Genomic DNA, 144,179 nt, shown 5'->3' on the forward strand with positions numbered 1-144,179 from the left:
AAAGAAGCTGAGTCAGGGAGTCACCATGATTCTCTCACTCCAGACTGACGCAGGTTAAGATCTTTCCTGGTAAGCCAGCTCGTGGTGCTACACAGAATATTAGAAATGGGTTAGATCAATATGTAAGAGCTAGCCAATAAGAGGCTGGAGCTAATGGGCCAAGCAGTGTTTAAAAGAATACAGTTTCCATGTAATTATTTCGGGGCATAAGCTAGCCATGTGGGCGGCTGGGTGCCGGGGACACAGCCCTGCCGCTTATATTACAACAAAGAAATATGCGAGCAAGTAGAGATGTCCTAGGTCCCATGTAGTGACAGGGCCCATAGGTATGGGTAGGTCCCATGTAGTGACAGGGCCCATAGGTATGGGTCCATTCTACCTTGACTAAAGGTCAAAGAGTTGGAACTTACTTCTGTTCCTTCAAGGTTATTGTCAACAGTTCAAATAACAGGAGTGGCTAATATCCAGACATGCTATTTTAGGTATTAAGAAATAGGTCTGTTTCTACCTCAAATGAAAGTCTAAGGATCCAACTAGGTTCGTACTCCCTTAGGGAGACAACTATCTATTCCACCTAGGGAGTGGCTTGCTTGCAGAATATTTTGGTCTAGGGTGTGAATTACTTGTCTTGTTTTGACAACAGAAAGTTTAACTAAGAATGTAGCCCATAATCATTCAACTGGTCTGTTTGTTTCTTGTGTTCATTTCTTGTATCATGCTAATGTAGTTTTTTTTTTTTTTTTATCTTATTGCCACCTTTTGGGGTTGAGATATTTAAACAAATGGAAATTAAATGCAGGAGATTTTCAGTATTCACTGGAACTCCCTCCTGGTGCTATCCTATGCTTCTGTTATTTTCACTTATTTCATTCTCTTAACTTATTTTTCTAATTCCCATGGTCCTACCCTGCTAAGTGGCATCCTTGTCAAAGTTGGTCTCTGACAATGTAGACAAAAGTCAAGTGCAAGCAAGACAAAGCCTGGTCAATGAGATTGTTATGTAGCATAGTTGTGGCAATAGATGACTGATACACTTGGGCTGGGGTTTTAGACAGAACTGTCTGTACATAGCCCGTAGAATGGATGGGTGAGTGATGAGACAGGAAACAGACAGAGGAACTGATAGTGAGTTGATTCTGATATTATCTCACTGAATGATAAAATATCCCAAACACAGGCTGAAAGACTAGGGCTGTGGAGGTGTGGATTTGAGCAAGGCCCCTTCTAGAAGCAGAAGGGCAGGGCTGATGTTGGCTATGCACACGGTGGAGGTGGCGTGGTAAGACTTTTCAAGTTTCTGCTTTGAGATCTGTGCACACCTCTCCGGTCATGGTGACCCATAGAGGAGCAAGGACAGAGCAGGAAAGAAAGATAAGGTCTGTGGTTAGGTGTGTGCAATTGAAGGGACATTAAACATGCCAGGAAACATCTTAGAAGGCAAATAAATATGAGGACCTAAGTGAGGAAAGTTTGTCCCCAGAGGTCAGGAGGAGCATTGGGTGTTGGTGAGAAGTAGGACCAGGGGTGGAGTCTTTAGCAGTGCAGGTAGATGAGTGTGGTGTTGGGAGATGGGGAACCTACAACATGTCCTAGAAAGGTGTAAACAAGGACACAGCAAGCCATGAGAAATAAGAGAGGGCTTTGGGCCCTCAGCAGAGAAGTCCTTTCCCCTATTTCCACACTCCGGTGAAGTCTGATGGTGCCCCCAGCATCCAACCTGGTGTACCTGTTCTCCTGTTGTTTCTACAAAATGAACCTCTTGGAAGTCCCAGCCTCCCCTTACTGGCCAGCTCTCAGGTGGTGCACCAGTCCAGTGGCTCCTCTCCAAGGCAACTCTGTGTGGAACAAGGCTTAGAGATCAGTCCCCTTGGCCTTGAGGGTGGGGAGCTCTCACTGTTTGTATAATATCACAGCACACTCAACCCAGCTTCTCTCTGGGGGTTCAGGCTTGACGTTGCCCATAGAGAATCAGGTGCCTTGATGGTGCGTGCACCTGATAGCTATTCCGGGATAAGGTGAGCAGATAGGGAAAGACTGTAGGCTCAGAGCCCGAGTGCCTGGTCCCCACTGAGACTCACCACTGCTGGGCTGTGTGTCCCTGGACCAAGTGATTCACCTCTTAGAAGACTAGATTTCTGTAAAATGTGTATGTCAGTGAGGCTGCCTGACTTGGGTCATATGAGGAGCAGGTTAGGGTGGGCTTAAAACCTGGCTGGAATATTTAAGCTCTAAATACAGGCTTGCGTTCATCCTATCTAAGCAAAATATTATGAGGCAATCAACACTATTCTGATTCATTTGCTTATTAGGTACTGGGTACTTCACTAGATACTGGGCATACATAAGGAAAGACACCTCTAGTGTCTTTGCCTTCCAAGAACCTCTGCGAATGGAATGACAGGGTCAGAGGGAACCTTGAGATACAAAGATCTTGCTCAAGCCTTTCAGTGTGTAGTTTGGGAACTAAAGTGCTAAAGTCAGTACTTGGGAAGAGTCAACCTGAAGTTCCTGAGAATGGGAACATCTTGGATTCCTGGACAATCAATCAATCCACTGTCTTTCCATCTTTCTCCCTGATGTTCAAGGTACCATTCAGCATCTCCACCAAGTGCTCTCTGCCTTTGCTTTCACACAACAGCAACTAGGGTGAGCAGGCTCAATCTCCATTCTTTGATGCTGGGCCTCCTGTGCCCTGGGATGCCTCTCTAAGGCCTGTCCTGCTGCCTGCATCCTCTAAGACTTTGAATCTGAACCTACTGCTCAGGTTTAGCCAGGGCTGACTTAGGCAGACCTGCTGAGTTGTCACTAAGAGGCTCTAGGTCTAGGACAGTATCTCTGATATCAAGAGAAGATTTTGGCAGTAGAGGCCAGTTGCCCTCAAGACTTCTAGAAGTTCTACCCCACCACTCACTTTCCCTTTGTGGTTTTGTTTGGGCAATGAGGGTCCTGCTGGTTAACAGACCTAGCATGGATGGGATGGGTATCAGATCTAACTGGGGACATTTGAGAACTTATGAGCCATTACCACTTTCTTATGCAGTGAACTTGAGGACTATGTGCTAAAGGTGAACTTGGCAATGTCCTTCATGAGACAAAATACACAAGGCAGGTTGGATCACCATGGGGGGGGGGTAAAAGCACAAAACCCCTGAAACTGCCCCAAGAAGAAATTAGCCTTGTTGTTCTAAGTTAGTGGGACTTAGAGCTTCTTTGTATTTTCAGCATTAGTAAACTGTCACAGCCTGATGGAAATACAATCAGCTCTGATCTTTATTCTTGGCTGAGTACTTATGAACAGTATAACCACAGGCAAACAGCATTACCATCTTGGGTACTCTATGCGGATATCACTGCTATGTAATTTTCAGTCTCTTGTGCACCATTTAGTACCCTTTTACAGATTAATACTAAGTCAGAGAGGCCAGGCTCCCTCATTGACATAGTTCAGGAATCATGGAGAGCCAAGAAGAGAGGGGAGTGGGAAGCCAAGAACAAATTCCAGGTCTGGGGGTGGCGGTAGACGTAGGTTTAGTGTGACCCAAGAGAAGACGACACCAGAGAACACTTATAATCCTGTCCCCATTGGCTCGGGACTTTGGCTTTCTCCTATTGGGCCCAGATCTGTTTTCTTGACTAGTTTACTTAGGTAAGTGTCAGCCATAGTGACCTTATCTGAAAGGTGTTGGGCTTGCTCACTTCTAAGGCAAAGTCCTGTGAAGTTCTGACTTTGTTCACAGCTGTGTGTGCCTGTCCTCCTGTGGCTTTCAAAAGCTTCCGTCTGATGCAATCTTGGCAAAGGTGGCTCCGTGGCACCCTCTCATGGCCACCACCACAGAGCACTCTGGGTGGTCCTCTAAGCCAAGGCCAGAAGGACATGGGCAGCCCTGGGTTGGGTCTGCTTTTCTGCCCCAAACCATTGTGTAGGGCTCCTGTACAGAGTTCTTCTGCTGGGAACACCACCCGGAGTCCGTGTCCCCCATGTCACAAGTGTCATTCTCAGTGTTCACTTTGATGAACTTGCTGACTCCACCCTCTGACTCAACTTCCTACAGGTCTTCCTGAGCCTGTTTTTCTTTCTCAAGGTGTTGCGCCCCAGCAAATTGAGGCATAGAAGAGACCTTAAGCAATGACACTTTCTTATTTTGGGGGTGTGACTGTCATGTGGCTATCTGCCTGTTAACCATGGCTTCTGGCCTTCTGCAGAGTCTTTGTCATGCTCAGAGCTATCTCTAGTACCCATTGTCCTTGCTCTTGTATTAGATGAAGCAGATATCAAGGTCGATTTGCTCATGGTGGCATCCCTCCTACTCTATAGAGGCCCTATTTCTGGATGTAGGCCTTTGACTCCCAGGACCTTTGGGTACCCTCGGTCTGACCATAGTTCTCCTAGGTGGAAGAAACTGCCTGTTCATGGACAGGTACAGACTAACTTGAGCTTCTCGCTTGGGACAATGCTTCCACAAAGCCAGTGCAAACATTGGAGAGTGTGGAGGCAAGAGTGTCTCAGAGTCCAGAGGCGGCCAAGGAGACCACCAGAGGAGGCTGGGCCTAGGAGCTTGAGGCTGAGAAGCCTGCAGGCCATGGAGCCTTTCATTTCAATAGCAATCATGGAACGCTGACCCGAGAGCTCAGAGCTGACACTAAGATCTTTTGCTTTAGGTCTGCCATGGGCCAGGGATAGGTCTGTGTTGAGCTCATGATAACCTGAGTGGAAACAGCTTGACTCCCTGATTGTAGAACACACCTGCAGCATCCCGGAGACCCACAGCTCTTTCCTTTGCCGCTTTTCCATCCTAGATCTAACAGCACCATCCAGAAAAGAACTCCACCACCCCTTTCCCACTTGAGCGCTTCTGGCCTTTTCTCTGTGCTGCCTGCAACCCAAGCACTTTGCCTCAGCAGCCTGACCCCACCCACTGGCTGCCTGTGTTCCTGGGTTCCTGATGAACTGCAGGTGGGTTGATGTGGTTTGATTCAGCCTGATGCTTTCTACTGCTGTCCTCCGTGGCCCACTGCACTTACATCCTCGGGGACTGGTGGCCTCTCTGGCTTCCTTCTGTTTCTTGCATAGCTGTCCCTCCTCAGATCATTCTCTTGCCCGTAAGCATCTGTGATCTAGACTCTGGGCTTCAAGACCCACAGCCTGATTAGACCCCAATGCCTATGTTCATATAGCTGGGGCTCAAATCCTCTATCCCACTTCTGGGCCATAGTTGGAGTGATGGAAAAGCTAACTCAGGAGCCAGTGGAGGCTAAGCAGAGTCTCTTCTGCGATAGGCGAGAGCATACGGCTCAGCATTGCAAGGAGCTATGGAAGGGCTACGGAAGGTCCTCTTCCTCCTCTGGACGAGTTGAAGTGTTCATCTAGCTTCATGGCAGTACCTTGCCCACAGTGGCCAGGTCAGCTGGAGAGTGGCCAACAAGGGGGTATGAAGAATAGGGTACTCTAACTTCTAGTGAGAATGACTAGGGTGAACCTTCCTTGAGGACCCACCGTGTGCCTTGGCAGCAGAGATTTAACAGTTCAGGTTTTGAAGGTGAGAACTCAGGGATCAGGGTGGGTTCTAGGTAAGTCTGTACTGGTTTATCGGTGGCTGTGACTTTACATGACAGAGACAGAGAGGGGAAGAAAGAGACCAAGACATAGAGGAGAAAGGGAAGGAAGGAGAGAGAGTGAGAGAGAGCATTGATATTCAAAGTCTCTTTGTTTCTCATTATAAGAACACAACCCCATGAGATATGTTGCCAAACCTCCTCTCACTTGAATTGTCCCCAAAGACCTGATCGCCAAATGCCACAGGGAACTGCGTTAGAGTTTCATTAAAGGCTGTGTGGGGTGGGATGGTGGTGGTGGTGTGTGTGTGTGCGCGCGTGTGTGTGAGCGTGTGTGTGCCTGCAGTATGGTTCAAAGTTTACAAAATGATAGTTGTGAGAACCAGTCATATCTAACCTCTGTGAGGTGACTGAGAATTAGGAAGACTGGTTTTAGCATGAACAGGATTCATTTCCCTCTCTGGTTCAGGCCTTGAGTAATCCCCGCAGGAGAACTGAGGGGTAGGGAAGCGAGGGAAAGAGATCCATAAGGCAGTAAGAGTGCCTGATCTCGACCCTCAGAGGTGCCTACGGTGAGGAAATGAGGCAGAAGCAGAGGCTGACCCCCTCCCCAACAGCCCCGACTCAGCTCTCCTGGCACAGGTGTGCTGGGCCTCCAAAGTCCACTGCCACTTAGCAAGCGACGTGTGTCTGAGGACACAGTTATCCCTGTGTATGAGTAGGGATCTTGTTCCAGCACTCAGATGGTTTCCAAATCCAGAGATGTGGAAATACCTCATACAATTTGCACCCCTCCACATATACATCTTATACTTTAAGCCATCTCTGGATTCCTTATAACCCTGAAGGAGAGAAAAACTCTGGGGAGAGCTGTTCAACTGGACTGTTGAGGGGCTAATAAGAAGGAGAGGTCTGCAGGGCACTGGGGAGGTGGGGAGTGGGTAAGAGCACTGTTGGCAAACATGAGGACCTGAGTTTGCACTTTGGTATCTGTATGAAAATCTCGTGTTCCCAACACCAGAACAGTGGGGAGTAGGGACAGGAGGCTGGCTGGGGCTGCTGGCCACCAAACTAGCTCAGGAGAGACCCCGTGTCAACACAAATAAAGCTGAGAGTGAGATAGGAAGACACTGGAGATCCTACCCTGACTTCTGCAAGCAACCTGTACACACAGACACCACACTTGTGCTGGATAGTTTTACGTCAAACTAAAGTTATTTGAGAGGAGGAAACCTCAATTAAGAACAGGCATCCATAATACTGGCTGTAGGCAAGCCTGTTGCACATTTAATTGCTTAGAAGTTGATATAGAGGGGACTGTCCAGCCCATTGTGGGTAGGGCCATTCTTGGGCTGGTGGTCCTGGGGTCTATAAGAAAGTAGGCTGAGTAAGCCATGGGGAGCAAGCCAATAAGCAGCACTCCTCCATGGCCTCTGAATCAACTCCTGCCTCCAAGTTCCTGTCCTGTTTGAGTTTCTGTCCTGAATTCCTTTGATGGCGAACAGTGATACAGAAATGTAAGCCAAAGAAAACCTTCCCTTTGGTCATGGCTTGGTCATCGCAACAATAACAACCCTGACTAAAACAACACATAAGACACACCGCACGCACACACACATACATCATAATACACAAACTATACACATCACACACATACACACCACATAATCACATACATTCTTCTTCCACTACTACCATACCACAGAGAGCATATACATCTACACTCACACCACATAGAGAAAAAAGGTCTGTGCATATTCACTGCAGACACATTAAATAGCTATTTTTATATATGAAGACTTATGTAGATAGATTTTTTTCTTACTATATGTGGTTAGTTGGACACAGGTATGCAGCCCTCAGGGACAGAGGCCTGGCTGGGTAATTCCTTCTTGTTTCTTCAGAACAAATAAGCAAATATATACTCAGAAATCTTTAAGTTCCTGAGGTCTTAGTCTAGCAAACACAGGAGTAGTCACTGTGTGCAGGAGGTGCCAGGAAAGTCCTGGAGAAATGTCTGCAGACTCTTAGTGCTTTTGGCTAATGTACGTTACAGTGACTTGGGCCTGAGATGTGACATAGGAGGTATATAGGGGACAAAGTCAGGGGGCCAGGCATAGCTTCTTAGGGACCAATGACAGCATACTGCCACCCTGTGGCTGCTTTTCCATTGTGCAAATGAAACCAAAGCCTGTCTAAGGGAACTGGGTTACTGAGGGAGTGATGGAGTGTGTGTGTGTGCGCGCGCGCGTGCGTGTGTGCGTGCACGCGTGCGCGCATGCGTTCTAGTGTCTGTGGGGTAGTGTTAGTATGTGTGATGTGGTATATGTATATATGTGTGGTGTATGTGAAATAGTGTGTATGATGTTTTGTTTGTATGTGTGTTGTATGTCATGATGTGTGTTGGGTGTACTATATATGTGTAGTATTGTGTTGTGTTATGATGTGTTTATTTATAGTACATGTGAGGTGTGTGATGTGTTATGGTTTGTGTTATGTCTGTGTGCACTGTGTATACATAGTATGCTGTATGCATTATCTCTGTGGTGTGTATTCATGTATGCTATACATATCAGTGTATAGTTTGTATGTATATTGTGTATGTTGTCTGTGTGTGTTGATAATAAATAAGCATGACCCCCTGGGAAAGAAATAGAAGGGATGGAAGAAAAGGAATGCTAGAGATGGAGAAGAGGCATGGTGAATCCTGGGAAGGCAGAAGGCAGGGATGGGCACACAGGGAGCAGGGGTAAATTCAGACTGGGCTGGAGTCTGGCCACCCTTCCTAGTGTGGCTGAAGTTCCTCTGTCCAGTGCTGGGTTCTTTGCTAAGCCCACTGCCTGTGCTAACTCGGTGCTTAATGCATATATATTCTCTGGTACATCACTACCCCAGCTTTATCCATAGGGCCAGGCACAGTGAGGCCCAGCCATCAGCTCAGCCTGGTAGTAACCCGCAGAATTCCTAGCTCTAGGGACCGTGTGCTGACATCCATACACGTTGTCTTGGAACTGACTTCAGAGAGCATCCAGCGCATTCAGGGGTGGAGCAGCAGGACACACTAGGACACAAGGCTCACCTCTGCCTTCTGTTTACCACCTGTGGTGAGCTGTGCTGGAAGGGCAGCCAGGGCAAGCGAGGTGGCATATAGACCAGAAAGTGCCATGCCTATCATGAAGGAGGGAGATCACAGGCACACACCAATCCCATGTGGCCAAGTTCCAATGCAAGGCTTCTGGAAATAGTTCTTTAAAAAGCCAAGTGAGAGTGATTGTTATCAACTTCAGACCTGACTGGTGCTCCTCCCAGGGTGTGGCTGTCTCCTCTGTGCACACTGGGCCCCAGCCAAGCAAACATCAGAGCCACTGGCCTGTGTCTACCTCGGCCTCCTGGGACATTCTGTTTCCAGTCCCAGCCCCCTTTGAAGATTGGCAAGGTCAAGTCCGTCTGATGCACAACAGTAGCGGTTCAGGGAGGTTAAGTAACTCAGCACAGTCACATAGCAGGGAATGGCTCCACGCTGTCTCCTGAACCCCTACGGTGAGGACAATATCCCAGGGGACCCTAGGAGATGACTCATGCAGCCATTTCAGGACTGAACGCCCCCTCTCCCTGACTAGAAACGTCACCAAAGCAGAACTCTGAAAACACCCAAACAATAAAATAGCTCTTTTTATTCACTTTGATTCGGATCATTGGAAATATTCAACAATAAATAAAACGAAGCAGGGGCTGAGGAAGGCCGATTGACTAACATCATTAGAAATGCATTCAGACCAATCAGGAGGGTTACAAGACGGGGCCACAAGAAAGCAAAGTTTAAATGAGTGACACTGGAAACGCGCCGGAAGCAAGGGAGGAGAAGACCTTGCGAGGGAAAGTGCTTGGGTGACTTTGGCTCTGAAGGGGATCTGGGAAAAGTGATTGTGCAGGGAGTCTGGGGGTGCAGGAGGGACCCACAGCCACCTTCAGGAGTGAGCTGAGCATGGTCCAGAACAGGCTCTGGGGAAAGGGCTAAAGTGATTGTGCAGGGGTCTGGGGGGTGCAGGAGGGACCCACAGCCACCTAGACGGGCAAGCAAGATCCAGACGAGGCTCTGGAGAAAGGATTAAAGCAGGTGCCATGGCACAGATCTTGGGCAAGAGAAGCCGAGGTCAAAGCTCAGTGAGCAGAATGGTGGTGGGTGTGTGAAGAGGGGGTCCTCCTTCTGTGGAAGGAGAGCAGCAAGGGGAAGCAGGCTCAAGGCTGGGCCTGGCTGAGGCTACAGGCTGTTTGGGTAACAATGCAGTCACTGCACTCTGAGGCTGAAGGCATGAGCCACTGCTCTGCCAGTCTCTGCCTTCCTCCTCACCCTCCCTGTTTCTTCTAGGTTTTGGGTAGTGCCTGGGGCACAGGGGAAAGTGCCAAGAGGAAAGCCGATGGTATCTCAAAAGTGGCTAGCCAGGCTGTGGTGGCTGAGCAGCCAAGGCCAAATCTTTCTCACCTCGGGTGACTATGGTGGAACTTGTGGCTTTAGCTGTCAGCTCCTTGAGGGTATGAACTTGTCACCTTATTCCCTGGTGGGCAGTGGTCATCCAGGGCTTCTCCCACCGTGCATGTTGGGGCTACTTCGAAGTTATCCACTGTGGTCCTTCCTACATTTGACAGGGAGGGCCTGTTCCCAGAAGGTGTGATGGGCCTATAGCAGCCCCATGTGGCCACAGTGGAGACTACAGTACCATCTGCACCCTACAGCAACCCCAGACCTTCAGGCCCTACCTAGCTGCTGGTCTCCTTTACTCTTCCTGTACCCACTAGCCCAATCCACATGGTTTAATGGCTGTTGCCTGATGCCCCAAAGCCAACCTACGGTATCAATGTAAGGATTTTCCTCACTGGCTTATCTCTTCTGGGAACTAAAGACTACAGATTTGCTTCTTTCTCCCTTAAGAGCAGCACAGGAAACACCAGTCTCTTGGTTCACTGCAGGTTCATAGTCCAGGGTGCTGCTGAGCCCCCACTCCCCTTATTTCCCCTGGACTTAGCAGCTTCCTGATCAGCTCTGTGCACTGTAGCCCGAATCAGCGCTTCTGTCAGCAGCCAGACCAGTCTCTTTGGGAAAGGCCCTTCCTGTTCTCAGTCACTCACACCCCCAAGGAAAGCTCCAATTACCTTAAATGAATTGGCGGAGTTAATTCTGGCCACAGCGGGCTGTATTTGATTCAGTTAAGAGCCCACTGCTAAGCCAGGGAATCGCAGGGCAGGCTAAGGGTTATGGGAAAAAGAAAGGCTGGCTCCTTGGCTGGAGGAGGGACAGGAAATGGGGGGAGGGAGGAAGGGAGGCAGGGAAAGGGAGTGGGAGGGGCCGATGAGGACTAGAAGAGCTTCCTGAGTTGTGTTCAGCTAGACATGGCTACACTCTCACTACAGGTACTTGCTCTCTCGTGCAGTGGAACCCAGCACACCCAAGTGGACACTCCTACGCCAATGTCCACTACTTCTGACTTGTCCTAGGGATTGATCCACTGACGTGCAAACACCTGCTGAGTTCCTCACATTCGGATAATTGAGACTGCCTCTCCAGAGCGAGGATCTCACAAGAGTTCAGCCTTTTCATCCAAGGGGCTTATGTCAGAAAGATTTTCAAAGTGAAACATCATGTTCCGCCATTAAAAGCCTGGATTCTGAGTCTTGGAGAATTGAAAAAAAAAAAAAAAAAAGCTACAGCAAAGCCACTCACGGGACAGACTCCTGGAAAATGACAATGTTGGTGTCTGCTCTTTGGTGATGCCTATGAAGGCTGTGTGTGGTCCCTGACTGAGACCCCTGAGCTCTCACTGGAGCTCTCACTGAGCAAGTGAAGGTCTCCCAACCCTCAAGATACCGCTCTCATATTCTGCTTTGATGACGCTGCAGTGGTCCTTAGGGAATACTGTCAACAGAAGCAGAGGCTTCTCTTGTTGAACATCTGTAAGGGGGTGACAGTTACCGCCAGTGCCTGTTCACCCTTGTCCAATTCCCTCACCAAAGAGTTGTCATGTCAGTGAGGTTGGAGGTCCCAGTCTGAGGGAATTCCCTTCTGTAACGAGGAAGAAGGCAAGTCAGCTATACTAGAAAGGGAGGTGATATGGGTTGTACAAAGGATCATCATTACCATAGGATCTGCCCACCAGCTAGCTTCCAGTCCTGATGTCTCAACACAGAGGTCCAGGATGCTCAGGGGCTTTCCTTTCTAGTCCTACTTCCCCTTGACAGGCAACGCAACAGAAACACCGTGAGCAGCATTGGGGAAGAGAGTGCACAGCGCTGGCTAGATGAACAAATCAATAAATAACAGGAAGTCTGTAGGGAGAAGGGAACAGAGGGAGTGAGGAGAAGAGGTACATGCATTTCAGCTGTGTTCCGAGGGGGTCCTCATTGTGACCCCAAGGACTCCAGGAAGGTGGCTGCTAGAGACTTGATCCAGTGTTCAGGACCCAGGGGAGGATGCTGGTTATCAGTGGTCCTGAATCCAACAGTCTTAGGGAAGAGAAGTGAGCACCCATCTCATGCCTGGCACACTCTGTGTGGTACAGAGTATCCTCAGAGAAGAGATTCTGAGCTAGGCAGCAAAGCGGGGTGCTGGTGGAGGTCCCCTTTTTCCAGCTGGGGATTTTGCTTCGTGTCAGCCAACGCATGCGTTTCTTCCTCAAGTTCAAAGGCACATGGAAGGAGTCAAACCTGCTCTGTCCATACAAATGTCTCATCGTGGAGGGCGATCACACAAGATGGTGAAGAGGGTTTCCCTCCTGTCAGTAACATGGCCAGCTTTCGGTGGAAGACCCCTGCAATCAGAAGCTCTTCCCAGCCATCATCAGTGAGCTTTTGGAAGAAAGGGACAACGGGGATGCCATATCAAGTGACAGGCCGGGCTTCATGCAAAGGTGAATAGTATCTTGCCCAGTGCTGGTGTAGCCCATTGTGGCTCTGCTCCAGAGATAACTGTCACAAACACCCCAGTCAGAGTCTGAGTTGAGTTTGAAGCCCACGGTTCAGTGGCAGCCTCCAAATGACTTCCAGAAAATGCCCACTTTTTTGAATATAACAATCTTCGGGATTTAGCCCCCTACCCCAGAAGTCAAAATAATGGTTATTATTCAGAGGTTAGCCCATTCCTAGTATCTTCCCACTTTCTCCCACTTGGGGAACCACAGTAGAGAAGTGTTCCAACCTTAGAAAGGCCTGAGACTTCCTCTGTACTCTGGGAGAGTTGGACAGCTATGTCAAATAGATGCTACCAAAATGAGGGTGCAAGAGGCTGCCAGCAAGCCTGGGAACACCCCAAGTTCAGCCCTGGAAACTTCTGGAACAGAATGGCTCCAGTGAGATGCTGGGGCTTCAGGTTGAGAGGTGAGATGAGTTATGTCCATCCTTAATGGGTCGCGGCGTCATCTCCCCTTGAAGATGCGAATTTTGTTGATGGTTTCCAGAGTGGTTGTAACATTGTACTCGAAGTCCGCATCATGCACCCCCGTCTTTCGGAATGCACCCGCAGATGGGTTGTTTTCCCAGTAATGGTGCCAATTTCCTCTGCTGTCTGCCCCGAAGCCGTACAAGTCCACCTGTGGGACAAAGGCTAGGTGAGACCCAGATGGCATGAACAAGCTAGCAGGGTGAGGATTCAGGAAAGACGGACTGCAGATAACCCTGGAATTTTAAGCTGAATGCTAATGGTTTGGAGGAACCTTCTTCAGAAAGCCAAGGCAAGCCAAGAAAGGCTCAAGTCCAACTCCTGCCCATGGGAACCTTGGGGTGACCTCAGGTAGGTGGTCCTGAGGGGGGCACTGGGCCTTCACTGGAGCTCCCAGGGGTCCTGGAGGGAAGGTGGAGAGAGGGGCTCGGAAGGCAGCCAAACTGTCCCTCATCTGAGCTGACTCTTAAACATTACATCATTGTGGAGTCTCATTTTCTCATCTGGAAAGGAGGCCAGGAGGCATGAACACAGAAGGTAGGTGACAGGGGTCAAACCCTTCCTTCTGAGATCAGCATCTGAGGCCGGGTCCCACACACACATGACAAACACCAGTGACGACTTATTCTGCACCATGTGACAAATAAAATGCTGGCAGGTCTACTTTCCTCGGATGCCACCTGGCAGGTCCTGGGGACATCAGGGACAAACCCATTCAACTGCCACCCTTACAACCTAGAGCAGTCATAGACAGGATGTCACTTAGAGAGAGAAGGGTCAAAGTCAGGACTCCCAGGATACTGTGAAAAGGCCATAGACCCGAGATGATAAGAGGCTCTTTCAAGGAGGGGACATCCGAGTTGGGTTTTAGCTAGTGAGTAGATGGTGACCAGTAAGGAGGTACTCAGAGGGGCCTTACGGGAGAGGATACCATCTAGCTATGGGGTGGAAGACAGACTGGAGCTAGAGAGGGGTGTGCACAACAGAGCAGGGATCTTTGGGAGGGACGGGAGATAAGAGGTGGGTGCAGTGCCTCTGAGGTTCCCACTGTGGTGCTCACAGTTGGTGGGTAGCAGAAGCCCCTTATGCCTGGGTAGAAATTCTAGTGACGTGAGTCAGGGTATGGCCCAAGTACTGAATGTAGTTCCCCGGTGGCTCTAACAAGCAACCTGAGGGTAGTAACTGTGGCCTTTGCAGCTTTCCCTGTCTAAGCTGGCTAGAACCTGCTTCTTCATTTTGAGCTGAGTCAGAGTCTAGCCTCCCCCACTGGAATGTTCCAGAATTCCTGCTCTTGAGAACGATATCATATTTCTGCCACTCTTCCACAAACCTGGTGACACAGGTGCCAGAGACCCTTGAAGAGATGTAATTGGGAATTGTCTTCTGCCCTCTCCTCTACCCTCGTTTCCCATGGAAACATGGAGGGGTGGCCTTTGTCCCTGTAGCCTGCAGAAACATAGGTTGCATACCTCATCACAGACATGAATGGAGAAGATGACTGAGAGGATGCCAGTGGATGGGTACCGCCCATGCCCCTGAAGCCATCTGTCAAAGACATACTTGATGAAGGCTGGGTGGTAGATCAGGATCTGCAGGGAGAAGGGACTGGGTGAGCACAGCAAAAGACACAGAGCATCTAGCAAATGCTATACTGTTGTGACCATGAGAACGTGGTCATGCTGATCTCTGACAAACACCCTTGCAATTACAGACTTGGTACTGGGGAGACTAAGCCTGCATTTTTACAGGGTAGGGCCGGAGAGTGATGTGGGCTACAGGCAAGAATAAAATAAGCACAGAGCAGTTTTACAGCACCGGGGAGAAGCCTTGAAGGGGACAGTGGTGCCAAAATAAAAATCCTCTGGGGGCAGGGAGTGTGACCCAAGGTTCCAGAAGTGCTCCACGAAACAGTGTGAGGGATCATGACAGTGACACACTGCATCAAAAACATACCTATGGGCCACCGGTTCTGCCTGGCATTGGCTGGGATCTCCGACCTAAGGTAAACTACATGCAGGGGTTTCCTCTCCTGTTATGACGACATCGAGGCTCAGAGAGGCCAAGCAACATGTGCAGTGTTACACAGCCCTGAAGGTTTCCCTGTGCCAGGCACGGCCTTGGCCTCATCCCCTGTGATCGCCTAGGAGACACTGAAGGGGACTCTGGGAACACCAAAGGGTATAGGCAGCCTTAAACCATCCCTTAGGGAAGGGTTGAAGGAATGGGCTCACAGGTCTCTGGAGGGCTCTTCATTTCTCAGCTTTGCTTCAAGGCTTTGGGCCTGAGGAGAGAGACCCACCCTACAGAGATTTCTATGGCTTCTGTCTGGGATTGTGCTGCCCAAGGCCAAGGGCAGCTTGTTGCAGGCATATGGGGGACTTCATCTGGTCGTAGCATGATCCAGGCTGTGTCTCTGGGCATAGTGCTGACCTCTCTGAGCCTCCTGAAGTATGACTGTGTATGTAAAGATCCAGGGTGACGGGTTTCCCACACATGTTCCTGCTTTTGTCCATGTCTGGGCCAGTGCAGTATAGGGGCGCACTGGGGAGGATGGAGGTGTGGAAACAAAGAGGTGAGCCTGGCTTTGGGAGGCTCACAGGAATGGGTAAAAAAAAACCCTGCAGCCTACACTTGCCCCACCCTCCAGGGGCTTGTGAGAGCTGGATAGCGGGTGCTACCCCAGGTTGGCTGCAGTTAGGTTTGGGTATTCCTGAAGAATCTCACCCTGTGCCAAGTTCCCAGGTGGTGTTGCTGTTCTGGAGACCCAATGTGAGGACCTGCTCTTAGCAGAAGCTCCACAGGTGCCAGCAACCACACCAGGTCAGGGCCAGGGCACTCTGTGTAGCTCGGTGCCTCCATCACAGCACCAAATCGTGGAAAAGGAGCCAGCAAAGCTAGAGAGTCCTAAACTTTCGCTTACCTTCTCTTTTTTCACTTTGATCTTCGGGGGCACGGGGACGTAGGTGCTGCGAATCGGGAAAGAGAAGGGATTTAATGTGGAGAGGGACCACCTGTGCACCAGAAGCTCTGGGGAGTGACACAGCCATGGGGAGGGGAGGGAGGCTTTGGTTCTCAGAAGCCACGTGCCTGATCAAGCATTGCTCCTGCAGTAGCTCCATAGTGACACCAGGGGGCAACCCTGGCTAATTTGGGCCAGAGTGGGGGACTGGCTCCAAACAGCCTTTCAGGGACATAAGGATATTTGTTTTAATCTTCCAGAGTCATAAGATCTGTGCCCATTAGTGGGGCCCAGGCGGATACTGGGGAACTGGCAGGGGTGACCTATGGCTGTCTCCAGCTCACGTGAGAAGACATGAGCTACAGTGGCAAGGTCTAAAATCTACCACCACGTGGAACATAACTGACACAATGCAGGTTCTCCATGTGCCTGGGTACCAGGGGAGCATCTTGAGCCAGCCGCCTGTCCCAGCCTCTTGCTGAGCCCTTCCCTCACACTCTGTCCCCCGGAGGCATGGAGTTCCTGGAACCTGCAGTTCTTGGCTTTAGCTCTGCTCCTAAGAGACCTGGGCTAGGACCAGGAGTTATGCAGACATCTGGAAAATGAAAGCCACTCCCCTTCAAGAAAAGGCAGGGACTCAAGAATTAGACCCAGATGGTTGCATGGGCTCTGGGTCAAGTTCAGTGTTGGGCAAGTGGTTTGGCCCAGTCACGGTTGCTCCCTGGAGGCCGGAGATAATGAGAAGCATTGCTGGGAGGACCGAATGACAAGCACCTCGCCTGGGGAGCAGATGGCAGCACTTACTCTCCGAGAGCCAATGTTGACTTAGCCACAACATGTGTGTTCAGCAGCTCTGAGTGTTCTGTGCTGCAGTCTAACAGCAAAGGGATCTCAGAACTAAGGATGGACATGGAGCTATCACAACGAGGGGCTCTCAGCGCTGAGGATGGACATGAAGTTACCACAACAGGCTCTCGGAACGGAGGGTGAACAAGTCAGGTAGGATCAACCAAGGAGATGGCAGCAGCAGTCACATATGTACCAGGAGGCATGGGGGAGAGGAATCCCAAGGGACATCCAGCAGGAATGAGTGAGAGATGGGCACAGGACTGTCATTAGAGAAACTCACTGAGTAATGGTGCCCGTGGTGGTGGCGCTGACCACCCACAGCAGGTCGGTGATCTTGAAGGGGATCAGGATCATGCTGACATTCTCTCCCAGCTCCCGAAAGCTCTCAGGATACACAAGATGGTGGGTGGTCCTGCTCCCAACATCTGCCTCAAAGCCCACCGTGGGTGCCTTGTTCATCCTGGGAGGAGAGGAAAATGAGGCACGAGTAAGGATGCTGGAGGTGGAGTTGCCTGTGTGGTACCACAGGTGAGCTTCTTTGTTCCCTAGGCCTCAGTTTCCCCATGTGAGCAATGGGAACATTATAGACATAGGCCAGACAAGCCTGGTAGAGCAGGTCTGAAATCCCAGCCACTTGGGAGGCAGAGCCAGGAGGATGGCAAGTTCAAAATCAGTCTGAACAACTCAGTTTGGGGGTACAGTTTGCCTAGCATGCATGAGGCCAAGGTCCAGAGCTAGTTCATCAAGACAGAGGACAAGGCTTTTTTTTTTTTTTTCCGTTTTGTTTTTTATAAAAGCAAGTAGGGTGAATCTTGCCCTCTAACAATTAACTACCTGTGTCACAGGTAACTGCGCCTACTAAGGGCAACTTTTCAATGATCCAGAGCCCGGACAAGCTGTCTACCAAGCTACAGCTTTGAACTCAGAGTTTTCTGACTCTGAACCCAACTTTGCCGTTCATCATGGGCATTCCCACTCAAAGCCAGGAAAGGGGCCTATGAACACAAAGTCAAGGATACATAAATAAGGTTGTCCTAGATTCTAGATCCACCATCTATCCATCCATCCACCCACCCACTCACCCATCCATCCACCATCTACGTATGTATGTGTGTGTATGTATGTATGTATGTATGTATGTATCTATCTATCTATCTATCTATCTATCTATCTATCTATCTCTATCTATCTATCTATCTATCTATCTATCTATCTATCTATCTACATACATATATATCTGGGGGGATACTGAGTCTCACCTTTAGTTATGCTGTGTCCCAGAACACTTCTGAATAGGAATTATGAAAAACTCAAGGAAGACATAGTGCTTTTTCCTGAGATGCCACTTCCACTGGGATACAGAGGAAGCAAAGCTGACATTAAAAGCTTCCAGGTCATGGTCCAGATTGAAAGTTAGGGGTGAATTTGGGCCACGGAAGCACAGGCTTCAAATCAGTTTTGCTCACTCAATAGGCCTCTGGTATTAAGTCACCACCCCCTTTGACATCTCTAGTCAAGGCTTCCTTATTACATGCCACCTTGCTAGGGAAAGATGCGGGGGAAACTGAGACCCAGAGGTTGTCAGTACTGGGGCCCAGGCCTGGAATCTTGTCCCTCTGAGCGGAACCTCTGAGGTTCCCTGGGCTTGGGTTAAGGGTCCATCCAGTGCTCACCTCACCACGAAGTCGTGGCTGTCAATCTCAGGCCCATAGGAGGAGCCCTTCAGGTTCCCAGAGTTTCCCACGACTGCACAGCGCCGGCAACCCACCAACTTCTTGCCCAGCACAGGGTCCACATTCCCAGGTACCACGCGGAACAGTTCCTTGACGGTATCACTCAAGTTGTTAGGTTTCCTCTCCCGCTGGAGCCTCTGGGGTGGAGAACAGAGGGGATGGTTAATTTGGCTCAATTTGCTGCTGGCTGGACAGGCTGGCTCCCTGTCCACCAAACCCAGATATTAACTGTGAAGGCACAGGTGGTTAGTGATAGTCACCCATATCCCAAGACAGGAGACAGGAAGAAAGCTCATTCATCCACAATACAGGTACTCTCTAAATACCCACTGTGTGTGAGACTAGGGCTTTAGCTGACCTTTGGGTACGAGGGAAGGGGCGAGGACCAATTTCAGACACTGCGGACCACAACATTTACTGCATTTCTCATTCCTATCACCTGCTAAGGTCTAGTTTCGCTGCTGGTGGCAGAAAAGACCAGCCTGGATTTAGGGTGCACCCTAGAGCCAAGGCACAAGCCCTTCCCAGGAGAGGACACCAGAGACACAGGAAAACCATGGGATATGGGAGCAGAGACCAGGAGCTGCAGATGTGGGCCACGAACAGTCAGTAGCAGCAGCAGCACAGCAGGAGAAAGGCATGGGGGTAAAGACCCTTGGCCCCCAGGACAGTGCCACGTGGTCACTCACTTCTAATGCCTTAGCCCACCAGATCCATGGGGATTGGTTATGGGAACCACAGGCGGGGGAAGAAGTAGGGTTTTTTTTTTTTTTCCTCCGACTTACACGTGATAGATGCTCAATAATTGCTGAGTGAAGGGAATGACTGAAAATAAATGACATTCTAAATGCTGCCAGATGCTTGGTGGTTCCCCAGGTCTCCCAGACCCAGCCTTTGTCTCCCTCAACCCTGCTCCCAGGCCCGACTCCACTCACCAACCACCACTGATATGTGTCCTCTTCCATCAGAGCATTGCGGGCTGTCAACAGCGGCTGCATGGTCTTGTTGAAGCGCTGGTCGAACCAGGGCGAGACCTTGTCTTCGCTGATGCAGTGTGTGCAGGTGCACGGCTGTGACTTGATGAGCTTGCGTAAGTTGTAGGAGAAACCCAGGACCATCTGCTTGGAGAACCAGGCAGTGGGCATTCCTGTGCTCGAGTAGTTCAAGACGAAGGAGGTGAGGAAGAAGAGAAGCAGGAGGAAGGTGAGCCACTTGAGGCTCCTCTTCCTCATGTTCACCATCTTCACACTTTGCTGGGTCCTCTGCTGGTCCCCCTTAATGGGGGTGGTGGTCACAGAGAGGAGAGAGGCCCTGTGTAGAGATGGGCAGATTCCAGAGACACAGGAGCAGGCAGCAGGAAGGGGAGACCTCTGAGGCAGCTAGGGTGAACTTTGGTCTGTTGGAGACACGCTTAGGTCTGGGCTTGGGATATCTCTGTGTGGCACATGATGGCAGACCATAAGATGCAGTCGGTGACTGTGTTGTCTTCCTTTGGGTAAACAGCGTAGTCTGCCTCTTTTGCAACCCCAAGCAAAGTCGAAACTGTGACTTGATGAGGTTAATGCAGGCTGGGGAGAGCAAAGTTCTCCCCCACACAAAAGGGATCAAGGTGTAATCCTCAGCCTGAGTGAACTCCTGAAGGACCTGTAAGAAAGTCTTGGTACAGGATGTGGGGCCGGCTGCTTGGCCGCCCTCCTCCAGGAAGTGTGGCTTGAGATAATCCTTAATTAGAGTGTTGTGCTTTCTAGGCTGTCACCAGGGATGGGAACTTAAAAGACATCTCCAAGAAGGTACAGAGGTTGATGAATATCTGTGTGGAAAAGGAGGAAGAAAAGAAGACGAAACTTGGTAACCTTGATTTGGAAACTGTTTCTCTCTCTACACTTTTCCCACAAGCCTCAGGGGCCTCCTGGGAGCACCTGTTTTTCCTGCCTCAAGCCTGAACTTTGCCTTCCCATCCACCAGAGTGTGCCATCACTCCCGCCGCCATAGATGGAGTTGCTCTGGCTTTGCCCACCACGGTGAACCAATGGACCATGAAATCATGAGCCACAGAAAATCCAACCCCCCTCAAGTTGTTCCTGGCAGGTATTCTATCAGCCAAAAAGAAAAAGAAAACAACAACAAAAACACCTAATACAATCAGCAGCTCAGTTTTTAAGTCTCTCGATTACACTTTTCTGCTTCTTAAACTCTGAACCCACGCAACTTACATATGAGCAAGTGCCTCCAATGGGGGAAAATGATTCAGAATCTAAGTCCCTTCCCTGGAGGTCCTCTTGGTGCTTGACTTAGACTGAGAAACTTAAATCCATCTCTTCATCCTTTCTGTCATGGCTCTGTTTGGTCCCTTGCTGGCCTTAACTCCACTTTCTGGGAGTCAGCACCCACTGCATGCAGGAGGTGGGCAGCTTCATTGCTTTATCTCCTATCCCTCTGAAATCCCCACCCTTTAAGCTTTGGCTGTTTCTACCTGGAGTTCTCTGCTTGGCAGGCACTCTGCTTCTTGCAGGGAGAAAGGGTCAGACAGAGGGGCCCCACTGAAATCCAGCATATCTCTCCTTTTTGTAGACCTGAACAAGAGTCTGGGCAGGAAGGGACAAAGTAACAACTGGGACCTGAACAGCTCCTGGGCTGCCCAGAAGGGCCCAGGAATATCTCTTTTATTATCTTTGTGTCAGAAATTCTTTTTGCAATCACCTTGATTCGTGGCCAGTGACTGTTGGCGAAATCTTGTCTTTTCATCACTGAAAAGCAGACCTTCTTCAGGTCTCTGCGTTCTGACTTGCTGGATTCATGTGGACAGACCCAGAAAGCATAGAGTAATACTGGGGCCAGTGGAAGGCCTCCAACATGCTAGAGAGAAGCAAGAGCCTTCCCTAAACTGCTCTGCAGCTCCATCCTGGTCGGTGGATACTTGGCACCACTTATTCTTATTATGGAAGGTTTTGAGTGAAGCCTGCCAACAGCACCAGAGTGAAAAACAGTCGTTGAGACCACACCACAGTTCCTGTGTGCTGTGGGCCAGGCCCTTCACCTCTCTAATCCTTGCTTCCCAGATCCAGAAAATAGAACAGTGCTCCTCCAGGCCTGTGTGGAAAGACTGATAGGCACAAAGGGGACCAGCTCAGGGCACCCGGTGCATGCACTACATAAGTCATGGCTGCTTCTCTTCCTTGAATCCCAGATACTTTCTGTGTAAAATGTAACCCAACAAGATGCCTGGACTGTCTCAAGGGCAAGGGTACTTAAACGACCAAATGACACCAGGCATCAAAGAATACAAGCCAGGGTAACCCCTGCCTCTGGCACCTCTGTTCTTCTAGGTGGTGGCAGCTGGCCCTTCAGTGCTTTCTGGGGACCCGAGAGAAAGGGGTCCTAATATATGGTGTGTGAGACACAGCAAAGACTCAACCTTCAAGAGTGGTCACGTGGGCTTTGAGGCTGATCCAGGGAGCTTACAGCTAGTTTTGACACCCAGGGCAATGGTTCTCACAGGTGGGTTACGACCCTTGACAAACCTCTATCTCCAAAAATATTTACATTATGATTCATAACAGAGCAAAGTTATAGTTATTAAGTAGTAACAAAAATAATTTTATGGTTGGGGGTCACAACACGAAGAACTGTATTAAAGGGTCACAGTGTTAGGAAGGTTGAGAACCACTGTCCTGGGGGCTCCCTCACAGTGGCTCTGCTCCCACTTTCTACCCGCCTTCCCCTTTAGAGTCTCTCCCTTCCCTAGAGAGACCATCACCCTGATAGCTCCAAGCAGCAGTGTTGGATGGGGCCAACCTCTTCTTTGTGCTTTGCCATTCAGGGCCCCAGCTGTCACCTGTTAGAGCTCTGAGCAGTCCCGTGCACTGTACTCTAACTAGAGCATAGTCTTTGTGGTCAGCGAGGCCTGGTGTGAATGTTGAGCCTATATTTCCTTGCTGAGAGAACCTGGGTAAGTCAGTCTACCTCTCTGAACCCAGGTCTGCTCCTTAAGACACAGTGATCACTTTTTTTTTTTTTTTTTAATTAAAGCGTGTGTTTGTTTTCTAATGGCCTATAGAAATTAAGAGCAGAGCTTTCTGGTACCTAATGTGCAATAAAAACAAGTTATCTCCACCAAAGCACAGACAATGGCATTGAGACTCAGTGGGAAAGCCTCTGACAGAGTGGAGCTCACACACTAGGAAATGAACCATGAACTTGAACCTGGGACCTCATTATCAGTTTCTCCGATTAGGGAATGAAAAGTCTAGACACTGCTCCCCCTCCCTTTCCTGTGCCTGACACATCTGCTCTGTGCCAAGCAAGAAGTTCCAGGAAGAAGACGCTGGCCCTGGAAAGAACGTCTCCTGATCAAGTTCTGGTGTTCCTGTGCTCTCATGCAGGGGTGTGTCTCACTTCTGCTTTAATCCCTCATTTGGAGAATCTACGGCCTAGTGAGTCACAGCTGGAGGTTGCTGCCTGGAGCCCAGCTGTGGAGAGAGACGCAGCCTGCCCCAGCTCCTGCGACACCCATAGTCAGCAGCTGAGGACCACTCAAGGCTGCTTGCTGCTGACGCTAGGTGACTAGCTTCCTCCCGAAGAGGTGCCCCAGCTACCACTTCTGGGGAACTTGGCAGACTGGAGACATTCAGAAATCTTCCAGGAAAATTCTAGAATTCTGTAGTGAAAGTCAAAGTATGGGATGGCCAGGGCCTAGGGAGGTATCTGCTTCCAAATGGCTGTGTCCTCCTCAAACTTGTCACAACTATGCACCAATCCTACTTAGAGATGTTTCTTGCTGACCTGGACCCCAGTTCAGGTCACTCTCTACCATGGGGAGGACTACCTGGCCTTCTCCATACTCACTCCCGTCTCCAGTGATGGAGGGTCTGGGCCTGAACAACTCTCATTTTGAGCTCTTCTTGCCCAGAGAGCTCTGCAGACAGTCAGCTAATGATGCCTGGGTAGACAGAAGAGAGAGGCAGGCCTTTTTTTTCTGTCCCACTTTAGTATTGTAGGCTGCAGGTGACTCTGCCCTGGACTGCAGGACCCTCCCTACCTCAAGCCTGAAGGTAGATTTGTGTTCTGTACTGGTCTCCTGAAGCTTCCTGGTCACAGGACCTGAGGTCTCCGTTTCCCTCAACTTTGCAAAGAACTGGTCTGTGAGGACCACTCATTTCCCTTCTATGCTCTCAAAGAGAATCCCCAGTGCTTGCCTTGCAGTCAGACCCTTAGGACAGCCAGGTTTGGTTGCCTATTTATTCCTATCCCAGCAGCCCACCTGACTCCACATTTTTACCTCTCCTTGGTCTGCCTATCCAGAAGATCTACCGGCTAACAGCCTTTGTGTATATTATACCTGGTGTGATGGATAATTTCCAACTATCGAGTAGACCGGATTTAGCATTGACATGGAAGTAAAATAAATCTTACAGAGAGGCAGAAGGAGGTGGCTGGGGAGAGGGTTCAGAGGTTAACAGCACTTGCTGCTCTTGCAGAGGATCAGGGTTTGGATCCCGGAATCCATATTGGGCAGCACAAACCTGCCTGTATGTAACCCCAGTTATTAGGGATCTGATGTGGATTTCTGACCTCTATAGGCACATGTGCACACACGCATGCACACACACACACACACACACTAAAATAAATAAATAAAAGATGAAAATAAATATTTTTTTTTTTAAAAAGAGGATTACTAGCCAGGTGGTGGCGATGTATGCTTTTAATGCCAGCACTTGGGAGGCACGTACGCACGTACAGGTGATGTGAGTTCAAGGCCAGCCTGGTCTACAAAGCAAGTTGCAGAACTCTTACACAGAGAAACCTTGCCTCAAGCAAACAAACAAACAAACAAACAACCTCATGTGATTGCAGCAAAAACGGTCTCTTGTGAGTTCCTGGGGATTCATGGTATCCCGAGACTTGAGTGAGAGTCTCCCCGCTCCGGGGATCTTTCACTACTATGACATATACTATATATGGTTGGAGTGTAGAGGGGGTTCAGGACACTTTAAAGGAGGCTGCAGCCAGTTTAATCTCATCTCAGAGACCAAGGAAGCTTGCCTCCTTTGGGGCCCCAGGTTCCCCATTCCTTTCTGCATACTCTCTCATTCATCTCTCTGTAACCAAGAGGTGCTGGTAGATAGAAGAACCCTCGGCTACACTTGTGAGTCTTTCCTAACTCTCCCTTGCTGGTTTCCTGGCTGGGAGGGTGGGCAGCAAAAATGCCATTCAAACACAGATGACACTTCAGGACACAGTTTTTAGACTCTCAAGAAGCCTGATTAACCAGGATTAGAGTCACATGGGGAGCGGCCAGGTGATGTTTTTACACTCTCAGCAGCACAAAAGGAACTTAAGTCCAAAAATCTTCCTATGCGGGGGCAAGGGCGCTCCACCCGAGTCTGACCATGTGCAAACAGAACAAGAGACATGAAGAACCAGAGGGGGAACTTGTGGGATCCTGCTGTCTGAGTACCCAGGCACACAGGTCTTTACAGGGCGTCCCTGATTTGGAAGATGCAGCAACCAGAATGCAGGAAAGGGCTGCTTAGGAACCTCCACCTCCTCCCAGTGGCCCCGGAGCTGTCGGCTGCTTTCTAAGAGTTCAGGCTGCTGGGAGCTAAGCTTCAGAAAGCTGCCATGTGACTCGAAGAGGGTCCTTTGGGCATACTCCCTTCATTTTCACAGGAATACTGCACCTCTTGGCATTGGAAGGTTCTGGGAGAGGCTGGGACTGCCTCTAGTTGTCCTGGGATGGTGTAGAGTCCGACACTCACCAGCAGCTCCCTGTGAGAGCCACCTAGACATGGAGGGTTCAGGCATGTCCCCAAGTGCAGGGGGTCTTTGATGAAGCTGCCTAAGCCTCTGAGGTGAACAAAAGTTAATCAGAAAGAGCTACCCTTTCATGTGATAGCTTACCACACTCAAGCTGCCTGTTGGCATCCCTCCCAAACTCAGAGAATGAGGGGCACTGCCCTAGGCAGGGGATTGCTAAGCAAGTCTCTTGGAGTACTGGGGTACCAGGCTGGAGTAGACCAGCTAGGGACTAGTGGATAGCCCTCCTGAGGTCTGGGGTGAAGCCAGGAAATAAAGGGTGGCCTGCCAGGCAGTGTGGGCAGGCAGTCCTAGCAGGCAGGGAACATAGATGACTCACGGATCACAGAATGTGCTTCCTAACCCTAGTGTAGCCCTGGAGACAGGGGCACCACAGCCACAAGGGAAGTGCTACTGTTAGTGTTTGCCCATGTGTACCTGTGTTAGAGAAGCCTGAACACAGCCATGCAGCCCTGTGCGGGAGAGGACCGCCCAGGGACCTGTTTCCTGTAGCCTGCTTTCTTGGTGGCTCTGCAAACTGTAGTCTTGCAGCTCAGAGTTAATTTTTCTTGGTATACTGGCGACATGGAGATGGGAAGGGCAGAGACTATAAGTCACTGTCACATTGTAAGTGACAAGCTCCCCAGTCAAAACTAGACATGACTCCTGGACCATGCTGCCCATGCCTGTGATAGATGCCACGTGCTGAGGACCAGAGACACTCAGATAGCACCATACTACCTGATGGATTTCCTGACACAGTCTGCGGCCACAGAGGCACCTCCTCATCAATCATTACATGATCACAGGGCTTCGGGTTTCATGGGGAGAACTCATTAAGAGATCAGCCCCTAGACCACAGCCTGCAGCCTTTCCCCATGCATGAGACAATGTAACACCTCTGAGGAGGAAAATGCTGACCTTGCCTGCCCCTTCTCCAAACCCGTGCACTTCTGTGTCTGGAACAGAACACCAGCAGCTTTATTCTGCATCTTCCAATCAGCCTGTCAATGTGCCCACTTTACATAGGAAAATGAAGCTCAGAAAGGTGAAGTCCCTTGCTCCAGCGTGGAAACGTTTTCTAAGAGTTAAGCTAAAAGGCCGCCTAAGCAGCGTGACCACAAAGTCCAAGTTCTTCCTGCTGGGTTTTGCCTCTCAGATCTTGTGCCAGGTTCCTTTTGGGAGCACAGCAGCCTCATGCCCCAGAGAGTCCACACGGGAAAGCGAGGATCATCCCACCTAGTCCTGCACCTCCCAAAGCAACCACAGATGCTACACCCTCTGCCTAATTGAGGAAGCATGCATGAAGGAGAGAGAGGTGCCCTGAGCCAGTACCAGTGACGGCTGCTGGCACAGTGGGAGCTGGCCAAGTCAGCTACAGGTGGGTGTTCAATACAGACATTGCCACCCACCCCACCCTGTGGCCTGTTCTGAGTTGGGGGAGGGGTGAGAGGACTGGATTGTCCATCTCCTGCTGCCTATCAAAGGACCTCTGTGTCGGGAGTGCAGATTTACAAGCATCACATTCTGGTACGTTTGTCTTTAAAATATACAGGTGTCCTTTTATCTCCTCTTAGTACAGCAGGGGAGAGGCCACTCTGGAAAAGTCTGGCTGCTCCCTGTGGCTCTCAGAGAAATGCCAGAGTTGGAGGGTAGGAGGGCATGAATGTTCCAGGTGTGGGGAAACACACATAGCTTGGGGCTGGAAACGTCAGTCTGAACCCTGACCTCAGATTTGGCCAGTCAGTGCCCTCTGCAAGGCCTCTTCCACACACGGCTCATCTAGACAATTTGAGGTATAAACCTTTCCCCTGAGAACAGTAACATGGACATGGGAGCACAGTTATGTGAGGGAGGTGCGCCGTGTGCCTGTGTAAAAACGAGGCACAGATCTAAATTAAGCTAAAAGCCCTAAACATTTCCCTCTGCTCCACTGCACTGACCCTTGTCACCTTCCCTCTCTCAATCCATCCTTCCCTTTGTCAGGGAATAAATGGACCAGTGGAAAAACTGGACTTTGAAATTTTCAAGCAGACAATGAAGGAAGGATGTGTGAATGTGTCTACATGTTGTGCACTAGAGTTCAGATTCTCAGTGGAGAGGATGAATAATCAAGCCCTAAAAGGGTGAACTGTGCAGGGTGAACTGGCTTCCCTTACAAGTGCAGAGAGTGACCGTTCACAATGTCCATAGTGTGTTCTTACATAGCTCTCCCACTGGGCAGCAGGACCTTCTTCCTAATCCGAAAGTCTTATGTCATCTGCCACGGTCTGGAATCATCTACAGCCTGACTTATGAATTCCCAAACAAGACAGAATCTAGCCCTAGGCGCCTGTTTTCTTTGTTTCCTGAGCTGTTCTTTGCTCCCAAAGCTCATGACCCCTCAACACCTGGAATTCAATCCCAACACACATCAGCTCTACAAGATCTTACCTGAGTGACCCTCTGAGCTACAATAATGACTACCCTGGCAAGATACATCAGCATAATAGTGGCACCACGGCTTTAGGGGTAACCAATCACTTTCTGATTGAATTTAGGGTCCATTCCACAGATCAGAACTCAGATCTAGTCAAGACTCCATGGCCATAGGCTCTAGGAGAGAATTTATTACTATTATATTGCCAAACAGACATAATATCAAAACTACTTTCTAAATACTTGTTTCCTATTCAAAGGCTGGAATTTATCACTTAGCCCCCATCAGAGAAGCTTCTTTTTGCACTGGATGGTGGTTAATACAGGGACACTCACAGCTGGTCAAGTGTAGAGAATAAGCGACGGTGCAACGATCATCTACATCACACATTTATATGCAACATCTGTGTCAATACTCCTCCCTTTGAAGACTGGGGGTTACAAAAGAGAGGATGGAAAAACTATGAGAGATAGTGGTCAAGGGAAACAGTATTTTTTGGACATGACAAGAATACCATCTGTGGTTGCCTGTGCAGAACCAAACAGAAGGCATGTGTGTGTGCGAGAGAGAGAGAGAGAGAGAGAGAGAGAGAGAGAGAGAGAGAGAGAGAGAGAGAGAGAGGAGAGTGCACTCATGAGGCCCCACCTATGGCTGCTGGGGGAGGGAGAGCCAATTTTCTTCAGGGAGGTGACCACGCTTTAGTGAATGGCCTTATACCCATTTATAGCTATTCACATAAGGGCAACACTGAGGAACATAGCTAAAATTTTAAAAATGCAAAATGCAGACATGAAATTGAGGAGGGACATGGTAGGGAGGTCTGGGAAGAGTTAGAGGGGAGTGGGGTAGATAGGATCAAAAAATAGTATACACATACACTGAATTCTCAGAGAATAAATAAAATATATTTAAAAATTTAAAGGTTACTTTAACATACCATGAATTCCCAGGAAGACATTAATGCCATCATTATGAAGTATTTGCTATAGCCCTACCATGCCTCTGCAGTGCTGCGTGTTCGGATTACTGGAGCATAAAAGAAAGGCCTTTCCCTGGGAAAAGGCTTTTTTTTTTTTTCTTTTTTTCTTTTTGTCATCAGGAAGACAAGCAGTGACTAAGAAACATAAAAAAATAAATCTCACCCAAGCTGGCTCTCTTTCTGTCTGGCTCTTCCCCTTTCTGGGCCTTTCTAGCTCTCCAGAGTCACAGCAGAACCCATGCAACTCCTCCAAGCTAACAACAAGCCCGGAGACTTGCACCAGTCTCTCTGCCCTCTCCAGGGGCTCTTCCCTAACAGGTTGCTCTTCCATTCAGATCAGGATGCTGATTCTTGGACAAACTGTCTATCATCTTTGCGTCTTTCCCTACCTTTGTGTTCTAGATCACACAGCAACTAGCAAATATCATGGTTTGTTGTGCCAAGCAGAAAGGGTGGCCCTGAAGTGAAGCCTCTTCCAACTTCCTCCTTTCTGCTGCTGGCTTCCCCAGCTCTGACTTTCTTTGCTCCCACTGTGCTCCCAGAAGAGTGACCAGGAATGTTTTTGACAACCACCTGGACGGCTGGCACCACCTGCGTTTTACGAGTGAGGAAACTGAGGCTGTGAAACTTTTATTGATGCTTTAATTGCTCAATCTTTACCTAGTAATTAGGTTTTCCAAGGCTGCCATGGTTGGAAGACTTCCTTCCCATCTCTTGGGTTCTCAGAAGTTCAGAAACTCCTACAAGACCAGGATGGAAGGCACTGCACCCGCCACTAGAGGTTCCTGCTTCACACTGCAACCCACTGCACGTGTAAGCCTTGGTCCGGCCCTTTATTTGCCTCTCAGAACTAGGAAAGTGAGACTGGAGCTGTATGTTCTCTGAAGTCTCAAGGAAGCAAAGCTCGGGTAGCGCATTTGCTCATGAGTGATATAAAAATCAAGTCCTAGATGATGAACCACTATTATTCTTCTACCCACACACCCAAATATTTCTATTAATAAAATCACTCCAGGTGACAACCTGGTGACAGAGCAGATCTATCCCTGGCCCCTCCCAGCTGGAGCACCCCAGGTTTCAGCATCACCTTCCCTGGAGCTTTGGGGTCTCTGCCTCTACAGGGTCTTTGGGATGCGTGGGTTACTGGATAGAAGGGACCAGAAGCAAAATCGACCTGACTGAAAAAGACAAAATGAGCAGTATCAGCAGGACCACAGTAAACTAATGGATTTCAGGCAGATACTGGGGAAGGAAACACACATGACAGTGAGGGGGAAATTTATAAATATTTACATTTTGGAGACTGCAAGAATGAATTAGCCAAGAACTCGCTACACTTTGCCCAGTGGGGAAAGTCTGTTAGGATGAAGGTTCCCCCGCAAAGAGCTTCCTGTTAGAGACACCTTTGTCCTGCCCTCGGATTCAACTGATAATTTTTTCTTGTCCCCCGACACAGTCCAAGACAACAGGCAATTGGGAATGACAGGCAAAGAAAAGTAGAGTAGAGCAGTGGCTGTGATGGTGGCAGGCGGGGGAGGGAACACACAGAGGTCAAGGTGGAAGAGGTCAATGGGGTACCAAAAACATTCCCTGCTTCTGGGACTTAGCACCTACTGCTGTCTACACTGCAGTCTACTCCCAGGTCTGTCAGGAGAGCATACTCATGTCTGAACCTGTGCTGAAGTCCTGTACAGGGTCCTTGACCTTCATGAGGATCGGTTTCATAGCAGACGTGTGTGTCAGGCTATTCTGATGATGCTCAATGGAGCAGGCTCTCTGGCAGAGCCACAACCTGCTCCTTGGAGGCTGCAGCAGGGCTGGGCTGCGTCCCTTCCATTATGAGATACTTACAGGCACCCCAAGCCTGGATCCAGGCAGAATGGCTTTCTGATTGTTCTTTTTCCACCTGAATGAAATTCAGTTCGTGGAAGGTTTAATAAGTCCTTCTGGGCCCCCGAGAAAGAACTGCTCAACTGCTCCCACAGATGAGTTTCAGACTCTGCATCCCCAGGCCCTGGAGGGTCTAGGGTCCAAAGCTCCAGCCTGGAAAGCCCTAGGCAGTGATAGGGCTTGCAGTTCCCAGGTATTCTTTGCTAAGAGCCAGAAGTCTGGCAACAAAAGGTGATTGCTGCCAGGGGGCTTGTCCCCCTGCTCACTGCTGCCCACCTGAGAGACAAGCTTTGTCACATTTCAGAACTAGAGAAACACCTCCAATGCCACCCTTCCCTGCTTTAGCATCTGAGGTTTGCAGAGAGGACGCGACCAGCGTAGGGATGTCCAACAGTCTTTGGTGACACTGAGGCTAGGACTTGGGGTCCATGACTTTCTGAGCACACCCACCCCTTATAGTGTGAGCAGCTGTAGGAACTGGACAGCGGGAGCCCGGCAGGTGACAATGCCCTGCATGTCAGAGAAGCAGACTGGATAGAGGCCATGCCTCTGTACCCCTCCAGCTCCAGTCTCTGCCTGCTGGGCCTCCCTCCCTGAGGCCAGCAACACCCAGCAGCCCATCCTTGCTTTCTGAATGGAGCCTCCTGCACCAAGTGACATTATGGCCTTGACACAGCGACACTTAGAGGGCTCACGGTCCTGTCTCTGAAATGCATTCTGAGCACAAATGCAAAGCAACAAAATGAAACAATTTCAGATTTCACTGAGGGCCGTGGACTAAGGACGAGCAAATGGCTTCCTGCTAGAGACACCTTTGTCCTGCCCCCATTCCACTGTCTGTCTTTTCTTGTTCCCTCCCAGTCCTACAGGCACTTGGAGAAGACACAGAGGAAAAGAGAGAAGTGGCAGTTATGTGGGTGAGAAGGTGGGGGATACCGAACACACAGAGAATCAAGGTGGAACTGGGCAATGGGCACTCGGGGTCTTTGTACACACCGCTGTCTACATAGCAGTCTTTTGGACCCCAGAGTCTTGTTCTTTCATTGCATCTACTTTGCTTGCTATTTTGCACCTGTGCAGGTACACACACGTGTGTGCAGATGCATGAGTATGCATAGGTATGCATGTGGAGGCCAGAAGTCAGTGACAGATGTCCCTTTTGTTAGGAGCCATCTTCCTTGGGTTTTGAGAGAGGGATCTGGGCTCACCAATTAGGTTATGCTGACTGGCCAGCGAACTCCAGGAATCTGCCCATCTTCGAGTCCCTGGTGCTAAGGTAGCAAGTGTTACTGCACCCAGACCTTCACACCCGCGAGGCAGGACTTCATTAACCTGACTCATCATTGCGTCCGTGACTGCCCAAAGCCCCTCCTGCTCACCTTAAAGTCACCTTGCTGCCACTCTCCCTAGCTCTGTAGCATTTTCCTCTGCCTTAACCAGGAGATGATTCTGCACTAGGGCTCAAGTTACTTGTTTTTCTGTGTGTCCCCTGCTGACCCGGGAGATTGGAGCTCACTAGTCTGCCTTGCCCAGGGGCCCCCAGTTGAGAACAGTGACTTGGGGCACTGGGGAACACTCAGGGCCTAGAGCCAGGTTCTTTCTGCCTGGGCCTCACAAGGAGTAGGAGATCTGGATCTTAGATGCTGACACCTCATGGGGGGAACGGGGGTAGGGGGAGGGGAAGAGCAGCAGCCACCTGGAGCAAGCAGCCTAGGACCCTGAGGCCTTAAGTCTGAAGTTTTCCTTTTCTGGTTGACCCCGGCTAAGCAAATTATCGGTTCCAGGGAGGGACTTCCTGTGGTTTCGCAAAACCAAACCACCAAAAATAACCAGGTGGTGTAACTGTCCAACCACCCAAGGCTATGTCACTCGAGGGTGAGATGCATCTGTGGGCACCTCTGTGGCTGAGGCAGGATGTGATGCAGTCATGAGGAGGCGCCCGGCCCCTCTGTTGCTCAGCCCACCTAGAGAGCTGCGTCCTCAGTGAGCTTCTTAGGGAGGTGGGTGCGCTTCTGCCAGTCACCCGGGACATGTTCCTCAGAACAACCACAGGCCAGCCCCTTCTTAGTTTAGGACCCCACAGCTCTTCCCAGTAAGCCACAGTTCTGCATGAGGTCACCAAATCACGAAAGCCACAGCTCAGCCTTTGGTGGAAACAATCAGTCTGACACCATCCCAGAGACCGCGGAGCAGTTTCTAGAGTCAAGGAAAACGGAGCTGTTCTTACCTGCTGTGCCACGTCAGTGGAGTCCCTTGACCTCTCTGAGCCTCAGAGTCTTCATCTGAAAAACAGAAACGATGAATGGCTCAGCTTCACCAGCAGGAGGACCAATGCCTGGAGGACCAAGGATGGGGTTCCTGCAGCTTGTCCAGCTCAGCCTTACACAGCAAACATGAACTTCTCAAGTAGAGTAATGGCCTCGTTACTTCTTCGGTGCCGGGGAAGAATATGCGAGTATCTAAAACAGCACAGGGCAGAGCGACAGAGCCATGTGTCTCTACTTCCTGTTCAGAATGGAAAGAGCAAGGCTCTGGAGACCAGGCCTCTCAGCTCATTTTCAGTTCCCAAATGCTAAATACGGAGCACCTGGCCCAGAGTCTGAACTTCTGGGGGTGCTGGCAGGTCCAGCTCCTCCCACTCCTGGGGGATGGATACGACTGGAAGCAGACATGGAGCCCACAAAGAGGGGCTGAGCCTAACACACACCCCAACCTCAAGGCAGTGGCTGCCTCATAGGGAGAGGGCATCAGGAAAGATGTCAGCTGCACTTTGAGGACCATGAGGACAGAGTCTGAGCTCAGATCCCGGGTCAGAGGCCATGACCCCTCTGATTCAGGACCCTGCTGTGAGTCGCTGTAAGGGTCTCAGAAATGGGGTCCAGAGTCAGGCTGTCCTTTGGGGTAAGAGATTTATTGGGCAAGTTCTTAGCACGACAGAAACACAGCACGGGGGATGGGGGAGGGGCTCTTACAGGTTTCAGAGGTAGGGGAGGGAGTCCCCTGCCTGGTAGTTGATAAGTAACCCCTCATCCATGCCTGCTTGCAGGTTATCTCTGATTCCCAGGGAACACAGGGAGGCAGAAGTTCTGCCCTAGAGTTAATGTGTGTCCATCATGTCGGAGATGCGACATGCAGGCCCTGTGCTTAGGGTCTCCGCAATCTTCCTGTAAGGAGGAGAGACTCAGATTCCCAGGCAGACTGCCCGGGTGCCTATTATTCCCCCATAGCAACGGGAATTGCAAAACAGCTAAGTGTGGAGGCTGTTGCAGGTGAACATGGCTTAAAAGGCACCTGACCTAAACTTAACAGTCACAGGTCACACAGGGGCAGGAGGCAGAAAGAAATTCTGACTCCAGAACATTCTTTTGCAGGAAGGAAGCGGGCATCTAGGTAGTTTGTAGAGAGAAGTTGAATCTGAGAATGGGGGGGGGGGGGGCTGGTGGTTGGTTGAGCTTGTGCCCTAAGTTCTGAGATGGATGGGACATCACCAAACATCAAGTGTGCTGAACAACTGCTCCAGCCTAGGGCTGGAGGTTCTCCTGCCAGAATGCTCCCTCCATGGCTCTGAACCTGGGTTAGCTGAGGGCTGCTACCCATAGTGGATGATCCAGGGCTTGTGATACTCATGCTACATGTGTGCTTATGGGTACTGACTATGGGACTAGATGCCCAGGGCTGTCACTCAGTGGCTTCACATCCTCATGGGATGTGGCTGTCCCTCAGTTTCCCCATTTATAAAGAATGACAATAGTAATTCTTTCCTATGGTTGCTGGGAAGATTCAGAGGCCAAAATGAAGACAGTGCTTCAGATGTGCATTATAAGTGCTCTCTAACGGCTGGGACACCAGCCTCACCCCCATCGTTGTCATGACCGTGACCAGCACCACTACCGCTATCATTACAAACATTACTACTGTATTGTGCAAATAGTTATTCCCTGCCTCCTCCTCATAACTACCATCACTATTACATCATCAAAATATCATCATCACCATCAAAAATATCACCACTATCATTATAATCATCACCATTACAAACATGGCCATCACCTCATCCCTATCATCAGAAACACTGCCACCGCAGACATGATCACACAGAACACCATAGCATCATGATCAGCATCTATCTCAGTTTCTTTTCTGATGCTACGATAAAATACCCCGACTAAAGCAACTTAAGGAATAAAACGTTTACTGGGATCATGACTCCTGATCACAGTCCATAACCAAGAGGAAGCCAAGGCAGCAGAAAGTGGAAGGGGCTGGTCACACTGCAACCAGTGAGGAACAGAAAGCAAGAGGTTAATGGGTATATGCCTGCAGTCAGCATGCCTTCTCCAGTCTTAAAAAGTCCAGGATCCCTGTCAAATCCAAAAGACACTTCTTCCCCCAGCTTCTCATTCCTACATGCCTTGCCATTTTGGCTAGGTGCTCTCTCTCGCTCTCTCTTCATTCTCTTTTTTTGTCTTCCTCACGCCCCTCTTTCTTGGTCATCTCTTCTCCTCCTCTTCCCCCACCCTTCATGGTCTATTCTCCTATCCATGTTCAGTCTACTATTAGAAGAGAGAGAACTTTGTGACCATGGGCCGCCATGACTGGGCCTTGAAGTGCGAGAGAAAGAGAGAGCGGCCATGTATGACATGATGGAGGTCTCGAAGGAAAGAGCCTTGAATGCTCAAGAACAAAGCTGGGTGTATACTCTTAAGAGAGCTGCTGCAGGGTGTGGCCTGATTTCTAGGAGAGAGTGGGAGAGAGGCAGTGGAGGGTCTGTGATGTAATGGGTAGGTATACACATGCTCTTAGGCTGTTGTAAGAATTGACTAAGAGATAGATGGAGTTCTCAGCACTGTGCCTGACAAAGGAGAGCTGGGGATGGACAGACCAGGATGGCAGCCTGATGGATGAGGGTTGAAGACAGGCACCGAGGGACTGGATCTAAATCGCTGCTTACAGCAGCTACTTGGGGGCCCATGGGGTGAGAGGTTCACATTGCACTCATATGGGGTGAGGGCAGCTGGGAAGAGAAGGTTGACACCTTTAGGCACACAGAGGCACAGAAGGGACAGAGCATAGGAAGGCACATGTGGAATGCAAGTGTCCCCTTGCCCGTCCCATCTGCTTTTTTTTTTTTTTTTGGTTTTTTCGACCCCATCTGCTTCTTAAAGGAGAAATTGAGACTCGGGAATGTTTTCCCCAAGGTTATACACATTCCTAGGCTAGCCCACTGTATAACCTTGGGGAAAACATTCCCGAGTCTCAATTTCCCCATCTGCTTCTTAAAGGAGAAATTGAGACTCGGGAATGTTTTCCCCAAGGTTATACAGTGGGCTAGCCTAGGAATGTGGATGAGAATGTTGTTTTCCTGGGATCAGCCAAGCGCCACCCTGCTGCCTTCTGCTCACACAGGGGAGGCAAGGGCTCACACCCCCATGCTGCCTTCAGGCCAATGTCAAGTGCCCCCACCCTCATGAGTGGGCTGCCAGAACTTCACACTGCGCACCCAGTTGAGTTACTTCCATACTCCTATGACTGGAAAAGAGTGGTCACATTGGGAGTAGCTGAATCCCAACCAAAGAAATGAACACCTGAAACCTGCCTCTCCAGTAAAGTAACCCCATGGGTCATTGGATTCATTTGCAACCTGAGGAAAGCCCTGCACCGGCTCCTGATCAACAAGCCCTGCCTGCTGCTACTTACTGCTCAAATTTCCTGTCAAATAGGAGTTGCTTCACCTGAGAAATCCCCTTCCTTTCCAACCCACCAACCCAGGAAGGTGGCTCCTTTTCCCCAACATGGGCCATCCCTGTGATGTGGATCAGAATGAAGTCCAGCTCCCCACTACTCCAGGAGTAGTTGGCCCCCTTGCTTCAATATGGAGCCATCCCTGTGCCGCAGATCAAAGGCCAGCCCCAGCTGGGAACACACACCTGCTCCGCAGCTCCTTCTGCCTGGCCCTGTTCCTAGTTAATTCATGTGCACTGACCTCTTGCCTCAGGCTCCGCTGGGAGGAACCACGTCACACAGTGTGTGGCTGATCTGAGCTGTGAGCATCAGAAAGACCCTTCTGAGTTCAGAGAGATGTTCCTAGAGCAAGATCCTTACCCCAAATCTAGTTCAGTCCTCTGGCTTCATATGCCGCACCAGCGACCAGTGGTCACTTGGCAAAGAATGACCAGGTCCCCAGTACATGCCAGGCCCCCTTTCTGATCCTAGTAACGGTTCTGTGAACAAGATGAAGTCTCTTCTTCTCTCAATGCCCATGAGTCTAAACAGTGAACAGGTGTGTAAAAAAGCCTTGAGTCTCTTTGGCAAGAAGAAGAATGGGAAACGAGAAACTTGGGCACCCTGCTGTGACGCATGGCACTAAGTCCTTGTCTCTGGTCCAGATGCTAGGGTCTTTGCAGCATCTGCCAGCGTGCTGATCTACTGATCCGTTAGCCGGCGTGACAGGCTCTTCCAGTGCTTCAAAGCTTCATGCAGCTAATTCTAATTAAAATTCAACCTTAGAATTAGAACAGCTCCTTGGTTGCACTAATCAATGAACCAATTAGCACTACTAATTCAATAAAGTAATTTGATCAAAATTAAATATAAAAAAGAGTCCCGTGGTGGCAGTAAATTTCGAGTGCTTATTAGCCTGGTGGCTAGTGACTATTGCCACAGCCCATGCTGCTGCACAACTCACTGTCACAGGTAAACCCGGGAGGTCCTTGTAGATTTTGGGGTGAATCCATTGGGTGAAATCTCGGTCCTATCGTTCCCTGGCTGTGTGGCCTGTTTTGGATGATGAACTCTCTCTGAGTTGTTCCTTCACCTTTAAGAATGGAACAGAACTGATACCTTGAGCTCTGATGAGGACTTTCTAAGTCAGTGTTGGGGTTCTGAGGGAGGGGACTGGGTCAGGGCCCCAGAAGAACATCCTGTTGAGTTCCAGAGTGAGACATTCAGAAAGCACAGAGACCAGAAACCAGGAAGACAGAGGGTCAGAAAACCTCCAAGGGGAAGGACTTTCAGTGCATGGTGGAGTTGGCGTCAAGCTGAGATGAAGCAACATCCCTGTAGCTTGGCAAAGGAAGGGGTCCCTTGCCAGGTCCAGGGACATTCGCCCATTAAACTACTCAAGGATGAAGTCTCTTCACACACCCATGTTCACACCTCTTCTTTGGTTTTCCCTTTCCTTGGAAACCTGTACACTCTGGAGTAGCCAGGCCAAGCCCTTCTTTTATTCTAACTATTGCTATGCCAAGATGGAGGAAGTCCTAGGAAGAAAGTATCAGTGGCCTCTTGGAGACCAGCTCTATCCAAGGGCTTCCCTGGGCTCCAGGTGAGGATCCATGCTGGACCTGAACAAGGAAGCAGCTCATCATTGCCGTAATCTCGTATCAGCAAAAGTTTGGCCACAGAGGTGGGGTGCATCTGCAGGACCCGAGGCAGAGCCTGGGAGACGAGTCTAGCTGTGAAGAGACACACTGTTCTCAGCAGACAAGACTACTCGAACTTGCTGAGTACACGGCATGGGTAAAGTGTTTAGAGCCTCAGTGGTGGCCTCTTTTAGCAGGCACTTTGAGGCTTCTTTTGCTAAAATGTTCTGACTCTTCATTTGGGCCCACATCAGGGTAAAGTCAAGCGCATCTGCCTGTATTTTCCAATGACCTCTTTTGCTTTGAGTCAGCCTAAGATGGCTAATGCGTAGGATGTTAATTATTCAAGGAATATCCATCTAGAAACCAATGACCTCTAAACTCTCTTTCTCATTCCCCTTTAAGAACACAGGTACTTGGGGCAGGGTTGTAGCTCAGTTGGTGGAGTACTTGTCTAGATTGCTTGAAACCTCAGGTTTAATCGTCAGCATTCTCCAAGGGAGCATGGTGGTTCACATACAACCTCTGAATAAGTGGAGACAGGAGCATCAGAAGTTCAAGGTCACCCTGGGCTACAAAGACAAGGTCAATGACAGCTTGGGTCAGCTGAGATATATTCTCAAACAAAACACAACAAATGGGGTCAAAAAGAAAAGTCAGGGTCCTAAACCTGCAGTCACCTTGAGTTCCAGGAATAGCAAGGCCCTGTAGGCAGACAGCCCACCCTCAAGATGAGAACAATTATCTGTGAAGGAGAGGTTGCACCCAAGAGTAGCTCATCTGGAAAAAACAGATTGGTCCCCTTGGGCAAGGATGGGAAAGGCAGTGAAGACAGAGATTAATAACCTATTGATCACCTTACATGACTGAAGCTGAGACAATGACGAGTGGGATTATATCTTAACTAGGAGTAAAGCTCCTACCAGGACCCCTGAAGAAAGCCAACTTGGGGGTCACCAATCTCCCTCTATCTCTTTAAGATGCACTGATGAAATCCCTCTGCTTTTCTGCGTTTCTCACCCCTTCATAGGTGCGTTGGGATGGGGTTGAGCTGAGACTGTTGGAGCTTCTAGGGATGCAGTTTGGGGCCTCTCTGGGATGCAGAAAGCAACTGTAGTAAGGCCACAGGAATGGTGGCCTGCAAATGTGCCTAGCTTTTCATCAGTACAGACAGCATTCCGTGTTGAGTACACAGACGCTCCTAGGCATCTGGGCATCCGGCAGGCATCACAAGCTGAAACACTGAGAGGGCATAGCGAGAGGTGGCCAGCTCCTGGGTCTTTATCTCAAAGTCCTGTCAGCGAGCCTTCCAATTGGGATTTGAAAGGATAAACCTAAGTGCCCATCACCACGGCAGAGAAGGGGTGAGGAAGGGTAAGCCTTTCCCTTTCCTTCTTTAATCCCCAGCATTCTCTCAAGCTTCTGGATTAAACGTGGACATCCTGGCACTGTGCACTCTTCTCAAGAGCTTGCAAAGTGCCATAAACACTTTTTGAAAATTCTTGTCTAGCCAGCATCTGCTGAGGGCAGGAAAGCAAAGCAGGGAGTGGGGGTGGGGGAGGTGGGAGGATTGAGGGCTCGGGTGAATGAGATTGGTGGGTACGAGGGTGTCTGGCATCTTAAATTCTTGCAAAAACAGAAACCAAGAGTAAGAATGGGACTTTTCTCGTTCGCTTACCAACAGATGGGAGGTTACACACTTATTGACCACCTACTGTATGCCTGCTACTTTCTATGTTAGTAAACGCTAATTACTTAGCTACACAGGGTTCCGAATATGTCCTGTAGATTAATCCATCGACCCTTGCAGGTGAGTCATGGCTAGGTGACTTCCTGTCATCTCAAGTTTGGGCAAGCATAGAGTGGGGAAGCCCCTTGATTTGAATCACACAGCTTCGAGAGGACAGTGTCAGCACTTGAATTCAGGTCTTCAGGCTTTGGACCTGATACCTACAGACACATACTAGCATAAGCTGCCTCACTTCACCTCTGACGCAGACTCTTGGTGCTACTCACAATCCTTTCCATTGTAGCACGAGGCCAAGGAGGCCAGGAAAGAGACAGGGCTCCTCGAATGGGGTTCATGAAAGCACCACCTAGCTCCTCAAGCCTGGTTCTGTGGTATGTCACCAGGTCACCAAGCATGGCAAAGTCAACGGGAAAACAGTCACTCAGACAGGCCTCTGCAAAGCCAAATTGGGTTTTCCAGTTGACAATGAAAATTGATGAGACAGTCCTGGCTGTAGGAGCATCTCTGGAGCTGGATCAGAAGGTAGAGGAAGTGCTTGGCAAGGTAGAAAATTTTCCTATGTTGTTCAAATCAATCAGATCAGATAGTGTTGTATAGCAGTTTCCTCTGAGATAGGGATATTCCATTCCTCCTCCACAGAAGCTTAGTATGACAGGAAGTGAAGGATTCAAAATGGCTCCAGGAAGTCCCTGAAACTGACCAGAATCCCTAAGTCCCTCTCACCCCAGAAGTATATAAACACTAAAGACTTCAGATCTTTGACTCAGATCTTTGGTCTACTCACTGTCTCCTCCATTGTAACACGAGGCCATGGAGACCAGAAAAGAGACAGAGATCCCCCAGATGGGGGTCTATGCAGGCTGTACCCAACTCCTAAGCCTGCTTGCTTCTCTGGTATGTTACCAGGTCACTAAGTATGGCAGAGCCAATGAAATAGCCCTCTGCAGAGCTGCCTGGAAAAGGCTCAGAGCAACTGAGCCACCAGAAAAGGACACTCAGCAACCTGTTGAGCTGCCAGCAAGCTGTGCTGTGTGCTCCAGGTTTCCAGGTTTTATGGCTGTCATCTATTCTGCTTTGGTGATGCAGCTATCTTGGAAACATTTCTGTTCCTGTAAATAACCCCTCACCCAAATTCTTGCAATAACTCTAATAAAACTCATTGGGTCACTAATCTGGACTTTGACGATTTCCATACTTTGCTCTATTTATGGTTCCCTATTTGGGGTGTGTAGACATGGACAAGTTTGTCTCTCAACAGTACCCTCGGCCATTCAGGAAGGAAGGGGATGAGGGAGGGGCTGGCGAATTCCATGGAGGGAAGATGAGATTCTCTTTGGGTCTCACTGGGGCTGCTAAGGACCAAGTGCTTGACTGAGTTTTAAGAGTTTTAAGCCTGAGGAAGTTCAATGTCTCCTGAGGTCACACTTATCAAAAACAAGGTGAGAGCTGGGGTCAGGAGAAGCACAGGATAAGGAACCCCATGAAGAGCCACACCTCCTAGTGCAACCCAGAGTGGTACCATATTGCCTCGAAAGTCCTGGGCTCCTAGATTCTCTAGTCCAGGTGCTAGGCTTCTGGTACCATCTTGGCAGGGCATCCTCAGCCTCCAAAGACTGACTGACATATGCCACACATTTCCTTCCTTGGTGAGTGTCACTCAGAAGCTACATCATTCCTGTCAGAAATCCCTGTTCACGTCACAGTACAGGCTCTCTACCCTTGACCTTTCAGATAGCTTTCGGAGTGAGATGACTTCCTTTCTGGTCTTTATTTTCTGGACTCCTCTACTGTCCTTGTCCTGTCTTGGTCTTAGTGGAAGGGTGTATCTCAGAGAGTAAGTTTTGTGCCACCATCACTGAGAAAACAGACTGTCCACGTCCTGAAGACTGTGTCCTGCTCGTTGGCACCCCTTGCTGTTCTTCCGTAGTTCTCCTCTCTGCGTTGCGCTCACATGTTGCCTTGGTCTTCCAACTGCAGTCATACTAGGTTCACATCTGCTCTTCACCTCTCTAAGCACATTCCTGCCCCAGGACCTTTGCACTGACTGAAACTTCCAGCTCTTTCCTACCATCCCTTCCTCAACCCAAATATCATCCTTCAGGAAGAAGAACACAGGCTAAAACATAGCTTACATTTCTCTATGTCTTTCCGGGACAACTTACAGCCACTCTACAAGAACCCATGATAACTGTGATGCTAATCAGGCAGTCATGACCAAAATGGCCAGCACGGGGACTGGAGAGATGGCTCAGTGATTAAGAATGCTTGCTGCTCTTGCAGAGGATTTGAGTTCACTTCCTAGGATCCATGTTCCCCTGTTGGTCTACACACATGAGAGAGAGAGAGAGAAAGAGAGAGAGAGAGAGAGAGAGAGAGAGAGAGAGAATATGAATAATGGTCCTGACAGAGTCACAGAGTCATGTCATACTCTGTCATGAATGAGAACTATCCATAGCTCCCATAATCCCTGGTCTAGCTTTCTGTGCTCACCCAGTTTGCTGCCCACATGGAAGGACACACAGCCCTCTCAGTCTTGAGTTTTTCCAGGCAGCCTCTCTAGGAATAGGGGCAAGAGTAGGACCTTCGGGGGGACTCAAGCACAGAGTTTCTGGAGCTTTCCACGAAGAGGCCTGGGTTGTTGTTCCCCAGGACTCTGGGAATCCGCTGACCTCCTGGGCTTCAGTCCCCTCACACATGATTACTGAGCTCAGCTGCGGCGGAAAGTCCCTATCTCATCCTCGTTACACAGCAACTGGAGAAATGCCAGAGGTGCAGACATTTTACACAGGAGCCTGGACAGCCCTGTTGCCCCTCACCTTCCTGATCTCCCAGCCCCTCCCCCCTCCCCATCATCCTTAGGACAGACAGAACACTCAGCTTGAAGCTGTTCCTCCCACCCCGTGCTGGCAGGATCACGCTCCTTCTGCTGGGACCCACTCAGTGGCCAGCAGAAAAACAGGACCTCAGGGCACACCCAGAGTTCTGCCACCAGCAAGGCCTCTTGTAACTGCCTTCTGCGTGGAATCAGGGTCCAGCTGAGAGGTTTGGGAAAGCTCCTGCAGGGAGCTCCGTCCCAGTAATTTCCTGCTTGTAGCATACCAAGTTTGGAAGGGATTTGAATAAAAGCAACCAAATTAACCTAGCATGTCATGTTACCCTCTCCTCCAGGACGGCTGGCGATTCCTTGAAGGTCTGCTTGGCAGAAGCTGCACCTAGAGATACATGTCTGTGGTGAGGCACACCACCCCAGAAGCCCGGCAGGGGCTGCAAAGCCATTCAGGTCGGAACTGTCCTCCCCTGTTCACCGTCTTATGTGTCCAGGATACCTCCTAGTTCCCAAGAGAACTCTCCCTGCAGGTGCTGTGTTAACCCTCAGCTTGCAGGTAGAGACCTGAGGTTCAGAGAGGTGGAGGCCTCTGGTGGAGACTGTGCAGCCTGTACGGACTGGAACAAGCTTTCATCTCAGGAATGTGAGACTTCAGAGGCGGGCTTGTGACACCACAAGAGCAGTTGCCTTTACTCTGCCCAGCTGACTCCTGAGGGGCAAGAAGAAGTGAGAGTGGTGGGAGGAAAGCTGAGGCCAGACGGAGCCGGGGAAGGCAAGGACCCTCCTCAGCTACTGGAAAAAGACAAATGAAGGCAGAAGATGACAGCCCGTGACACGGATTAGCGTGGTGGACATGAGAAGGCACCAGATGCTATGGGCAGGCTGGGACATGTTGCTGTGATTTCATCCTTGCTTAGCAGAAGGGGGGATATTAGCCATGCTGAAGAACCTTCTGGAAGTACGAAGGCATGTTTCCTACAGGCTTGTGCAATATCCCAGCAATTCCCCACTTGGGAGAATTCCAGAGCTGCCCAAATTATCAAACAGTCTCCAGGAGGTTATTACCATGCATGTTCAAAGAAGAAAAATGGTTGTCTATAAAGAATTTATAGTAGCAGGGTATTGTATTACTATGATACCATTTGCAATGACATGAGACTCTATGCTATGACATGATTTACAATAGAACGGGACTGTATTGCTATAGCATCATCTGCTATGGTGGCAAAGTGGTAGGAATCAGGAAATAAGGAGATGGCATAGAGAACATTTCTAGAACTGAAAAACTAAAGTAAGTGAAGGACTTTTACTGCTATAAAACTTGGGGACCTGGTGTGGGTCTCCACAACTTCACCTATTCATTCAGTATTCATAATATCCATGATGACTGAGCTCTTACATTGGGCCAGGTGATGTCCTAGGCATAGGAGGACCACAGCAGGAACAAACCCAACCACAAGGTGAAGCTGAGGGTCTAGGAAAGGCAGAGAATAAACAAAGGCAGGAACGCATGTCAGGTTCAATGTCCCTAAGGTCCTTGAAGAAGAATGCAGAATAAGACTGGAAATAGGGCTTCTAGGGGGTAGGTTCCTGCTTGTGTTGTTTTGTGGTTATTCTTCGGGGAACTCTATCTTGCTGGAGGTTACCCCTTTCCTGGCCTGGAAGCTTCTATGCCCAGACACTCCACGCCAGCCTTCTAAGAGTTCTGAGTCATCCCAGCCCGAAGACAAACTTGATATGATCATGAGGCCTCATCCAGCTGCCAAGTCTTCAAGATAGGGTGCTGAGTCAGACCCCATCTCTGCCTTTGCTGAGCCAAGAGCACCTAGAGTTTGGTCCCTGCTCAGTGCAAAAGAGTCAAAAGCCCCTTCCAGGAGGCCTGGTCCTTGCCAGGTCTGCTCCACCACAGCCTTCTGTCTGGCACAACAGAACAGTCACTCAGACACGAAAAGTCTGGAAACAGGCTGTCCCTTACATCCTGAGAATCTCCTAGGAGCCTATTCCAGGAAACAGCTTAGCGTGCCATCATTTTTGTGTGAGCAGACGTTTATCCTCATGTCATTTCAGTGAGCACCATGCCAGAGTGCTGCTACACATGCAAGGAAATCATCAGGATGGGGCAAGGCGGTGCATGGTGCAGGCTGTAATCCCAGTGCTGAGGAATGGAAGGCGGGCAGATCAACATATCAAGGCTAGCCCCACCTACATAAAAAATTTGGGACTAGCTTGGGCTATGAAAAGATTCTGTCAAAAACAAACAAACAAAAAAAAAAAAACAAAAACAAAAAAAAAACCTCACCAGGTCAGTAAGTCATAGATTATCAGACGGGCTATGCAGTATCAGCATCCTCAAAACACCCTCAGAATTTCCAGCAGCACCAGAAGTATCTGCTGTACTGAGCAGTATGTGCAGTCAGGTGAGCAGAAGAAACCATTGCTGAACCAGAACTCAAGGGAATAAAAGAGCTTAAAATACAGAGACAGCTGGGTAGTCGCTGGGAAAGGCAGCCCATGGCAATCTGGGTGTCTGTTTTGTTGTTTTTTGGGCTTTCCTAGTTCCCTTAGCATTTCAAGATTTCTTTCAGTGGCTGCAGAACAATTTTCTGACTGGAATATATAACTGTCTTCACTAATTTAAAACACTGAAAACTGGTGGTGCCCAATGCTGGGCAGGGAGCCCCCACTCTATGGTCCTTGACCCGAGCAAGACCTCTAGAGTATCAGCGAACACTTCCAGAGGCTCAGCTTAAGTCGATGAAGCAGGAGAAGACACCCCAGGAAGATGAGCATAATGCTGCCCCAGCAACGCTTAAAAGTCAAAACCAAAGTTCTTAAGGTGCCTTGTGACAGAGGCTAGAAGGTGTGACTCTACCTCCTAAGACTCATAAGGTGCCCAGCTCAACTGTTGTCTTTAAATTCCAACCGAAACCCTCCAGAGATCGGGTGTGCTCCAGAGCACAGAGGTCTCTTCTCTATTGTAAAGCAGGGTCACCGGCAGTGTGCAGTCTGACGCTAGTCTGCTGTATGTCCTCATAGGGGTGTGCTGTGACTGAATGTCAGAGTTGAAAATCTCAGGTTCTGCGGAGGTTCCGCGGAGGCAGCTACCTCAGCCGGGGCAGCACACAAGATGGCCCAGCTACCTTCTGAAGTAACTCACGTGGTACTTTACACAATGAAGGAAGGAGTGCTTGAAACCTGGGTTCACAATCCTAGTCATGGCATCTTGGTAGTTACCCTTTGGGAGCACAGGTTTCCCTCATACTACTGGAGAGGGTATGGCCTTCTCTCCACTTCCTGGCCACCTATGAACTGCTCTGCTCTACCTGTTTACCCACAGCGGTGGACTGAGCTCCCTGAAATCAGATAAACCCTTCCCACTTTAAAATCAGTTTCCTTAGGTCTTTGTCATACCGAGAGAAAGCAAAGATGGTTAATAGGAGCAACCATAAGCCAGCTAACAGTCATTAGGGTCCCAGAGAGACTAGGGTTCCTGCTCCCTGGAGCCTAGGATCTGATGTATGGGATTTTGAACACAATCTTGCACCAACATGTAAGGCAAATGACTCCCAGCAAGTGCATAGATACAATGATGGCCTTGGAAGTCCACCAGGGTTAAAGGACTTGATGGGAAGATGAAGGCCAGGGCTTGCCTGAAATTGACACAGCCTTGAATGACAGGCTAGAAAGGTATGAGGTCCTCACCATGTGCCTGGGCATAGGAAAGAAGCCTGGAATTGGAAAGCTGGGCCCAGATGAAGGCACTGATTTCTCTGTAGCCCCCATCTGTAAACACAACACACCTGCCCAGCCCTGTCTCTAGACAGCCTGGATCCTCACCCCCAGTTACTTTCCATTACCATCCAGGGCCTGCAGGCTGTTCTAGAGTAAGAGGTGGGAAGATGGAAAGAAATGATGAAGACCGTTAGGGTTCCCAAGCCATCTGGAGTCATCAAATTCCCACAGGAGACCTTCACATTAAGTTAGTCCAATTATATGGTTCCCTTCAAGGCGCCCATGGCTTCCTCTCTACCCAGACTTATGTCTTTTCACAAACAATCTCCGAGGACCTGGGGCCTAATGGCTGTGAGTTCTTTGAAATACAATTAAAGATCAGAGTGGAATAGAGAGAATTCTGGGCTTCAGGCAGCAGAGACTACCATGAAGGCCTGTCATCACCGGCAAACACAAGGTCCCAGTCAGGACTCTGGACAAAAATAGACCACTGTGGTTTCCTGGAATAAGAATTCAGAGAGTTAAGAGTTCAGTGGGCCCTTACATGTATACTCCAGCTTGGCATGGAAGGTGGAGTCCTGCTGGTTCATAGAGGGCTGAGGGACCCACACAGAGAAAGGATGGAGAGAGGTGCAGGAAGCTGTGTGTGTGGAGTGCCAGGGCTCAGCCATGGTGGCCCTGTGGACAGATCGTGAGCTCAGTTCTCAGGAACAACCCAGGCAATTGGGCTCTGACTCTCCACAGGCCAGACAGGAAAACTGAAGGACAGAGAGGTGAGAAGACTCATCAAAAACTACACTAGCACCATCTTGATGCTGGGGTTGATAATTCGAGGCTTAGGGTCGTCCCACCCAGGCTCACTCAGGTGAACACAGGCTGTCTGTCACTTGAATTTTAGCAAAGGATGGATTAAGAGGGTTGTATCCCTCTCAGCAGAGAGAAAGAAAGGTGAGATATTGCCTGCTTGTCCATGGTCAAAAACAACCTTCTGTTTGGGGGAACAAAGCCTTGAAGAAGGGGTGGAGTTTGTCACTCTGAGCGTGCTGTGTGATTTAAGACACTTCTGTCTCTAGGTGCAGCAGTGTTCTCCTCTGGAGAAAGGGCGTGGAGGTAGGAGAGTTAAAGAGATCACCCTGGCTCCTTGGGGTGCTGAGTACTTTCCGGGGTGTATGGGCTTGCCGCTATGAGCAAGAATGTTTGCATCAAGATTGCAGGGTGCAAATCCCAGCTTGCCCTCAAATTCTATGTGACCTCAAGCAGGTAAATTTCCTGTGGCTCAGTTTACTCTGTGGAAAAAGAGGGTAAAAACAATAGCATTTGCCACATAAGTTGCCATGACAACTAAATTAAAAGAAAAAAGTATACAGAGCCCTTAGTATAGCATGTGGCCCATACAGGCACCTCAGAGTGAATACTAGGAACACCATCCCCCATGCCAATGCAGAGTCAGGCTATTCTCAGGAAGGGACAGCTTGCCCTGGGGAGCTTCTGTACCTGTGAGCCCCAGTCCCATTGACTTTTCAGAGAAGTCAACCCTAACGGCCCTGAGCAAGGTTGAGAACCTAGAAACCCAGGGCCATTGCCAAGAAGGAGTATGGCATTCCCATACATAGGAGGCTTGAGAGCGAGGTTGAAGTCCCCCTAACCAGCCAGCCCCTTCCACAGATCCTTAAACCTTTCCAGGGTTTAACAGTACAGATGAGGAGGAGCTTTAGTTTAACCCCAAACCTAGAAGGCTGCAGCCATCCCTTCTACGGCCTTGATGCCAGGCTAATAGTCACTAGGCACAGTACCCACAGGACAACACCCATTGGTTCACTGAGCCATTCACACATTTAGTTGTGGGGAGTAGACTATAGTCCCTGTGTAAGTCACTAACGGTGCCATGCTGGCAGCAGCATGGTCTAGGGCCTGGAGGAGTCTCTGTCTAGCAATGGGGACATAAATAATTAGCAAGCAGAGGCGCACTGGGTCAGACAGCCTAAACATGGCCTGCTATCTATGTTTGTGAAGTGGGAGTCTGTTACTGAGACACAGCCATATCCAATTGTCTGTGTACTGTTGTGGACACTTCTAATCAGCCATGGCAACCCGAGTAACCAGGAGAGAAGGTCTGGCCAGTAAAACCTAATCTATTGACTGTACTGTCTTTCTCCACAGTCCTACTCAGAAGCAGGCATAACAGCTGGAGGGTACCACCACATCTGCCCTCCCTAGCCAGGGTCCCAGTAGCATCAGGTAGGACAGGACAGCGGAATCCAGTGAGGCATGAGAACTTCCGTGGAGTCAGGGAGTGGGGCAGCTGAGCCAGCAGTGATCTAGTTAGGGTCAATGGATAGTTTGCTGGGTGAAGGGACATGGGTAGGGCTTCTGGGCAGCGAGGCTAGCCTGTGCAAAGAGAGAGCCCTGCAGAGTAAGTTAGCGATGCCTTTTGGCTGGAGACCATGCTGGAGACAATATGTGGTCATAGGAGACTAAGTGCATGGCAGGCAAGACTTGGGGACCAACCCTGTCCCTGTAGCCCTTAAGCTGCTAGAAACAGACCACCTACAAATGGCTTTGTATATCTCTCTGGCCACAGCAAAACAGAGGATATTTATTGGTCATGTGGACATAAGCAGTTTCTGAGGCTGAACTTGTGGAATCTGGCATCTACAGAGGGAATCTGACAGGCAATAACAGCTGGTTATTAACAGGTCCGCATGAAGGAGAGATGTGACATTTGAGGGTAGGGAAACAAAAGTCCTTGAGATTGTGCTTAGGAAGGGCCCTAGGGGCTGAGATTGGGAGACATTCCTGGATGAAGTTGGAGTTTATAAAAATCAGGAAGCAGGCTGACATGGAAGAAACCACACAGGACACTATAGGTCCAGGTTGGTGGGGTGTTAGGCGAGGTTTCTGACTTAGTGTGAACTTAGAAGGCCCCAGAAAGCCGCTGAAGTTCAGACAGGAATGGGATGGCATCCTTGTAGTGGTAGAGCATCACCCAAGGCTACCCAGGCCTTTCTAGCCCAGCCATCATCGTGTTCTCTGTCTCATCCACTGCTCTTGCCTACTGGCAGCTCCGTGAGCTCTGCCCTTCTGTTCTCCAGGGACCTTCCTGGGTCTTTAGTGCTCACAATGGTCCCCTCTGCAAAACAGTTCTGCTCCCTTGATGGCCGTACTCTTAACCCACTCCTCGTCTGCTACTCAGTCAACGCTCCCAAATTCTCTCCCCTGTTCCTCACACGTTTCTGCGTACCAGGGACTCTCTGGGCTCTCAGTAACACATGACTCTCACCAGGAGCACTGGGCTTCCTGAGGGGTTTGGGCTGTAACAGTGAGGGAGTATCTCAGGGAGTCCTGTCTTCCCTCCAGAATCTGCAGTAGATTCTGTTAGCTGAACTTAGGAAAGAATACAACAGGAGGCCAGGCACTCCAGCACAGGCCTTCCTAGAATGTCTTCAGGCAAGTGTCACTTCAGGACCTCACCAATGGCCTCTGGGGATATTCCTCCCACCTCCCAAGGTGCAACTGCACCAGAACACGAAGGCAGCCTTATTTCCGGTCTTAAAGAGTCTCACAGGTAGAGGCACAGGCACTTTTGTACAGTTCACACTGTGGGCATCCAGGCAGAGAGCCCTAAGGAAGTGTTCCCAGCATAGGCTCTGTGGGTCCTGGGCTAGTTCTGGGGTTTTCTGAGCTGACTCCTATGGTATCCAGGCGCTGAAGAAACAACAGCAAAACGCAGAAGAAAGTCAACCAGGAGCTGTTACCAGCCTTAAGAGGAGTTCCAGGAAAGCAAAAGGGAGCAGGCTCTTAACTGATCACTCATTTGTATCCCACCTCTGTAGGTACAATCTGTACAGCACCTCTGAACACACCAGTGACTGTCCTGTGTTCCTCATTCTGGGTGCAGAGACAGGATAAAGTGGTTATTATATACTCTAAATCTCAGAAAAGACATGAAGGGGGTGACTTTTGCTAGAGTGACCAGTGGGATTTGTTTAAATTGGCTTTAGTATATACATAGTCATGTAATATACTTATAAGTGCATATGATATGCATAACAGAATGGCATAAATAGTGCATACTATATAGTACTTATGTATATGTACTTATGTATATGTATATACACGGATACAGTAAGTACACACATACACATATATACGTGCATACAATGTGAGTGTGTATGTAGGAATACATGCACAGATATATGCATACAAGTTCTGCAGCATGTCCGATCTACATGCCTCTTGGGGTTTTAAACTATTAACTTACTGACTCGCATAATTACCCTCTGAGTAGGTGTTGTTATCTCAGTTTATGGAGAAAGGGAGTGAGTGAGGCACGGGAAACTTCAACAGCTGGGTGTGTTCTCTGGACTCACTGCAGCTGGCTGAGGAACACGGCCCCTCCCCACCAAACCCAAGACAGCCCAAGGACCCATTGTTCCTATATCCATCCTCAGGACTGGAAAGGGGAGGAGGTGTGCGGAGGGGAGGAAGCTCAGATTATGCACCAAGTAGAGGTCTTCAAGGGTCACAGTCCCTCTGTGGAGTTCATAGTCGGAACCACTCCACATTAACACAGGGCTTCCTGGTCTTTCACGCCTGCCCTTAAGGGCAGATGACATTCGAGTTCATGGCAGATTGAAGCAAAGGCAGACACCGGCACTCCAGGTGTCCTCTAAGCCAAACACTGGTGACATCTGCCCAACAGCACCATCCTCCTCACCAACTCCATTTCTAGGCAGCGTTCATTAAAATGCTGCTGTTGCCAACTTATAATCAATTATTACTATTTTTGGACAATGAAGTAAACATTTCAAGAATTCTTCAATATTTTCATCCAGTACAGTGTATATTAATGCATCTGTATTACGTGAGTGATACGGTTTGGACTGTCCAGATGCAGTGTGGAGAGGCATCCTGTGGCAAACAGACTGGAGAGTTACCTTATGTAGCCAGGCCACACGCCAGGCACGCCATTTCTCAAGAGGACCTCTTGGCTAGAGGCCCAAGCTGCCCTTCCTGTCATACGCAAGCCTGTCCCTATGGCATTATGGTGTGCCTACAAAGTGCAAGACTTTTCCTGCAGCCAGAACAAGGGACAGTTCCCAGGCCTTGCTGGGTGTGTGTGAAGGACCCTTGCTGTCCCTCCCTTCTTTGCCATTCTGACATCCAAGTCATAGACAGTGATGAAGTGTGGCGTACATTATGAAGTCTTTCTGGACTTCAGGGCATTTAGCAGAGCCAAGGTTACCTGGGTTCCACAGGATGCTGCAATCTTGGAATTCTGAATTTACACAGAATGTGTGCACTCCCCCATTATGGTCCAAAGGCACTCGTAATATCATGAAGCCCTGAAGTACTGTCACTAGGTATAAATAGCCTGTAGGCCTGGCAGACACTTCGAGAACCAAGAGCCATGCTTGAGCTATTTTTGCCCGTAGAGTATCAACCACCCAAGCTGACCCGAGATGGGTCACGGTCCAGTGTAGCTCATTAACTGCTAGCAGGTACCCCATCTCTGCGGTAGCCCCTAAAGAGTGCAAGGTTGGAGAAAGGCTTCTTTTTATATCAGAAACAAGTTCCCATCACCAGATTTCCTGCCTCCTTTTTGTCTGACCCCTCCTTGTTCCTGTTCCTCCAAGATCTGGACACTGAACCCCGCAGAGAAAGGATCCATTTTCCTGTCACACGATCCCACTAGCTGTGGAATCTCCTTGGCTTTTGCTCTGTTCCTCTCGCAGCCTCTTGGGATCATCTTCCAGCTCCCGTTTCCCCATCTTCCTGGCTTTTTTCCACAAGGTCACCATTGCAAACAGGTGGCAGAAATTCTCAAAACACTTCCAGTGTCCAACTCCTCTCGGGAACTTGTCCCAGTGACACAGTTCAAAGGAAGGAAAATGCTAACAACACCACAGGGCTATTGACAGTAACCATGACGATCATGCACATATATGCATGACATGAATACACAGCAATGGAGAAGGGTGGAAACTTCCAGCTTCTACAGTTGCTTGCTGGAATATTACACAACAACCAGGCAGCACAATGATTGCCCAGGGTGATTCCTGGAAAACTCTCAGAGTGATTCTCCTTGAACCAAGTACAGGATTCAAGGCAGGGAGAGATGTTCCCTGATCCCTAGATTTGAGCAAACCGCCCATTTGCAGAGGCTGCTACCTGCAGGGGGGCAGGTTCTGTTCTAACCGACAAAGAGAAAAGCAAGTCTGTGTCTCCAGCCTTAAAGGTCCCTTTCCTGTTTTTGTTCTGATGGCCTTTACTCTCAGCACAGGGGTAACTTTAGTGCTTAGAAAAAGTGTTTACACAAAAAACCGTTGAGCAACACAGTGACGTGTCTTCCCCGAAGAACCTCTTGGACATGCAGTGGGATGTAACACAAAGGCTTGCCAAATGGATCTCAGGCAGGCTGGCTCTGTTACCCTCCCTTTTTCTTCCTCCTCCTCCTTATGCAGTCATTGATAGAAAGAGCTGAAGGCTACTTGGGTGTGTTTGCGTAAGAAAGTGGGAAGTATGAAGACATGTATGTGGCAGCTACTTGGACCAGTATCCAGGAAGAGCAATGGTTCCCTAAGTGTCAAGACCCCAAGCCCACAGATACAGGGTCTTCCGTTTCCACTGCCCTAAAACTAGGTCTGGGGTGTTGTCACAGGGTAGCTGGAACCTGGGGTGACTGAAGAGGAAAGACAGATCCCCAGGAGGCCTGCCTAGCCTTCACCCACTCAGCTTGATACACCCTGAATGCTGTGTTTATGATCTAGCAGGTGGGCCAAGCCTATGGTGCTGAGAGCCGTATGAAATATCCTGGCTTTGGATTGCATTTTCTAGTGCACTGGGAATACCTGGATGTGCCTGGTCCATCACCTTCCTCAGTGCTGGCAGGGAAAAGCTGCACTTGATACAGGTAAAAGCTCACAAGGGAAGGAAGAGACACCAGCCCTGCTCCTCCGGGAACCTGCGACAGGGCTCTTCAGGACTGGCCAGGGTGACAAAGAGATGCAACAGGGGGAGGGGCAGATGTCAAAGGAGGAGGCCTGGTTAAAGGGAAAATGGAAATGGGAGGGACGGTTCCCAGAAGACAGTGTGCACACACTGAGTGTTGAAGAAGAGAGGACAAGTGACTCATTAGGAGGCAGAGGAAGATGCCCTCCAGCAAGGAAGAGACTATGCAAACCACAGGTGCTTGAAGTTCCTGCAGCACAGCAGTTTACCTTCTGGAAGGGTTCACAAGACCTAGGACACCACATCGATATCTCTATCCGGTGACCACTCATTTGTTATGGACTCAAGTTCACAGAAAAAAAAAAAGTCACACCTATGCTGAAGGTTTTACAGTCTAATTAGTGCTCAGTGATTGTGGGTAGCTGAACTATTGTAGTTAGAGAAAAAAAAATATCCTGGCCTGGGCTGGAGGTTGTAACTCAGGTAGTAGAGTGTTTACTCAGTGTGTCCTGGGTTTAATCCCTAACACTGCAGAAGCGGGGCATGGTGTTGCCTACCTGGAATCTCAGCACTGGGGAAGCAGAGGCATGAAGAGCAGGAGTTCAAGGTCATCCTCAATGACCTAGCAAGTTTAAGGCCATCTTGACTATATGAGACCCCCATCTTATAAACCAATATTATGGGCTATGTTTGTCTTCTTAATACCCAATTATCAACTACCTCTTATCTGATATTCTTCCAACTTCAAGTGGAAACTTCAGGATGTCTCAACATGCCACAAGCGTCCAGTACATCAAAAGTTAAGCTCGTTATCAGGTAACCTTTGAGAGCTGTAGCAGAGATATCCATCCTCTCTGCTGTAACCTGCCCACCTGATATTTCCACTGAGGTCTCCGGTAAACGCATTGTTTCATGACTTTCGTTTGTTCTCTGGCTATAGAGTCCATGTTACCACTTAACGGGGATCCACATAATTTGGGGACAACCTGAATCTGTGTTCCCGATCCACGGTCACTTACATTTGGCTCAGCATAAACTTTCTTTCCTTCCAGAGTAAGAGTTGTACTTCCAGCAACACCTGCTGATGACTGTTCTGTCTCACAGTGGCCATCAGAGCATGCTCTATCTGGTAGGACTCGGCGCTTTTCTGTATATTAACTAATTCAGGCTATCCTTAGCCGTTCTGCCCATTTCAAATGTAAGGACACTGAGGTCAGCATATCTTGGTGAGTAGCAGAAATAGGATTTGCACCCAAACCACATTATTATTGCTCTGAAGGTTGCTCTGTGCCTAGCAGGAGGTTGGGAAAGCTAGGATAAGACTGGGGACTTTGAGTCTTGTCCTTCCTCCCACAGAACTCAAACTCTATCCCAGGGATATTGTGGACAGGAGCGATGGAAGGAAAAAGGCCACAGATGGAAACATGTCTGCAACTAAGATCACCTGCAGAACCTACAAAGGCCTGGATACTGACCATCTAGACATGAGCAGTCCCAAAGCTGGTCATTCGTGAAGACTGAAGGACTCAGTGTGCGGGGTTGGCTTCTAAAAGCACCTGTGAAATTTCCATGCCCTGGTGGCCCTCTTTTCCTGAGACACTGGGCCTGGCCACAGCGAGTGACTGGAAGCATCTGTTCCCTGTGAGGCAAAGTGGTGGATCGAAGGGAGGCTGATATGACTTACGCCTGGTACAGGAGGGAAGGAGCAGTCAATAGTAGAGAGGCCACAGCAAGCGCAGGAACACTCCTGGTAGTGACCTTTAAATGCTGCAGTGTTCTCAGGATCCGGACAATGGAACAGGTGCTCGGACGTGTGGGTAAATAGCCTGCTGTAACAAGCTCAACTGAGCGTATACAAGTCAGAGGGAGAACTCAACATCACCAGCCCCCACTCTTCATTGTTTTCTGTACATACGTGGGGCTTTCCCCTTAGCATCCAACACCCGGAACATCCGGGCGTTCTAGGGAAAACTCTACATGGGCTCACTATGAATGACTCCGTTCTAAGTTGTATTTTATTGAACCCTGTTCCTGAACTTGCCCATTCAGGCTATTTTCCTGATGTATTAGAAGCTATAAAAGAATTAGAAACAAGGATCCTCGAGAGGCAACAGAGCTGGTGGGCACGGCTCTGGAAATACACCCCAACTTCAAAGCCCAGCTAGGAGCCATGTGCCTGGGAATACATTACTAAACTACCCTGTCCCTCTGTTCCATAAAAGGCTTTAGTAGTTTCTAAAAAAAAAAAAAAAACACTATACAAAGTCACCTATACAAAATAAAATAAAAGTTCTTGATGAGTGGTGTACACCTGGCTTATCAATAGCTAGTTCCCACAGTGGCTGACCAGGTACTCTTAGAATTGACCTCCAACCAAGTCTCTGGAGGTACTCCCACATGCTCTGCCCACATGCTCCCCCCCTCCCCCAACTACAGCTCGCTACTTCAACAGTTCGGCTGATTCCTAGTGTGCAACCTGGAAGTGAGATCATTAGGTTAGCATCTTAGTTACTTTTCTGCACAGACACCACGATGAAGGCAACTCGTATGAAAGAACACATCTAATTTGGGTTAGAGTTTTCAAGGCTTAGTTTATGATCATAATGATAAGAAGCAGATAGGCATGGTGCTGGTGGAGTAGTTGAGGGCCTTACATCCTGATCTGAAGGCGACAGACACACAGAGAGATACTGGGCTTGGTGTGGGCTTGAGAAACCTCAAAGCCCACCCCCAGCAGCATACTTTCTCCAACAAGGCCACACCTGCTAATTCTTCTAATCCTCCTTAAACAGTTCCACTCCCTGGTGACTAAACATTCAAATACATGAGCCTGGTGGGGAGGGAGGCCATTCTCAAATCACCACAGTTAGCCTGAAGATAGACTATACCTTAGAACAGTTTAAGAGCGCAAAGGGAACAAAAGACTTTATCCCATCTCACCAGTCAGAAAATAAAGACAGGAACACCCATGTCATGCAATACTAGTGTGGATGTTCCAGTCCTCCTAATGACTTTCCTTCTCGGGCTATGTCCAGGCTTTAGTAGATGACCTGCTCCCCACACATGCAACCTCCAGAAACCCAGGAGAGAAAGCCTGATAGTCCCTCAGCTGCAAATCTACTGGAGACTGAGACTGGCCCACACCAGGGGAGTGGTACCCCATCCCCAGAGAACCCCAATTATCAAGGCTTATGTTTTATTTCAAATCTATCTATGACTTAGTATGTTACTTCTTTACAGATCACTCCAAACTGCATATGCTTCAGGCTCCACAAAGCCAGAACTATGTCCCATGCCTGCCACTAACTGGTAGATCTATTTCTCCCTGCCTGGGCTATCAGCATCCCAGAGGTACGGCACCCGCTGACTCCTTGCACCTCCAGTGCCCAGCAAAGCCCCAGGGCTGGAGGTGCCCATGAATGACTGCCAAGCAACTGAGGAGGGGAAACGCAGACAGAAACAAAAGTTATCCCCTTTTTCTACACCCTCCTCATTGGGCTCACTAAGTTCCCTGGACAGGCTTACTTCTTTGCCATCTGACAGCTCTTCGGACATGCAAAGACTCTCCCTTGTTTGTGTCTCCCCTCTTCCAGGGAAGAGGCACAGGCTCTGAACACTGCCCCTTTCTTCTCAAAGGCTATCAGCAAAGGAAATTCCCCAAGGTCCTCCCCACCCAGGTCAGTATCTGGGGACAACACCAATGCCCTCTTATCTCAGCTACTGAGCCTGGCGTGCAGGCTGTCCCTGCTCTGGCTGATAACACAGCCTGTTGTTTTTAGAGGAAATAAGCCCTGAGAACTTTCGTGTACGTGACTTAGGCAGGAACAGGCCTGGCTCTCTACAGGGCCGTAGCCCCTACTAAGGAGGAAACATGCCTGTTGCGATTAGTGACGAACAGCCTTTGTTTTCCATCCAATATTTCTCACCCATCAGCAGTGGGGTCAAGCTCGCCACAGACACCTGCACAGACCTCTGGTGCCCACACAAAGGCAATGCTCCATACCCCATGGGCCCGTGCCCACTATCCTGCCACTTCTATGCATGCTTCTATAGCTATGCTATAGCTCCTTCCCCTTTGACACTCCTGGCTAGAATGTGCACTTTCTGGGCCTTAGTCTAGAAGAGCACCTGACACATCCAAGAGCTCAGAAACACTTGTGGACACGTGAGAGTGTTTGTCAAGTGATGCCGGAAACACAGCTGTGCTGACGCTAAGGCTTCCTCGCTAATGCAGCTCAGCCAGGCAAACCCAGGACAAGAGAAGAGAGTTCAAGTCTTCCTCCCACTCTGAGCTCAGGACAAGAAGCCATGTGCTGCATTCGCACTGGGATCACACACTGCTAGGTGTTGTCTGTGTACCTTCCTTTAAAAGGCTGGGTTTGGGTGCTCTGGGCCATATACAATGGGTCGTATATGGGAGAGGTGTCCATCAAGAAAGGCCAGCTTGCCACTCACTGTGAGTGGCTGCTTTCTATGGCAGTGCCACGTGGCATGACTGACAGTTCAATAAAGTGGTATTTGGAGAAGTACTGAGCCATTTAATAGCAACGTAGACTTGAATTTCATGGATGTTCTGGCGTCATCGGCAGAAACTCCCAAGACGGTGACTGCAGATAAGTCAACACAATGGTCAGCTTGATGAGGTTTAAAACTGCCATGGAAATAAACCTCTGGGCATGTCTTGCAGGAGGTGGCTTCTAGGCTGAATTAGTTGAAGTGGGAATGCCTACCCTAATCATAGTGGTACCCAACGCATGGGCTGGGGTCTTGAACTAAATCACAAGGAGAAAGCAAGCTGAGCACCAGCATTCATCTCTATCCGCTTCCTAAGCATGGATGTTACATGACCAGCTGTCTCATGCTCCTGATGAACTGACTATACCTCAAACCATAAACTAAAATACATGCTTTCTTAAGTTGCTTCTGTCCATGAGGAGAAAAGTTAGCAATGACTGTAGTTTGTTTAGTAATAATCTGGACGATATGTATAGATGTGGATGCGCACTTATACACATATAAACACGTGTGTTTGTCATACACAGATACACACATCCTTGCTAGCACTATGCTCAGAATGTACGGTATTTACGCATACGCACAGGTCCTCACTGTGGCTGCCACACCTTTCTTCCCTGAGAGACATCAAGGCACTGACAGAACACTGATTCCACACAACTGCCAGGCCATCTTCAGATCTAGATGTCCAGGATACAAAGCAACTGAGTCTCACCAGGTCTGTCCTTAGAGCCATCGCATAAGACTTGATGTAGAATGCAATAGCATCGGGCCAGGCCTTATTTGTAATGATGGCCACTTGTCATGGAAGAATGTTCACAGTCCAGGGGTCTCTTAGGAGTTTCCACGAGAACTGCAAAGCTCTCCATTAGAAGCCTGTTCTGTACATCACAGGGAGAACAGGTCCCCTCTGTGGGCACTGCTCCACACGCCTGGCAGGCTACACTACAAAGAGTCTAAGGAAACAGGGCAACACCCTGTGCTCTGCTTCATAACCCACAGGAGAGTCTGGAAAACACAGCGCATGCCTCATCCCCTCTCCAGTCCCTCAACATAATCCCAAAGGTGGAAAAGACAGCATATTGTTCTCATCCCCAGTGCAATCCACAGCACAGCCCTGGGGGAGAGTCTGGAAAAGACAGCCCGCTCCCTCATGTGACTCACCTCAGGAGGCTGAGCCACTGTCTACCTCTGGCTCATAGATACAACTGTCTGGCTCCACAGCGCTGACCCTCGCTCAGCACTGCCCCAGCAGGTGCCAGCCACTTCTGGATGGCATTTTCAGTTCAACAAAGTCAAGGCTGAAAAGGGAAAGCAGAGAGAAAGTATGGGTTAGTTTGGGCATTAATCCCACCTGAGGCCTTTCTGAAATGAGGACTCCACTCTCTGACTTGCCCACCCAAACATTCACACTACACAGAGGGCTCCAACAGCGCTATCATCCCATGACTGAAGGAGGAAGAACAAAACAACCAACTCAGACCTCCTGCTGGCAAGGGGGGGGGCGGGCAGAGAACTGCACAGAAAATGCCTGGCAACGGGACACAGGTTGCAAGGGACACTCGGGAGAATGGAGGAGGAAGTGACCAAGTTGGCCTGAAAGAAGGATGCGAAAGGAAAGGGGCATGAGATGTTAGCCACTACCACACCTGAGATGCCACTTTCATAAAAACAAAAGTCTTCAGGGAAGGGTCCGCAAGGACCGGGAGAACCAGAGTGCAGGCATGAAAGCTGAAGAGGATCATTGGACAGGGGGTGACAGCAGAGACTCACTGGGCTTTGGCTGGTCGCCGCTCTGCGATGCATTGCTGACATCACCAAGGCCATCGTCCCAAAGATTCCCATATTAGGAATTTGGAGAGCATGCAAATTAGCCTAGCACAATGAGTGCAGTAGGGAACAGGAAAACAGCTACCCTGTCCCACTATGACCATCATTGCACAGAGGGTCCCGATTTTCTCGGACTATCTGTATTCACAGCGGTTCCGCCTTCCCTCACAAGGAGAGCCCATTTCTCCACCTTTTGATCCCGAGATTGACTTCGCAGTAGTAAAATAGCAGATGGAGGGAGCACCAAGGCACAAACATAGAATAAGGCAGAGACGGGGCATCGCTTAGCAGTAGAGCATATACTTAGTATTCGGGAGGCCCCAGGTTCCACTCCCTGAATACATTCAGCCAAAACAATATTCATGCAACAAATCCTCTTCCTCACTGCAGGGAATCATTCTGCCACCACATTCATTGGCCTGGGACAGCCCTATGGAAGATACCAGACTTCATGGAGAGGCTTTAGTCTCCCCTGATAGCCTAGGTAAGCACCAGATTTGCTCACGAGGATGTCAGATACAGTGAGTTCTGGCCAAACTAGGTAAGTCGGAAGTATGCATCTACTCAGAGTCAGGAAGATGAGAGTAGAGGGCTGTATCAGGCCCTTGGGTTTGGACTATGCATTTTGCAGAGAAACACTACTAACCACATACCCAGCCTGGTACCTCTCCTTAGCAGTTCAAGGCAAATTAGGAAGGAAGCTAGCCTACAGGAGATGGTGCAGGAGACAGGGCTGGGACAAGAGGAGGAGGGAGGTTCAAGAGCTGCTTTAGGTAAAGAATTGGCAGATAAGTGATCAACAGAAGCCAGCTTTGTCTAAAGGCTTAGGTCTGGCTCTGGAAACCACACACAGTGTTGACTATAAACAGTATGTCAGGAGCTGCTGATGGGACAGGATGTTTACAGGGAAGATAGGCGGAAGAGACATAAGCAGAAGGGCTATCAGTATGGAAAAAAAAAAACTTAACTTCTCCTAAGTGAGCTGCAGGGGAGGGGCCCCCCCAGCCCCAGTCCCAACCCCCTTACCATCTGGCCACTACTACCTCCACCGAGCAGTCTGGCCTCTCATCAGCAGCTGGAGGGGGCCTTGACTACCATTAAAAGCTAGAAGGACCTCGCTTTTCAGCAACAACGGGAGGGAGTCTTGCTTCATAGCAACTGTTGAAGGAAGCCTTGACTCTCTCAGCAGACATTGCCTCAAAGCAGCAGAAATAGGAAGCATCTCTGGGCATGGAAGTTCAGTCTACCTCCCGCAGCCTCAGTGGCTCTCCTTCGCTGTCATAGCACTGAGGTCACAAACACAGCGAAAGTCAGCGGCCGACGCCAGGAACAGCCAGTTCATTACTGTGACTCCCCTTGTAGTTCTTAACACAAGTCCCCAAAAATCTTCGTGGAAAGGCCACCTTGCAGCTCTGTCTCTCCCAGGCCCTAATGGCATGCCTCTATTTGTCCAGGCTGAAATTTCCACGGGGGCTTCCAACTAAGATGACAACTAAACCCTCACCAATGAAACACCAACAGGAGCTACATACACAAGAAAGCCACACACGATACTTAATACTCTATGAGGCCAGAAACAAGTTCCCAAGACTAAAGAAAGGAAATCCAAGTTCTGAGGGAGTGGCTTCCTCAAGGATTAAGAGTGGTCTGTGGAGTGAAGAGTGTTGATTCCAGCTTGTTCCAAGCAACTCACCTCTTCGTCCTGCCCATCTCCCAGGCAGCGTGAGTACCAACCCAAGCTGCTGGATTCCAACCAGGACACTCAGAGACAAGAAAAACATTTACCAACTAACTGGAGCACAGACGAGGACAACTTGCAGCTAAACAAATCACGGTTATGTTCCTCTGTGTTCTTATTCCCCGCTCTGAGCCCATAAGTCGTTGTTTCTTTGACCCTATTAGCGCATCCACCGTTCACAGTCCCCGCGTGTCACCAGGCAAGCCTTTCGACTGCACAGCATTGCACAGTAAATCTCACAAGACACTGTTCTCCAATTTTGTTCCTTCTCAGAGTAGGACAGGGAACTGGAAATAAAACTCAAAACATCATTCCTGGAGAGACAGTTCGCTTAATAAATCATAGCTCTTTCCCCTCCAAGCAGAAAATGATTGTCTGAGTAACTTTTAATGTTGTCTGGTCCGACACTCTCCCTGCATTTATGAATTACAGGATTCTTTACTCGGGGGCCCGTGGACATGTCATGTTCTGACACAATATAGATGCCTTAAAGTGCACCACAGGGAAGGGCCATCCAGTCAACTGTGTGATTTTAGAAAAATAGCTTTTTTCTCAGAATTACCTGTGCTTAAGATGCAAAGTACGGATTTTCACTAAGGCTACCAACCCAGAGCAGTGAGTCCCTGACCAGAGGGCAGGCCTCAAGGTCCCCGCCAGGGAAAGCGGGCCCCTGCTGCTGGGGCTGCAGTCTCTGCTGTGATCTGCTGGACCTGCTCTGCCTGCGCCCTACTTCCCTTAGTCCCTGGCTCATTGGGGCATCCAGGAGTTCCTGTGTAGGTGCCGAGAAGTTTCATCAGGACGGGTGAGTGTGTGCTATCCTGGGGCGGACTGTCCCGGTAGAGAGCACAAACACCCCTCCCCCAGCTCCTGCTGCAGGGCTTGCTCTCCTACACACCCGCCCCCACCCCCACCCCCAAACCTGCCTTGTCTGCAAGGTCCTTAGCTGTGGAACAGTTTCCTGCCATTTCACTAAGGCTACCAACCCAGAGCAGTGAGTCCCTGACTAGAGGGCAGGCCTCAAGGTCCCCGCCAGGGAAAGCGGGCCCCTGCTGCTAGGGCTGCAGTCTCTGCTGTGATCTGCTGGACCTGCTCTGCCTACGCCCTACTTCCATTAGTCCCTGGCTCATTGGGGCATCCAGGAGTTCCTGTGTAGGTGCCAAGAAGTTTCATCGGGACGGGTGAGTGTGTGCTATCCTGGGGCGGACGGTCCCGGTAGAGAGCACAAACGCCCCTACACTAAGGCTACCCAACCAGAGCAGCGGGCAGGCCTCAGCAACCCCCCGAAAGGGAGCGCAGGCACCTCCAGCTTGTACTGCAGTGTCGCCTGTGTTCTACTGAACCCCGCCCGACCCCTTGCATTCGGCCTTCTTTACGCGGGTCATTGGAATACCACGCATCCATGTTTTGGTGTTGAGGAGTTCACCTGGAAGGGAACGGTTCCTGCCCCTACACTGAGGAGATACACCTAGAGAGTTAGTCACAGCAAAGACTGGTCCAAGACATCAGGCCTCTCCTGGCTCCATTTGAAGGAAAAGATGGGCAGGCGCCAATGCAAGAATTCCCCCAACAACTTGAAAGGCAACGTGACATCACCAGGATCCAGGAATCCCGAAATGAGAAGTCTAAACCCTAATACAGAAGAATTAGAAGAATTCGACTCAAAAGTGAATTTTATGAAAATAATAGAGGACCTTAAACAGGAGGTGAAAAACTGCCACAACCAATTAGAGATTACAAACAAAAAGGTAGAGGAAATGAATAAATATCTCAAAGATACCCAAGAAAACCAAGAGAAACAAGAAAAAGTAATCAAACAGGTAAGGGAAACGGTTCAAGACTTGAAGAACGAAGTGGAAGTAATAAAGAAAACACAAACCGAGGGAAGGATGGAGATGGAAAATTTGAATAAACGAACAGGAACTACAGAGACAAGTACCACCAACAGATTACAAGAGATAGAAGAAAGAATCTCAGACACTGAAGATACCATAGAGAAAATAAACACTCTCATCAAAGAAAACAGCATAACCAACAAATTCTCATCACAAAACATTCAGGAAATCTGGGACACAATAAAAAGACCAAACCTAAGAATAATAGGGATAGAAGAAGGAGAAGAAGTACAGCTCAATGGTCCAGAAAATATATTTAATAAAATTATAGAAGAAAACTTTCCCAACCTTAAGAAAGATATTCCTATGAAGGTCCAAGAAGCATACAGAACACCAAATCGACTGGATCAAAAAAAAACATCTCCTCGTCATATAATAATCAAAACACAAAACATACAGAATAAAGAAAGAATATTAAGAGCTGCAAAGGAAAAAGGTCAAGTTACCTATAAAGGTAAACCTATCAGACTTACACCTGATTTCTCTATGGAAACCATGAAAGCCAGAAGGTCCTGGATAGATATACTGCAGAAACTACGAGACCATGGATGCAAGCCCAGACTACTATACCCAGCCAAGCTTTCGTTCACTATAAATGGAGAAAACAAAGTTTTCCAGGATAAAAACAAATTTAAACAATACGTAGCCACAAATCCAGCCCTTCAGAAAGTAATTGAAGGAAAATCACAAACCAAGGAGTCCAACAATGCCCACAATAACTCAGACATCTAAAGACCCTTCACCAGCACAACTTGAAGAAGGGAAACACACAAACTCTACTACCAAAGGAAAGAAAGAAAGAAAGGAAAAATGACCGGAGTTAACAACCACTGGTCATTAATATCACTTAATATCAATGGACTCAACTCACCTATAAAGAGGCACAGGCTAAGAGATTGGATACGAAAACAGGATCCAACATTCTGCTGCTTACAAGAAACACACCTCAACCACAAAGACAGACATCTACTCAGAGTAAAGGGCTGGGAAAAGGTTTATCAAGCAAACGGACCTAAGAAACAAGCAGGTGTGGCCATACTAATTTCTAAGAAAGTTGACTTCAAACTAAAATCAATCAAAAGAGATGGAGATGGACATTTTTTACTCATAACAGGAACAATTCACCAGGATGAAATCTCAATCCTGAATATATATGCCCCTAATATAAAAGCACCCACTTATGTAAAAGAAACGTTACTAAAACTCAAGGCAGTCATCAAACCACACACACTAATAGTAGGAGATTTCAACACTCCTCTCTCACCAATGGACAGGTCAATCAAACAGAAACCTAACAGAGAAATAAGAGGATTAAGGGAGGTAATGAATCAAATGGACTTAACAGACATCTATAGAACATTCCACCCAAATAGGAAAGAATATACCTTCTTCTCTGCAGCTCATGGAACCTTCTCGAAAATAGACCACATACTCGGTAACAAAGCAAACTTACACAGTTACAAAAAAATATCGGTAACCACCTGTGTCTTATCAGATCACCATGGATTAAAGTTAGAATTCAACAACAATGCTATCCCCAGAAAGCCTATGAACTCATGGAAACTGGACAGTCAACTACTGAACCTCACCTGGATCAAGGAAGAAATAAAGAAAGAAATTAAAGTCTTTCTTGAATTCAATGAAAACGAAGACTCAACATACTCAAACCTATGGGACACTATGAAAGCAGTGCTAAGAGGAAAATTCATAGCATTAAGTGCCCACTTAAAGAAAACGGAGAAAGCACACATTGGAGACTTAATAGCCCACCTGAAAGCTTTAGAAAAAAAAGAAGCAGACTCACCTAGGAGAAGTAGAAGACTGGAAATAATCAAACTGAGGGCTGAAATCAACAAAATAGAAACACAGAAAACAATCCAAAGAATCAATGAAACAAAAAGCTGGTTCATGGAGAAAATCAATAAGATTGATAAACCCCTATCCAAACTAATCAAACGGCGGAGAGAGAATACGCAAATTAACAAAATCAGAAACGAAAAGGGAGACATAACCACAGACTCAGAGGAAATTCAGAGAATCATTAGATCTTACTACAAAAATCTGTATGCCACAAAATTGGAAAATGTTATAGAAATGGACACTTTTTTAGATAAGTACCATATACCAAAGTTAAACCAGGACCAGGTGAACAATCTAAATAGACCTGTTAGTCGCGAAGAATTAGAAGTTGTTATAAAAAACCTCCCCACCAAAAAAAGCCCAGGTCCAGATGGCTTCAATGCAGAATTCTACCAGAACTTCCAAGAAGACCTAATACCTATACTCCTTAATGTATTTCACAATATTGAAACAGAGAAGTCATTGCCAAATTCCTTTTATGAAGCTGAAGTTACTCTGATACCAAAACCACACAAAGACACAACCAAGAAAGAGAACTACAGGCCAATCTCACTCATGAACATCGACGCAAAAATACTCAATAAAATACTGGCAAACCGAATCCAAGAACACATCAGAAAAATTATCCATTATGATCAAGTAGGCTTCATCCCAGAGATGCAGGGCTGGTTCAACATACGAAAATCTATCAATGTAATCCATCATATAAATAAACTGAAAGAAAAAAACCATATGATCATTTCATTAGATGCTGAAAAAGCATTTGACAAAATTCAACATCCCTTTATGATAAAGGTCTTAGAGAGACTAGGAATACAAGGGTCGTTCCTAACTATAATAAAAGCTATTTATAGCAAGCCGTCAGCTAACATCAAATTAAATGGAGAGAAACTCAAAGCTATTCCACTAAAATCAGGAACACGACAAGGTTGTCCACTCTCTCCATACCTCTTTAATATAGTGCTTGAAATTCTAGCAATAGCAATAAGACAACATAAGGGGATCAAAGGGATTCAAATCGGAAAGGAAGAAGTTAAACTTTCATTATTTGCAGACGATATGATAGTGTACATAAGCGACCCCAAAAACTCCAGCAAAGAACTCCTTCAGCTGATAAACACCTTTAGTAGCGTTGCAGGATACAAGATCAATTCCAAAAAATCAGTTGCCCTCCTATACACAAAGGATAAGGAAGCAGAGATGGAAATCAGAGAAGCATCACCCTTCACGATAGCCACAAATAGCATAAAATATCTTGGGGTAACCCTAACCAAGGAAGTAAAGGATCTATTTGACAAGAACTTTAAGTCAATGAAGAAAGAAATTGAGGAGGACACCAGAAAATGGAAGGATCTCCCTTGCTCTTGGATAGGGAGGATCAACATAGTAAAAATGGCAATTCTACCAAGGGCAATTTATAGATTCAATGCAATCCCCATCAAAATCCCATCAAAATTCTTCACAGATCTTGAGAGGACAATAATCAACTTTATATGGAGAAACAAAAAACCCAGGATAGCCAAAACAATCTTATATAATAAAGGATCGTCTGGAGGCATTACCATCCCTGACCTCAAACTCTATTACAGAGCCTCAGTATTGAAAACAGTTTGGTATTGGCATAAAAACAGAGAAGTCGACCAATGGAACCGAGTAGAAGACCCTGATTTTAACCCACAAACTTATGAACACCTAATTTTTGATAAAGGAGCTAAAAGTATTCAATGGAAAAAAGAGAGCATCTTCAACAAATGGTGCTGGCAGAACTGGTTGTCAACGTGTAGAAGAATGAAAATAGATCCATATCTATCACCATGCACAAAACTCAAGTCCAAATGGATTAAAGACCTCAATATTAGTCTGAACACACTGAACCTGATAGAAGAAAAAGTTGGAAGTACTCTACAACATATGGGTACAGGAGATCACTTCCTACGTTTATCCCCAGCAGCACAGACATTAAGGGCAACATTGAATAAATGGGACCTCCTGAAACTGAGTAGCTTCTGTAAAGCAAAGGACACTGTCACTAAGACAAAAAGGCAACCCACTGACTGGGAGAAGATCTTCACCAACCCTGCAACAGACAAAGGTCTGATCACCAAAATATATAAAGAACTCAAGAAACTAAACTTTAAAATGCTAATGAACCCAATAAAAAAATGGGGCACTGATCTGAACAGAGAATTCTCAACAGAAGAAATTCAAATGGCCAAAAGACACCTAAGGTCATGCTCAACCTCCTTAGCGATAAGGGAAATGCAAATTAAAACAACTTTGAGATACCATCTTACACCTGTCAGAATGGCTAAAATCAAGAACACCAATGATAGCCTTTGCTGGAGAGGTTGTGGAGAAAGAGGCACACTCATTCATTGCTGGTGGGAATGCAAACTTGTGCAACCACTTTGGAAATCAGTGTGGCGATTTCTCAGGAAATTTGGGATCAACCTACCCCAAGATCCAGTAATACCACTATTGGGAATATACCCAAGAGATGCCACATCAAATGACAAAAGTATCTGTTCAACTATGTTCATTGCAGCATTGTTTGTAATAGCCAAAACCTGGAAACAACCTAGATGCCCTTCAATGGAGGAATGGATGAAGAAAGTGTGGAATATATACATATTAGAGTACTACTCAGCAGTAAAAAACAATGACTTCTCGAATTTTGCGTGCAAATGGATGGAAATAGAAAACACTATCCTGAGTGAGGTATCCCAGACTCAAAAAGAGGAACATGGGATGTACTCACTCATAATCGGTTTCTAGCCATAAAATAAAAGACATTAAGCATATAATGTGTGATCCTATAGAAGCTAAATAAGAAAGTGAACCCAAAGAAAATCATATAGTCATCCGCATGGAGAGGGGGAAGTAGACAAGATTGCAGGGCAAAAACTGGGAACTTGCGGGTGAGGTGGCATGGGGCAAAGGGGAAATGGGATGAGAAATATGAGAAGGGGAGGATGGGTGGAGCTCGGAGGATTGGGATGGTTGGGATATAGGAAGGATGGATACGGGAGCAGCGAAGTATATATCCTATCTAAGGGAGCCATCTTAGGGTTGGCAAGAGACTTGACTCTTGAGGGGTTCGCAGGTGTCCAGGAATATGTCCCCAGCTGGTACCTTGGGCAACTAAGGAGAGGGAACCTGAAATGACCCTATCCTATACTGATGAATATCTTGCATATCACCTTAGAACCTTCATCTGGCGATGGATCGAGGTAGAGACAGAGTCTCAATTGGGAGCAACGGTCTGAGCTCTTAAGGTCCAAATGAGGAGCAGAAGGAGGGAGAACATGAGCAAAAAATCAGGACCACGAGGGATGCACCCACCCACTGTGACAGTGGAACTGATTTATTGGGAGCCCACCAAGGCCTGCTGGTCTGGGACTGAATAAGCATGGGTTGATTCCGGACTCTCTGAGCATGGCGGTCAATGAAGACTGATGAGAAGCCAAGGACAACGGCACTAGGTTTCGATCCTAATACATGAACTGGCTTTGTGGGAGCTTAGCCTGTTTGGACGCTCACCTTTCTGGACGTAGATAGAAGGACCTTGGTCTTCCCGCAGGGCAGGGAATTTGGACTGCTCTTCAGTATCGAGAGGGAGGGGGAATGGAGTGGGGGGAGGAGAAGAGGAGTGGGGATAGGGGGAGGGAAGGGGGGGAGGGCAATATTTGGGAGGAGGGGAGGGAAATGGGAAATGGGGAGCAGGTGGAAATTTTAATTAAAAAAGAATAAAAATAAATAAATAAGTAAAAAAAAAAAAAAAAAAAAAAAAAAGATGCAAAGTACGCCTGCTTCAACCGTCTTGCAGGGCCATGCTGGGAAGTAGATGAATTAGCAAAGAACTTGGGAGCTGGAGAGATGGCTCAGAGACTAAAGCTCTTTCTGCACAGGCATGAAGACCCGAGTTTGGATCCACAGAACCCACAAAAAATCCAGACACCGTAGCGTGAAGCTGTAACCCCAGTGCGAACCAGAGACAGCCAGGCCTGCAGGACTTGCTGGCCAGCCAGCCTAACTGAGACAGTGAGCTACAGGTTCAGTGTGCAACTCCCTCTCAAAGACTAAGGTGCAGACGATTCCAGGAAGACAACCACCATCAACTTCTGGCCTCTGCACATAGGCGCATGCACATGAACGCACAAACAACAAAAAAAAATTAAAGAATTAAAATTATACAAAGAACAAGAAATCACTCTGATAAAACTAAGTAAAACAGGAGTGGGACTAACAAGTGGTATCATTAAGTGTTGATTGGCACTTTGTTAAACTGTCCTTCATTGTGTGTGTGTGTGTGCACGCACGCATGTGTGTGCCTGCGCACATGTGTGTGTGCGCGCGTGCATGCTGACACTGTCAATTTTTGTCATTTCGAGCATGACTATATATGGAGGCCTGGGATTAAGCAACTTTGTCATCTGACCAGCACAGTCAGGAGTCTGAAATAGAAACCAAGGCATAGCTAAACTCATTTGTAAAGGCCAGAACCGGCACAATTCACTTCATGTGAAAGCTTAAAAGGCTTAACTGGGCTGTGTCACATGCTACTTTGCCATAATGAGGCCAACAGTAAAAATCTGAGCACTGCCTTCCAGGGGTGCACTGTGGAGGGAGGGGACATAGACTCAGACACATAGAGCCACGTCACTCTCTACACTGTGGGAGATGATGAACGTGCAAGTGTGTCATTTCCTAACTAGAGTCCTGACCCAAACATGATGTTCCTGAGCGATGGGATCAACGTGATGAGGGCCTGGCTGCATATGAGTGCAGAAGGGATAACAGACAGAGAAACTAGCAAGAGCTGGAGGGGAGACCTAGAAAAGCCAGTGTCGGTGCCACAGGCTGATGTGAAGGGTATAGGCAAGGTGCTCGGCGAGCGGGGGACGGTTCTCCTCTGGGTGTGAGAGTGAAATTCACATGAATTTGTACAAATCTCAGGTAGGGAGCCACGGACTTGTTAACGCGGGAGTATTCTTTCCTAACTTGAAGCCTCCGTATCTGAAAAAGGCTCCGCACACTGGACTCCTCACAGTGAGGTGCATTTTTGAATCTGAAAGTCAAATGCTGAGGTCTGGCTACTTTGAGAGAGAAATATTATCACCAACCACAGCGACTATGGTTGAACCTGGTGCCATGTGAAGTACTTCATGTGCATAATTTCTCTCCACCTTTATTATGCAACTCTGAAACTTTTAGTCCACCCCCATTTCACAGATGTGGGAAAACAAGGATGTGACGGAGTGCCATCATTTACTCGGGGCCACACAGAAATGGGTGAAGGTGAAATTCAAAGCCAGGGATCCCCTGGATAGGATCCTCCAACATGCATATTCTGATCTGAGCATCACCCTGATGCCAACTGCGAAGACATCTACAGAAACATGGCTATGAAGTGAACCTGCCTCATCCCCCAGCGCACGACCTCCACCTTGAGTTAGGTGCCTTCCCTTACCCATCACTCTGCCGATATTGGCTTTGGCTCCTGGGAAAGTGAGTAGAGACGGCTTGGCCAGGCAGGCCATCTAAGAGAACACTGAATTTGTTCCTCCAGCAGCAGGGCAGGATCCCTGCTCCAGCACCCAAGTCTCTAAATTCTGTTTTGAGCATCCTCTGACTGTTCCCGCCTCTTAAGCCTGCTTTTTCCTCATCTGCAAGGTAGAACTGATGAGAACAGTGGTCACAGAGAAAGAAGGTTGCATGCTTTTCCCTGCTGTCACGGGGCTGCAGGCAGATGGTCTAGTCACTCAGTGCCTCAGCCTACTCCTCCTTTGGGGATTTGGATGGGGATGAAGGACGTCCCAGACTCCAGGTAGGACGTTCCTTGCCATTCCTAGGAGGTGAACTGAGTTGGCTTTCAGAGGAAGTGGCGGCAGCCTGAGTGGTTCCTCTCTGGGCATCGGGTGCAGCTCAGTGCATGTTCTCATCATCTCCTGAGGACACTGGGGGAGCTATGAGACATGGGCAATGTTTTCTAGCCAACCCTTTCTTTAAAGGAGGAGGCTTGCAAATGCAGTCTTGTGAGTGGTGGAAGATGGACTAAGGAAAGTGGAAAAACGGGAGGGAGGGGCAGATGGAAGGAGCAGGGACAGAGGGACCAAGGGAAGACACCCTTGCCTATGGCCATGAAAACCATGGACTCAGCCTCTGGTGTAGGTCAACTGGAGTGCCACCACCAACCATACTATTTTTGGTTCTCAAAAGTACAGCTCAGTGTATGGAGGGGAAGGACTGTTTGTTTCTGGCCCTTATCTCATTGAAAGAATGAGGGGCAATGAAGTAGAGCGGCACAGGGAGATGAGCAGGGGACTCAATACGGCAGAGATGAAGTCATCCCCCTGCCTCCCCCATTCAAACTAGTGTGTTAGAAGGAAACAAGTTGGTAGACAAAGTACGTAATATGTTGCCCCAGCTACCTGTCCTGCCCTGGAGTCTTAAATCTTGACTGACTTCCAAGCCTCTAACACAACCAATAACGATTATGTTCCCCAGTCCTACCCACAAGGAGAAACGAATGAACCAGAACAGCCAACCGGTGCATTTCCTGGGAGGTACTTACGTAGATAAGGGGCAGAACAGGCTGTGGGAGTATCCACTGAGAAGAAGGCCTGCTTCTTGGCCCACTCTGACAGGTGAGGAGAGAAAGATGGGAATACGGACACTACCACAAAAGGGCTGGAGCAAGTGCACCTGAGGGCCTTGACTGAGCTGAATAAAGTGCAAGCCCTGAGGCTATTTCGCACTCTCACTTGCTTCCCACGACCAGCAAACACTCTCTGATGTCTTAAACCCAGGAGAGCTCCAGCCTGCTGCCTCCTCTGGAAAGTTCCCCTGTTTCAAAGGATGTGTGAAGAACGGTTTTCCACCCTATGGAGCCTGTGTGGATAGAGAGGTCCCTACAGGCAGAGTGTGAAGACCCAGTCAGGAGCTTAGCCAAGGAAATGGCCCTAAAGCGGCTAAGCAAGAGTGCTCTACCAGGCATTACAATGCTGAATGAGAGTGTCGCTCAGAGCGTGGCTCCAGCAACCCTTTCCAAACACTTCCAGAGTAGCAACTCCTTGGCATTCACTCGGTACCTCCTGGAAGATGGGCACCGTGAGGACCTCTGCTTCACAGATGAGGAAATGGAAGCGCAGAATGACTGAACACCTCGCTCCAGGTCACACAGCTATGAAGAGGCAGAGCTAGTGTTTTAACACATGAGCCGATGAATCAGTGAGTGACTCAGCAAATGAATAATTGAACTATTGGGGAGGAGAAGGTTGAACAAGGGCACCCGCTAGGATTTCATAATTCTCGTTTCATGCTATCTCGGCTTGCAACCTCTGTGACTTGCTATCTCTGGATCAACTCAAGGCATCCTCAATCCAAGCAATAGTTATGATCCCGTAGCTCAGAGCCAAAGACGAAACCTCTCTGACTGCACCCCAAGGATGGTTTCCAGCCATGCTGCTTGTCCATACTCCAAACTCGCTCTACAGCCTCCAGGGCTTCCTCCGCTTGTGGGTTTGGCATGGCATAGGGATCAGTTTCATTTGTAAAATCCTGTACATACTTCTGGGCTCGCAGCTGCTTCTATCAGTCAGCTCCAGGTCACAGGTACAGACAAGAAAATAGCGTGGGGTTTTATGTCGGAGCCAATGCTTCCACTACAGAAGGCAGTTCTTTTTTCTTTCTTTTTTATTTAGTGTGTCTGCGTGTGGGGGCTGGGGGTGGATGCACGAGTTCACACGACATGGCATACATGTGGAAGTCTGAGGGCAACTTTTCTGTGGGAGTCATTTCTCCTGGATTCTGGAGACAAAACAGGTCTTTGGGCTTGCCTGGCAAACACTTTCACCCGCTGGTCCATCATGCCAGCTCGGGGAAGGTATTTTCTATCCGAAGTTCCTATTAAGTGGGTGGCAAGGACAACTAGCAGACAATCTTATCTTCTCACTTCATTTTAATTTCCTTTTTGACCGAAAGGACACATTTTTACATTGAAGATGAGCCTTTGAAACTTCCCAGCTCTGCACCCCCACGGTGTAGCTCTTGGCTGTGGCAGATAATATATATTTCCCAAGCAACCGGCTTTCCCCCTCTGACCCTCCACCAGGTGGTAGGATTAGAAGATCTTCCACTAAAGGCACGGCGCATCTTCCTGTCTTTTGTGAAGATGTTATTAAAAGGAGGGTTTGCGAAGTCCCAGGCTTCCACTCTTCAGCTCACTTGAAATGAAAGAGGTCGGCCTCCCAAGGAGACCGTCTAGGAAGCTGGGGGGCATTCTCTGTCCGGCTCTCAAACTAGATGCTTAGCTCTGCTCCAGTTCTTGGAGATTCACCATGGCTTTGGACATTACTTGGTCCCCAGGTGCCATAGGCTATCTGGATTTCGTGCATTCTGGCAAATAATAATAATAATAATAATTTTTAAAAAGCACTTGCCATCAGAGACTTGAGATAGAAGTGAAGATAGCAACGGCAAATGAGTCCAATACCAACCAAATCAAGTCATGAAGCCTGATTAGAATGTGACTCTTGGGGTACGCTTGACGGCAAGTACCAGTCTACCAGAGGGTGAGGCTGTGGTCTTAGACTCAGGAAAAAATAAGTAGGGAGACTCAAGACCTCCATCTGACTAGGTAGTCAAAGCACTGAGTCCATGATCACTAACGCGCATGGCTCCAGATGGGGCAAATCTAGGGACTGGGCTGGGAGCTGATGTAATGTCAGATGCGGTTCTGCTCACCCACAGCCCCTAAACCTCCACAGTGTAGAGCAGCAGGGTACAGGATCACGCTCTAAGTACATGGCATGTGGTCTGGATCTGGGCTCTGAAAGTGCCAGGAAATTCCAATGCTACCACTTTTGGCTACGGAACTCTATCTACATCAGTGTCTTAACGTCTCTGACTCTCAGCTTCCAGTTTCTGAATCAGTGAGAAGGAAGTCAGAATAAAAGTATAGAGACCACCCAGGCTGCTGTGAAGATCAGGGGTGCAGTGTCAGAAGGGTCAGAAACTCCTACCAGGGAACTTGCTTGCAGGTTAGGCCAAGTTGAGTGATGATCACGGCTCTCTGGGGTCAGGTGGGTCAGGTGGGAGCCCAGACACCTTACTTCCCTATTTTGTAGAAAAAGACACAGATCTAAGACAAACCAGATGGCTCAGCAGGTAAGGAAGGGCCTTGCTACCAAGTCTGGCTACCTGAGTTGGAATCCCCAGGACTCTCCCAGTGGAGGGAGAGAAGAGAAATTGGAGCATTGTTCCTTGACCATCACAAACATGCCTTCATATGCTGACATCTGAGTCCCATGGTCTACATGTGTAATTGCAGAGTGGGAAGAAGCTTTGTCAAGTGTGACACTCAAAAAGTTACCCAGCTACAGATATTTAAGTCTGTGGGAGCTGAGGTCGGCTGTTCCCAAGATGAAAGCTCCTTCAGGCCCTGCTACAGCCACAGTCCACCAGAGCCGGGCAGAGGAACGAGGCCTTCACTACACGGCCAGTGAAATTAGAAGATTTATTTGAAGCTCCCAGCTATTCTTTTTAGGGTCTAAAGAAAGAGTTGTGGTTTTATTTTCTTCCCACTGACTCTTTTATTTCTGAAAAAGTAAATGGCCAATTAGACGAGTTGCCATCTTTCATGAGGGCCTTTTGAGCTTGAAACAGTATTTTGGAGTCATTCTGTTTCAGTTAGGAAAGTCACAGGTTTGCTTTGTTTTTATTTTTTATTTATTTATTTTTAATTTACTTATTAACTTTAATGATGGTTTTTTTCTGAAGCGCTTTCTACGAAGTACATGTGAACAGAGATAAATTTTAGCCAATTGGCTACATTAGTGTCTTGTGCATTCAAATTGAGTTCTGTTGTTTTGTTTTAATGAAGCCAAATTTATCACAATATAATCTATTTGGGTTAGATTTTTCTTAACAATGTCTAGTGAAATCCAAGGAAGTATTTTCTCTGCATATGCCAGCTGTCCCTTCTGCATGTCACCTTTTAATTCTACCACATCATTTGAAACTGATGTTATATTCAATTGTTCTGATGGTCTATCTTATTTATTTATTTATTTATTTATTTATTTATTTATTTTGGAGAAAATGTCTTACAATATAGTCTTGGTTGGCCTTGAACCCAGAGATTTACCTGCCTTTGCCTACCAGCTACTGGGATTAAAAGCATGCAAAATTGAATCAAATTGATTTTTTTAATGAGCATTGATTGACCGGTATTTTGCCTGCGTGTATGTCTGTGTGAGGTTGTTGGATCTTCTGGAACTGGAGTCTGGGCAGTTGTAAGCTGCCATGTGGGTGCTAGGAATTGAACCTGGGTCGTCCAGAAGGACAGCTAATGTTCTTAATCCCTGAACTATCTCTCCAATCCTGATTTTGATTTTTGATTTTTTTTAACCCTAATTTTATATTCTCTTTAAAACTTTCAAGTTATAGATGGGAGCAATCAAGAGCACATATTGCTCTTTCAGAGGACCTGAGTTCAATTCCCAGTACCCACATCAGAAGGCTCACAATCACCTGGAACTCCAGCTCCAGGGGGATCTGATGCCTCTGGCCTTTGTGGGCACCTGTGCTCATGTGCACATATCCCCACACAGAGACACATACATATACACAGTTAAAAATAACAAACATAAATTTTAAAAAATCCAATCACACTTATATGGTTGAGTAACTTCAGATTTTAGAGAAAAACAAAACAAGACAAAAACACACATAAAAAGAACTGGTAACAACAACAACAACAACAACAACAAAATGTTCCAAATAACCCCAGACAAACTGGAAGACACTTTTAACATGCAAATATTCTGGTCTTATTATGTCATCTTTGGATGGGTTTTTAAAATGCCATTGTGGGACACAGCTTGTCACCACACCACCTTGTCCAGAAATTAAACCTTAGGAGTGAAAAATTGACACTAGGGAGCTAGGAAGATGGCTCCATGAGTAAATGTGCTTGCTTCAGGGACGGACTTGAGTTTGAATTCCCAGAACTCATGCTTCCCACCATTATCACCACCATCACCACTACCATGAGCAACACTATCACTACCACCACCACCACCACCACCACTAGTACCTCTACCATTATCGTAAAAAGCCAAACAAGACTACATACCTGTAACCTCAGCACTGGGGGTCAGAGATAGGTAGACCCCAAGAGTTTGCTGCCCAGACAGCCTTGACAAAACAATTAGTTTCTGTCTGGATCAGTGAGGAACCCCATCTCAGGGCACTAGGGTAGAGAAGGATGCGGGGGAAACACCCCATGTCTGACTCTCACTTTTGAATGTACCACTGCATGCGTTCTTATGGGCAGACACCCACTCAGATGCACGCACCATCCATAAATACAAACACACATACGCAAAACCGCTAGCACTTGTTGGGCAATCCTTATAACCCAAGACGTACAGTGAAACTATTGATAAACAAGCTTGCTTTTTGACATCAGTTGTACAATGTAGATCTGTGTGACAAAAGAGGAAACTGAGGCAGGGAGCAGGTGAGTGACCTGGTCGCTGAATGGCGGTCTCTAGTTGAGGTGTCCTGAAACCCAGGCAAACCATAACACTTCCCATTGAGAGTGAGTGGAGGCAGGACAAGCTGAGGGTCTGCGGGGTTTTGATGTGGTTTCAGTGGGTCCTCTAAGGATCCATGCTGGAAACTCGGCCCTCAGTAAACAGTGTTAAGCGAAGGTAGGACCTTTAAGGTGTAGGGACACCAGATTAGCCCAGCCCCACACTACCCTGCTTTTTGACTCCTGTTAGCCCTCCCTAGTGTCCATCATCCTTAATGCCATTCACCAGGACCTTAGCCAGGAAACCTCACCAGAGCCTATGCCAAGCTGCTTGAATTCTCAACTCCCAATCCTATAAACTAAACAAACCTCGTTCCTCTACAATTTCTCAACCCCAGGCATTTTGCTTTATCAACAGAAAGGGAATAAAGGGCCTTGCTACCATCTTATCTTTGACACACATGGGGGCAATCTGATACAATGGGTTAAACCAGGATTTCTAAGAATTTTAGGGTCTCCATCTAAGGGATTTACCCTCTAGCTTCTCACTGACCGTTGCAGAATCCTTGGACTGACCTACGACTGACTCAGGATGTGGCATAATCAGCTGAGACAACAGGTAAGGGTTGGATCTCCTCAGTCGACCCAGCTGGCCCTCTATACTTGACCCCACCATTTTCCTTCTCAGGAAGATACTATAAAGACAATCCCCCATCCCATGCCTTGATTGCATCCCTGGCTTCTGGGAGGCTGTATTTCCAGAAGCTTGAAGGTGATCATAACAGGCTGGATTAGGGCAAAGGGTTTGATTTCTTCTCCAGTCCCCTTCGTCTCTCCCCAGGGCCTCTGGGAATTTGTCCTGCCATGTTATCCAGGATCCCAGCCCCTTTCTCTGTATCCTTTCCAGAGGCAGAGAAGGTACTGCGTTATTTCCTGATGAATTTCCCCCAGGTGCTGCCCAGCCTCTAGGGAAAAAAAAGTCCTTTATGCAACCCTGCACTTGAATTTCCTGTCTAACCCTAAATGTCAAGATGTTTAAAACACTTCATACTTCGGAGCATACACTAAACACTTAAGAAAAAGTCGATGCTACTGAAATCCTTCTTAGGGGGGCAAATAAGACATGCTTTCATAAACTTCTGCTCCCAGGTTCTTCCTAACTCCTGGGATAGAGGTCAGGAGGGCCTTTCACTTTGCTGTCCCCTACTTAGGACATGGAGGGTCGAGCATATGAGCCAGGCCCGAGACTCAGGAGTTCTCAGTCCCAGGCACCAGTTTTCCCTTCTTGGGTTGCCCCCCCCTGACCTGGGAAGCATCCCGACACCAGAGCCTTCCTGTTGTATTTTCATTCCTGTTCTTATAAGAGATACCCTGACCAAAAGCAACATAGAGACTAAAGGGTTGGTTTTCATCTATAGTTCCAGGCTCCAGGCAGCGGCAGCCACTGAGGCAAGAACAAAACTAGGGATGCTGCAATGCGCAGATGCTGCTTGTTAGCTAATCTCCATCTCACTTTCTCTTGTCTCATATAGCTCAGGACCCCCGTGGCTAGGGGATGATTCCACGCACAACGGGTTGGGTCTTCTTATACCAATTAGCAATAAAAACAGGCAAGCCTCCGAAGGAATGGCCACAGGCCAGTGCTATCTAGGCAGTCCCTCAATTGAGGCTCTCTTTTCAGTTAATTCTAGACTGTGGCACGGAGACATTTAAAATTAACCTTCATACCATACCTCGCCACTCAGTCCATTCTGGTCACCTTAAACTCGATCTAAGTTACCCTTCTCCTCTCAGTCAGGCTAGAGTGTTCTGGAACAGGCTACTGTCCCTGGTAATAGTGCTTTGGGAACATTTCTCAGTAATTTAGCACTTTTGTTCTTCTGCAGGGAAGAAGGGCTTTTTAAAAGGTTTTCTACAACTCAAAGGAACGAGAAATACAGGCTCCTCCAGGGCAGCATTGGGAATGTTCAAAGAGGTTAATAAGCTGTTTTACCTTAAAATCAGCTGCCTATTTGCAGGGTTTTCCTATGAGTTTTCGGGAACTTTCGAACTCCTTTGCACCATTTAGAACAGACTCATACCCCGACACCATCACTTCCTCTGATAAACAGACTTCATTCGACTAGAACTTGAAGGCTCTGGAGCCTCCATGAGTGAACCTACACATTCATCTCTTCTCTGTCCCCACAACCGAGTGAAGAGTCCCATGCACCCACTCAACATGTAGCACAGAGGTCCAAGCTCTGTTCATCCAGCTAGCCTGCGGCCGTGTTCCTCTGAGAGCTAGCACTTTCTCCCACCGCTGGCTGCTGTGTCCTTTAAACTCCAGCCTCCCAAATCTGCTGTTCAAATCTACATGGAAGGTATGTGTACAGGTGTATGTCAAATATTCAAAACAGAGCATTAAGATACATTTTCAAAGCAAATTCAGCACAGCCTCTCAGCTTCACACACAACCATGGTGAGGCCTGTAGCCATACCCTTTGAGGCTTTCAGAGAGGGCCCTGCAGGCTCCAATCACCCTAGCATATAAATCAGCCAGAGAAAGGGACAGAGTGAAGGACTCTGAAGCCAAAGCACCTAGTTCCTATCACCTCCAGTTGCCTCACCTCTTCCTACAGAAGCCAGAGGCAGCCTGGCATCTTAGTGGCTCTATTTTCTTGCATATACAGGATGCGACACTTTTGATATCTGTAGGACACCATTCAAGAAATGGCATTGGCTCTGCTGCAGACCAGTAGCAGAAACCCTGCATTCCTGAGGCTTAGTAACCCCTAGGATTCCTTCTATGGACCTCTCAATAAGAGGGGAATCACTATCTGGTGGCTCTTTCAGCACAAGTGGCTTTGGTTGTGTTAAATACCACACCTCCATGGTTCCTTATCATCCCATCCATCTCCCCCAGAGTACTGAGACCTCTGGGACAGCAAGGGTTCAAGGACCATGTGTTTTTCCACTCCTGGTATCTCCAGCACCCTCTGAGGTATCTGGAACAAAACAAAGTCCCCATAAACACTGGCTATCATAGCAATCTAGCCATCCCCACCAACATAAGCTGAGAAGCAGTAAATTCCAGACTTACCAATGATAGATGATGATGGGTCTCCAAAAAAGAACTTCAAGAAGTGAGCGGATGACAATGAATGGGTTTGGAGATCAGGGAGCATAAAGGGTTAACATACCATTCTACTGCTGTTCCCTGGAGGTCACAGGTTTGCATTAAAGCAATCGGCCGGTGGTGGCGCACGCCTTTAATCCCAGCACTTGGGAGGCAGAGGTAGGCGGATCTCTGTGAGTTCGAGACCAGCCTGGTCTACAAGAGCTAGTTCCAGGACAGGCTCCAAAGCCACAGAGAAACCCTATCTCGAAAAACCAAAAAAAAAAAAAGCAAATGGATCAAACAGAATAATGTCCGAGACCACTTTCAGTTCATGGACAAGGAGGTCTCCCTGTTCTCTTTGTAATCTGTACACAGGCGCCCCAAGACCTCGCAATAAATGCATAGCCGGGTGTCAGAAAACAGCTCTCAAAACCCAGCACTGAAAACTGGTAGCAGACGCCTGACCAAGTGAGAGAGGGTTCACAAAGACAGGAAGCCTCCCTGCCAGCGAGAAAGGAGGCGCTTGTGACCTGGGGTTAACATGCTTCAGTCTCCCCGAGCAGCCTAGTTCTGAGGAAGAATCTGAACAAACATAAGGAAGTTGGGGACTGTCTTCACAAAGAGGCCCCCGGTGACAGTCAGCAGAGCACCGCAGCCGCTTCTTGTTCTACAGGGTGAAACTGAGACCTAGGACCCAGGACAGCTTGGGTGCCACATTGCAAAGCAACTGAACCTTGGCACTGAGACTCAAAGGCAGGCTCTCACCGGAGTCACGTCTGGGTTCTTCTGACCAAATTAGAACACACGAGCTCTCAGGTTCTCAGGCTAGTGATGAGCTCTCAGGTTCTCAGGCTAGTGACGGGGAATGCAGTTTCCATGTGGGTCAAAAGGACCTGAAAGTCTGTTTCTGGATTTCTTCCGACCAGGCCAACTCTCTGTGCAAAAAGCAGTCATCGCCAAGTCCTCTAGAAGTCTCCCTTGTCACTGGTCTCACTTTCCAATTTTCAGTAACTTACAATCAACGGAAGTTCAAGAAATATGACATAGAGAATTCTAGAAGTTTTAAAACGAAAGGTTTGAAGCAACTTGTATTGCTGAATATCGCTCTAATTGTTCTATCTCATTGTTAGTTACGGTTAATCTTGCTGTGCTTAGTTTAAAATTTGGACTTTGTCATCGCGCCCCATGGGAGCCAAGGTCTTGGATATCGATGGGGATCTTGGGCAATACCTGGATAAGAGACCATTGTACAAGGACAAGTTGACTGATGAACTTTACTCTTTTCTGTTTGCTTTTTGGAGACTGGGAAGGGCTTGGGATGAGAGCTAAGGTTCAGCTTCCACAAAACAAAAGCCCTGTCCAAACACAAACCCTTGAGCCATCAGCTCCAGACAGGTAAATTGATGGGGGTGGAGGGTTGGGTGGGTATCAAAGGCACAGATCTAGTTGGGGGGGGGTTCTTCCTGGTGAAGCCTGCCTGACACTTGTTTCTAGGTCAGAGCCCTGACTCGATAGGCTGCTTGGTGGAAGGAGAGATGGAGATTCACTTGTCACAAGGTCATACTGAGGATCTAGGACCCCCCCCCCCATTTGCATCCTTTTCTTCCAGGCCCACACATGGATAACTTGATTCCCTGGGGGAATCAAGGACTCCTGACATTGCTGACAGCTAACTGCTCAGAGGTCCCAACCTGAGGAATATGGGAGTGGTGACAGCCAGCGCCTGCAGTTCTTACCAGCACCAGCACCATCCACAAATAGCTCAGAAAAAGTCAGCTTCTGCTTGGTGCTGCAGAACCCAGCTGAGGGGAGCTCACACCCTTAAAGAAACCTCCCTGGTCACTTCCTGCAACACTTCCTGTTTTCTAGCTCCAGATCTGGTCGAATGTTGCTGTCTGAAGCAAAGTCAGTGCGGGAGGGGAGCTCCTGCTAAGTCCAGGCCCTGGCTTTGATGGTCAGTATGATCTCAACAAATAAGGCAGGAGACGGAAATAAGAAAGGACAGGGAAGAAGTCCACTGTTGATTCTTTCCTTCCTTTAGTCAGCTCCTGTCCACATTCACACACACACACACAGAAGCATACTGTAAGCATATGTTAGCACGGTACACATCCACACACAGTCATGCATAATATCTACTCTGGAGGACTCATTCTGGAGCCTGTAGTAACGGCTCCACTTTACAGAAAAGGAAACTGAGACTCTGAGAGGCGAAATCACATGTTTACAGCGAAAGGCACCACCCTACTACATCCAATTTTAGGCACACGCATGAGACACAGAACGGTGAATTTTAGTTTTTTTTTTTTTTCCAGCCAATCACTGAAGTTCAGAAAATGACAAGACTTTGGTGTTTGGGGCAGCAGAAAGGGGAAGTACACGGAGGCTCAGGGGCCCAACCCTGAGGCTTTGGTCTCCCTTTCTCACAGCTTAGCCTAGCCGTTGTTTCTAAAGCAGCCGGCAGGGGGCAGTGCATCTCTCTTTTTCAAACGTGGGGGCGCTCTGGGAAATCTTACAAGAAAGAAAATGAGGGGACACCGCCCGCAGTTTCCAGAAACACGCACACTGGTTTAGCGAGGGAGGTAGTAGGTGCTCGGCGCGCTCCTAGAAGCCGCTGGATGAATTTAAATTTAGTAGTAATGGTAAGGGACGAGGGGCATTCTGACTCCGGTTAGAGCCTTCTGTCCTAGAGGCCTTTTCACTGAGTACAGTATTAGCATCTATTATGTGCCAGGAGCGACGGCAGAGATTGCATAGCCTCGTCCCCTGTTCCTAGCAGTTTTTCTGTTCGGGAGCTCCCCTCACCTGCCGCAGAGAGGATGGGCGCTTCGTCTCACAAGTCCATGTGGGCGTGGGGACGCGCGACAGTGGTAAACTGGGAGAGGAGAGGGTGCCCCATAAACACAGTAAAAGTCTGGAGAATGCCGGATGTGGCAACTGAACGAGCTTGTTTCTGTCCTCGGGGGATCACTGATGTCTCCTGGGAATCAACCTCCGAGACTCCGTGGCCAGCCCAGCCCCCACCCATTCGCGCACTCTAGAGCGCGCACGTCCTCTCGGAGTGCCACTAATTCCTACTGGCGGTAGGAGCTGGCTAAGACCCTTGTGCAAGAGGCTGGAGAAACTCCAGGTTTCAGCAGACAGGGTGGTGGGGGGGGATGAGTCCGGGCACCCTTTCCTGAAACCTTGCCATGAACAAGGCGAAGACGCCTTACCTATACCACGAGGGGGGCACCGGTCTACTCAAAGCCCAGCTCGAGTTCGGACGCGCTGCCTCCCGCAAGGTCATGCTCAAACCCTCACAAACAAACAAGCAAACAAAAACTCCCGAGGACTGAAAGTTGCTTGCGCAACGGTCCGATTCGGAGCTAACAGTACTCGCCTTGTACAGTGTCACCGTTTCCCCACCCTGGTGCACTTATCAGAGGGGCGGACCGTACCCTGCGCTGGTCACGTAATGGAGATGCAGACAAGTTGCTAACTTTTGTCACATTATTTCTTGGCAGTTGCGGCGTTTAACGGGGTTGGAGCAGACTCCCAAGTTTCGAGTTGCCTTCTCCGTGCTCCCTTTACCAACGCTAAGCCACCCCCTTCCAAAACACCTTATCCAGTTGTCCTGTCCTAAGCGCCAACTTCTCCCAGAGATCCGGGGCAACGCGGGATTAGAGTTGTTCTGGGGGCCAAAAGCCTCCTCCTGGGTCTGCGCCGGCTCACAGCGGATTGGGATACTCCATCCGGATACTGTCCCACTACCTCTGGTCTAAATAACCAACGGCCTCCAAGCGTCCCCCACAGTGTCCCAGCCCAAGACCTATGTTTCTCTAGAGAGTGTGGGCATTCAGCGCCTGATGGAGTCTCCTACCCGCGGCCCGGGTGGGGATCTACTGCGGTACTGGGTGCAATGTCACCGCGGCCGCTCCGGGAATCGCTGCCTCAATCACCGTAGGCTCCCTCTCTTAGCTCCAGGAGGCTTCTCCAGTAAGCGCCAAAGAGCCTGGAACGCCAGACCCGGAGTCTCTTCCCTGACACTCTTCCTGAGACCACTGTGGAGGCCATGACTGAGACAGAGATCTCTCTTCTCGCATCTTTCTCTTGGCGCCTAGGGTCTTAGGTCTCACTCCTACTGTCATACCTTCCTAGCCCCTTCCCCACCCCTTCTATTCCGAGGTCCGGACAAGCACCTCTGCACTTAGAGAACACATGCGGAATTTCCCGAGCCCCAACTCGCGAGGGGGAGCCGTCCCAGGGGCACCCGGACAGCGACCAGCTGGGTGCGCACTCACCCAACGCTGGAGACACGCCGGAGTTGCCCGGCTTAGGGCACTTAGGAGGTTCGGAGGGGTATCTAAGGAGATGTGTCCGGGATACTCACCCCGGCCAGCTCACACCTCTGGGTCCTCCTCTACCTCCTCTTCTGCCTCCTCCTCTCTCCTCCCTCCGGTCTAGGGCTCTTTGTCTTTGCAAAGTGTCGAAAGTGTCTGGCATAGTGGGCTCCGCCGGCGGAGGCTAGCGCCGGGGAAGCGGGAGGCGGGGTGAGGATGGGAGAGGCCTCTGGAACACCTTCCCCCGAGTGTAACGGGAGTCGGAGGCGGGGCGTCCGGGGAGGGGCCGCCTTCTCCCGCCGTTGGGACCAAGCGGCGACTTGGGCGCGCCCAGCCCCGCGGCCGCCTCCGCGGCGCGCAGCCCTCCCCTTCCTCCGCCCAGCGCCCGCCCCTTGGAGCCCAGGCGCCCCTTCGCCCCTCCCGCCGGCCTCGGCTCGGCTTTCCCCTTGCTTGGGGCTTCCTGCGAGCCCAATATAGCACTGTCGAGCCACGTGGACTGTAGCGGGCTGGGTGGAGGCCGAACCGGCCGGAGAGACGCCGGAGGAGGCGACGCGGGCACTGGATCACCGCCCCAAGAGAGGGTCTCTGCGGGAACAGCGGGCGAAGCTAGGGACGAACTCCCAGGAGGACTAAAGCCCGTGGGGTCAACCCCGGGGACTAGGCGATGGGCGTGCACCGAGAGGACGTGGGTGGAGGTGCCCAGAAGAGCCCCAGTCCGATGTGCGGTGGAGAGAGGTGGTGATCCCCCTGCGGGTGATCGGGCAGAGCCACCGTTTCCTCTAAGGGCGTGGGACTGGAGGTGGGATTTAGGGAGGCTGGGGGAGGGGCACGGCGGATTAGGGATCGCATATACTGAAGCCTTAGTCAGGGCGACCAGGACTCAGATCCGCAGAGCCTGGCTCTGTAGCATCCACATCCCCGCCCTTCCTGCCTGCTAGCCACGGATTTTCCCTCTTGGATGGACAGGCAGCCGCGCGGTCCCGAGCTGGGCTTAGTGGGAACCTGAGTTAGAGCAGTCCCCCAAGCAGTTTGGGGCTGGGGATTTGGTTTGGTTAGATTAGCCTTGCTGTTTTTCTGGCCCTCCTTGTTTTAATAGAGAGGTGAAGCTAGTGGAGACGGAATTTACCGAGTGCGGATCGTAGATCCTAAACAGTAGGTTTTAAAAAGCATTTCTAAAAACTAGGTTATTAGTTCATGTCCTCTCACTGGGACTATCTCTTCTGGAAACTTTTCCGTGAAATGTTAAGAGGAGAGACAGGGCGCGCAGGGGTCTTCGTTTTTCAGCTGAGCCTGCTTCTGGGGATAAACCTTTGCAGTGGAGGAGGCTAGGGCTGCCTAGCTGTTCATTCATCGGAAGGAGATTGTAATGTGGGTGAGAATTTGCGGCGCTTCTCCGCAACTGTGTGATCTTGGGTTCATTGGGGGGGGGTGTCCTTTTTCCTAGGTTTGATGCCTTGACGTCCTCACTTGCAAATAAATAGCCCTAGTTACGGCGGCGTCTGTTTGCTAGGATTTGCTGTGCTGAGCAAGTAGATACAGGCATGCAGAGCTCACGAAACTGTCCTTGGCATCTTCTAAGAGCTCAGTCCAAGCCCACAGCTTGAAGGAGGAAGGTGTGGGTTTTCAACTGTGCTCCTGACCTGCCTACATAGGGTGGAGGCATTGTGTAAGACCCGGGGCAGTAGAATTGATTAGAAGGGAGAAAAACAAAATAAACTATCAGAAAAGGGAAGGTAGGAAGGAATAGAGACCCACAAGTCCCACTTCGCAGGGGGTGGGGGCGTTATGAACAAGGTCTCCTTCCTTCATTTAAGCCTTCTTGGGGCCTTATTTGCCACTTGATTGTACCTTCCCTCTGGGAATTTGAGAGGAGGGGTCTCCGAGGTGTTCTATGACTGGGCTAAGACCTCTTCTCTGCTGTCCTAGGTTGATTTGGGTTGCCATGCTTGACAGGGGGTGAGATTCTTGTCCCTTGGAAGTATCTCTGCGAGCTTTGTTGTTTCCAAGACTCTAGTCACACTGCAGCACCTGGCACTCTTTTGTGTGTATGGGAGAGGAGGGCAGAGTTCCAGCCAGTCCAGCTACCGCCACTCCTAGCGCAGCATCTTCCAGCCGTATCTAATGTGGGCCACTTAGATTCTTGGTACCCAGAGACACAGTTTGGAGCAGGCACATACATCCTGGTGACCCTTAGAATGCAGCTTAAGTGGTCACCTAGCTGGGCTTCACTGCCAAGAGCAGAGTCCCGTGGTTCACAAGGCTATATCTGCTGGCCCTGTGCCTCTGACTTGAGGCGTTCTGTGGCTGAGGAACACTGTTTCCTGCTGACTGCAGTCTTCTTCCTATGGTTCAGAAGGCAGTGAGGAAGTGCTGGATGAATTAATTGTAGTGTTCCAGCAAGGAACCATGAGTGCACAGGGAATCACTTAGGAGAATGGAACCATACTGTGAGGATAGAAGGCCGCTATTAAATTCTAATGGATTCTGTGGAGGGAGGTTTAGATTAGGCAAATTAATAGCCCCGGGCCATCCAGCTGTTGCACTCTGCTGTTGTGAGCCCACAGCAGCCCTGTTTCCACTCCAGATTCTTAGTGGGGTCCCTAGATGATTTCAAAAATGACTCTGGTGAACTCTGGTGAATGTGCATAAACTATTGCCTTATCTACATAAAATGCATCTACTTCTGGGAAGGAAATGCAGGTGGGCTCTTTTTTAATCCACCTGCTCCCTGTCAGTTACAACATACTTTTTTCTAGCCAACAGGATAGGCCTCCCATCTCCTTCCTTTTCTTCTCTTCTCCTCTTTTGGAGGCAGCGGCGGCGGGGGCCGGGTTGTGATATTCCATGCAAGCGGCACTTTAGACACCCTGGACCATTTCCAAAAGCAAGGGAAACAGGCTGCATACCAGGGGTGGATGTTTTCATTTCTTCTTGTCACCCTGATCATATCTCCCAACAGGCCCTGCTGGGGAACCACTGGAAGTAGTCATTACTGGGAGTGCCTGCACAGCAGGTCTCCTGGGGAGCCCTGACATGGATATAGTGCACACTGCCACCTGCCCATGAGTTCAGAGCACAGCAAAGCTGTGTACTGATGACGGAGAAAATCGATTTTCTCTTTTCCCTTTCCCCTTGGTTGGCATACCGAAGTGGAAAAGTACTAATGGGTTCCAATCCCACTGGGCGATTGTGCAGAAAAGAGCAGGGTGATGGGGATTGCTGGAGGCTTGCAGGGGCTCCGGCGCATGGTATTTTGTGTTTGGGGTGGTAATATCGTGCGTCTCGGGACTATAAGGAGTTCCTGAAGTCTCCTTAGTGGTTTATGTAGAAATGTCCAAAGTGATGAGGATGCTGGAAGGGAAAGATTGCTTGTTCTGTTGGCTCTCTCTCTCTCTCTCTCTCTCTCTCTCTCTCTCTCTCTCTCTCATCTCTATCTCTATCTCTCGTGTGTGTGAAGTTTTCTCTCGTCTGAAATATTCCTTAATACCATGCTTTCGGTGAGGTGTTTTTTTTTGTTGTTGTTGTTGTTGCTTTGCTTGCCCTAGCAGCCTCCGATACACTGTATGTAACAGCAGAGATGGTTATTTTAGTCCCGCCATCGATATTGACCCCTGCAACATTTGACTTTGTTCAGGAGAGGAATCCAGTTGAAAAGCCCATTTAGGAGTTAATGAGGTCACCAGTCCAGCCTGCAAAGTGTCCATCACTGATTGGACCACGGGGAAGAAAAACCCTTCAGCTTTGGCACGTGAGGGAATGTAGTGAACATGGCATGTTAACCCCTTCCGATCCTGGGAATCCTGAAAGGCTTTTGAGCCAGCGGGACCTGTGTGATCAGCCTCATTCCCAGACCCAGTGTCCGGTTGGTTTCAGAGTCCCAGACCTACCAAGCAGGCTGATTGGTGTCAGTCATTCGTGACCATCCAATGAGGAATCTCTGAAGTCACCCTAGGAAAAGAGGCTTGTGTAGAAATATCCAAAGTACTGCATCGTGAGAAGCTGGAAGGAGAGGCTGCTGCTGGGTCTTTGTGTGTGTGATGAGTATAAAAGGTGAGCTTTAATATGAGTTAGAGCCACCAGAAAGGGGAGGCAAATGTGTCTGATGTCTGAAGAGTAAACTCTGGGGGGGATATTTGACTCCATGGTAGAGCACTTGTCTAGCATGTGGGAGGTCTGGGTTCAATTTATAATACTACATGAAAGAAATGGGAAGAAGGGAGGACAAACTTTGGTGTAGACCCAGAAAGTTCTTGTCCACTTGCATAAATACAACCAATTTATTTGGGGGTCACTCATGTCAAGGTAAGAGAACAACCTGCAGAAGTTGATTGTCTTTACCACATCAGCCCCCAGGATAAAACAGGCTCTAAGACTTGGTGGCTAGTGCCTTTGCCAGCTGAGCCATCTCACCAGCCCAAACAGGAACATTTCAATTCATTTTCTCCGTTAGCTCTCTTGTGCTCATGGAAGAAGAAGCCAATGGAAGACCAGTTCTTGTCCGGGTGGCGTTCATCATTCAATTATGCCCCCTAGAAGCATAAGTTAAGGTTTGATCACAGTATGGAAATAAAAATGCCCTGTATGTACCTTTAAGAACCTTGTGGGGGGCTCGTGGGAGGTCTTTAGGTCATTGGAGGATGTTCTTGAAAAGACTATGGGACCCTCTTCATTCGCTCTGCTCTGTTTAGGCCTACCTAAGCCTGCTCCCTCCTGAGATTCAGATACAAAGTGTTGCTGTCAGCTGTTCTCACCAGACAGCCTCATCAGTAGTACCACCTGATCTTAGAGTCAAACCTATGTAGTAGGAAGCTGCGGGCCTCTTCCCACAGCCCGGCTCATGGTTGCCTGGCTAGCTTATGCCCCAAAATAACGACACACAAACTCTATTCTTTTAAACACTGCTTGGCCCATTTCTGTTCATGTATGTAGCACCCCAAGGTGCGCTTACCGGGAAGATTCTAGCCTACGTCCATCCTGGGTTGGAGTTTCATCGCGTCTGCTCTAGAGAGGAGAGCATGGCGTCTGTCTCTGAGAGGAGCTGCCTTGCATCTGAGCTCACTTCCTCTTCCTCCCAGCATTCTATTCTGTCTACTCCACCCACCTAAGGGGTAGCCTATCAAATGGGCCAAGGCAGTTTGTTTATTGACAAATGACCTTCCTCCATCAAACCTATTGTGGCTTTTTAAGTCAACAATGTCAGGCAGGTATTGTGTGGCAGTTACATACTTCATCACTAGATTTGGGTCTTGTCACACTATCAAAACCTATCTCCAGATTTTCTTTTGCATGAATGAATAAAGGTATTTTGCTTAAGCTACTGCAGGTCAGCAGAGCATTGAGTTACTGTAGCCAGGTTTAGTCTTCAGAACCACTTCCCCACCTTCTTCCAGATCAGGTCACTCCCAAAACCCAGACCCTTAAAACGTAATGGATCTCCATTACCTGGAGAAATCAAGTCTAAATTTCCAAAGCCTGTCAAGTCACAGACCCTCCTAGTGTGGCCCCACATGCTCCCACCTGTCTCCTAACTCTCTGATCCTAGGTTAGCAAGTGTGTTTGTTAAACTACACATTATGTTCTTGACAGCAACAATTTGCTGGGCTGCCGAACCCTTCAGTGTCTGCTGGCATGAATTCCCCAAATGTCTAGAGGGCTGGTGCAGGGGCTGGCTTCTTCGTAGGCCTCGCTGCCTTTGCAGCCTCTTCAACTGCTGTAAGATGCCCAGCGACAGCGGTTTAGAAGCATCCTTATCCTTGGGTCCTCACTGCTGAGGGAGCTTATTTGTGTTGGATGACTGAAAAGAGCAGTTCAGGAAGCTCAGGGTTTTATCTAACACATAGGCAGAGCAGGGCCTTTTTAGGGTATTAAGACAGAAACTACCCCATAACTCTTTGACTAATGGTCATCCTTGATATTTCTTGGCTAGTGGATCAATCTCTACTTCTAGCATCCCAAGGCTGTGTGTGTGTGTGTGTGTGTGTGTGTGTGTGTGTGTGTGTTAACCTACCAGTCTTTGAATTTGGAACCAACCCTAATCCAGAATGGCGTCATCTTAAACTTAGATAATTGAATTTACAAAAACCTATTTTCAAATAAAGTGAGATTTTGAGGTTCCTGTGGGTCATGAATCTGGGGAGAGACAACATTCAACCCACTCTGTCCAGTATCCTTCATCTCCCGTCAGCCCTCTCACCAAAGCAGCAACTGATGACCAAACTTGGACATAGTCTTGTTTTTTTTTTTTCTTTTTCTATTTTCTTTCGGTTCCTTTTGTTTCCAAAGAAACCAGACCCTCAGCCACTTCCTCATGCCTATTGGGCAACACTCCTGAGGTCAAGAACATGGAGGGCTTGACATCAGATTGAAGACGTCAGTATTTGGGAGATAGCCCTGATTAACATTTAAACCAAATGTCCTCCACACCCATATACATGTGTCCTTAGAGCACTCTTGTGTCCTTCTAGAAAACCTACCACTGAGTTCTATATGTGAACCAATGGTTCCTTGGAAGACTCCCACCTCTGAAGTCCTTCCCATCTGGTGTGCACCGGAAGCAAGGTGGGAAGGTCGCCTGTGATCCCTGCCTTTTACTATTGCCCTCTATGCACTTATCCCTTCAACTTTCAAAACCCTGCCTATCTTTTGGGACTCTGATTTTGCCTTGGACCTTTGTAGCTACTTGGCCCATATGTTTAATTCTTACTAAGTGGACAGACCTGAAGAGGTACAGTGCTTCATTTAAAAATAATGTAGTAAATACGTACTGTGTGCCATATTCTTGTTTAAACAGGAGGTTAAATGATGGCAAGAATTTCAAACTGTGTTGTGGGAAACCGAAGGGTCCTGTGCAGGACAGTGATTGGTGTTGACCTATGAAAGCACACGGTCACGGAGAGTTTGTGGTACCCAGGGCTTCAGATGCATTGGAGAAACAGAGATAAGACACTGCACTTGCCCTTGGAGGCTGTGAGGCACTCCAGCCCAACAGCAGTGGACATCGTAAAGGGCTTTGGAGGAAAAGCACAAATGCGTGAGGTGGACTGAGACAAAGGTGGTGCTGGTGAGGTAGCGTGTCAGTTGTGTGTGCACGTCCACTTGGGCTACTGTTTGGGCGAACTGTTCTCATGGTAGAAACACTGGCTGAGATGAGGTATAAGTCCTTGCAATAGAAACCTCTTGTTCTATGGTATTTTCCCTGACTGAAAACAAAACAGGCCAGAGGAAATGGCTGGATTTGAAAGCTGCCCCAAACAATAAGATTGATGCCTCTGTTCTTGAGAAGAAGCGGTGAGGCTCCTCAGGGTTGGAGAATGCTCTGTGTCACGGTACTGATGCCAATTGCAGCCAGCACCTAAACCCGGGAAACTGAGTCTGAGGCTCTAGCGGGGGTGAGCCCATCCCTGCTGTTATTAGTGTGCATGGACAGTAGCTGGAAGCCCGAAGGCAAGCATCTGGAGTCTTCGGGGTCCTGCCTCAGAGCTGGCATCTCAGCTGCTTTAAGGGGAAAGATGGCATGTAGAATTGCCTAGCCCAGTGCCACATACTCAGAGAGCCTCCATAATCAATGGCCATAACTAATGTAAGTATCTTTCTGATCTGTATTATGCTTGTCAACAGATCTGTGGATGTTTTGCAGATGAGAGTGGAAAAGTCCACAGTTTGTGAGTTGCCAAGACATGCTATCTTGGCATGTCTTTAGGGGAGAGAATTTTCCAATCATATATATGTATGTGTGTGTGTGTGTGTGTATATATATATATATATATAATCTGTCTATGTAGTGGCTTCCAAACTGCTGTTTTCCCTTTTCCTCCTTTTCTTTTGTGTTCTTTATTTGTTTTATCTGACAAGAAAAGTGGCATTTTTTCCCTCCAATCAAAACCAAGTGTAAATATTTAAATCTGTAATAAAAGATTCCCATGCTCTAAAAGGTTGTTTATGATATCCATATCTGTTCCTGGAAAAATAAATAAAAACTTAAGCAAATTCTTCAGTGTTTTATTTTGTTTTTTGCTTTTTTTTTTTTGAACCTTAGTAGGATAGGTTGACTATCCTTGAGACAAGTCCACCAAACTTGGTAGTCGAAACAGTACCCAGAAGGCAGCAGTGGGGACATCTCTGTCACTTTGTGCCCTGTCACGTGGAACTGTTTTATACATAGGTTAGGTGTCTGGAACCCGGCTTACTGGCCTCAAACATGACGAATGATGGGGTTAACCCAGGACTGCCAGGAAGGGTCAGGATCATGACACATTAATGCACATCTTTGTTTTCTCACTGTTGGGACCACATACCTGGCAGGAAGCAACCTAAGGGAGAAAGGGTTCCTCTTGGCTTATCGTTGAAGGGCCTAGTTCGTCACAATAGAAAAGCACGGCAGCAGGGCTGTGGCAGCAGAACTCGGAGACTGCTCGATCACATCCTAGTGGCTCAGGAAGCAGACATATTGGAGCTGAAAGCAGGACTGGACTATAAACCACAAGAACTGTCACTCAGCACTCCAAGACTGCATCCTATAAAGCTAGGACATCTCAACAAACCTTCTAAAACAGTGCCACTATTTGGAGACTAAATATTCAAATATATTTTATAGTTTGGGGCCTCCGGCTTCATCTACCTAGATCCACAGCAGTTAATAAAATGCCAGTCATCCACAAGTTTATCTTGGGCTGGTTTCAATTCTGTAGTTTTGAGGGGTGCGGAATAAACGTTTTTGTGCCAGGTATTCAGGTGCTGAAGGCAGTGGGCATTGGCAGCCATCGAGAGTCCATGCTGCAAGGCACAAGAGGCTAAATCACTAAACTTAGATCAAGGCCAAGGGTGCAAAAACCAGACCCATCTATAAAATGCAGGCTTGTAGTTTCTCGTTACCATAGTAGCTAGAAAATAGTCTGAATCAAACTGCAGAGAGAAAGGAAACTGCCCTTGCACTCCAGCCAGAACCCTCTGGCTGTTAAGTCCTAAGTTCAGGATGGAACTTGCCTGTGATACGAAACTCATTTTGTTTATTCCAGCTCCACGCTCTGTCCACACTGGAAAAGTTCAGAATTGTACAGAGATTTGGAAATGACAGAAATGGCTGTGGGCGAGAACCAGCCCCTTTGGGGTTGGGAGAGGTGCACTTGAAGGAGTTTTCAATGGGCTCAAGGTAGATTTGTCTAATAACTATTTCAAATGTGACTAAGTTGTCCCTTAATTTGGACCTAGCATTTCACCAAGGGAATTTAAATAAGATGTTACCAACCTTGGCACATTTCATTAATTCAGAGAAATGGGAAGCCCTTTCATTGTACGTTTTCTTATTTTCTTGCTTTAGGCTGGAATCGTCTGGCTTGGCCTGTCAGTTTAAACACAGGGGAGACATTTAATGAGTTTCTTATCTGAACTCTCTGAAAGTGAGCATTTAAGAGGAGGCCTTAAGAGGAATGCTTAAGATTTAATCTATGTTGACATGGAATTGTGAGTTGAACTCAAAGACCGAAAGAAAGTTGAATTTGGAAATTTCAGGGACTGGAAAGATGGAAAACTTGGGAATTAAGATCACTTTCTGCTCTTGCAGAGAACTAGGGTTCAGCTTCCAGCGCACACACAGTGGCTCACAACCACTTCTGACACCATTTTCTGGCCTCTTTGTGCATAGCATGAACATGGCATACCTATATAAATGCAAGCAAAATACTCATAAAATAAAAATTTTACATTAATACACCTGTAACAATCAAGTTAAATATTTTCATATATGGATGCTGCATAGATAGATAATATATTGTATATATATTTATGTGAATGCATGTATACATTTGGTGTGTGTGTGTTTGCTTATGGGTGTGTGCTTGAGTATGCATGCAGTGGTCAGATTGTGAAGTCAACAATGGGTGGCATTCCTCAAGTACTGTCCTCATTGTTTTAGACAGGGTCTTTCACTGGGTTGGAGCTTACCACGTAGGCAAGATTGGCTGACCAGCAAGAGACCTGTCTCTACCTTCTTGGGACTGGAATTGCACACTTGCACCATCACACTTAACCTTTTATGTGAATTCTGGGAATCAAGCTCAGGTCTTCAAGCTTGCAACCACATTACCAACTAAGTCATCTCCCCAGCCAAGAGTGTATGTTTTAAGTGTGCACTGATATAATCACCTTTATCTTAATGTATTAATGTACAAAGCAAGAAGGCTCTGGGATTTTTTTCTTTCATAAGTAGGGCTGTTCTATTTGAAGTGTTGTATTGATTCTGTTTTGGGAAATGACACTTCTGTTGCAAGTTGGCTGGGGAGCTTGTAGCCAGGAGACTTCCCCTTCATTTTTGCACTGGTCCTAGTGAGGCCCATTATACCTGGTATTCACTTTCCCACTTTCTCTGTAGATCCCAGGCCTTCCTGTCTCCTGTCTTCAGCATAGTAGTCTAACTGTCTGACCCAGAAGCCAAACTTTGTGTGTTTATATCCATCACCCATGCTTTCTAGTTATGTGACACTGGGCTTGTTACTTCTCTGAGTCTCTCTTTCCCCATCTGTGAAAACAAGAAAGTGAATGCATGCTTCTTCAGTCATTTGTAAGAAGTCAACAAGTGAATACATGGGATGTTTGTAGGTCAAATATGGGCCCAGCCCAGTCTGCTGTACGTAAGTGAATTGCCAGAATTTATCAACATCACCTTTCTTTGTAGAAGAAGGCCTCGCTGAGTGAAGGTTTTCTCTTGGCTGAATCTCTTGCTCTAAAGATGCAGGCAGTGTACAAGTTGGTATCCACTTCAAGAGCAGGGCCCAAGCCCAGTTGCTAGACTCTCTCTGCTTTCTGCAGCAACTGAAGATCCCTCCAGTGTCATGGGCAAGGATCTGGGTCCCAGCACCATGCATCCTTGGACAATATTTAGACAGAGAAGTGTGAATAGTGGTAGAAGGAGAGGCTGCTCGTTAAGAAAGAGGGCTCTTCTGTGGACTGGGGAGATAGATCAGGAGACCAATTGCTTGCCTTGTAGGTGCAAAGACCTGAGTGCATTGTCTAGAGCCCATGTAAAAATGCTGGGAATGCTGGTGAGACCTTATGTATGTAGTTTTGAGATTACTAGGAGAAACATTCTTAGAGAAAATTTCACAATCCTGTGGATCTTACAATCTTTCTGCCCCCTCTTCCATAATGTTCCCTGAGCCTGAGGGGAGGGAGTTACTTTGTAGATGTACCAGTTGGAACTGGATTCCATGACTGTGCATTCTGATTGTGGTTTTCTGTAATGGTCTCCATCTGTTGCAAAGAGACATTTCCTGGATGAGAGGCGTGGACTATACTTAACTGTGGGCATAAGTAAAAAATATTTAGAGTGTATTTAGTGATCATACTGGATTAGGAAAGTGGTAGTTGTAGGCTCTCCTCCAAGATCCATGACTTCCCTAGCTCTGGTTGGCTGCCTAACCAAGAACGGAACAAGAACAAGAATAATAGACATGCCAGAGTGGACAGGGGAAACTCATGAGACCTCAGCCCTATGCAAAGATTGACAGGCAACTTCAGCATGCTAAGAATGGGAGAAATAGTCTTCTTCAGGGAAGAGCCCACTAACCAGTTATCCAATATCAAATGGCCAGCCTTGAGAACATATGCACACCTGTAACATACAGACAGTGTGTATATTTAGGATTTTACACACACACATACACACACACACACACACACACACGTTATATTTCAAACCTGGGACAAATGGCCAAGATTCTTATTTAACATACCAAAACAGATGCCACCTGACAGGGTCTCTCTGTATCCCTTAGTCACTACTTGTTACAGGGCCCTCCTGGCTGGCATACCCCACCCTCTACCCTCAACTTCTCCAGCGCTGGGACTGGGTGGCCTTTCCCCAGCTGCTCTTCCCTATATAATCCAACCATTCTGGTTGTTCACCCTCTTTGTACCTTTGGGCTGCCTGGATGCTACACCTGGTTCTCCTCTCTCTCCTCTCCCTTCCCCTCTCCCTCTCCTCACAGGGCACAGCTTAGTCTGGTCATGTCGCGTCTGGACTCTCCCAGATGTCCCTGCTCTTCCATATATTTCTTATAAACTTTCTCCCTCACCATACCCAGGAGCAGTTATATTTCCATTCCTTTTTCTTTTTTCATTCAATATATGTGTGTGTGTGTGTACATGTAATAAAAATTAATGAAAATAGAGGCCACGAATTTGATATATAGAAGGTCTTGGAGGGAGGAAAGGGAAGAAGGAAATGATGTGATTATCTTTTCTATATCAAAAATAAAAGAAACATCTGGGCTTGGTGGCCATATTCATTTGTAATCCCAGCACCAGGGAGACTGAGAAAGATCCCTGGGGATCACTGGCTACCTAGGCTAGTCTAGTCAGCAAGAGTTAGATCGTATTCTAAAACTAAGGTAGATAGTACCTGAGGCATGACACCCAAGATTGACCTCTGGCCTCCATACATACACACAACCAGGGATGTAGGTGGGGGCTGATAAAAAGAAATTGCCTCCCAAAAAGAAGTGTACCAGAGCTGGGGGAAATGTCAGTGGTTCAAAGGCAACAGTTGTAAGAAGGGACTGGTTCTTTAACATTCCAATGATTCAGGGCACTGGAATCATTCCCACAGCCCACACTTAAGCATGCTGAACTGTAACATAGTTCAGTCTGTGTGAGAAGCATTCCTATCTTTCTCTCTGCCATTGGTTTTTCTCACATGCTAATTCTGACACCACTCTCTGCCTTATTGCCCTATTCTGAGTCAGGACAGGGTTCAGGGCTTCTGGGCAGCACACTCAAGCTGACTGAGATGGCATTAGAGATCCTGGTTTAATGCACCCTTATGGCACTGACTGCTTTGCCCAAGAATGTCTGTCTTTCTGGGTCACAGGACCATATGAACAACAGGGACTTCAGACTGGAAACATCAGAGGTGGATGCCCGTAAGATTCTTGTTAAGATAGGAGTCCAATTCTTGAATTTAAAGGATGGTTAGCAAGTCTCAATATAAAGTAAAAAAATGTAGAGGATAAAGAGGAAGATGTGGAGAAGGGGAGGAGGAGAGGAAGAAGGAAGAAGAGAAGGAGAACAAAGACACCCATGTCCCTGTAGCCATTCACAGAAGTTCTCTCATCTGTGGAGTCTGGGGATTGCTCCTTAGCAGGATGTCTGCAGACTCGCATGTTCTGCACTTGTCCCCTCCCTCAGACAGTCACTCATCCTTCCTCCTTGAGGTGGTTCGAATAAGAAATGTCCCCCATAATCTTGGGAGTTTGAACACTTGGTCCCTGCTTGGTGGGGTTTAGGCAGTGCAGCCTTGCAGGAGGCAGGCTCTGAGTATTAAAAGCCTGACCTACTTCCCATTTATTCTCCCAGTCTTTTGCTTACGTTTGAAGATGTGAGTCCTCAGCTTCCTGCTCTAGCCGCCATGCCTGCTGCTCGTTGCCACGCCTCTAGCCTACCATCATGGACTCTTTATCCCTTTGGAACTAGAGGCCAAAACAAACTCTCCCTTAAGTTGCCTTTAGCCAGGATGCTTTAGCACAGCATCAGAAAGAATAACTAATACACTCTGTCTCACCCCATGTCCAGCAGAGACAGTCTCAGTGCACGCTACTGCTCCATGCTCCATACACTGCTAAGCCTTTGTGTCCTTTCTTCCCTCTCCATCCCATCTCAATGTCCCACTTCTGAAGCCTCAGCTCAATTGCATTCTTTCCTGGATAAAGTCCTCGACTTTCCAGCACATAAATGGAATCGTATTGATTGCTGTTAATTGGGCCTCAGGTGGATCCCAGCTTCCTTTTTTTGACTACAAGGCCCATTCCATCATATCATTTTGTGCTCACTGTCTGTCTGGTTCCCTGACCCAGAATCCGTGCCTCTCAATAGTTCTCTAACTTCCTTTGCCATGCTATCTCTCTCAGGAAGATTTTCTTTGAGTGTGTCTGGTGGTCGAACCTTCCCCTATAGGCTGGCTTCTGGGTAGGGCACTGGTTTAGTGTGTGCATCTCTGATCAGTGATGGGACACTACTTTCTTTTCTAGTGATGAGTCCACAGTGCCAACATGAGTAAATTAAGAAGACCCTAAGTTAAACGCTATTTAGATACAATAGCAATTCTTGCATATGCACACCTACAGATCCCTGAGTATAATCCAGCAGGGACCTTCAGTACAAAAGTGATTAATTCCAAGTGGTCAGATAGACTGTCACATTTGTCTTTCAGGGGGTGCCTGTGCCACTGAACTGCAGAAGCATAGCCTTTGGAATATGCCAGCACTCAGGGTCAGGACGAAATGACTTGGGGTAAGCATCCTCCAGGAGTCTCCAGCCCTATAATAGAGAATTGAGATAGCATCAGCACCATTAGTGTCAGAACAAAGCATAGCAAATTCCGTTAGTTTGGACTGAGGGAATTAGGACCTTAGCCGCAATGTGACCTGTGGCCGGAAAAGAGTGTGGCAGGTGCCGGGTTCTTCAACTCCTGTGACCCATGACCTCTTGTCCTTGTTCCCTCTTAATCGACAAAGGAGTGTGTAGGTGCCATGTTCTCCATTATCGCTCATCTCTGAAGGTGACAAAAACCATGTTGCTTGTCTTGTGTGCTCATTTCTTTAATAAAATATGAAGTGTTCCACAATCATGACAGCTTCTTGCAAAAAAGAACAGAAACCTTATGAGGCACTCAGTCATCCATCTAGAATCATCGGGAAATCTGCAGTGGCCACATGTGCTGGCCTCCTGCCATTTGCCAGACTTGGCACTGTCTGTGGCAGGCAGAGAGGCAGACACCACAATGCCTTTCACTCTGCCTGGTATTCCTGACAGAGTCTTGGTTGGGTTCTCATTCGTACCCTGTACTGAAGCATGAACTCCTCCATCCTGTCTTAATTTTTTCTCCAGACCCTTGGGCAGTTGTTACCTTTTAGGTAGGATCCATCAAGTACTCCTTTGATTACCTAAAACTTGAAGAAAGTCAACCAGCCTGTCTAGTGGGTTGAACCAGTATGACCTCCATAAGCTCCTATGCTTAATGGCTTGGTCCCCAGTTTGTGCAACTGCGTGGGAAGGGGTAGGAGGTGTGGCCTTGTTGGAGGAGGTGTGTCACTGGGGTGGCCTTTGCAGCTTCAAAAGACTGGAGGAATTACCAGTATCTTTCTTTGTGCCTTGTGGTTGTGTCTCAAGAGGTTAGTTCTCAGCAACTGCTCTGGCACTATGCCTGCCTGCCTGCCATCATGTGATGGAGGAGTTACTTTCATTTAATAAAGAAACTGCCTTGGCCCATTTATAGGCCAGCCCTTAGGTGGGTGGAGTAAACAGACAGAATGCTGGGAGAAAGAAGCCGAGTAAGGAGTCGCCATGATTCTCCCACTCCAGACAGACGCAGGTTAAGATCTTTCCTGGTAAGCCTGCTCGTGGTACTACACAAAATATTAAAAATGGGTTAGATCAATATGTAAGAGCTAGCCAATAAGAGGTTAGAACTAATGGGCCAGGCAGTGATTAAAAGAATACAGTTTCCGTGTAATTATTTTGGGGCATAAGATAGCCATGTGGGCGGCTGGGTTTCGGGGACGCAGCCCCGCCGCTCATATTACAACAGTCATGACCCTAGCCATGACAGTTATTGACACTAACCCTCTGAAACTATAAAGCACAAATAACCCCTTTCTTCAATAAGTTGTCTTGGTCTTGGTATTTTATCACAGTAATAGAATACCAATATAGACAGCCTGCTAGCTGTCTTCAACACCAAAACTGGGCTCTGTGCTGGTTCACTTAGCCTGATTGAGCACTAGACTCAGGCAGGGTCCAGGGGACACTAGGTCAGGCATTTGCCCTTCAGTTCACTCTGTGGCCACAGAAAGGTAATCCCAACTTCTCCATTCCTCTTTTCCATCATCAGGACCATCCAAGGAATTCTCTTCTATGGAGGAGAGTCACCCTACATAGTTTGTGTAACTCTCTGTATACTCCTGAGTCTGTGTGGGTTTGTGTCTGTACCTGGTTCTCCTACATGCCTCCATATCTCACTAGTGTCCTGTGGGCTGCACAGGACCAGGCACAGCTACAGATGTGGCCCAACACAAAATCATAAATGTACTCAGGACATGAAATGCTTTTTTTCCAGTTTTCTGTAACTTGATTGAGAGTGTGAACTTTGTAAATGACAATATCATGGCACAGTATCAAAAAGCTGACATTGGACCTATGGCACTGGAAGTCACACTGCCAGGCATCTCATTTAAACCTTTCATTTCATTGCAGAAGAGACCAAGGCTCAGGAAAACTTTCCACCCCTTCAAGTCCTGAGTGGAAAGCCATTCTCATGGAGTCCTCTGTTGGCTTATTTTCTTAATAAATACTTAAATAACACTTATCAGTATTGGTTCAGGTTATTTACAAATACTAGCATTTTCTTGTGTGTGTTACTGGAAATTGTACCTAGTGACTTCAGATGTGTTAGACAAGCATCCTCCCACTGAACTACCTTCTCACCTTGACCCCTTTATTTTACTTTGAGTTAGAGGTTCACTAAATTGCTTAGACTGCCTTTCAACTCAGTCATGTGATGTTTCTGTCTCAGCTGTCCCAGTAATTTGGATGCAAGCCCGTGCCACCAGGTTCAGCAACATTAGCATATGCAGAAACTCTGGGATATGAATATGTTACTAGCCACACTTTACAGAAGCAGAACCCTAACTAACCTGAACAATTCTGACTGTGGAGCTATAGAAATGAAGAGGCAGTCATGATTGTATGACTCCGGACTCTACCTAAGCTACCACCCCAGTCTCTGTTCTGTGACACCCCTCACTTTCCCTTGACAGCAACTGGAAGTCCAGTGTGAACCCTCTCTGTTTCTCTTTTCTAATAAGGGAAGAGGCCTGGGGTAACGTCAGGTTTGTTCAATCCAGTGCACTCAAGATACAGAAACGAATCAGCGACCGTGCTGCTGATCCAGCTGTCACCGCATCTTCGTCTTCGTTCCCAGAGGAGACAAGGAAGGTCCGAAGAAGGTCGGAGAAGGTCACCAACTCCATGCCCTGGCTTCAGCAAGCCCTCTACAGTTCAAGAGAGAGAACGCGCGCTCGCGTGCGCCCGCCAACTCCTCCCCCTCCTACTTTTTATCAGCTCAAGTATTTCTAGAGCTCCAGAGAAAACCAGGCCCATTGGGTCATGCAGCCCCATACAACTGACTGCGGTGACTGAATTCACACAACACTTCTCCACCGCTCCTTCTCTCTCCTCCTTTCCCCTCTTCCCTTGAGACATCACAATGAAGACCGAGTGGGAGTGACTTTTTATAGGGATCTGCTATCTTTCCAAGTTTCCTTTACAAAGTTCTACTTTCCCGTGGAGGATGAAAATGGAGAATTTGCTTGCGCACGGGGGCGGGGGGAGGGCAGAGGGGTTCAGGAAAGGAGGAGTGAGAGCAAGTTGGGGTTCTTGTTCCTGAACTGACCATTGGTCATTCCATCTCTTGGTGTTCTCTCCCAGCATTCCGCAGGGTGGTGGTGGCAGAAGTTCCTTCTGGAAATCAGTCCCCAAGGACTCAAAGTCATCCTTGGGATGTCAGTCTAGGCCACTCTACACTTGGTCACAGACAGGCTTCCAGTGTGTCTCATTAAGCAGGAGTAGAAGGACCAGTTTTTGAGATTGTCAGGATGTAAGGAGCGGAACTAAGCGAAGAAAAAGAGGCTAAGGTGTAGAGAATAGGTAGACTGAACGGAGGAATCCAGGAGCAGGAACCTCTCCATACATCTGTCTCTTCTGGACGTAGGGGCTTCTTCGCCTCCGGGTGTGAGCCGGAGTTCCCAAAGGAGCTCCTTTGCCTGCCACTTGGACTTACATCTATTAATTTCTGTCTCTCTTCCGTTTTTTAAATGAGATCAGAGAAACTGCAGAGAAAGGCAATGCAGTGAGGGGGTGGTGAGTGGAAGACAAGCCTAGCTCTTCTAGGGGCAGAAGGATGCTGTCCAAACAGCACTGCTGAGGAAGAAAAGTCAGGATCCCCCAAAGCAGGCACAGGAAACAAGACCAGTTCATGAGCCTTGTGCTTCAGCGCCTCCCATTGATATAGATATAAATAATTTGCATTGGTGTGGATTTGAAGGTCAATTTTGTTATATGTATATGCGTATTTCTAATCTTGATTAAGGTATTGTGATTGTATAGTTCATTTAAAAATGTAATGTATATAGGTTGTTAATGGATAATCATCGATAATTGTCAAGCTTTTAGTCATGTTAGTTAGATTTTCTAGATGTGCATAGATATATTTCAGTTAGATAGGCATTCTTCATATCTTTCAAAGGCTACAGAATATGGCATTTAAATGTTTTAATAACTTAGGGCTTTTCATGATAATGAGACACATCTGCTCCTGGCAGCACCAATCTACTTCAAGAGGAAGATGGGCATCGAAGAGGCTCCTTATGGAGTTTGATAGCCATTTGGGCAAGAAACTGCTCTTGCATTGACTGATGCATAAACTGGACACAAAGAACCCGCAGAGAGAGGACTGCTGAACTTGCCTAAAGGCGAGATGATCTTTCGGGGTTCCTGATTTATAAAAGAGTCTACGAGACATTCTGCAGGACACAGCAGAAAGTAACTGAACTGTCTTTAGAATTTTCCTGCTTCATGGAAATGTCTGCTGAAAACTATGGGCCTGTAGGCTGAAGATGAATGCCCCAACGATACAGAGGAACTTTGGGTGACTGTCCAGGCAGTGAGATGTCTCTGTCATTTCTAGAGTTTTGGATTTCTTGTTTACTTAGGTAATATTATATCCTTCTGGAGTCTTTGATGGAGTTGAAGAATGGTTAGTTATAGTTTTCCATTGTTATGATAAAAGATAAAATAGATATAAATATTGTAACTGTAATTCTTGCTTTATAACTGTTTTGCTATATGTAATCTTACTATGTTAAAGTGAAAGCCTTTCTTTTTTGTTTAAACAGAAAAAGGGGAAATGATGGAGGTGGTTCTTGTATCTTATCTGTTGCTTTCATTGGTTAACTAATAAAGAAAACTGCCTTAGCCCATTTGATAGGCCAAACCTTAGGTGGGTGGAGTAAACAGAACAGAATGCTGGGAGAAAGAAGCCGAGTCAGGGAGTCGCCATGATTCTCCCACTCCAGACAGACGCAGGATAAGATCTCCCTGGTAAGCCAGCTCATGGTGCTACACAGAATATTAGAAATGGGTTAGATCAATATGTAAGAGCTAGCCAATAAGAGGCTGGAGCTAATGGGCCAGGCAGTGATTAAAAGAATACAGTTTCCGTGTAATTATTTCAGGGCATAAGCTAGCCATGCGGGCGGCTGGGTGCTGGGGACGCAGCCCTGCCGCTCCTATTACAACATCCCATCTCTGCACATCTGACGTATGAGCCGTAAGAAAAGGCTTTAGACTCAGCTTATCAGTGGATGCCTCCTTCTTAGTGGCATATTAAATGACAGTGATGTCTCTCTTTTGCCTATTTGTAAAATAGGTTAACTGAGTACTCAAGAGATTTGGAAATGATTGATAAACTATGCAATTTCTACGAGCCTCAAGCCCAGTAGAGGCTGTTGGAGGTACCAAGTGTCTCTCCTAGCCTTATGCACTTCTTAGGTCCCAGGCACAGTTCAATGTGGGACAACAGACATGATGCTCTGAATCGTCCTATAGTCGTGGGACAGAAAGATTCCTCCTCATGAATATCTCTATTTTGTAGACAAAGAAAACGAGGCTCAGAGAGGTCTGGGGTCTTTCATTGTGTCACACAGATGCCATGGAGTGGCATGGTGACTGAAGAGCAGACTCCTGATAGTGGGGGTCATGCTCTGGTCTTGTCTTGCACTTTTATGAAGTTTCTGACCCGTATGGGCTGCTGGTTTGAAATTTAACCCAATATAAAGTGCAAACCTTTTGCAGGAGGCTACTGGGCCTGGTTCTGGATTGCATTACCCTAGGACTCTGCCTGTGCCAGGAAGTCCACACTTTAAAACCAGATTCAGCTGCAGGCTGGATCAATGACCTTGAGCCAGTCACCCTTGAGTGACCAGTTTACGTCAGGAGCCTTTGTGTTTTATCAGCAAAAGGAGTACAGTCTTCCTGAGTACAAGGCCAGGAGGGCAACCACGCAGCTTGGAGATAACCCCCAACTCAAACCCTAGGACTGTAGCCAATATCTGCACTCTCCATCCTCCCCCCGCGCCCCCCCCCAGCTTCTGAATTTCCTCTGAGATTGCCCTGAAACCACTCTGCCCCCTTCCAGATGCCTCAGGTGTGACTCTAGCCAGCACCGTGCACATTCCCTGGTGGGGATCTCTGCATTCTCTCCAATGGCTTTTGTCTGTTCTGTTCTGAAGTTTCTGGAGAGCTGGGCTATGAATGCACCTCTCAGAACAGCCCCAGAGCAGAGCCCACCTCTTGACATGTGCTAATCTCACGGATAAATGCCAGCGGGATGAAGACAGGAGCACCTCTATGCAGACACCCGGTAATTACTCACCATTTGGATTTGACTCGGGAAGCCCAGTGTACGCCGGAACTGCTCTCCAGGAGGATAAGGGGTGAGGGCTGTTTTTTGTCAGTTTAACAGGAATTTCATTAGCCTCTGTGTAGAGTCTAAAGTGGTCAGGGCAGGGGCTGTTCTAATGAATAGAGAATGGCCCTGCCCTAATTTCTGGCCTCATCATAACAGCTCTTCCAAAGCCCCAAGCAAACAAATTAGCCACCGAGGAAAGTTTTCAATGAATACACCCCTGTCTTTGTCCTTTTTCAGACTGAAAACTCAGCAGAAAAGGCAAATGGGGGGGGGGGCTCTAATTCAAAATGGATACGGGGTGTTTGTCTTTTCCACCCCCTCCCCTGACACACACCACAGAGGCCATGGAGGAGGATGTGCAGTCCTCTCGATAAAGGTCACCTGCTGTTCTAACAGCATGTCCATGAACACGGGCACAGAAACATCTACCTACTCCAATGGCACTCGGCATGATGGGCAGATGCACCAGGGAGAGGAAGAAGACAGCAGAGTCTGATGTGCCCTCAGCTCCGTGTGAGCAAAGGCTGATGCACCGTCTTCCATGTGTAATCTTACGGCAAACAAGTCTCAGACTGGTGGCCGAGCTTGTACAGGAATGTGGTCGGGCTACACTCTCTTGGCAGGAAACCTGTGAACCATTTTACCAAGGAATGTCATTAGAGCAAGTCTAATGAGACCTTAGGAAGTCAGAATCAAATGGTGACTGGAAAGGGCCCGAAGTAGGAAGACACCTGGAGGCAGATGTTCTTGTTTTGATACAGCATGTGCTATGGTATTCAAGGTGTGTTCAGGGAAACACATCTTACCCGAGCGTGCATTTATGTGCAAATACCACCTGGATCTCACTAGACACAACCCAATACTCATATTGATGGCATGGGAGAATTCAGTGTGTTATATAGCATACTCCTTTGTCAAACAGTTTGACTGGCAACTGCCCATTGCAATGAGTCATTTGTCTCGTTCAAGGCCTCTGGTTTTTGGTACACCATCCTCACTGTATCTTTACGTGAGCTCTTCTGGGGTACCCTATGTCTTGGAGAACTTGTGGGTATCATTCTGCAGTACCAGAACTCCAGCAGGACCTAGATGGAGGGCCATTCCCTCCACCTAGAGCCAGGATGTTTTCTGAGTCTAAGCTGCTGCCAAGGGCTATGTCTCAGTCCATGGTCCAGCCACAGCTGGGGTCTGGGGTCTGGGGTCTTTGTTGATGTCTGTGGCCAATGGCACCTCAGGAGGACTTAGGAATCATGTGAGATGAAGTCAGAGAAGTGTACTGACCCAGTCCCACCCTTCACTGACCTGGGAAAGCTGCCCTTACCTCTCATTGCCCACTTCAACAAGAGAGCTTGCCCTTGCACTTGGAGAGAGGGCCCTCACGCTTTACCACAGGTGAGGATGAACCTACTCTGAGGTCATGCATGTAAGGGAGCTGACTCTACCACCACACCCAAGGCGGGTGGCCCCAGTGACTCAATCTGATCTGACTGGCTAACACCCAGGTCCACAACTGGGCCTTGGGCTTATATGTATGGGTATTGTGTCTGAGCACCACATGTGTGTAGGGCCTGTGAAGGCCAGAAGAAGGCATTACATTCTCTGAAACTGGAGTCACAGGTGTTTGTTAGCTGCCATTTGGGTGTTGAGAACCAAACCCTGGTCATTTGTAAGAGCAACCACTGCTCTTAACCACTGAGCGATCTTTTCCTGTCTCCATTCTTTTTTCCACTCTTATACCAACAGACAATTGTCCTTCCCTCCCAATCTCTCTTCCTTCTGCTATGCTTTACTGTCTTTCTGGGGTGTGGGGATGTAAAATACCTTGACACAAAGTGCCACCCTGTAAAACAGGCAGGAAACAGAACACTACCTCAATTCAGTGCTAGGCAAGAATTAGAAGGCATTTATTTCAGCCACATCATCCTTTGGATGAGAAATGAGACCTGGGAGAGAATGTTCCAGAATATTGCTATGAGCAGGGTTAGCATCTGGCCCTTGGGAGATTTTGCATTGAGATGTGAACTAGTCTGCTTGGTCCAGATTCCAATCCACTCCATCCTGCCTTTGTGATCTGAGGGAACTTGCTGAACATCCGTGGGCCTTGGCTTCCCTTTCCAATGAATGAACAAAAGCACTGCCCAGGTAATGTGCAGGGGCACATCTTAAGTCTGACAATCCCATTCCTACACGCAAAGACATATCACAGATTCACAGGTAAGTGTAACATGCATCTACCAATTTCTGCAGTCACTCTGACCCTAGAGCTGTGTCATCTTGGAGAAGGACCTCCCTGCCTGTGACTTGCTGTTTGCTCAAGTGACGGAGCAGTGTATTGATGCAGCCTACCCAGCAAGCCTGAATCTGGAAAGCTTGTTGGGCCTATTGCTTTGGGCAACAGGTCCCACAGAGACAGGACTCAATGGAAGACTCTGCTGTCTGTCAGTGCAATTTTTGGGGATACACGTGCTTCTTACCTACGTGTGAAGGAAGGGGAGGTGTCTCTGTTACTCAGTCTTTTTACAATGCGGGGGGATAAAATTCAAGACCTCACATATGCTAGACAATGCTCTACAACAGGGCTCCATGCCCAGTCCTACTAGCACTGTTTTTGCCAACTTGGCGTCTACCTTTTGTATTTTGCTTCCAGGTATATCCTGCATTCCATAGAGCATTTTAATAATCATTTTATGCTGTCAACATTCACGTCTACCCACCTTTTCTTTGTGCTTTCATCCAGACAGTTCCATGTACTTTCTAGGTTTGCTTTCCTATTGTTTAAGGGACACGATTTTACTGTTCTGCTCTGATTGTCCTAAAATCAAATTTTGCCTCATTCTTTCTGGGGGATATTTTTAGTGCTTATATAGCATTATAGGTGGCAGGTATTTTCTCACTGTACTTAGAAGCTGCCATCCCATTGTCTCCTGGCTCGTATTTTTTTTTTTCTATTGAAAAATAAGCTGCCTTAGGCGCACACGCAGTTTCCTGAGCTTTCAAAAGCAGCTCATACCGGAGTCAGCAGCCAGAGGAAGATGCACATGGCCACCCACACCCCTGGAACACTCAGCACAAGCTGGGTTTTACTTCTGTTCTGGGCTGTGTTTGAATGGTGTCCCAGGGAGACTGTAGCTCAGAATGTCTGCAAGGACTGTCCATGAACCTGGTCTTGTATCAATGGAGGCTATAGTCTCAGTGCTGTGTGTTGTTTCATGCTAGGAGTCTCCACACACTCATTTATTTATCCTACCTTGGATGGGCATTTGGTCATGGCCCCTGGTGCTAAGAGTATCCTAGTACATGACATGGCAAACAAGGCATGGAGCCACACCGGCTCATGAAGAGGCACACATTCAGCCTCTGTGAAGTCAGGAGACACTGGTTGTGATTTCCAGCTGCACTGTGAGAGTTATTGGACTGTTTCATACCACACTGACCCAGTGGTGTGGGATTTCCCTCTGTATGCTGTGATTACCATTGATTAATAATTAAAAAACAACTGCTTTGGACCTATAGCAAGGCATAACTTAGCTAGGCGGGGAAAACTAAACTGAATGTTAGGAGAGAGAAGGCAAAGTCAGAGAGAAGCCATGGAGCCGCAGCCCGAGACAGATGTGTTGAAACTTTGCTGGTAGACCATGACCTGGTCATGATGCACAGATTAATGGAGATGGGTTAAATTAAGATGTAAGGGTTAGCAAATAACAAGCTAGAGCTAATGGGCCAAGCAGTGATTTAAATAATATGGTTTCTCTGTGATTATTTCAAGTCTAAGCAGCCAGAAACTAACAAGCATCCTCCTCCAACAACCAAGAGACTTTGTCTTTTTACTCTCCATCATCCCAGGAGATGCTCATTGCTGAAACCCCAGGCCCATAGGACAAACAGATCTGAAAACAGAGGTATATAGGAGGATGCAGAGGCAGGGTGGATAGGTTACAGTTCCTGAGGGCAGAGAGATGTATTACATGGTAAAGTGAGAACCTCCAGGAAGCTCCAGCGACTTGCCTATGGCCACACAGCTGGCAGGAGACAGGTTCTAGCCCAGGTTATTTTGTTCTACCCTGAGCCCCAGTCAGACCTTTCTGTTTTGTTTACTTCTGGTACAGTATGTTGCTTGCTTCCCTTGTCCCTGTGCCTGACTTTAGGTATCATCTCTAGGTCTTTTTGTTCCTTGGGTAGGTGTGTACCCTTGCTTGCCACCTGCCCCAGCAAAGGATGGAAAACAGAACATGTGCAATATGACTTCCTGTGCTGTCCTGTTACTGATTTGCAGGTGATCAGACAAGTGACATGATTTCCTGAGTTTATCAAACTACCTGGTGATACTAGGTATGGCGTTGCACGCCTTTTATATTAGCACTCGGGAGGCAGAGGCAGGCAGATCACTGTAAGTTTGAGGCCAGTCTGGTCTACAAAGCAAGTTCTGGGACAGTCAGGGCTACATAGAGAAATCCTGCCTCAAAAAGCCATAAAAACAAAACCAAGCAAACTATCTGGTCATCAGGCAGACTCCAGACCTGCTAAGCCACTGTCACCCTGCCTTACCACACCTCTAGTCTCCTGGGTGGAGATAAGGAAAGCAGAAGACAGATTTCTGGGTCATATCCCTGGCATGAATGGATGTTTGCTTTGAGTCATAAGGTAATAATTATTTTCTCTCTCTCTCTGTGTGTGTGTGTGTGTGTGTGTGAATATGTGTGGTGTCATTAGCTGTGTTGTGGTGGCCCCAGCATATCAAACATTATTACAGTTATTTATTTTAATTTCAAATCTTCACTTGAGCAAATCTTGACCACAGATACTCTTTTATATTTTTTCAAATAAATTAGTGATTTTGTGTATATGTGTATGAAGCACATACAAACACATTCATACACACATGGGTAAGTGTTTTATTGGTGTCCCTGTCTTGTGCAGAATAGTGACAAAACTAAGGAATAATAAACAATATTCAGTGCTCAGGGTACTACGAGGGCTTCCTAGAATGCAAAGAACCAGACTTTTAGTTTGGTCCAAGGGTCAACATGTGATTAGAAATGGACCCCAAAAGGACCGTGGTTTGTGCTCTGTGTGTTTATATTCACTGGCCCATCCTTCTATCCATCCATCAATCCAACATTAACAAAGTACCCGATTTTCTGTACCTTTGACCTGCAGAATCCGGCTTTTTGTTCAGAGGAATTTGGAGTGACAGACTCGCAATATTCCCCCATTCTGCACAAACAGTGTCCTATCCACATACTCACAGGGTTGGGGTCTCAGAGAAAATAGCGGCTTTCCTTCTTCTTGTCACCTCTATACCTCCAAGGAAGTGTGACATTCCTTCTATGCTGCAGGGAGACCGTGAAGGGGGGGTTGGCTTACCTAAACTGTTATCAGGAAGAAAGCATCTAGCTAAGCTGACCAGAAGCAGGGTACCATGCTTGCCGTTCATTCTGTTCACGCGCTGACCCATCCATGCATTCTTCATGCTTTCAGGGGTCAAGAGAGCCATCTCCTCTGTGTTGCTCATTGTATGGATGAGAGTGAAGGTAGAAAGATCTCCCCTGTCTCATTAATTGTTTTGTTCAGGCCAGAGAGAGACTTTGTCTCAAAAATAAGAAGGATGGCACTTGAGATGCAGTGGTTTGAATGAGAATGGTCCCCATATGCTCTTCTGCTTGCATACTTATACAGACAGTAGAACTGTTTGGGAAGGAGTAACAGGTGTTGCCTTGTTTAAGGAGGTGGGCGACTAGGGGCAGGCTTTGGGATTTCAAAGCCCATGTCATTCACATCAAAGTCTCTCTCTCTCTCTCTCTCTCTCTCTCTCTCTCTGTCCTGCTGCTTCCTGGTTGGGTCTCAAGATGCAAGCTCTCAGCTACTGCTCCAGAACCATGCCTCTTTGCCTGTGACCATGGTTTTTGCCTTGATGATCATGGACTTTTATCATCTGAAGTTGTAAGCCCCAAATGAACTGTTTCTCCTATAAAGCTGCCTTGGTTATGATGTCTTGTTAATAGGAATAGAAAAGTAACCAAGACATGAGGAGAGACACCCAAGATTGTCTTCTTCTGGCATCCACTAAGCATGTGCACCTACACACGTATACACACACACAGAGAGAGAGAGAAAGAGAGAGAGAAAGAGACAGAGAGAGAGAGACAGAGAGAGAGAGACAGAGAGAGAGAGAGAGAGAGAGACTCTTAAATGGAATATAACAAGTCAAGTAAGGAGTCTGGCTTTGATGGGAAGTAGGGAAACTTGTTATTATCCTGTTTCTCCACTTGGTTTGAACCCCAGTAGCAGTTTAAAAGTGTTCTAGGACTTACAAGGGACACAGCTGAGAATTCAACTTTAAGAGTAAGAAGTAAGATGAACACAGAGAAAGAGAGGATGAGAGCCGTATGCCCAGGATCAAAGCACAATGAAGACAGAGCTGACAGAATACCTGGGCCTCTTAACTTCTAGAGGAAGACTCCTTTATGAAGCACTCAGAGAATCAAGGCATGATTTCCGTCATGATGTTAATGGACTCACCCTCTGAGACTGCAAGTTAGTCACCGACTAAATGCTTCCCCTTCTATGAGTTGCTTTAGTTATGGTGTCTCTCCATAGCAACAGAAAGATAACTAAGACAGGCATGTTGGGGAGAGAAGTTAGGCGTTAGAAAGAAGCCATGTTGGGGACAAAGAACGTCAGGGTGTGGGGGTGTCAAAGGTGTGTCAGAGAGAGGGTGTGTCAGAGAGACAGTGTGTCAGAGAGAGGGTGTGTCAGAAAGACAGTGAGTATGACAGGAAAAGTCTGGGCATAGGAACGCATGGGACTTGGCTACAGTCCTCTCTATTGACACTATGTTCTATGGCCACAGTCCTCTCTGTTGACCTATGTTCTATGATGGTGGGCTCCCTATTTAACAGCACACACCCATCTTTATCTTAAAAACAGGGACGCTCGGCTGCCCCAGTCTTCAGGATTGTCATCATGAGGGGGTAAGACAGTGTCTGCTCTGTGTTTTAATAATATGGTAAGCTCCTCTGAGCTCAGACAATATTTCTTCTAATTAATGCTGTGCTGGATATTAAATTTCTGACCAGAGCCTTCACCCCACTGAGGAACCTAGGGACACATTTCAAAAACGTGTTGCTCACAGTGGAAGGAGGAGGATTTCCGGCCCCTATCCTGGTTTCTCACCCCTCAAGTCAGCCTCAAGTCAGGCTCCTTGGTCCCCTCAAGAGCACTTCTCTGAAGAGCTTCAGAGAAGCCCCCTCCTCTCTCCAGGAGGGAAGCTTAAGCAGCTGGCTTCCAGGGCTTTTGCATTCCTTTGTGGTATTTGGTGGCTGTAAACAAAGCCAACAAGACTGGCTTAGCCCAGAGGCTGACTGGGTAGTTCTTAATTTGGAGCTACAAGGCCTTTCTACAAACACAGCCAGCCAACCAAAGCCAAATAAATGTTTCAACATCCGTCTTATCTACAGGGTTTCATCAGAACCCCTGGGTACTTTGTCCCACTTCTTCTTGTGGTACGAGGCTGAGTGGACATATCCACATACCCTGTAGGGACATACCCACATCCATCCTCACACAGGGGAAGGAGAACCATTTTGAGGTGACGCAAATGTGTAGAGCTGAGCAAGCAGGTGACACACCCACCATGTGTGGTCAAGTTCTTCAGTGTGCTCGCTGTCCTCTCCATTAGACTGAAGTCCCCACTAGCAAAGAACCAACCTGCTCTTCAAGTCTTGCTCAACAATTCTTGTTATCAGAGCAGGGACTCCTCAGCCTTCCTTACTGGCACTTGTGTACTCGACTGAACCACAGTCACACTGGCTGTATCTGCGGACCTGACCGCACTGGTAAGCTGGCTGATCCACGGAGTCTTTCAGCTTCTGGGAGGAGGCAGGGGAATGGAGGGTGGCCATGTATGTCCTGCTCCTTCGGAACTGCCAAAGATGTTGGTCTGGTTTCTCTCACAGATCGAGAACAGAGAAAAGAAGTCTTGGTCTAGTGTGGTGAGCCCTTTTCATGGGTACAAAAGGTGTGTGCATTCCAGTAGAGGTGAGTCAAAGTCTCCAGTTCTGCATTTCTATATCTGAATATGGGGCTTAGCCACAGCCTCCAAGTTCTGTGGTAAACATTGACAATAGCACCTCCGTAGAAAATGGTGTTCACAGCCAACCCCAGCCCTTCAGAACCCAGACAAGGAACAACAGCCATGGTCCATGGAGGAAAGGGAGGAAATATATTCCTCAGTCTCGAAGTCTGGGGTCAAGTGTAGGTGGTGACCTGGAAACGATTCAGTTACTCTCCTCAACACCATCATCTGATGGAGACCTGTTGATGGTCCTGGGAGAAGGAAGACATTTTAAAGAGCCACATGCACCCCTCCCCTTTGGCTGTTAAACTATTCAAGCAATGGTCCCTAAGAATTTGAATTTCTCAAGGATCTCCTGCTGGGAGAAAGAAAAGGCAGTCAGAGGAGGAACTTGTCTCCTGAAGAGAGATTTCACACAGTTTTGACAGCTTGTCATGTTACCTTGCAAGAGAGTCTGGAGCAGAGGAATGGACAGGTAGTGACTGGGGTGGGACCACACCCTGGCCAGGACTGCCGGGACATGCCAACCTTTCGTGCCTATTTAAACCTAAGCCTCATATGAAGTTCCTGAAGATAGATTCCCAGGGGCATGTCACTGGTCCTCTTTGTTCCTCTCCCCGAAGTAGCCACAGGGAATACATTTCATTTCCTTTTCACTATTACTTGTGTTTTTATTTGGCTCTTGAGGATGGATTTCTGACCCTGACTTGTTAGAACTCCTAGGACCCAGGTTCTGACTCCTCTTGTTGACGTCACTTCCTGCAATAGTCTAGCTTAGCAGCCTCCGGTCCTTAGGACCTTCTGTGCTGATTTTAATCTCTGCTCAGTGTTCCCCAGTGCATGCTTGTGAATATACACAGCTTGGGAAAGCTGACACATCCCCTTCCTTGTCACCTGAGGACAGCAATGGGCATGGGGCCTAAGCTTTCCCTGTGGGTGTCCCCTATCCCTTGCTCAGCAGCAGGAATGGTCAAGCCGCCAGTCTTCCTAATGCCCTGGGAAAGTAGCTCTTTTCTGTTTTGACTTGCTGAGCTGACAGGATGTGGCTTCCCTGCTGTGGGCGGTCTTCTTGCTACTTTAGAGAACAGTGCCCAAAGCTGAAGCTTGCTGAGAACAAAACTTTGCCTCAGGACCTTTGCATGGCCCTTTCCCTCCACCAATTCCCTAGATACCCTGCATAAATGAACCTCTACCTCTGAATTTCTGTCTATGTAGGCCGTGTTGAGTCATGATAACTCTTGTTATCTCCCATGTACACCCCTCCGAAGAAGACTGGTTAATGACCATGTACACAACATTAACAAATCATGTTCCCAACCCAGATTTTCTTCCATCTCAGTTTGAAAAATCAAGTCCAGAATAATGAAACAGTTTAATAAAACAACCCACATTTGAATTCTATGTGTTTGAAGTTCCAGATAGTTCCTTGTAACAGAAAGAGACACTCCCCTCACATAAGTGCTTTGCACCCTCTGGCAGGCCAGGTCTGTCTGCACTTTTTTGCCTTTGCATATTGCATGTCTCTCCAAGATGCCTTTCATTATTGTGTTATGACATCCAACTGGCCGGTGGGACCCCTCGTCTGTCTAGACATTCATTCCTTGAGGACTGGTCATTCTGGACCTGATGTCTACAGACAGTCTTATCAAAAGGGGCTGGCTAGTATTTTGTCGAGTAAAGAGTTGAATGACGGGCACGAGCTCATTCCATCCCCCGGGTAGTTTCATGGAGCAATTCATCTCTTTTCTGACCTCTTCAGCCCAAACACCTAGACACTGAATGTTCTCTCACTCTTCTGAAGTCTCTCTCAGTGTGTGAAGCCTTCTTAGGAGAAGGAAGTAGCTGGATTGACCGTTTGTCTACCTACTAGACAGTAACCCGGGCCATTTTTTAAAAAGTGGCATTGCAAATGAATAAAGGTCAGGGAGCCAATCCCCGTAGTCAATTAAAAATTCCTTTTGATTAAAAAAATACCTGTTACTTCAAACACAAAGAATCTAAGCGAGGGCTGTTTTAGTAAACTGTTTCACTATTCTGGGTTTAATTTGATTTTTCAAAGTGAGATGGGAGAAAAACTGGGAATGGGGACACCACGTGGTCAAAATGTCATTAGTGTATCTTCTTTGGAGGGGTGTACGTGAGAGTGACAGTGGGTGATGATTAGTGATACAGTCTTGCCTCATAACTCTAAATCACAGGCCTGTGACCCAGTACAGCAAGGGAGCTGCTGGCTGATTTTTGAACCTTGGCACAGTGGGCAGCTCATGGTTTGAAAGCAGTTTGTGTAAAGTGAATATGGTTCTGACCATTTCCAACCTTATGCTCCCAACATCCAGCCTGATTTAGCAGGGACAAGGAGAGTACCATCAGCTTCCATGGGAACTGGAAATGAACTTATGTGACCAGCATCTTCTCAGAGACTCCTGGCAGCAACAAGTCATGGACATCCCTGACTCATGTTGAAAGTGCATGTATATGTGTGAGTGTGTGTGTGTGTGTGTGTTTAGCACCATCCCTTGTCCATTCAGGGTAATTTTCACTCTCCTGGGACAGGAATGCCTCTAGCCAAATCACATTCATCTGTCACCTATAGGGTCCGAGGCACAGACAGCTAGGAGAAGGTCCCTGTTCTAGGATCCCAGAGACTAGCTGCTGATCTGTCTGCTTCTGATACGTGTGTTCTGAAGAAAGCCAGGAGCCATCTTGTTGCTGTCAACAGCTGAACTGGAATGACCTTTAAGCGCCAGCCCTCCTCTGCCTGATGTAATCACACCTCCCTGGGATTTTGCTGTCATAATTAGGGTTTATATATTAGCCACAGAAAAAGATAACTGATGCTGTTTAGATAGTCTTCCAGTGAGAAGAGTTGACTAGTCCTTCCTGTCTCAAGGAACACTTAGTCGTTGTTTTCCTATGGCCTGGGATGTCCTCAGGCCCACGGAGCTGAGCCCAACTGGTACCCATTAGCTACTGTGTCTGTCTAGCTGATGAGCTCTCTAGATATCGATCAGTTCCTCACTTTACATAAACACCTTTTCTCTGGACAGGGAGTGTCTCCATCTCCTTTATTCAGTAAACTCTTACCATCGTGCAAAACCAGCTCCGGCATGCCTTTTTTTAGAATGCCTTTTCTGACTTGCTTGGGAATGTTGAGTATATTCAACTTTAATTTCTGAAGCATCCCTGACTTTCCCGACATATTTACTGAAAAAAAGAAAACAAAACCTTGTCATGGAGATTGAGATAGGTTCGAGTACATAAATCCCCTTCTGCAAAGCAAGGCCTGAGCTGTAGTAAAGTAAGACAAAGGTTTTAGCAGGGAAAAGCACAAACATCAGTGAGAACAGAGTCCGGAACGAACCCAGTTGCAAATGTCCTTCTCGCTGGACCACAGACTGTTGGCCAGACCCTAGAAGATTCTTTTTTTCAACACTCAAAGGTTGTCTGCTTGCTGAGAATATGCAAGCTCTAAGCCTTTCAAGGTGAAGTCACTTAAGGTTCCCAAAGCTTCCTAGGGAGTCAACAGCAATTTTCTTAGTGCAACTTTCCTAATTCAGCTATTCAAGGTGGTGTTTTTTTAATTGTTTTTAATAATATTTAAATTCAGAAATAATTTTAGGTTGAGCAGAGAGTCACAAAGATGGTCCAGTGTGTTCCCATGAGCTCTTGGCCTGCTTCCATAGTGTTGACACTGCATATGCCCATAATGTTTTTGCTAAGTGCGGGAGGCATCCTGGGGATGAAACTGAGTCCAAGATGTCTGGGTTCTTAAGCTTCTCAATAGCCTCTCTTGCTGATCACGGAGCTCATGCAGAGTTCCACACTACAATCAGCTGTCCTTACATGTTTATCTCCAGTCAGTGTTGTGTCTCAACTGTCCTAGCTTAACTAGCCCCTTTCTTTTTTCTTTCTTTTTATTTATTCAATGTGTTTTTCACAGCATGCATCTCGACCTTATTTATTCGTTTTCTTGTACCTCCACATCTACTCTCGGCCCCTGCCACTTTCCCTCCCCAAATAAAACAAAATTTACGAGATTTTTTTTTTTTTAAATCTGATTATGGAAGCTTCGGTGTGATACAGTGAGTCACACATTAAACCCATTTATTCATATATTTTTTTCTTGCAAGGGTTCTTTGCATAGAGTTATATTGATCTGGTTAGAGGCCTCTGGTTTCAACTACACCATCAGTAATTAGACCCATTCTTAAGGAGAAGTGCTTTATAAAACACCCCATGGAACCCACCCATACATACCTTAGCAACATTTGTAATCTCAAACTAGATGAATATGCAGGAAAAGTGCATGTATACATTGCATAGCTTCTATAATTTATTTCTACTAACTAGACAGTGAGAGGATTTGCAACTCCTGGAAATGCATAAATTATTTGTTTGCTTAAATTATGGATGGCATGTTTATAACAAGTACATATAAATTGTAAGTGTACATTATAAATATATAATCCTATTTGCCAACATTTATTACCCTTGTGCTGGGGGCTGAACTCCATGCTAAGCACTTTGCAATCATCTTTTCATTTAAGCTCCATTGTTATCCTATGGAGAACAAAATGTCTTAGGTTTTAACTTTTCTTTTGTTAACCAGTAACTTAGAAAATATTTTTGTGGAAACTTTAATAAACAGAAGATGAAGGCTCCTGGGAAAGAATGAGGGTCATTACTTGGAGGTGTCCTATCTGGAGAATGGTGATACCCCTACCATATAAGATTAAGGCTGTTCCCAGACACACTGTTCAATACAGACAAATAGAGTGGATCTCTGTGACCTCCTGGCAGCTTTCCAAGGAACCCACAAGGTGTGCAAGTATTGTGGAGAGTCAAGTACCCAAGGACCAGCATACTTTAAAATGTTAACACTCTCCTAGAAGGCTTTGGCAGAGCCCTGACAGTGACTGTTACATCAAATAGGTGGCATCCTGCTACAGACTGCAGAATAGCTAAGAAAGAGAGCTTCCCCATCACTGGGATGTTTGCTAGACTCCATCTAGTACCACATTCAACCACGTCTCTCCTCCAGACTCGGCCTTCGATGGACATCTAGAAACTTCATCTCCTTGGAGATGCCTCAGCAACCAGGGAGAAGATCCAGTGTCCCTGAACATTGGCTCCTTCAGCCCTGGACATCACTCAGGACACTGGGACATATCTGTGCCTTTTGCTTTAGAACCACAACAAAGCTGGTTTTGAACACAGGTACACCCTGAAGATAGGAGCCAAATATTCTAGAACTGTGCACTTGAAAGGAACACTTTCCCGAGAACCCACTTGGAGACATGCCCTTCAATATCATTCAGTCTTTACCCAAACAGGCAGGGGGCATTTTGATGTTTTGATTCCTGCTTCCAGGTGGAGAGCACAAGGACGTTTTCCCTCCTCAAGGTCAATGATGTTGTTTCTCCTGGCTTGATTCTTCAGATTTAACCTGATTACCCTGCTCTTCATTTGACCTAAGCTAAGGGGAGCCAGGAGAAGACTTGATGTTTCCAATTAGAGACAGACTGCAGGGACTGTCACCCATCTGGACGGTGTACTCTGAGTGCTCCGGGTACTATCCCAGGAACTTGTCCAGATGCCTAAGCCTGGAAGCAAAGGAGACTTCAAGGAGGGACACTGAGTTAAACTATGCTATTTATTTTCCATTTAAACCCAGTGGAGTTATAGCAGCTCCAATTAACACTCAGGATGCTCCTTATGGGAGTGTTCCTCAAACACTGGCATATAAATGTGTCTTTAAACCAGCCCTGCAGGGTCTGAGGGCTGAACTGCGCCTCTCCTCAGCCTTGAAGACCAATGGCACTAACCACATCATCTTAGTAGCAATGCCATGGCACTGGCTGAAGGGTATAAGGTTGTTTCTGTTTCCACAATGACCTGGCAGGTCAAGTCTAGGTCCTGACCACTGACTCTGCCTGGTTCTCTCCATCACTCCAACTATGACTTGAAGGAACTGGTTTGCTCCATCACCCTTGGAGGAACTAATTCCACAGTCAAAAGAGCCACAATTCAGGAGTTACCTTTAAGCCCTACCATATTGCCTGGGGTGGAATTGTGCATTCAAGGGCTTCATGCACTAGGAAGCCAGGATTCACCATTCTTTTCTTTGGTTCTCAGTTTCGTTTCTCCATCTGTAAAAGGAGGCTTGATCCTGATAAAGCCCTGATCCCATACGAAGGTGATGAAAATTAAGATGAGCCAAGCCCCCCTGTACCACTGAAGTTGGTGCCTAGCCTGGGAGAGAGCAGGCACACAAACACAGCATAATTGGTGCTCAGTACTGCGACCTTCCTGCCTCTGTCCCCAATGTCCCTTCACCAGGAGCTTCCTTTAGGAACGGTAGCCTAGCTCTGTGAACCGGGCAGGCTGAGAGTCAAACACCCCGACCATAGGGATCTCCTCTTCAGTAGTGTTTCATGTCATATCTTGCCTTTTTTCCTCTGGTGTGGTGTCTTCAGAGCAGGAATCTAAAAATGTCATCCCAGGCCCCTGCTCCCTCCCCTAATGAGGCTGGCCCAGCTTTGCTTCTCACTTCTCCCACCGAGTCCATGTTTGTGAAGGGAAGGGGCTTCATACTATTCCTAGAAGGTTCGAGCCTGCCTCTGCCTCAGGGTCTTTGCACCACTTCCCACTCATCCTGGCACCTTCTTTCTTCAGTCGCCATGATGTTAATCACCCTATATTTTCATCTCTGAGCTTACTTATTAGACAGAGTGACTTAAATGCATTCTCAATACCAGGTAGGGTGACAAGGAGATTCAAAGTCACAGATTAAGAAGTAATTGGAACAAAGGAAAAAGACTGGGTTTGTCAAGCTTTCCAGAGGCCAGGGAAGGAGCACACATGCTTTGTAAGACACCTGGAAGAACCGGTGTGAATCACAGCCGTAGAGGGAGTCCTGTCTCTTAGTTCTGCTGGGAGGACCATCAGCAGAACTGTATGGGTTGTGCTGAATTGAGCATTAGGGGAAAGGATGCAGTCACATCTCTGGGGCTGTGTGGAAGCAGTGCTGGGGGAGAAAGGGATAAAATCACACTGCAGAGCCACTGGGTATCCTGGCTCCATCTCTGAACCTATGGCAGTCCCTGGGGAAGAGAACCAGTGACCTGCATGGGCTTATACTTTTCAGCCCCTGGTCCCCACAGTTCCCACAGCACTGGGTTTGGGGAGTGTGCTGAGGCAGGTGCCTTTGCTCTCCAATATAAATCATTTCCTTGCACTCCTTAAACAGTATCCCAAATATCTGTCTTCCTCGGTTTCTGAACACGCCATAAGACAGAATGCCAATAACCCAGGGCACCGTATATGGTATGGCCTCCCACTACTGTAACTTCCCTAGCGTTTTGCCCACAGATCTGTCATATCTACTTGCATCATGTATTGTGAGGATTTACCTGACTCCTCCAAAATTATTATTTTATCTTGGAGCTCAGAGATGGAGAATGCCCGCATAATCCCTTACAGTCAGACACTGACATAGACTTCTGTGTGTCCTGGCTCTATATCCTCCCTGCCTGTGGTTCCTAGGGGGCAGGAGTACATTTTATTTATCTTATACCTTTCATGGCCATGACAGGGCTGGCCACAGAATAGGAACCAACTGCACTAAAGAGCTTGCTTCCCACAGCTTCTGCCCTTCCCTTAGCCCTGGTCTCAGACCCTGGTCATGGTTTGTGGACCTTTTTCTTCCCCGAGAAACCTCTCAGTGATGAGGAAGGATGACTCATGGGAGTTGGAGATTTGGGGCCTCCACGAGGAAGGTATAAAATTGCTAAAGGTTTTTACAGTCTGATTAATGTCTTGATGACTCACATCATCAAGGGCACCTGGAGCCAGCCTTGGCTCTTGATCCCAGGGATGAGAAGGCATCACATCCATGTTTTGTAATGCCCAGGGGTACTAGTTTTTTGTCTGGAAGCAGGGCAAGGTCTAGTGACTCTTCAGAAGTAAATTTTTGGCACCTGTTACATTGACCAGTAATTGAGACAGGATTTTGTCCTTCAGCAAAAACATGGTTCACAACACAGCAGAAACATCTTCCTGTTGTCTCAGAATATGGATAAAGCTCCAATATGAAAGTGTTAAGGATGTATTGCTATCTAGCGTGAGAATGACAGGTTTGTTCATGGAAGGACACATTCCATGTGAGAGAAGACTGGGTGCTTCTGTAGGACGGCCAGATGAATAAGAGGAACGAGGAAATGGAAATAAGACATTAGGCCCCCAAAATGTGTCTATGGAATGTGGAATGGAGCTCTGAGGGGGAGCATAGGGAAATTCCTCATCCCACAGAGACAGACGGCAGAAGACAGAAGACAAGAGAGTACCTAAGATGCTGGTGCCTCACAAGCTGGAGATACCTATAGTGGCTAGAAGGTAGAAGATGTGTAAAGCTTCAGTAGGAGATGGGAAATGGGTAGGCTTTTTAGGCAAGAATTGGTAGCTAAGTTTCCACAGGTGTCCATTCAGGACAGTTGCCTATTGGGTGTGTGAAGACCAGAGTACCTGAAAGTGGGCTGTCTGTGCCATCCAGTACAGGATGACAATAGATCAACAATATTAGACAGGGCATGGTTTATGCCTGGCTTCAAGGGAACTGTTTCAAAGGACGCCAGTCAGACGCCTGATAAGCAGCACCCACACACAGGTAGAGAGAAAGACATCTGCCTCTGTCTTCATACTTCTTACTGCTGCTGACCCTGGAGAGTCCAGAGCAGCAGAGGAAGGAACTGGTGCCATGGCTTTGGAAGGTTGGTTCTTCTAGTTCCTGTTTTCTATATGCTGGTTCCCAGGCCCAAGATAATATGGCTGATTTGGTCTATGTGTTTAGAAGTTTAACCTTACTCTGGGCTCTTGACTGTTTCTGAAGTTAAACTTGAAGCTATGATGCCTATCAGAGGTGTCATTCATGGGTGGGGAAGGGAGAGATGGAAGACTTTGTCTTAGCAGCTTAGCTTGTAATTATACCTGATCAAATTTAGCTGCCCAATAAAGGCAGTAATTACCAGCAGGGCTGAGGCTCATCAAGTTGACTGCTCAGAGCAAGTGCACACTTTGGATGCTTCCAGCTTCAGATGAAGGACTCTGCAGGCTTCTGTTCCACTGTTGTATCCTCCATTTTGCAAGGCAAATTGATGCCCACCCAAGTCATGACATTCTGTGACCACACTGTGCTGTGTGTATCACGCCATGTGCTCAGGATACAGAGATGGTAAGGGGTATACCTGTCCATATAATCTGGGAGCAGTGCAGGTCACACAGGCCATGGACAAGAGCTCCTAAGTATTTTGTGCTTTAAGTCAGATGCAATATGCCCTTGCTTACACCTTGTGCAGCCAGGGAAGGTTTCTTAGAAGGGTGAGTTTCTAGGGTCATTCATCTTCAACAAGTAATATTCTCCAGAGAGTTAGCACATGCAGACTTGGAGGTAAGAAAGCTATAGAATTGTGAGGGCACAGTAGTATGAGAGGAATGGAATGTGAAGGGTAAGGGGACGGGGAGAAAAGTGAGCTACGGGGAGACACCATGTCTACCCACAGACTTCGTTCAGAATTCTCTTCATCTGTCGTACAGGAGATAGGAAGGTCCGGGTGTGGCCACATCTCCTTGCTAAAAGTGCGCTCTAGCTAGGGAGGTGAGGAAGTGATGCCAATCCTAGAGACTGAGGCTGGGAAGCAGATACTGTTTATCTATTTCCTGTGGAAAGAAGGGATTTACAGAGAGAACTGGGTTCTTTGTTGTGATGGAAACAGTACATGGTATCTTACTCCTGTGGGTGCACAGAAGAGGGATGTAGGGGATGAAAAAGGAAATAAAAAAGGAAAGTTGTGAAACAGAAAACAAATAGAATGTTATCCACAGGAGCATGAGCATGGATTGTGGGTGGAGACTGAAGGCAGCGAGCCAGTGCATGTGGGATTAGACCCACTGCATGTGGAACTGGATTCAGCTGTGGTGAATTTCACCCTGACCCAACTTCCCCAATAAGATTTGATTATGATGTTCATGTTACCAGATTTCCATTGTAACAAAGGGGAGTGATATTATGCACATGTGGGCTTAGTGTAACTGTATTTCCCTTGGTATGCAGGGCATCCCTCTTCCAAAAGGGTTCAAAAGATTCTGAATTGTGTAATCTTGGACCTGGACCTTTGTTGTTGTTGATGGTGATGATGATGATTTGTATCTTCTGAAGAGAGTTACACATTTGGAACAGGATTCAGAAGCAGCAAGTCGCGGATCAGAAGGGTCAGGAATGAATGCCACTCCACACTGCTACTCATTCTTTGGTTAGTATCAAGCTACCTCTGGGAGAGAGGGGGCAGGAGGAGGGAGGGCAGGAGAGAGACAGAGAGAGAGAGAGGGAGGGAGGGAGGGAGGGAGGGAGGGAGGGAGGGAGGGAGAGAGAGAGAGAGAGAGAGAGAGAGAGAGCACCAAACATTTAACTGCTATCACAGTCTAGAATAAAAAAATAAAGAACTGGGGAAAATATTCTTTTTAGTTTAAAAAATAGGTTTTTGTAGTAAGGACGGGCTGCTTGTTGGTTCCCAGCTGCTCAGCCCTGAAATAATCACAGAAACTATATTATTTAAAACACTGCTTGTCCTATTAGCTCTAGCTTCTTATTGGCTAACTCTTATATATTAATTTAACCCATTTCTATTAATCTGTATATCGCCACTTGGCTGTGTCTTACCTGCTAAAGTTCCAGCATCTGTCTCCAACAGGGCTCCACAGCTTCTCCCTAACTCCTCCTTCTTTGTCTCAGCATTCAGTTTAGTTTTCCCGGCCTAGCTCTGTTCCCCTATAGCTCTGCTGTAGGCCCAAAGCAGTTCCTTTATTAACCAATGATATTCACAACATATAGAGGGGAATCCCACATCAGGTTTTTTCCATACATGATAAAACCCAGTAGTACCAATCAGAAGGAGCTAACATGAGTCCACCACTCCAAGGACCAGAGCCACTGGTCCAAAAAGGGTCCTAAGCAATGATAGGTACTAAACACTACCTATCACTGATATTTTAAGCCAGTATGGATCGAGCCTCAGGAGACTGAAACTCTCAAGGCAAAGATGACGTGTGGACTGCTCTTTCAGGGGAACTGTATGATTCCACTGTGACATTATCACTGTCAGGGCAGGTTATTGGTTTGTGGGTTCAGCACTGGCAGAGAAAGCTGCTGTTCACTGGTGGAGAGGGCAGGATAACTTACAGGTGGTCTATACTTGTGATTTCAGCCATGACTCTTAAGTATTTGCCAGAGTCGGTTCTCTGCAGAAAGGTTTGCAGCAACACTCTGTGACATAAGGCATCTGTACTTCAATTGTGGCGGTTAAGAATGTGCCATGCAGGGCTTATAAGTTGCCTTAGCAGGTAAAGATGCTTGTTGCCAAGTCTGATGATTTGAGTTTGATCCCTACATAGTAGAGGAAGAATTCGACCCCTTACCACACACTGTGGTACATGTGCCCTCATCCCTTGCCACAAAATAAAGAAGTAAATGCAATTAAATGTTCTAAAACAGAATATCCTAGGCATTCTTGGACATTAGAATAATCAATAGTATGCTAAGCCCAGCTATACTAGATGCTTTCAAAGATGATGTTTCTACTTTAGAAAACACTCTGAGCAGGTGTTAAGGTTTCCCTGTATAAAGAGCTTGCATCTATGAGGTATTAGCTGACTTTCCCAAGATGATATTATTTGAATGTAACTCTCCTCCCTGAGAGTTTAGATCCTTTGCAGTGTTGGGAGGGTCTTGATATGAACCTTTCTCCCCTGATAGCCAGAGAATAGGTGAGCAACTCCATCCATGTCCCATCAAACCCTGGTCTCTAAAAGGAGTTCAATGATAATTTCTAAATAGTAAAAAGGTATTGGGAAGACTAGACTATGACCTAATTACACAGACAGAACTTGGGTGTAATTCAGATGTTGGTCCAAGGGAACAACTCCTGCACCCAACAATTATTCTTGGAACCATGTCTTGGTGTTGTGCCTTCTTCTGTATTTCAGAAGCACCTCAACATTCCACAGTGTTGGCATAGTAGAAGGCCCCTTCATTTGAGCCATGGAGACACAGACCTACTGTTGTACAGGACTGTTCTCTGAGCCAAGCAACCGCAATCTTCGAAAGTGCATCTATTTCCATTTGGACACCACCATCCCAGACAGGCTTGTTGAGTGATGACATTTTCTCATAGAAGGAGGCAGGAGGGTCACAAGACCCTCATCTGAGTGTCTAGTCGCTCCATATCACCCCTTGCATACAGTTCTACCCAAATTGCACATTGCTCAGGGGAGAGGCAAGAGTATATAGGCCAGGGAGAACTGGTATGTGTGGATTCATCTATGGCTATGAAAACACCATCACCTGCTGGGTAAAGACTTTCTACTGAGATTTTTTTTCAGGGGAGTACCCATACTCCTGTAAGTAACCCCTATGTTCTAATGCATTGATTATTCAGAATGAACTTTGTTAGAATTGAACCTCAGTTTTTTTGGTGGGCTCTTAGGGGAAGAAAAGGGATAAGGAGGAGGATGGAGAAGAAAAGGAGGAGTGGGAAGATGAGAAAGAGAGGGAGGAGGGGGAGGAAGAGAAGAGGGAAACAACGTTTATGTCTCTCTCTGGGTAAAAATTTAGCAACACCTCCTGAGTCTAAGCTGCCTGATCTGCTCTTCTCTCCCATGACTTCTGCCTGATCACAGCTTCCTGTCCTTTCCTGGTTATCTTCCTCAAGGTTTTCCCTCCTGGAATTCATTCTCTACTCTGCTACCCATATTTTAAATTTTGTAATTGAGTATTTTAAATCTCATATTCAATAAATACGTACTGGAAATTAGTCTGGAAAATCTGCAATATATTGGGCAAAAAATATCTCAGGTAAAAAACAAAACCAAATTTGGGCTCATTTCTTTCCGGCTTTCATAACATAAATGTCTTCATGATTGTTGCCCCTAAAGATCTGCTATTATTAACAGAGGAGGGCATGTGGCCCAGAGTCACAACAACAGAGGAGGGAACAAAATGGAAAAAACAAAGCCATTCTTTCCCATCACCCTCACCCAGAAGGAAAAGAGATCTGTGCTTGGCAGTCATATGCTGTCTTGAGCAGGAATGCAAGGAATCTCTAAAATCAAGGTGAGGACCTCCTCAGAGAAGATCACTATTTTTCCAAAAGAGTTTACTGAGCCCATTCATGTAAAAAGAGTCCCACTGATAGAAAGCTCAGCAAAGTAAGGGGTTCTCTCTCTCTCTGTATCTCTCTGTCTCTCTATGTCTTTCTGTGTGTATTCTGTGTGTTCATACGCACACACAGAAACACACACACGCACGCACAGGTGACAGAGCATGCACAGATGTTTCACTCATTCACCCACCAATAGTACTAGTAGCTGGGGCACAATAGGTGACTCTTCTGCTCAGGTTTTGAGCTAGGCACTAGAAACTTAGCAATGAATATCATAGATTACATTCTTCATGAAACACACACACAGTCAAGAGATAGGGTTCCCAAGTACGTTGGTTAGTTTTTGCTAAATTGATACAAGCCAGAATTATTTGGAAGAGGAATCTCAATAGAGAAAATGCTCCCTTGAGATTGACCTGTAGGTAAGCCTGCGGAACCTCTCCTTGGTTAATGATTGAGGAGGAGGATCCAGCCCCTTTGGGTGGTGCCAGGATGATCCTGGGAAGTATAAGAAAGATGAAGAAAGATGGCTGAATGTGAGCTGGAGGAGGAAGGTAGTAAGCAGCATTCCTCCATGGTCTCTGCTTCAATATGCCCCACTAGTTCTTTCCTTGATGGACTGTAGGCTGTAAGATGAAATAAAACCTTTCCCTGCCAAATGGTTTTGGTGAGTATTTCGTCAAAGGAATAGAAAACGAACAATGGCACTGAGCTTCCTACTTTTGATATTTTGGGTCAGCTCATTTCTTGTTGTCAGAGAGGGGCTGTTTGAAGCACTGTAGGCTGTTCACCATTATCCCATTGACCCACAATCAAAAATGTCCCCTGGGAAAAGCCAAAAATTGATGGGGGGGGAGAAATGTCTACCAATTGAAAAGCTCTGTTATCAGAAGTATGAAAGCAGGTAATTTGGTAATGTAGAGGGAATGCGGTCAGCGTTCTATCCAGGGTTCGGTGCCATTGGAGTCAATGGGTTGAAATATTTTTGAAAAAAGAATTCATCAGGTATTCTACCGGGAGAGATATGCATGAGCCCCTGAGCATGTATAAATATGTTGTCTATGTTTCCCCTCTGCCACAAATCAAATTCATCGTGCATAGGTGGTACTCCTTGCTTCTGGAATGAAGAGGCATGGAACAGATGCTTGTAGTTTGCAATGGATGCTCCCATCTACCCACGTCTGTGCTTCTCCTTTCCACAATTTCAGTTACCAATGATCAACCATACTTTGAAAATGCTAAGTGGAATCTTTAGGAAATAAATCCTTAAATTTCAAATACATTTTGTTTTTATATTATGATATACTATATTATGATAAATTGTTGTTACATTATAATATATGATATATTATGATAAGTGTTTTATCATTGATGACAATTTTTACCCTCTTGTGGGCTTGATTTATAGATGTGGTTTCCTCATAGTCTGGTATGAATATGAAAAACACTATGTATATGGTCAGATACCATCTGTGTTTTTGTTTTTGTTTGTTTGTCTTTTTTTCTATGTAACAGCTTTAGCTTTCCTGGAACTAGCTTTTGTAGACCAGGCTGGCCTCGAACTCATAGAGATCAGCCTACCTCTGTGTCCCGAGGGCTGGGGTTAAAGGTATGCACCATCACCTCCAGGCTCCATCTGTGGTTTTGGGCATCAAGTAAAAGCCTTGGAACATATCTGTCTTGGGTGAAGAGAGACAGTAATATAATGACAAACAAATCATGACTGTTATAATCCTCCAAAGTTTTTTTATGGTCCTTTGTTCCTGCAGCCCAAGTGAACAGTGATTGATATACTTTGTGTGGCTATAGCCACGCCAGTTGAACAAAATGAAAAAAAGGCTGGGAGCAGGAATATAAAAAAGGTATTTGCAATACCCAGTCTAAGGGGACAAGTGGCTGTGATTAGAACATGTTGAAAGCCTGATCGTGTAGACGTGATCATTAGCTTAAGTAGCCTAGAAGACTAGATTCTTCCCTGACAATGCGAGGTGTCACTTCCACACTGTTTTTTCGTGCCAGAAGGCTTTCCAAATGAGATCACAGGCACCGTGGCCTTGGATCTCCCCTCAGGTTCTAGAAGGCAGATGCCTATTATTAGCAACATTTTAAAGATCAGGATATGAGGGCTTAGAGCAATTAGTCACTTACATGTACAGTTCAACTGAAGCAGAGTGGTAATTCCTGTTCATCGGATCTCTTTGATGCCAACATCCTCCCACTCAGTTGTAGGGTGGATTCCTGGCTGGGCTACCTGTAGGCCTGCTGATGAAAAGATAGCTTCTGCTGATGACCGAAAGTGGGGAAGAGTCGTCTGAATGAGTCGCTTTCCTGGCAGGCCCCCGAAGCACCGATTCTCTACTTGGGGTTCTGACGGAGAGCCCTCCCAGTGAAGCTGGCAGACTGGCCACAGTTGAGGAGGCAATGCTCTGAAATGAGAGGTGAAAGAGGCAAGCATGTAAACCACATCCATTCACAAATTGAATTAATTATAGTTGACTGGCTCACAGGTGGAAGGAATCCAACTGGAGCTCGTTTAAAAGCAAGGGGGAAAATGATGGACAAGAAACGAAGGTAGTGTCTAGAACCAGGGATAGGAATATGGCAGAGCTCAGGGCATCTGGAGCCAGAGCTAAAGCGGATTCCCTACGTCCTCCTCGGTGGACATATTTTCTATTTTCACTGCTCCAACTTTATGCAGCTGCCATTAGCTCTCAAGTTTACAGGTTTGTGTTTCAGCCACCATGGATACGCTTGGTTCATTTTCATTCCCAAACACCAGAGGAAAAGACCAATTCGGAGGTTGGAGAGGGGGGAGGTCTGGGAATGTGGTTCAGTTAACAGAGTGCTGGCCTGGCATGCAGGAAGCCCTGAGTTTGACCCCTAGCATCACAAAATAGGACATGGTTATGCATGCCTGTAATCCCTCCGTTTATAAGGATCAGGAATTCAAGGTTATCCTTAGCTATGTAGCAAATTCAAGGCTATGTGCGGCTATACAAAACTCCGTCTGAACAAAGAAACAGTAATTTTGTGGTATTTGGTGCAGCTGCTACCTGGGTGTGGTGGTACAGCACTCAAAGTAATTCTTATGATGCAGGCTGGTAAGGTGGAGGGGACTCAACAGGAGCCTGAAGGTGCGGCAGCCAACTCCTTAATGGCCCAGGACACATATGCCCTGGAGAATGATTAGAGTTGATGAAAAGCAGTGGGAAAGAAAGCAGAGAGCACAAGATCCCTTTTTCCAAGAGGGGCCAGTCAGTATTATCTGCTGTGTGGTTCTGTGACACACTTCAAATGCCACACTCTATGTGGCTGAAAGTGCATTGCACACATTAAGGGAAAGTACTATTAACACAGACCCATTCTGTTATCAGTGGAGTGTATTCAAAAGGTAATTTGTCCTCAGATAATAGCACAAAGGGACTTATCTGTGATTCTAATTAAAATTCAAAGCTTATCTGGAGTGTAGACAGAGCATTGTTGATTGCTGATGGTTTAAAAACTGCTTTGTGATGTGTATGTGTGTTTATGTGTGTGAACATGTGTGTGTGTAAGCATGCATGTATGTACATGTGATCTACGTGTGTATGTGTAAAATGTATACATATATGTATATACGATACATATACATGTTTATATGTTTCTTATATATATGTGTGTGTGTTTGTTTTTAATTTATACAGAACAAATGTTTGCATCCATGAGTACAGAGTAAAATATTAGCATACACTATGCGTACAATAAGGGTTATAACATATTTATTGTCTGAAAGGTTTATCACCTTTATGGGGATTGGTAACCTTCAGAAATCCTCTCTAGGATTTCTTTTGAATTAAATGGTGTTCACCACTGTTCCTTTATCCTATAGAACATTTTAGAAATCCAGTTGCAACGGTAGCTTCTGTGGTTTGAAGCTACCGTGACTGATTTAGCAAAACACCTCTCTTATGCACCAGAATTTTGGTATTTCTCCACTGGCTCATTTTGCTGATCTCAAGTAAATCCAAACTTTACAATCCAGCAGAGGTAACCTGAGATCAGATGGCCTTTGCCTTCTGCCCACTGATGTCTGAACCCTTAGATTTATCTGATCGGAGTCTATTCACTGAAGACACATGGCTGAGTCTTGATGGGGAGCCAAATGAGCAATCAGAAACCAGTAAACAGCAGGATAAAGGGAAGGCCCAGGTGCTCGCAGGCATGCCAAACTTCGAAAGCCTCGCAGGGTGATTCAGGGTAGAAGTGAGCGAGGCCAGTTGGAACTTGATTTGGCTCCTGAACTGAGGCAGCAATCTCTTTATGCTCTGTTTTTAAAAAACAAAACAAAACAGGGAATAGACACAGAAAACTTCAGTCCCATCTCTCTTTTTGATAATGCCATCTTCTTTCAGTTGAGTTCTGGAGGGCTCTCTGGTCCCTAGTGGAGGAAATGCTCCTGAAGCAGGGGACAGGGCCCTTGCCACCCCCTGCCCTCTTGAGCAAGCTTGTTTCAGTTGGCTCTGCCAGCTGCCTGGTGTCCGATCCTGCTCTGCCTACCCTCCAGCCCCATTCACTCCATTACGACACCCGCTGCCGCTGCTGGCTGGATTTAATGAGTCAGACCTGTCCGCCACACTTCTGGGCCATTATGCCATTGTCACAATTGGCATTTTGCTGTTCCTGGTATCCAGTTGCCTTCTGAGTGTGTAATTGCAGAAGGTTCATTTTCCATTTCAGCTTGCCACTTATTTAATAATAGAGCCACAGAGGAAAAAGCATCTATTCAGTGAAATTATGGAGAGCACTTAATGCCTCTACCTAGGTGTCTATATCGAGGTCATTTTTGCCTGAAGTGGGGCAAAGCGGGCAAAGATGATGATGCTCCAATGAGTTAGGGCCCGGTAACTAGAGTCAGGTGGGTGTCGGATTTCAGAATCAGGAAGAAGTGTGTGTGTGTATATGTGTGTGTTTGCTTGCTTGCACATATGGACATACCTGTCTTGGCATGTGTGCATGACTCTGTAGTCTGCATGTGTGCAGGTATGTTCATGTGCACATTCATGGGTCTGACAATATGCCTGATGCAAGTAGTGGAATATGCACAGATATTTTAGGCAGGGGAGAATTCATTCTCTCACGCATTTGCTTACCAGCCACGGACTGCAGTTGAGGATGGCTCTACTTGGGACTTGTGCAGGGTCTTGGGGACTGACTGGATAGTTGAGATTTCTATCCTCAAGGAACACACACATCAAAACACAGGGGTTCTTGACCTTAGCACTACTGTCATTTTGGGTCAATTCATTCTGTGTTGGAGGATGGGGCTGTTTGACAAATTGTAGCGTGTTCAGCACTGGCCTTGCTTCTTACACATAGTCATATGCTTCTGCTGGAAATGTCATTGCCATGGCTTCTGCTCTGGAGTTAACGAGCAGTGAAGTAGAACCTTCAGAAAGCATGAGACAACAGGACTCAGCATGTGCAGGCTTTTGTCTTGTCAATATTTACTAACAATATAGTAACAGCAACGGGCTTAACATTTGTGCTATATTGGGTATTACAAGGAGTTTAGAGAGGACTCATTCTATGGGAAGGTGTACAGAGGTTATATGGAAACACTTTATAGAAGGAATAAAGTAATACATAAAACAATAAAATAAAGCAATAAAATCTTGGCAGTCCAGATTTTGGTATCTAGATGGTGACAGGAGTCCTGAGAACAGCCCATAAGTTCCAATCAAGGCTCTTTACTGCCAGCACTCTGGGAGCATAGAGTAGAGGGAGTCAGGGACGGGGAGGAGCTTGGGAAGGACGGTCTTAGTGCAGGTGACTAGTTGGTAAGCCTGGCTCCAAGCAGGTGAGGAGGCAGCCTGGGATGGTGAAAGATGAGGATGAGGTCTGAGTGAAAGGGCATAAAGTGGACAGTGTCTTGTGGGGACACAGATATCTATTGTCCCTCTCCAGGATAGATTCCAAGGTAGGGTAGAACTCCACAGTACAGGGAGTAAAGAAGGACACTTTATACTGCTGTCCCTGGGATCATGGGAGAGAGTGAGAGGGAAGAGGACCAGAAGAAGGGAACTCCCATCGTTTTGAAAAGGACCCCTATGAGCTTCTTGAGAAGTAGACAGGCTGGATCCCAATCTGAGTAGTGTCTTCTGACCACAGAGCACCTGTATGCATATAATGTGGATGAACAGGTAGAATCCTCGCGGGTCATGGTGGGTAGCCCTTGAACTGAACCAACTTTGGGTCTTCCATCTAGATGTCACTAGTGGCTTTAAAGTTCCCTCCAGAATCTGTGATACGAAATTTACCAAATTGCCCAATGACCAAGGTCTGAAACTAGGTATCTTAGCTTTTTGTGTGCCCTGCTCTTCTGTGATCACAACGCTATTTTCCTTCTGCGTCTGCCTGGCATCCTGTTTCCACCATCAGGACTTTGAGCCTCTACTTCTTGTTGCTGCAAGGGCAACATATCCTGTTTCTGAAATGCTATGGTGATGACATCATCCCACCGGGATTTTGCTCTCAGGAAGGGCCATGCCATACCCCTGGGTGGAAGTGGTTGCTCTCCCCTGTTAGTTACTGGGAAAAGGACCATGATTTTTAGCAGAAGACTGGTTTTTCTGTTTTAGATTTTCTTATTATTTTTCCATAGTAAGATGCCTGAGTTTATAAAAAGAGGGTAATGCAGGGATCACTGTCTGTGGTCCATAGAAGGAAATGTTCCCTGATTCTTGAAGCAACAGTTTTGATTTTCTGTGCAGTAGACAGATTGGGGTGGATGCATCCTAGATTCTCCCAGAAGAGCTCCCCTCTCAACAAGCCAAGGGGGAAGCCCCAGTCCGCAGAACCACAGTTATGGGGCAGAGGTCTCTATAAGAGCTTTAACCTTTTGGAAAACTGCTCTCTGGCAGCTGCTGGGAGCTAACAGCTCCATTGATCACAGAAAGTGACAGTGAAAGATGGGTATCAAGTTTATATCTGGCTGGGAGCGTCATTGTTTTCTGGGACCAATAATCAGGGAACTAAGACCATGCCTGGCACATACTAACTGATCCCACAACATTGATTGAAATCTGGCAGGCTAATATACACTATAGCATGCCACCAACTTCTTTCATAATCTTGAGAAAGCCTCATTGTTCCCATCTCTGAGTTGAACATCTTGCTAATACCAAACCTAGAGTGCTTTGAGAGTAATTTTCTTCCTTTTCCTTCCTTCCTCCCTCCCTCTTTCCCTTCCTTCTGTCCTTCCTTCTTTTCTTCCTTTCTTCTTTTTTTCTCTCCTTCTTTCCTTTTCACCCCTTCCCTCCTTTTCTCTTTCCCACCTTTCATTCCTTCTCTTTAACAAACATAATCAATGCATGTATCTATGGAATAAAACTATGACGTTTCTTCTTTTCTCCTCATCTTGTGTTAGTTCTTTGAGAATTTTGCTCATGCATTTTGATGGGTATTCACTTCTCCCCTACCCAGATCCACCCCCTTCCCTACCCACCTATCCAACTTTGTGTTCTTTTCTTTTAACCCAGCAAGTACATTTGGTGCTGCCTGTATACTGTTTGATGTATGGCCTTCACTTGAGGTGGTCAACCCACCAGGGGCTGGACCCTTAAAGAAAACCGACTTTCTCTCAGTGGCTATCAACTGGAAATAATTCCTTAGCTAGGGGCCACTCCCCACCTCATGCTACTTTGACCAGACCAAGTAGGTCTTGTGCATGTTTTCCCAACAGCCTTGAGTTCAAATGTGCAGTCTCCATGCCTAGCCTTGGAAACACTCTTCCCTTGTAGTCATCCAGTGCCTCTGGCTCTTACAAACTTTCCACCCTATTGGGAGCATTGAACCTCCAGATCCTGAATTTCTTGTAAACAACTTGTTTTCCTCTGTTCTGAGACAGCCTGCAGCTGCTCTGAACACGAGACCCTCAGGAGTTCCCGATGGCAGGAGAGTGGTTTCTGGTGGGTTTGGCTGGGGCGTGGCTATCAGCTAAGGATTCCTATATAAGATGTCCCTGGACACAATAAAGGGGGCATTCTTGGGGCATCCTTGAGGATGACCCATGTCTCTGTCTGTGTGTTTTTGTGTGTTTCAATCTCCAGCCCCTTGCCCGGTTCTTGAACTGTATGTTAGTGCATAGAGCGCAGATGGGCGTGGTGCGCTACATCACCCCTCTTCTGCACTAATATGCAAGCCTTGGGAGGAGAGGTTGTTACACAGATGTCCCATTTATGGCTGAACATTCCTTAGTCTCTGCATCGGTACATGTATGCAAAGCGCAATGATCACATTATCATCTAAAACATCAGTTCTTTGAATAGGGAGTGCTCGCAATCCCCTGCGCTAGTGATTTGGAAGCATGAAAGTAACTGTTGCCAACCATAGTCACCCTGCTGTGCTATGGAACATGAGACATTATTCTTCCAATCTAAGTGCTTTAAAGATTAAATGGGAAATGCATGTCCACATTCTATAGACCCTGACAGGACATCTAAACCTGAGAACAAAAGCTTAGAAAGCTGCCTCTCGAATGCTCCATCATGACTATTCCACATGTTAATTTAGAGGCTGAAAGTGCCCATTTTCCCCAGGTGTTGCTCAGTTCTAATAGTTACCTGTGTTGTACAAACATATATTATATGCTTGAGGCCCAGTAAAGCTATTTTCATCTTCAGTGGCATAAACACAACTTTAGGTTGTAAACATTTTAATTTTTCCTCAATTGGCCTTTGTGTCAATAAAGGTTGTTGAGAACTTACTAGAATGCTGCTCTATGGTGTATGGAAGGTCGGGAAGAAAGCAGAATTCTGTTCTTTGTGAATCAGACCATTCATTTTTCCATTTCTCTTCTCGGTTATTAGCTGAAGGTTTCTCAGAACCTCCGGCAATGTTGAGGGAAATGGCACTGAAGTCTGAGGTGATCCCTGAAGCCATCCAATGGGTGGTCAAGGTGAGGGCCACTTCTTCTTGCTTCTGTGACACATTATCACAAGTATGGTGGTTTAAGGGGCATCAATTCACTCTTACATAACTATGGAGATGAGTATAATTAAGGTAGGGCTGTGTTCCTTCTAGAAGCTTCTATCTAGCTTCCAGCTTCTAGATGATATCTGGTTGCTTGGCTCATGGCCATTGCAAATGTCAAATGTTAAATAATTAGCCCAAATCATCATTCCCTTGTTAACTTGTCTCTGCCAGGTACTGGTTTCACAAAGACAGAATGCAAACTAATCCAGGCAGCCTTGCTCGCTATCCCAAGCTGTTCTGTACATGTAGGCAGAAGCCATCCATTGACCACAAGATGAACCTTTGAAGACTCTGGCTTGGAATGCTAGGACCGAGTCCTTAGCCCTCTCTCAATCATTCATTAATTTTTGATGGATATCCGTGATTGTTGACTCCAGTCTACCCACAGAGCTCACTTAACCAGACTCTTTCTGTGCAAGATTCCCGGCCAAGCTTTTCAAGGTCACCATGCTTTGTGAGCTCCCTGACTCCCTCCCTCCTTTCTTCCCCCCTTCTTTCTCCACATAGTCTTCTCAGATCCCCTGATTTCCTCTATACCCTTTGACTATGTCATGAGCCTCTTCTCTGTTCCTGGGTCCACCTTTCTTCAGAAACATCCAGAATCTCCACTGCTGTGTAGAAATAAGACTTCAGGATAGATGTCAGCATCTTGCTGACTTCTAGGGGCAGATTCTCTCAGCTCACTCTTGGTTTGGTGATATATGCCTACTTTAGGGGTGAGGGTCCTGAACACAGACTGAATACTAGAGAAAGACATTGATGTGACTGGGTATAGAAACAGCCAAGAGCTAATAGAACATATCTTCCACCACTGACCAGATCACATGGGGCTACAGGCAAGTTCCTTCAACTCTCTCATCTGGGGACAGGAGCTAATGATTCTCCTTACAAATAACTCTGGGGACATGGGTTCCAATCACTTTCCAGTTGTAAGACCAAGAGGCTCATTTGCCTCCTCTATGCAATGGGAAGTGGTATTAGCTGCTGTGGTGGTTCGAATGAGAATGGCCCCCACAGGCTTATATGTTTTCATTCATTGCCCCCAGTTAGTGGAACTTTCGGGGAAGGATTAGGAGGTGTGACCTATGTCAGAGGAGGTGTGTGACTTGCATGTGCTTTAAGGTTTCAAAAGCCAATGCCAGGTCCAGTCTCTCACTCTCTGCCTGCAACTTGCAGATCAGATGTGAGCTCTTAGTTATTGCTAAAGAACCATGCTACCTGCCTCCATGTTTTCCACGATGATGATCGTGGGCTAGCCCTCTGACACTAGAAGCAAGTCCCGCAGCTAAATGCTTTATTCTGTCTTGGTCATGGTGTCTCTTGTGCAGCACAGTACCCAAGACAGCTACTTTCCCATTGCTGTGCCAAAATACCCCGACAGAAGCAGTTTAGAGAAGGAAGGGCTTATTCTCACTTATCATTCAAATAGAGTATTTCTTCCCAGTGGGGAAAGACATAGCAGCAGGTAGGGAAAGCAGGGCTATAGGAGCGGGCAGCTCACAGGTCATATTACCTCCACTTTCAAAATGCAGAAAGGTTCAGGAAATGGGGCTGGGCTGTAAAGCCTCAAAGCCCATTCTCTGGGATCCACTTCCTTGGGTGAGGCTCCACCTCCTAATGTTCTTCAACCTTCCCAAGCAGCGCTCACCTGGGGACCAAGGGCTTGAAACACATGAACCTATGGGGAACATTTTACATCCGAACCACAACAGAAGCACAAGCAACCTTGGGGATATATAGCGCCAATGTGCATACCATGATGGCACTTGAAGGTACTTGGTGATCATGAATCACGACTACAGAACTATGTTTGTGGGTTTTCCCCAATGTTCTCCCTCTGACATTCACCTGAATCTCCATATATAATGCACGCAACAACCACAGGAGAAAGTATATGGTCATGTCTAAAGCAGTTAGACAAGTCTTCCATGGTCTAAGACCACTTGTTTGAATGCTCTGTCTTATGTCACTTCTATAATCATTCTGTCTTGTGACAGGTTCAGAAGTCAAGGAAGACAGATATCTGGGCTGCTGTTTAAGGATTATAATGGATTTCTTTGCTCGGTAGCATCTAAGTCAGTACCATGTGCCAGAATTTTCCCACTCTGTGTCTGTAGCATACATCCATTTTCTGGACCCATTTTGATTTGAACACAGCAAGCAGTCATAGGTGCCCTGCAGACCCCAGGCTCTCAGTACATCTGTTTGCATGTGGGCCTCTCAGTCACAGCCTCCCTCAAGTCACTGGGCTGTGTTACTGACAGATTGGAAAGGAAACTCTCTCCCGAAGGCCAGCTCTTCTATGGGGGGTATCTGTCAAAAGAGGTCTGACTCAAGGGCAGCCAGCAATCACCGAAGGGTGGGTTGATCTGCTGCCCTCAGCCAAGAAGTGAAATGCCAAGGAGCCCGGGTCTGGTGCGTGTTTTCTTGGTGGGAGGGATTCTGAGTTCTTCATTTCTATAACCTTCTATAACCAAGTAAAACACATTTGTGTCTTCACCCTGTGAACACCATTTTTATTTCATCTTTGAAAAGGCTTCTGGAAAAATCATTTGAGAAGATTTACTGCTGAAATGAGGACCCCGGGAAGGTGGAACTAGAAAACAGTTGCTGGGGTGGAATGGAGTTTTTCAGTGGCAGAGCAGGCCCTTAGCTATGGGGATGAGGGGTTTGGTGGATGCAGTTGAGCCGGGGTGTGAAGCTCTTGCTCCAGCCACACCTGGAATTACTGCACTGCCTTGGGCCTCAGATCTCACTCTTCTCCCAGCAGGCATGTGTATTAGGAAGGTGGTATATTTCTGCCCTCTGTCTGCAGGCTTTTGTTTGGGAAGGATAATAAAAGAATAATGTTGTGCTGAAATCATAGCTGCCTCATAAAAGAGATATCATACAATTCTAAGGAGAGAGACTATGGTTGACCTTTAGGAAAAAGGAAATGGCATAGTCAGAAGGAGGCTTATAGAGAGTGGAGAAGATCTCCCTCCTCCCCCTGCTCCTTTTTTTTTTTTTTTTTTTTTTTCCCGTTTTCTGTACTCAGCAAATTCTGTATCCCCCTAGTGAGTGAATGGAGGGTGAAAGGCTCCAGGCTGGCTCGGTGGCCAGGTGGTCACAATGAACTACAGCTCCACCCCTCACTAAAGTGGTGGCCACAGGGAAAGGTATTAAACTTGTATCTCAGTCGGGGGCCCTTTATAAAGTGAGTACATCCCACTTAGTGACAATTAGCCTTTGACTCAAATGTGTTGTAACTATGTTTGGGGTAGAGAGAGAGTTTAAAAAATGCGAAGTGGAGAAAGAATAAGAGATATCAATAAAGCCAGCATGAGATGAAAACTCTTAAGCCTACAGAGGCTGACCAGATGGGCACGGTCACAGAGGACAAGCTGAAGTATTTGCCACATGTGTCAACTCCTGGAAGTCACAGAAGGCAGACCAAAGACCTGGCACCTGTCTTCAAGAACTTCTCCTTTGTTGGGGAATATGTCAAGTGTATCCTATATGCCAAGGATGATGTATAACGCCTTTACAAAGGCCCTCCAGTGATGTAAACAGGGCCTAGGTCTTAACATCCATGAAAGGACATTAGTTACCTAGAGATGGAGGGTTCTCTGGCAGCCTCTATTCATCTTCTACCGCATTTTGGATTTTATGACCGAGGAAACTCATGCAAAGACAAATGGCTGGTGGGTGGCCAAAGACAGGACTGGGCTCTGCGTATCTCCCATCCTGGAGCACAAAGCGTTTGGAAAATAGGTGGTCTCATTATTACTTCCTGATTCTGAATCTTGGGGAAACTCACAGGTTAGACCCTAGAAATAAACACAGTTTCTGGGAGGCCCTTGTTCTTCAGTTATTAATTAACATGATATATCCAGATAGCAAACAAAGGAAGATAAACAGATTTTCTTCCCTGCATGGAGGTCCTCTTTGCTTCAACATTGAACTGGGTTTGGAAGCATCAGATGAAACGCTGTGGGAGCAGATGCCCTGCTGTTGATTTGGAAGGAGAAAGTAACCAGGGAACCTTGGAAGATGCTTGACATGAGGCATCTGGGAGCACACACCCTCCAGGTACACAAGCAAGACCGGTGATTCCCCTGTGACTGTCTCTACTATGTACAAAGTCTGCCTTGACTCCTAAGCACCCACCACCCTGTACTAGAGGTGCACATTGGGACTGATACAGTGGTGGGAAAAAAACCTTCTCTTATGCAGGAGTGCCAAAAGAACTCCCTCAAACCATGAGCAGAAGCACACCCTTATGCTATGAAGTTGTTCCTTTTAGTTGTTTCCTAAGTAGTAAGAAAAGTCTCTAATGGTGAGCTGGAATGGCCCTTGGGTTGCGCTACTCTTCCAACCACCCCACAAAGCACAGAGGGGTGGGTGGGCCAGACAACTGGCTGTCAACTCCTTTCCCTCTCAGTTTTGACTCTGACCTTCTCAGTTATTTGATTTTTATTTTTTCCTTTTCCATTCTGTCTTTTTCTTTTTTGCCCTTTAGATATGTTCCCCATAAGTCGGGACAGTGGGATTGATTTCTGTGATACAGTGCCTCTCCCAGATGACAGAGGAGCCATAAAGTTACTCAAAAGAGGCAAATGCATGATTCTGGGATATAGAATTTATAGGGAAAATGAGCGAGGGTGGTTGAGGTTTTTTTTTTTTGAGTAAAATGTTAAATGTCTTGATATAAAATATATTCATTGAAGTTTAAAAATAAAAATATATTTATTTCATAAAAATATTACTGTGCATTTAAAATACACATGCACGTATCAATAAAACATTGCTACTATAATAAAGATGGACCAGAGATAACCAAAATATGAATGACTTGACTTTCCATACTTAATATAACAAAATAATCAATGGTAGAGTTAATATCTAGTTAATGTCCCTGGTGCTCAGTGCAAGAGCTCCTTCTCTGGAGGCCTACAGGTCCTGTCAAATGAGATTTGTAGAGCTTAGCAACGCCCCTTATCAGGTGCTTCTAGTTCTCTACCCTCTGGTAAGATAGCATCTACTGATTTTCAGGTGTGAACAGGACACTGACTTTGGCCAAGGATCCATGAGCAGAAGGGACAGATGTCATCTAAATGGAAACTTTAAGGGCTTGTCAGTACTTAGCCTGGATTTTCCCCCAGCAAATCATAGATCAGCCAGTGGACACTGTATGAGCCTGGTCATGACAGGCGTTACCAGCATGGGGGGGAGCCTCCAATCTTCGCTTGATGGACATCCAGTGTAAGAGGGGAGCCCAATTTCATGGGTTTAAACACTAAGAATTGGGTGATTTGTTATACAGCATCACCAAATTTACTCTGACTGATACAGAGTGTTACCTTTAAAAAAAGATGAATACTGTACCAATGTGTTTTATTTGTGACCGTGTCTTTATTTTCTTTATAGCCCTTTCCTCCTCTATTCTTACCTTTCTCTAACAGGGGTTGAATGTTGAACTCATTTTAATTTCCTTCATGAAAATTCGAATTGGCAAAGGAATAGCTGTAGTTTATTCATTCCCAATGACATGATTTTCTCAGGGACATATTGTGTTTAGGAGTCAAGCTTATTAACATTGTTTTCACCCATCTGTCTTGCTCTGGTTATAGGGATATAGAGAATTTATGACAACAACTCAATGGGTATTGAGCCAATATTGGCCCAGAGTAAGACTGCATAATTGGTTGCAGAAATAGGGCCCAAGCTAGAGTCCACTGAAGACAGAGTTAGAAAAGGCGACTACATTCTGCTGACTTCCTTCCCATGTGGCTTTAAGGGCCAGAATGGGGAAATGGGAAGAAGGAAGTCAATTTGTGATGTGGGAAATCCTTCTGTATATGTGTTGTTTTTATTGGTTAATGAATAAAGCTGTTTTGGTCAGTGGCTTGGCAGCCTAGAGCTAGGTGGGAAAACTAAACTGAATGCTAGGAGAAAGAAGGCAGAGTCAGAGAGTAGCCATATAACCTTACCGGAGACAGACACCAGATGGAACTTTACCTGGTAAGCCACAGTCACGTAGCAATACACAGATTAATAGAAATGGGCTAATTTAAGATATAAGAGCTAGCTAGCAATATGCTTAAGTGATTGGCAAAGCAATGATTTAAATAATATAGTTTCTGTGTGATTATTTCAGGTTTAAGTGGCTGGGAATAAGCAAATAGACTCCACCAACAAATGTGAGGCTGTGTTAGGAGCATGCCACCGTATGCAGTCAGACTCCATCCAGCCTGGGCCACATGAGTTTTATATCAAATACTACCTATGATTCTCAGCAGAAATGGCTAGAAGATCTCAGTTCCATCTCTTTATTCCTTGAGGGAACCCTGAGTTGCTGTCCCCACTTTGTCTGTCTTATATCTATTTGTAGAAGACAGTTAGGAGAACATACCCACAGAGGTGGTGCTGTTTCAGGCAGAAGAAGATATGGCCATGCTATGCAGTTTATAGGTAGGTCAGAGTGTAAAGTGTGCCAAGGTATCTGGGAAATATCTATTCCACAGATAGCTGCAATCAAACAGGAGGTTGAAAAGGTGAGACACAGAGACTCAGGTCCACTTTGATACTATGCTGTGGCTTGGGACAACTAAGTGCATGTCCAGTATTTCTATGTACCACTGCTTGAGGGAAGGCCAGTTGACTGTTTTGGATGCAGTAAAGCATGGTGACATATACTCCCAGGAAGGCAGAAAATCTACAATGATCTGCCTTCTATGTGGGAGGCCAAGAGGTCCTGACTGTTCTCTGCAACTCAGGAAATAGAGGTGGTGTGCTTAATTTCTCTGGCACGGACACTGAGTGCCTCCTCAAGCCCATGTGCTTGTTGAAGTCTTGATCCCACTGTGTTTCTACTGGGAAGTAATAAGACCTTAGGAGCTGGGTCTGGTGGAAGTCCTTTAGGTTACTGGAAGGTTCCATAAGGAACCATTAAGGTCTTAGCCCCTTCCTCTTTTTCCTCTTTTGTTCCTTTCTTTCTCATATTTTATTTTTGAGATTACAATATACTTAGAACATTTCTCCTTTCCCTTTCCTCACCCCAAACCTTCCCATATTCCCCCCTTCATGCTCTCTTTCCAATTAATGGCCTCCTTTTCACTAATTATTATTGTATGCATTCACACACATACACAGTCACACATAGTCAAACATAATCAATTGAGTCCACATAATGTTACTTGTATTATGTTTTCAGGGCTGACTGGTACTGGGCAACCAATTGGAGTGTTCTTCCCTGGGATGACCATGTCTCCATCTCCCAGGTTTATCTAGTTGCCTATAGTTCTTGTATAGTGTTGAGGTCTTGCGGGATTTTCCCCATCCACTTTGGCATGTCCATTGGTGTCATCTTTTTCTCAGTTTACATTTGGGCAAATCATGTTGAGACTTCATGGATATAGAGATACAATTTTGCATCAAACTCCCTGGTCCTCTAGCTCTTACAGGCTTTCTGTCCCTCCTTTTGCAATGTTCCCTGAGCCTTAGATGGAGAAGTGTTTTATAGATGTACCCACTGGGTCTGGGGTCCAAAACTCTGCCTATTGATTGGTTGTATTTTTCTGTAGTGTTCTCAACTGTTACAAAGATAAAGGATAAAGGTGAAGGATGAAGAGTACACTTATCTCTCTCTCTCTCTCTCTCTCTCTATATATATATATATATATATATATATATATATTTGTCCATATATATATATGGACAAATGCTTGAAGATTGTTGTTGGGATTTTGCTCTGCTATATACTCCCACCATGAGACAGTTCCTCATCACCGGCTCCAAAGTCATGGGGTCAAATGACCAGAACTTGGAACACCCCAAGCTGTGAATACAGGGTGAGCCAATTTTACCTTTTTATATGTTTGCCTGATCACTTCTTCTCCTAAGAGTCACTACTTCAGGGACAGTGACAGAAATCCCCAGTACTTGTACCTTTCTGTGACAACCTCCTCATAACTTCTTCATGCCAACCTGATCTTTCTGTATTCTAACCCTAGAAAAACAAAACTAGGATTTTATTCTTTGGTATTTATCCCCATGAAAGTCACAGTCCTTCATGTCACACTGTATTCTCAGGGGTGGAGGGTGGGGTCTCTTCATGGGCCTCAGGTCTGATCCAGGCTTGGGGTACTCTTGTAATGTCCAATTCTTTGGCTCCCACCAAAAGGACCACCTCCTTCTCTAGACAAAGCTTTCATGTTTATCCTCCACGAAGCTGTACACAACTTTTTTTTTTTTTTTGAGTTCACATAGTGGGAAGGACTGAGGTTCTTCCTGACCACTAGAAGGAAGACCACTTTTACATCCATGAATACAGAGAACAGAGATGGGCTTAGAAGGCAGAAAGGCAGCATTATAGAAAGGTATCTAGGGATACAGATTCTGGATTGGGGAAGGGACAGGTAAGACACAAAGATTTCATCCTTATCCTAGAATCTTTTGATGTCAGCCCTTCTTTATATTTAGATTTATTTTTTTGCCTCATTCTCCTACCTTCCCCCTTTCATCTTTCTCCTCTGCCTTCTTTCCTTCTTTCTTATTCCTTTTCTTCCTGCCTTCGTGTCTTCTACTCTTTCTCTAACATCCCCGCTCCTTTTCTCTCCTCAGATTTCCTATTGGCTAATGGTATCTCTTCCTCCCCCCTCTTCCTCGTCCTGTAGCTCCTCCTTACCTCTTCTTTCTTGCATCCCAGCCCTCCTGCTTTCACTCCTCCAGGTGGGAAGAACTGAGATGCCTTCACATTGGATACTTTGGGGAATGTGTCTGGTTTTCCGTCTGGTTTTGCTGAGGCTCCATAAACCATCCCAGTTCTTTTTTTGGGATGAGGGATAAATAGGAGCTGATTTTTAAAAAGCTGGATGTGGTGGCACATGCCTTTAATGTCAGCACTCAGAAGTCAGAAACAGGTGGATCTTTGTGGTCTGCACAGCGAGTTATAACCCAGCCAAGACTACACAGTGAGACCCTATCTCAAAACTAAACCCAAACCAAACAGACAAAACATTCAAAACAGGTTTATTTTTTAAAGCTTATATGTATGTATGTATGTATGTACGTATGTATATGTATGTATGTATGTATGTATGTATGTATGTATGTATGTATGTCCTAGCTTGGTATGTGCCAACATGAAACAAGCTAGAGTCATCTGAAAGGAAGGAACCTCATTTGAGAAAATGCCTTCATAAGATCCAGCTGTAGGACATTTTCTTAATTAGTGATTGATGCGGGAGGGCCCAGCCCATTGTGGATGTTGTTATCCCTGGGCTGGTGGTCCTGAATTCTATAAGAAAGCAGGCTGATCAAGCCATGGGGTACAAGTCAGTAAGCAGCACTCCTCCATG

General features: G+C 47.2%; 1 protein-coding gene across 3 annotated transcripts; it reads right to left on the bottom strand.

Annotated features, from left to right (window-relative positions):
- Nucleotides 1–9,225: 9,225 nt before the first annotated feature.
- St3gal1 (ST3 beta-galactoside alpha-2,3-sialyltransferase 1) lies at nucleotides 9,226–84,241 on the bottom strand. 3 transcript variants are annotated; one of them, XM_057792359.1, is made up of 9 exons: nucleotides 84,077–84,241; nucleotides 58,910–59,046; nucleotides 32,837–32,891; nucleotides 19,459–20,333; nucleotides 18,464–18,660; nucleotides 17,071–17,250; nucleotides 15,903–15,948; nucleotides 14,452–14,571; nucleotides 9,226–13,133 (listed from the first exon to the last, which is right to left on the bottom strand). In XM_057792359.1, the coding sequence occupies exons 4-9, from the start codon at nucleotides 19,762–19,764 to the stop codon at nucleotides 12,960–12,962; spliced, it is 1,023 nt and encodes a 340-aa protein (XP_057648342.1). In that variant the 5' UTR covers nucleotides 19,765–20,333; nucleotides 32,837–32,891; nucleotides 58,910–59,046; nucleotides 84,077–84,241; the 3' UTR covers nucleotides 9,226–12,959. The 3 variants fall into 3 exon arrangements, with proteins under 3 accessions (XP_057648342.1, XP_057648343.1, XP_057648344.1); XM_057792360.1 differs by lacking the exon at nucleotides 84,077–84,241 and adding an exon at nucleotides 72,157–72,174; XM_057792361.1 differs by lacking the exon at nucleotides 58,910–59,046.
- Between the last annotated feature and the right edge of the window lie 59,938 nt (nucleotides 84,242–144,179).

The sequence above is a fragment of the Chionomys nivalis genome, chromosome 17, assembly GCF_950005125.1.
Source record: "Chionomys nivalis chromosome 17, mChiNiv1.1, whole genome shotgun sequence".
NCBI lineage: Eukaryota > Metazoa > Chordata > Mammalia > Rodentia > Cricetidae > Chionomys > Chionomys nivalis.

Excerpts from the sequence above, each read along its gene's own strand:
- St3gal1 (XM_057792361.1), bottom strand. The coding sequence starts at position 19,764 with ATGGTGAACATGAGGAAGAGGAGCCTCAAGTGGCTCACCTTCCTCCTG. Across the intron at positions 18,661-19,458 it reads ACACATATCAGTGGTGGTTG|AGGCTCCAGCGGGAGAGGAA; the intron begins GTGAGTGGAGTC and ends TCTCCACCCCAG. Across the intron at positions 14,572-15,902 it reads TCAAAGTGAAAAAAGAGAAG|ATCCTGATCTACCACCCAGC; the intron begins GTAAGCGAAAGT and ends TTCTCCCTGCAG.